Genomic DNA, 140,471 nt, shown 5'->3' with positions numbered 1-140,471 from the left:
CAAAAATATTAGGCCCAGTCCGCCACTGAGGTCACTCGATGTCTTGATGGTGGTGACTCGTTTGATTTAATTTATTTGGACCTGCGGAAAGCTTTTTGACACGGTGCCACCTAGGAGCAACAAACACAACACCCCACACAAGGAGAACGCAACCCGTCAAAAGTCGTGGATTTTCTCGCGTACATTTTTCATTGGCTAGACGCTTTAGCGCCTGCTGCCGTCGGAAGGGGAAAATTCGGAAATTTTCTTCTCCCCCGCCAGTAAAACGTTCAGCGTAAAGGCTCGTCCAATGAAATTTGTACGCAACACTGCCTTAGCGTGTTTAAAGGCTAGCTGCGTTCTCCTTGTGTTTGTTGCTCCTAGGTGCCACATTCTCTACGTTTTCGTAAACTGGAGCTTTTAGAGGTCCCCTCTACGATTGTAAATTAGATTTCTGAATTCTTGACTGGTCGCTCTCAGCGGGTGGTTTTGGGGGGTGCGCGTTCTTCTTGGTGTGAGGTGACCAGCGGTGTCCCCCAGGGTTTCCGTTTTGTTCTTCATCAATGACATGCCCCTAGTTGTTAAGGAGTCTTTTCTGAAACTATTTGCAGACGACAACAAAATAGGCCGCAAAATTTCGTCACTGGGTGACTCGAAGTTCCTACAGGATGACATCCAAGCTCTTGAGCAATGGGTGTCTTCCAATAGCGTGGGTTTCAACGCCTCTAAGTCAATGGTACTGCATTGTGGGGATAAAAACCCCTGTTTTGGGTATCGTTTGGGTGGTAGGCTGATTGAGGCTCGAACTGTAGTCCGTGATCTTGGGGTTATGCTCGGTGGCCGTATGTTTGGAGCTACTCATAGTCGTGCTGCCGCTGCTCGTGGTATGCGCGCTCTTTATTTACTACGCCGTTCCTTTTCGCATTTCAGTGTTAAGTCGTTTACAATTTTGTACAATACTGCTCGAGTATTTGGTCGCCCCATCTAGATCTAGTCAAAGATATTGAGCATATCGAGAGCGTACAAAAAAAGCCACGAAATTGGTTAATGGCACGCGTACTCTTTCTTACGAAGAGCTCCTTAAACGCTTAAATTAATTGTCGCGGTCAACCCTGGGCCCCACGTCAATTTGCTACGCCACTGAGCGGACATTCGGAATAAAACTTCTAAGCTGACTAAATAGATAAACTGTCCCTTTGGAAGCGAACCAACGGATATTGGGATATTTCTTCAGAAGTATTATTAAATTAATTATTAGTAAATTAAAATTCGAGAGCAGCCAAATTAATAATGGCACGAATAAACTGCACTTCAACTACTCACGCGACTGCAATTAAAAAAACGAATCGTAGAAGCATTATTTGTTCGATAAGAACAATTATTACGTACAGTGGTACAAATTTTTTTGTCACGCATAATATACCACCATTAGCCCCGTTTAACGCTTGGTATACTTATAGATTTCTCGCGGATGTTTTACGCTTGTGCAATTCCAGAAGTAGATAATATATCGCTTACGGGATAAGTAAACATCTAGGCCACAAAAATGATGGAGGCATATGTACATGTTTCAAGCGAATAATATTAGCGTTATAAGTCGATAGATACTTTTCTCTAAGAGAATATGGTTAATCGAACTTGTACCGATTCAAATTCGACTGCAAATCTGCAATCAAAAGTTGTAATCCAAAATGTGTCATATTTGATCGAATTACAATTTGAAAAATTCAACTTTATCCAGATTTGATCTCAATTATTTGATCAAAACTTCAAAACAGGATGTGTTTTGATTTGAGTTGATGCAAATATGAGCATTTGACTAAAAATTTTCGTTGGGGATATTATACACTTTTGATATAATTGATTTTCTACAATCTGGATAACGTTTAGAATTTATAATTTAGTCAATTGTTTCTGGAATACTTAATTATTTATAAACTATATTTTAGTCTGAAATAGTCTTTGGAAAATTACTATATATTGAAGTATTTTTCAGCCAAGATACGTCTATATAGGGAGGTCGGGGGAAACAGGAATTAGAAAATAAGCCTAAATCTGAATAGTCACTTTTATACTAAAATATAATCTGAATAGTCACTTTTATACTGAAATATAATCTGAATAGTCACTTTTATACTGAAATATAATCTGAATAGTCACTTTTATACTAAAATATAATCTGAATAGTCACTTTTATACTAAAATATAATCTGAATAGTCACTTTTATACTGAAATATAATCTGAATAGTCACTTTTATACTAAAATATAATCTGAATAGTCACTTTTATACTGAAATATAATCTGAATAGTCACTTTTATACTAAAATATAATCTGAATAGTCACTTTTATACTGAAATATAATCTGAATAGTCACTTTTATACTAAAATATAATCTGAATAGTCACTTTTATACTAAAATATAATCTGAATAGTCACTTTTATACTGAAATATAATCTGAATAGTTACTTTTATACTAAAATATAATCTGAATAGTCACTTTTATACTAAAATATAATCTGAATAGTCACTTTTATACTGAAATATAATCTGAATAGTCACTTTTATACTGAAATATAATATGAATAGTCACTTTTATACTGAAATATAATCTGAATAGTCACTTTTATACTGAAATATAATCTGAATAGTCACTTTTATACTAAAATATAATATGAATAGTCACTTTTATACTAAAATATAATCTGAATAGTCACTTTTATACTGAAATATAATCTGAATAGTCACTTTTATACTAAAATATAATCTGAATAGTCACTTTTATACTGAAATATAATCTGAATAGTCACTTTTATACTGAAATATAATATGAATAGTCATTTTATACTAAAATATAATCTGAATAGTCACTTTTATACTAAAATATAATATGAATAGTCACTTTTATACTGAAATATAATCTGAATAGTCACTTTTATACTGAAATATAATCTGAATAGTCACTTTTATACTGAAATATAATATGAATAGTCATTTTATACTAAAATATAATCTGAATAGTCACTTTTATACTAAAATATAATCTGAATAGTCACTTTTATACTAAAATATAATATGAATAGTCCCTTTTATACTGAAATATAATCTGAATAGTCACTTTTATACTGAAATATAATCTGAATAGTCACTTTTATACTAAAATATAATATGAATAGTCCCTTTTATACTGAAATATAATCTGAATAGTCACTTTTATACTAAAATATAATATGAATAGTCCCTTTTATACTGAAATATAATCTGAATAGTCACTTTTATACTGAAATATAATCTGAATAGTCACTTTTATACTGAAATATAATATGAATAGTCATTTTATACTAAAATATAATCTGAATAGTCACTTTTATACTAAAATATAATATGAATAGTCACTTTTATACTAAAATATAATATGAATAGTCCCTTTTATACTGAAATATAATCTGAATAGTCACTTTTATACTAAAATATAATATGAATAGTCCCTTTTATACTGAAATATAATCTGAATAGTCACTTTTATACTGAAATATAATCTGAATAGTCACTTTTATACTGAAATATAATCTGAATAGTCACTTTTATACTGAAATATAATATGAATAGTCATTTTATACTGAAATATAATCTGAATAGTCACTTTTATACTGAAATATAATATGAATAGTCATTTTATACTAAAATATAATCTGAATAGTCACTTTTATACTAAAATATAATCTGAATAGTCATTTTTATTCTAAAATATAATGTAATAAAAGTAAAATATAAAGTGAAAAATTTGCTAATTTAGACCTTAAATGTTCGGCGAAAATATCTAAAAATTGTCAGGGATTTCAAACCTAAAACCATTGTAGCCACTCTGGAGATGGAAACTTATATCGGAAGAGATATATTATAAACTTCTGATAGCAATATACAAAGGCGTATAATCGGCGCCTGATCGAATATAGGGAAGGATCCGAAAGTGACCTTAAACTTCGACCAAATAAGTTTTGACACACTGCAAATATACCGACCCGTACTTGTAGAGAGGGAAGTTTCATTCCAGGTCGATTTAACGATTCTTCGGGAAAGAGTTATCCTCGCAATAGGAAATTGATTGGAAATCGTTACGATAAAATAAGAATAAGTTGGTTTTATTGGAAATTGAAGAGATACACCCAAACCGTTACGATCAAATATAAACCATAAAAATATATCGTTTCTGTAACATGATACCCTAAGAGTTTTATTATGATAATTTTCACCTTTACCCCGACCTTGTCTCTTTTATTTTATTAACGTAAAAATAGTAGATCAAAATTAGGTCAAAATTCCTGTAAAGGTGTTCCACACGCGCAACACCCGCGTCCCGGGAGAAGTCAACTTCCGGGAACCATCGAGTTTCAGTTAAGGGGAAAATCACGATTAAAATTGAAATACTTAACGAGAGTTCTAGTTTCAAAGTAAATATTGACGCGGAATGTTAAACTAAATATTAATATCAAAGTCAAAAAGAAATTTTTTGCAAAGTTATATCATTAAGTAACTTGTCGCGCAAATAAAAAAAAACCGGGGACTGACAAATGTCCCTGCTAACTTAAGCTTCATTGTTTCTCGGAATTGCCGGTAGAGGGAAGCGCAATTAGTAAGAAAAATCAATGCAAATGGGAATTCGAAAAACGCGATCGTTAAAATGGTACCAGTTTCTCGGGAACATTTAGCTTTCGCAATTCCATAACGGCGTAACGAGTTTTAACAAGGTACGAATGGGTCGATACGAAATATCCCCGGTAAAGGCTCTTAGCTGGACTTCGAAGGGTTCTAGTGGCAGACGGATTTCAGTGTACCAGGCAGCGACATGGGTTAGGCTTCTCCGTATAGCGCGGCTTTCCAGAAAAGACCGGCTATTTTTAAGCTTAACTTAAAGTTTTTAGTACGAAAAGTCTATTTTGAATACGGAAGCGTGTTTTCTACGAAGCAGTTCGAAGCGATCACTTTTGTAAATCAGCCAGCGCGTTTTTATAACGAGCCATTTCTAAAGTGCGGTACGCCTATCGCGTTGTAAATATTTAACGAGTAAGAGACCCAATTTTTGCGATAGTTTTTCGACCAACCGAATCCGTTGGATTTGGACAATGGGACCACGATAATGCCGATTCAAGCGGGATTCGAACAGTGACTATCTACCGTTTTCAAAAGTGACTAAAATGCGCGGAAAATTCGTCTCTCCGTTTCATCACCGCTTCAAAACTTCGCCGTTCACGGAGCAGAGCGTTTGATTTACAAGCAAGGGCACATTCGAAAAGGAACCCGACACTGGTTTTAAAGTAAGTGTCCCTTATTATTTTAACAATATTTGATTTTATAAAAGAGGAGCTCGAAAATGTTGCTCGTGCAAATCACGCGCGCCAAGAATATTCTAACAAAGCTCTGTCTTCTGCGGTAAGAGAAACGTGTTAACAAGTTGGCTCCGACCGCAAGTTATTTATAAAATTAACTAATAGTGGAAAGTCTAATTTTGCTGACATTATCCGTTCTTTAAATATCACCTTCATATATAATATTATTCGAGAATCATATTGAATTTATCACTATTTTAAACATTATTTCAGGAATGTTACACACCTGATATTAGATTAAAACCACTCTTAAATACTTCTCAGGGAATATGACAGACCTGGTACAGTGCTTACACTATTTTATATTTCAATAAGAAAAGCTAAAACCCCAATTGAAATATTTTTTTACCCTTTTTTTATAATTTTTGTATTCTTTGTTCGGTCAATAAAATATAATTAATATATATATATATATATATTATCATAAGCATATTCAAATTACATAACATATATTACGTTACTTGAGATAGAACTTCACAATACGTCTAAGTCTGGAACCGACGCAAGGTTGTACTTTTACCAAAATATCGTAGAAAATTACGGTATAAATCCACAAATCCAAAAGTTTCCTTTTTATTGAAAATCCTGCAAATAAAATCCTGGATTTTGTAAAAAATCCCAAATCCCGTAGTCCAAATTGCGACCCCTCGGAACCAACTCTTTTCGAAAACCTCAAATGTCGGATTATTAGACACCCCATAATAAATCGTTTTCGGGGACATGGGCGGGGGTTGGAGGACCTTGACCGGAAAGGGACTTGATATAAGTGGGGTGGGGGCTGCGAATTAGATTCATTCGAGGGTAGCCTTGCTCTAGAAACCGGTACGGTACAGGGATAGCTCCGATCCAATGTCGCGCTGCAGAAGTGGGCAGTAGCGGACCTCGGCCACAATCGGAGCGTTTGTTTCTTTATTTGTATAATGATCGTAAAAACAGCGCACGCCAGTCTTTCGTCCGACGTGCCGGGGGGTTGGGGACTAGCTCTTCCACCCCTTTTGTAACACGCTTTTTCAACTTAAGACAATTGAAACGTTACTTATTCGTGGCATACATTCAACGTTACTCCAACAACGGCTACACCTCCATTTACAACACCTTCGCGAATGATTTAATGAATTCAAAAGAATAAAAAACAAGCGGGGATATACTTACACGCTTCGTCACACCTACCTTATTATCTAAATTAAAAACGCTACGAAGATTACTTACCCTGATCCGTCAGAGTGTCAACGCTGTTAGTTTAGACGCGCAATTTGTCGAGGCATGTTCGTAGTCAGCGCGGTCTCATTGCTAGCCTTGTCTTCCCAGGGATAAAAAGGGGGAAGTTAACATATACAACTTTCGAGGGTAAACTATGTCCAACACGATGTGAATAGTCAAAAACAACACTGTTGGAAAAATCTACGCAAAGTCGCCAGACAGAGCAGATTTTCGATATATTACGCGCAATTTCTATACTCTGCGACCATAGAAAAATGGCTTTTAACCAAAAAACAGTTAACTTTATTTACCCGAATGAAAGAAACGAGAAGATACACTATATTTATCTCCACTATTGCATTGCGGTCTGATATTCTATAACAAGATTATCAAACCGAATTGTTATATATATTGAAAGGAAGTACACGTTTTGGTTTAGTTAATAACTTTTATTTATAGCAAACCTCAACGCCATTTACCAAGCCTCCTAATTCGGTAGTGCTGCTAATTCGTCCAACACTCGCACTGCACTTATATGCATGGTTATCTAGCCCAAATTGTTTATTTTCTAAGAAACCCAATTATTAAATTAAAAAACTTTATATTTATGGTAAAAGCGACAATCTTCTGTTAATTTTTGTGACATGTCAGTTAAATTGTTAAATGGTTTCTTTAATTACAATCGTTGTAAATAATACAATCTGTACAGCTTTAGACAGAAGCGTAAAAACTTGGTACACCATTTTATGATTTGTATCACTTTTGTCTGAAGTGTACAAACTTGATAGACCATTTTATGATTTGTAGCTCTGTTGTCTGAAGCGAGGAAACTTGGTATAGATCCTATTATAAACACTGCAGCCTTCGTCAATACCGTGCAAACATAGCAGCTTTGCTCAAAATAGTGTAAAATTGGATGACTTCTGCTCGGATTTTTCTAACAATGAACCTATACTAGGTCATCACAAATATAGCCAATTTCTTATAGTCAATCAATCACGTCACGTGGAAACCTTGGATGTGTTTACCAACTTTCCCTTCCGTGTTCCCAAACATATAACATGCCTGTTTAACAAAATAGGGTCGTGCATTTGGTTCAAAACAACGTTTGTTTCCAAGAAAAAACCTCCCAAAAATCAATCACTCAAACGGTATCTCTAAAACAGAATATCCAAGTATCCCCTTATAGGTTACGTCTGAAAAAACCTGAAAGAATATAAATCCAGAGTTACCTTGACATTATTTTTGCTCTTAAGGAAAATTAAGATTACCGTGAAATGTCACAGAATAAATTCCAAGGTTACCGTTTATTGAGTCTCCGTACCCAAAGTATACGCAGAAATGAACAGTTTGTTAAAACGCGTCGCGAAAACATGATTAAGAATTAAAAACAAAACGAAAGGTTAGATGATGATACAGGTAATTAAGGTTGGAATCTTCGTACGTCGCCGATATTAACTGTAACATCTTTTTCTAAATTAAACTCGAGTGAAATCGATTAAATGTCAAAGAGCCAACAGAACAAATGGTACCTTAATTTACCTTTTTCCCGAGAATCTTCGTTCAGGCCTACGTTACGGTTGTTTGACATTCAAATGTACGCGAAATATTGACTCTCGAATAATATTATTATATTTCGTCAGGTGATTCTTGTTTGTATAATGATGACGAATTAATCTGGAAAAAGTTTTTGTTTCTTTGATAAAGGTAAAGGGTCACGACGCCTGAAAAATGACTTCCGAAACGGTCAAGGTAATTGTCCGATGCCGGCCATTAAACAAGAGGGAGAAGGACATGAATTGCAAGGTAAACGCGCGCCGGACTTAATGGGTAAAGGGTTTCTCGGTGGTCAGCGGACGATAAACTCTTTCTTCGATTCAGCATTAAAACGATCTGACTTCGACGGGTTCCTGGCCCTATAATTTACATTGTAAACGTATAAGCCGCGAAAGAAAACACGCAGGGAGCACGGACTAATTACCATACCTGTTTATTCTCAAATATCTATTAAGAAAACCCCATATTGATGGGGAAAAGGTCGAAATCCTAAATGCTGATATAAATGTATACTGATAAAAGTTCGAGAATCTACTACGTTTTTAATAGTGTCGTAAATAAAGGCCCCCTACAGGGCCTGCGACGCTGGAGGGGCCCCGAATAATAAGGGCCCCCAAGGATCTCGCAATAAAATGCTCCTCGTTATTAGAAGAAACCTAAATGCTCCTCAGGATAAGAAGGGACCCCAAAGACGCCACTGCGTGAAGCACTATGCTTATAAAAAAATTCACTATAACATCAACTTACAGTAGTGCCTCATTTAGTTCGCTAATCACTCCTTTGAAAGTGTGGCATGCAGGACTTGCTACCACCTAGCTCCTACGCATTGTAACCCGGCCACCTGAATTAATGGCTTCAAAAGTCGCTTGATGACTTAGGCCTAAGGTGGTGCCTTGGGTATTAGCCTAGCTGATTATTATTATTAAAGTATAAAAATATATATATTGGTTTCGGTACCTGGAATGGGTTATAATATTTCTTTACCTCGAAAACATTAGGTGGTGGTCAGTATGGATTCCAGTTGCGGCCAATGCAACATAATTAACCCGGCTGACCCAACCGCCCCGCCTAAGAACTTCACCTTCGACGGAGCTTACCACATAGACTCTACTACCGAGCAGATATACAACGAAATAGCGTATTCACTAGTTGAGGTAAACGGCGCTTACGTCTTTGTCAAAATAGCGAATCGGGACTAAAATGTCTAAATCTTTGTACTTTAGAGCGTCACCGAGGGTTACAACGGCACTGTCTTCGCGTACGGGCAAACAGGATGCGGTAAGTCTTTCACGATGCAAGGAGTCCAAATACCGGCCAACCAGAGAGGAATCATTCCCCGGGCGTTCGAGCACATCTTCGAGGCCATCGCGTTGGCCGAAAATACAAAGTTTCTAGTGCACGCTTCCTATCTGGAGATATACAACGAAGAGATCCGTGATCTTCTGGGCAACGACAGTAAGAAGAAACTAGATCTGAAGGAGCATCCGGAAAAGGGCGTCTACGTCCCGGGCCTTTCTTTGCACGCCGTCAATAACGTCAAGCAATGCGAGGAAGTCATGAACTACGGTTGGAAGAACAGATCCGTCGGGGCCACACTCATGAACGCCGATTCCTCCAGGAGTCATTCTATCTTTACCATCTACATGGAAGCTCTGGAGGAGGACACCGACAAAGAACATATCCGGACTGGGAAACTAAATCTTGTTGATTTGGCCGGTAGTGAGCGGCAGGCCAAAACTGGTGGGTTACTTAGGTTCTTCTCGGGTAGTTGTTGAGCTACTTACCAATCGCGAATTATTTAAACCACAGGAGCGACGGGGGACCGTTTGAAGGAAGCTACTAAAATAAACTTGTCCTTATCGGCTTTGGGTAACGTCATCTCGGCGCTGGTCGATGGCAAAGCAAAACACATACCTTACAGAGACTCGAAATTAACGCGACTGCTGCAAGATTCGTTGGGTGGGAACACCAAGACCTTAATGGTGGCTTGCCTCTCACCGGCTGATAACAATTACGACGAGACTCTGAGCACCTTGAGGTACGCGAATCGGGCCAAGAATATTCAGAACAAACCCAAAATCAACGAAGATCCCAAAGACGCCTTGCTTCGAGAATACCAGGAAGAGATTAAACGTCTCAAAGACTTGCTCACCGAGAATCCGCCTGAGATTACCGAACATCCCAGTAAGTTTATTTCACTTCGCGATGTCTCCTTACCTTCAGTTCGCCAACTGTAAATGTTAATTGTAACACAGAAACCGGTCCTGGCGGTGAAGAATTGGACGCAGTTGCTCAGAAAATCAGAGATGAATACGATAATAAGATGCAAGAATTACTGGCCAAGTACCAGAAGGAACAGGAGAGCAACGCCAAGCTCCAGTCGGACGTCAATCAAATGAAAGAACGTTACGAATCGGAGCTAGCCAAACTAAGTAAAGCGAAAAAGGTACGTTTTGCTTTTGTATAGGAATTAGTGACAACACTTTCGAAAAGATTTTAACAAATTATACTATACCTGATCAGGACACACTTCAAAATGGACACGATCCAGATGCCGGGTCGCCTATACCAACTATACAAGCCGGGGAACCGTAAGTACATAATAATTACGATAAACGAAGAATTTCTAAGATGGGTCTTACGGTTTTCTTAGAGTACCGCCTAGCCTAGAAGAAATGCAAGCGCAAGCTTTGGAAAGGTAAAGACTTTGGAATTTCAATTAAGTTAAAAACGAATATTGATGTCTGTCTCCCAAATGTTTAGATTGCAAGAGCTAGAAGAACAGATGGTTGGGGGCGAAAAGGCCAATGACAAGTCTTTGAAGGAAAAACGGGCCAAAAGAAAAACCATAGCCGAGAAGCGAGTCCGGGCCCTTTCGGGTTAGTATTCAGTTCGCTGTAGCAACATAGTCAATAAAGTAATTCCGCATATCTCGTAACCTTGTCAGAAGCCCTGATGAAAGCGGAAGGGGATGATGACGATCGGGTAATGTTAAAAGTGTACGACGATATTCAGGACGAACTGAAAGCGAAGACAACACTAGTTAAGAAAGCCAAAAGAAAGGTACGAGAAGTCCGGCACACACGCGGCATATTTCAAATTCATACCGGCTTTCTTTTCAGATCCAAGCTCTGGAGAATGAGATCAGCGACTTGCACCGCGAATTCGAAACGGACCGCACCGACTACTTGGAAACGATACGGAAACAAGACCAACAATTGAAACTGGCGGAGCAGATCTTGGAGAGAATCCAACCGTGCCTTCGAAGGGACTGCAACTACGCCAGTATCGATAAAATCAAGTCCGAAGCCGTTTGGGACGAGGACATTCAAAGATGGAAAATCCCCGAGCTGGTTATTATGAGAACCAAACTTCCGCCACCAGGTAGTAGTTGGATAACTTTACCTAATCAAAACAATACATTACGACACCACCCAAATAGTGGTCAATATCCTTATAAAAATGCACGATTTTCGCAGGAATACAACCAGGTGGTCGGCCCATGGTAACACAAGCTCACTCGGCCAATAGCAGGCAAAGTTTCTACACTGATAGCGAACCGTTTAACAGTACTAGTGACAACGAACCGTCAAACCAGGATAAATTCTTTCAAGTAAGACAACGAAATGACATTGGTTAATCCACTTGTACTGATACTACTGGTTTGTCCTTCTTACATTAGAAACTAGAAAAAAGCGTCAAAGAAGACGTGGCTGGCAATTACTTCCGTCCGAAACGTCAAGAACAGCTCCTCAGTAAGTTTCAAGGCGCAGCCCAGTTAGTCATTTGTAAGTAATTACTGACCGGGTTTTAGCTAGGCCCCAAAATGGTCGCCTCTAATGGATTGTATAACATCGCACGTGAGACGGTTTCGATCTCTTGACGCTTTCAAAATCACGGCTAGCTATAACATTTCACAGATGCGCACAATTGTACTGTAGATTTAGTCGTAAAAATAATACCACGATATAAATTTCACGAGACTTTGTTTGTTTCGATGTACATAGAATAGAGAGATAGATTGAAAATGTGGTATTCATAAGTTCGACCTTATGTTGTGGGGATACGCTTAAATATTGCAGAACTGGGTGCCTTACTAAATTTTCAAGGTTTTAATCTAACTTTATTCAATGAACTGGGTTTAAAATTAAAAATTATGATTCTTATGATTACCACAGTTGTATAGTTTAAACACTATGCAAAGTTACTACAAAATCCAAATTATTTTTTTAACAGCTTCGCGTAAAGGTCAAAACGGCATGAACAAGAACGGTTTCAACCTGTTGCACGCGAATACCAACGGAAACTTAACGAATAATCAACTTTTGGGGTCGATCAGCCCCGAAAGTCGCAAACCAACTCGTCTGCAAGCGTTACCCATGGGCGGAGGCTTCAACAACTCAACCGTTACCAACCATAACACTATCAACAGCACGAATCACCATAGCAATATTATCGACTTGAACAAAATTAGGCAGAATAAAATGGCCAGGGACAATTTTGAATGGCCAACCTGACAACAAGATAAGTCCCCCTTGGAGAAAAGAGTGCTAGCCAAACTACCACCAATTCCTAATCAGACAGAAGACAGGGCCAATGGTGGAAAGAACAGCGCTCATTTATAGCAATTACTTAACTTAGTGCGCGCCACTTTATACTTATTCAATTCTATACTTAGGCTTACTTTATATCTTTCTTGTGATGGCAGTGTCGGTTATCGCTTAACTTCCGCTTTCTCGTACTTGTACATACCTTGATCGACTAATTTTGTGCTAGGATTACTATTTTTACTAGAATTTTAATTACATTTACGAAATATTAATTTTTATAAAGGGTAAAGTGTTTTTGGTGACTGGGTGGAATAAGTGGTCTGCCATTTGCTGACCTTCAATCTGGTATGGTTATCATAAAACAAGATCTAAGGTTAATGCAACAGCTGGCTTTGATAATCACACCTTTCTAGAATCTAGATCACCTATTTCCAGTGCCCTTCGTTTTTTTTTCTAATTTGGGCCTGTATATCGAAATTTATCTACAAACTTTTCTATAAACAATTTCCGGCTCTATTTTAAAATTATTTCTTAAAATGCGGTATACAGACTAAAAACTAAGCACTAGTTTGGAGTGACTGGTCTTTGATTATATTTTCAAGGTTTCATTTAAACCCAAAAACTAGTTTTGGGGCGTGGTTCCAATAGACCACGCCACAAAATGGTTGTAAAACTACTAGATCAAAGTTCATTATTCTTTAAATTTATATTTTTGTATTAAAAGTTGTTTGTTATTAATAGGAATTTAAATTTTTAGTCAATTTACTTTCCTACAGAATACAAATTAGGGTATTTCGTTTTTAGAATTTTTTTGCGCCAAAGCCAGTCATGGGGGGACTTAAATTATGAAGTGCCTATGAAATACATATAATATATAAAAAAAAATTAATATATATAAAAAAAATTTAAATTAATTTTTCAAAGCAAATTATTAAATAAAATGTTATAGTGATTTTCTATATTACTTCATGAAACTGTAATTTGAAGTAACAAATTGAAATATTTTGTTTAATGAAAAAAGGTTTTGCTCAACCAGATATAATAGAAAACCTTATTAAAAGAAATTTAGCAAATTTTAGGTAACAAATTATAAACACTGTTGTTAAATTCTGTGTAAAATATGTAAATAAAGTTATATAATTTTCCCAATGCTTTTTAATTATAAAAACAATTTTATAACATAAATACTATATAAAATTTAAAAAATATAATTCCATTTTACAAGGTACAAAATTGGCACATATTTTTTGTAACAAAACTAGTAATATATTTAACTAAAGGCATTCAGTCCAGTGATAGCTCGCCCCAAGATTAAAGCATGAATATCATGAGTGCCTAAAAAACAACAATAATGATGTGAAAACTATTACTTCAGTTGAAATAAATTTAGCTTTAGTGTCTAAGGCCTTTGGCCGACACCATAAGTTTGTTCTCAACAAAAAAAAAAATTAGCAACACCCTAATGTGATTTTTTTTACCTTCGTAGGTATTAACAGCTTCTAAATTCATCATATGACGAATAATGTGATATTCATCACAAATTCCATTTCCACCCAACATATCCCTAGCATTTCGGGCAATCTCTAAAGCTTTTCCGCAAGAATTTCGTTTGAGAATGGAAATCATTTCTGGTGTATCTCTGGATGGTACAAATATTTACATACAAGTATACTTTTTACAAAAGGATAGGGTTATTTGAAATTACAGATTTTTATCTTTTAAACGACCAACGTGAACACACGCTTGTAGACCCAAGGCAATTTCGGTCAACATATCAGCTAGTTTCTTTTGTATTAGCTGATTTTGAGCCAAAGGACGGCCAAATTGCTTCCTTAAATATTTTACAGATTGCATTGAAGATATTAACCAATGATTTCTACAATTAGGATTCCTTACCTATCCATCGTATAAGTTCTGGCAGCTTCCATACAAAACTCTGCAGCACCAAGAGCACCCCAAGCTATACCATACCTTGCACTATTCAAACATGAGAAGGGCCCCTTTGGGTAAAATTCATAAATGTTAAATATAATAAATTATAAATTCAACATTTATCTTACTTTAAATCCTTCAACACCAGGTAATAAATGATCTTCGGGTACAATTACTTCATCCATTAAAATCATGCCAGTGATTGAGGCTCTTAATGAAAATTTCCCTTCAATTTTGGGGGTTGACAACCCTTCCATTCCCTTTTCTAAAATGAAACCCCGAAGTTTTCCATCTTCACATTTGGCCCAAACTAATAAGACATCAGCCACTGGAGAGTTTGTAATCCTAATCAAAGTATCAATTATGTAGTTTTTAAAGATAAAAATTATGTCATAGATGACGTACCAAGTTTTGCTACCACTTAACACGTAAACCCCATCTTTCTTGAGATGCCTGGCTTTGGTTTCCATGCCACCTGGGTCACTGCCATGGTTTGGTTCAGTTAGGCCAAAGCATCCAATTAATTCGCCTTTGGCAAGCTTTGGCAGGTACTTATCTTTCTGTTTCTCTGAACCAAACATGTAAATTGGTGTCATAACTAGAGAAGACTGAACGCTCATACAGGAGCGATAGCCACTGTCAACTCTGAGGGTAAATAGGCTTTATGAATAATGCAAAATTAAGAAAATAAATTAAAATAAAACCTTTCTATTTCCCTAATGATTAAACCACTTGCAATGGAAGAAACACCGGCACACCCATAACCCTTAATTGATGGACCCAATAAGCCAATAGAACCAAGATCAGATATAATTTCTGGTTCAAATCCTAAAAATTGGATATGGGTTGTATCAATTATAGCATATGGAATTGGACAATAAATTTAAATAATTACTTTCTAATCTATTCGCTAGCAATACTCTAGGCATTAATTTTTCTTGACAAAAAGTGCGAGTTTGATCTCGAATAGCTCTCTCTTCATCAGTTAAAAAATGATCCAGTTTCAGAGGGTCTTTCCAATCAAACTTTGCTGTTCAAGGTTGATTTAATCAGTTATCTCAATACAAGGTTAGGTTCCAATATATCCAAAATAGAAAAATTACCTTTATCATTAGCATTTTCTTTTGATGTGGAAAAATTTGAAGATTGTGAAGAATAAAGGTAGGCAGCACGATCAGAGATAAACTTAAAATCGTTAAATTTAAATGAATTTCTACATAATTTCGTGGCAAACATTTTGAAAAACTGTTTCCGAAGGTACAGAGTCGCAGAAGACTAACCCATTAATTGGTCAAAAAAATCGCTAAGATAAAGGAATTTAGTTGGGAACATATTACTTCTAGAGCTACAATTTGTATCTGCTGTGGCTGGGGTCTTAAGGAACACTTTCTTGAAAATACAAAATCAGTTATCATTAGTTGGTGGCGTCACCTATCTTTTAAAGAAAATATAATTCTTTTAAATGTAGTCTGCTAAATATACTCGTTTCACGCTAGTGGTAGATCTGTAAGCGTAGCTTTTTCTAGGAACCTTGGAAGTTGGTGGTAGATCAAGGTCCGTTGAGAAAAATATACTAAAGGTCTATTCACACGAGCCAACTTTTTGATCCAACTAGATGAGTCAACTTTGAGTTGAGTAAACTAGTTGGTTCGTGTGAATAAAAGTTCGATGAGTTGATCCACCAAAAAAGTACGCGATAAAAAAATGGATCACTGATCCATTTTTGCTGACTCAGCATTTTGATTTGAAAAGTTGGCTCGTGTGAAAAGGTCTTAAGTTAGCCTGTCTACAACCAGAGTTAGTATTACTAACTCTGGTTTTAGACAGGCTTGGAAATAAGGTTTATTTCTAAACTGGTCTATTTGGCCAGTGACTCCCAACTCTTGAATTATTTAAGTGGTCACGTAGACCAGTTGGTTAATAATACGGTAGATCATTTTTAATTAATAAACTGGACACTGGACCAAATGTCTAGCAACCTTGGGACCAGTGAACCCCTAGCTTTTGAATAAAAAAAACTGGTACGAGCAATTAATAAACTGGTCTTTGACCCAGTGACCACCGCTTATTTCCAAGCCTGGTTGTAGATAGTGCCCCTGGCTTAAATTATTCCCACCAGTAACTTGCGATAGATGACGCCACCGACTGTTTTGCTTAGTTAATGTTAGTTCTTTAGTTCTTTATTTGCTTAACAAAAGATCTGAGACCCATCACGTCAAGACATCGAGAAATGAAATATGTTATCAAGAAGTATGACGTGTACACCTGCTATCTATTATTCTTTTTGTTTTATGTACCTGTTCCTGCCATTGTTACCGATGCTCTACTACAAGCCTAGTTTTGGCTTTTTGAGCAGCTCTCTCTTGAATAAATAAATTAATTTCTAGAAAGTACCCCCAGCCATCAAATATAAAATTTGACTCTAGAAGTACTATATTCCCAATTCAAAAAAAGTGCCGCCATCTGCTAAATATAAAACTAACTAATTACAGAATTAACATTGGGAATAGTACCGCTATAATAACATAGGCTCGTTCGGGAGTCTTAGTTTCACGAAACAAATTCTGAAATTTCGAGTAGGAGGCTCGGAGCACTCAGTCGCCAACTCCAGGCTTGGAAATAAGGTTTATTTCTAAACTGGTCTATTTGGCCAGTAAAAAATGATAAAATTGGCGAATAAGTAGATAAGTCCATAATGAAAAGGTATAATAAAGCTAAGCCCTAAATAAATTTCTTCAAATTTACTTGGGGCTTAGCTTTATTTTTACCTTTTCATTATGGACTTATCTACTTATTCGCCAATTTTATCATTTTTTACAATGCAGTCCATAGGTGGTTCCTTTTAACTTAACATTACGTATATACTAATCTCCACCACTCTCCCCCTATTCGGCTTTCCGTTGCTATGCAACTCGTTTTGAAATTTTTAATATTTAGGCTTAGTTTCTCTATTCGGTGTTATAGTCGCAAGCCAGATTTCCCGCACGGTACTGACGAGTCCCAAATAGGACGAAACCGGTCTACCGTTGGATTTTCTGGCTATTTAATTTAATTTAATTTAATTTAATTATTCACTCGAAGATCTATTTGGTCCGAGTTTCGCGTTTTTTGTTAGCTCTAAGTACTATCGGTACGAGCTATTAGTAAGTTTTTAATTTCTTCAAATTTATTTAGGGCTTAGCTTTATTATACCTTTTCATTGTGGACTTATCTACTTATTCGCCAATTTTATCATTTTTTTATAATGCAGTCCATAGGTGGTTCCTTTTAACTTAACAACCCTATTTGGCCAGTGACTCCCAACTCTTGAATTATTTTAGTGGTCACGTAGACCAGTTGGTTAATAATACCATAGAAATCTCATAGGTAACTAGAATGCTGCCCCCTACGGCCGAGCTTGACGCCAGTTCATTTTGAACCTTCAGCCAATGAGAGGCCGTAGAGTGGTTCCGCCAAGGAGGATTAAAATCCTTCTTGATTCTGCTACTATTATAATAGTGGGAGATGGGTGACGTCATTCTCTCTGGTGACATTAAATTCTAGGCAGAACCACTCTTTGAGCTCTGATTGGCTGAGATCTGGCTATCGTCTGCCACGGCGTTTGGTCCATTTGCCAGTTACACGGCAGCATTCTAGTTACCTATGAGATTTCTATGAATAATACGGTAGATAATTTTGAATTAATAAACTGGACACTGGACCAGTGAACCCCTAGCTTTTGAATAAAAAAACTGGTCCGAGCAATTAATAAACTGGTCTTTGACCCAGTGACCACCGCTTATTTCCAAGCCTGGCCAACTCTATCATTATACGGGTAGCGAGATCTATCACTTTCAAAATACATTAGTACCCTTATTAGCGTATTTATGAACCTTGCATTAGTACTGTTAATTCAATTGTATGGGATATAGTTCTCGCCGCTAACAGCGGATGGCGCCAATAATAAATGATAGAGTTCTCAATTTTGAAAAATTTGTTGTGTGGAAGGCAGATTGAAATTGTCATTCTAGCGGTACTATTCCCAATTCAATGGTGTAATCTTACCTTATCAGCAAAGACTACAGCTTATATAGTCTTTGCTTATCAGCAGCAACTAGTGTTTGCAACTTGCATTTGCAAAATATCATAACATTATCAATATCAACAACATTTTGGTTGAAATAATATATATGGCAGTAACAGATAATTTAAATGGCAGATTGGTAATTCAGCAATGCTTGAAAGCAACACTACCCATTAAATCTGTGGTCAATGATGAATGGGAAACTGTTGAAATTAATCGTGGTATGATAGTTTTTGTGTGTTTCTTCAAAAATGCATCCGAAACATGCATAGATAAATTAGTTAGTACTACTGTCTTTGGCATTAAACTGTGTGAAAATGACAATGGTAAATTGGTGTCACTGTTAAATTTACCTGGTGATCTACTAATAATACCTCAAGCTTCACTCGGTGCTAAACTAAAGGGAAAATCATTTCAATACCACAACATTGTTGCTAAAGATACTGGTCTTCAACTATACAGTGATTTTGTTCAAAAGTGCACAGATTTTTCAAACGCTAGTGGAAAAGGAACTGTGATTAAAAGTGGAACATATGGAGAGAGACAACGTTTGTCAGTAGAAACAAACGGACCCAATACGCACGTAATTGAATTTTAACTTGAACATGGATAACTGGAGTCCAATTGCTCATGTTTACGATCCACTGAAAGCTGGCAGTATAGATGGAACTGATACCGAACCTCATGATCACGGAATTGTTAGAGCTATGAGGGTAAAACCACAAATGCTACACAAATTTTATTATATTAATGACTTGTCATCTAGGCTCACTATAGACCAAACAATTTGGTGGTTGGAGAAGCAAAATATACAGTTTTTGTGGCTAGGCTGAACCCTGAAACATCTCAAGAGACCTTAAAGACAGTAAGCAGCACGATAGTATGCAAGAAAGATTTTAAAATATTTTGTTCTTCAGGTATTTTCTAGATATGGCGAAGTGGTCCAATGTAGATTAGTGAGAGATACTGTCACTGGAATTTCAAAGTGTTATGGTTTTGTGGAGTTTAAAGATTCACACGCAGCTGCTAAAGCATGGCGTGATGCCCATCGTGTGATTCTGGATAATCACGAGATATTTGTAGATTATGAGTGTGAAAGAACGCTAAAAGGCTGGATTCCTCGTCGTTTAGGTAATCTTAACTAGGCGTTAAAAGTTAACATAAACTAATATTTTAATTTTAGGTGGAGGATTTGGTGGAAAGAAAGAATCGGGACAGCTACGTTTTGGAGGTAGACATCGCCCATTTAAGAAACCTATCTTAATCACGTCAATGGAAAGAAATTCTGGACATAATCAACCCAATTTTGACAACAAGAGAAATTTGGGTAGAGATAATAATCAAGAACGACAATGGAAGAATTACCATGAAAGAAGAAACAATGAACGATTTAGAAATGAAAGAAATGACAGAGAAACGGGTTATAAACATTCTAAATATAATAACTATTAAAGAAATTGGTCCATGGATATTGCGTTTTTTGTTATTCATAAACTACTGATACCGGAGGAACAATTGTTATAACAACAAAATAAAAAGCGCCACTTAGGATTATGGTAGGTGCTGATAACGCTGTGTCAGTGACACCTTGGACACTACCATCATAACCATTTCAAAAAAATATATATATATTTATTAAATTTTTTATCATTTTTCCCATTTGTTCATGTTTATTTAATTTGGGCAAAAAAACAGTGTTACTACAAGTAAAATTTATCATTATGGTTCCACCATTACTGCCCCAGATGACATCTTATGTTATCACTGCGTACATAATTGGTAACAGAGATATTCTCTGAGAGAGTACAAAATATTTTACTGGAATTCCCTTGTATACAGGCTTATTCTAGAAATTGTTCAGATTACAGAGATTACGTAAAAATTACAGGAATTCCAGCGATAATTTATCAGTGGGTTGGGTGGCTGGGTCTTCTATGGTTGGGTTAAGCCCAACCTAGCACTTCAACCAGAGGTCCATTGTGCAGCCCCAGCCTTTTAGACCTGGAAAAGTCCAGTCTCCGAAACGAAGCGCAAGATTTGCTTCGCCATAATATTGGAAAGATGCTAATTTCCAGCCTGTGCATACCAAGATGCTCCACCTTTGTTTAAAAGTCACATTATCGTACGCGCAAACGGAATTATTGAAAAACGCCAACTATATAGTACGTCATTGAAAATATCGTACATCCCAAAAAGTTTCTCGAATTTATCGACGTGTATGATCTAAAGTTGGGAGACGTGTTGCCAATGTTTGAGGAGCGAAAATCGAACAGCCCAGTTACAAAATTTTCAGCCAAACCCCCAAAACGTTTTTAGCCACACACCCTCCCAAAACTCAGAGCAAAACTTGCCAAATATTTTTGAGTTTCATAGACTAGCGTGGGAAAAAAATTAAATTGAAAATACTTTTAGAAATTACAATTTTTTTTATTCAATTTGATTCCCAAAAAGCTAATAGTCAGTTAATATTCGACGATTTCGAATACATTGCTAATTTGTGTAATTCTATGTGTCTAGCTATGTTTATGAGCTGCATCTCTTTGTGTACTAGGCTAGACTAGCACTATCCTAAGGGGCGGCTGTCAAAAACAATAATAAAACATTTAAGGTCAAAAATCCCACAAAATCAATGACTTTCGCTTAAAAATCCCTTTGTCCCACATAGCCCAAAAAATCGTTAAAAATCCCACACATTGGCAACACTGTTGGGAGAGGGAATTAAGTTTAAAAGTAGTAACAGTGTCGCCTGGTGAGAGCTTCTAGAACTAAGGAAGCACTGGGGAACTTGTTAACAGGCCTATTGATTTTCTGACACTCGACGGAAACGCTACCGCCATCTATTTACATTTTAATACAAAACACGAAAGAATAAACCAGATAGTGTGTTCATCGTCCATCCTAGCCTAGCCTAGCCTTCTATGTGCTCTATCTCGATAGAAGTATTTAGTAAATCTTTAGCATTGGAAAGTATAAGAACTGGCACACTTTTGGTAATTACATCACTTTAGCTATTAATTAAATTTATCCATGAAATCATATTTGTTTATTGAATATTTTATTACTATTAACTACTGATACCAAGAAATCAGATGTTACAAAAAATACTATGAAATATTTGGATTTATATTATACGCGTTTAATAAAAGCCATTTGGATTCACATTTCAATATTCAAACAAGCCGACAGATTTTTCAATTAGAGCGGCTTTCTGCCATATCCTAAACCTAGGAGCAACAAACACAGCACCCCATACAAGGAGAACGCAACCAGACAAAAGTCATGCATTTTCTCGCGTACAGTTTTCATTGTTTAGACGCTTTAGCGCCTGCTGCCGTCGGAAGGGGAAAAATAGGATATTGTCTTCTCCCCGCCCGTAAAACGTGCAGCGTAAAGGCTCGTCCAATGAAATTTGTACACAATACTGCGTTAGCGTGTTTAAAGGCTAGCTGCGTTCTCCTTGTGTTTGTTGCTCCTAGTCCTAAACCATCTGAAGCGAGCTTTAGATAAGTTGGAGATGGGTAATCGGTTCACAGGACCTTAACTCGCGCAGTGGTGTGGTACAAAAAAGAACTGAAAGAGCAGAGAGAATGAGAATTTGAACTCTGGCCCGGGGTCTAATTGCCAACCCATTTCTAAAAAGAAAAAGAGAAGCTCCAATAATAAAACTTTTCGCAGCAGCGAGCGGCGTCTTTTTCAAACGTTCGCCCCTGTGGTCCTCGGAAGGAAAAAAAAGGATCATAAAATGATCGGCCCATAGGGAACCGTAAAATCCCCAACTGCTAAAAGCATAAAATTTTGATCCTGAGACCGATTTATTCCACGAAACTAATACATTTGGGTAGACTTTTATAATTTTATTTCGCAGAGGCCGCGCCGTCGTCAAGAATACTTTTCTTAACTCAATTAAAGGGAATATAACCTCAGGTATTTAATGTCCCACACCAACGTTTGTAACTCTGGCCGGTCTTGCCTTTGGCTTTAAAAATGTTTGACGAAACTGTACAGTGTAATTTGAAAGGGGTCTTCCATAAAGACTGCTTTGCTGATTATATTCCCTTTAAATAGATTTTTAAGATTTAATTGTAGCCCGACAATGTATCACGTTGAGAATTTATTTTTTATTATTACGCAGGAATTTATATAATGAGAAGTTTCATTTAAATAAAAAATAAATTATCAATGTTATGACTACAGGCTATCAAGGTCCTGTTATAAATAAGTTGACGTAAAATGCTACGGCACCGTCAACAACGGGTTAAATATATCCCGTCCATAATGTGAACCAGATCGAGTCATTCTTAAATTGGATGTCCGAGGCCTGATTACTCTTGGTCTCGGTAGTCCAATGGTAGTGGCGTTGCGACGGTAACCCAAAGGTCGTTGGTTCGATTCCTACCCGAGGTGATATGATTTTTCTCAATCACTCTGGTTTGGAACAATACGCAGAGGTATTCCTTGATTTAAATGAAACTTCTCAATGTATCACGTTTTCTGATTGCCACTCAAAATATATTTTGAATTTTTGATCACCGCGGAGCAGCGGAAAAGTTTACAAGTGAAACATTTTTAGAAGGAAGCCATTAAAGGTTAATGCTTTTTTTCTACTAGATGGCGGAAGGGGATAAATACTTACGTTATAGGTCGGTTTACAGTTCATTCGACGCAGAGTTTGCTTTACAGGGGTAAGCAAAAACTCGTATTTTTTAGCCAATAGTTGCTAAATTGTATCGAAAACGTACTAGTGGCGCCATCTCAAGAACTTCTGAAATTAAAAACAAAATCCTAACATCGCCTTGCCCCTGTGACTTACTACCCAGTTATACATCAGTAAACCCACTAATTTTACTTATTTCCACAAAAAAAGCAATACATTTAAGGGGGAAGACTAAAGTGGCCAATGTCTAATTTCGCGCTATTTCAAGCTGAACTCTTTTAGTTTTGTATTTTAACTTATCAAAATTAAGATTTATGTGTAGAAAAGCCTCTTGTTTAGTGATTAAAATAATTTTGACAATTTTAAATTTTAAATCAATTAAGTTCTTACGTTTTAATTCGATCCCCCGGAGCTAAACAAGTTGGGCAAGTGCCCAAACTACCCTTTATATTAGGACCTTATATCTCGTTAACTATTAATATTAGAATTATCAAAATTATTTTAAGCACTAGAGAAATTTTCAGCCTAATAAGAAAAATAGAATTCAAGTATGTATTTGTTAGAACAGAAACGTTCAGCTTGAACGAAAAAGAGGCTTTTACTGTATTCTTCCCCCTTAACACTATTTTAAAGGTCTACACAATCGTTTGAAAAATTCGATTTCCACAAAATGTAATTACTACTCTCAAAATTCAAACAAATCTGTGGTCTTTCAGGCATAAGTAACATATGGTATTAAATGTGGACTTTTGAGGGATGAGCTACAATTAAATTTGTAAACTTTGACCTCCAATAGGGAATTTTAAATTTCATGCTTCGTCAAGAAATGGATCTTAAACCAAAAATGCTTTCAAATCAGTGAGCATTTGGTACAAGAGGGGGTAACCAAATTTTCAACCATTGATTTTCTAAATCCAAGCTACTGACTAGTATAGGGACTTGGCAGTGCTACGTCACAGTTTTTTTTCAACAGTTTTTATCGTGGGGAGAAAAATATGACCACAGGGCCAAAGCTACGGAGTGCATGCCAAGTCTCTATTGCATGTAGTTTCTGTTGGCTCGCGTGGCTTGCAGGGCTTGCCACCACCCTCCTACGCATTGTAACCCGGCCACCTGAATTAATGGCTTTAAAAGTCGCTCGATGACTTAGGCCTAAGGTGGTGCCTTGGGTATTAGCCTAGCTGATTATTATTATTTAGTCTAGCCTATAGCTAGTGCGTATTTAAATGACGTTACCCCAGACTTTGTGTAATCTCCCTTGTATCGGTCCGTTCCACCGTCGAGAAAACGTGAGCAGCGGAAAACAAGGAGACACAACCTTCCACCCTAGATTCGAATACTGAGAGCTTTCCAATTGACGGTTTTGTTACGAAGTGTTTACCCTCTTCCGGCACGTGACCTCAGAAAAATCGGGCTCCATCGGTTGCGGTAAGGCGCAAACAATGGAGCGAATTTTTTCGGATTTCCGGCGGGAAGTGGGTAAACACTATCGGCAACGCGCGAGAGAGTGATTTCGAATCTAGGGTACGAGTTTAAATTATCTTCTCGACCCCCTCTTAACATTCACATACTTCGACCCCCCCCACCTTGACGAATTTCTGGCTACGCCACTGGGTTCAATCGCGTAGGAAAAGGTTATTATAACGGAACCAATGAAGTACCGGGCTGATTTGTTAATTTTAAGAGGAAGGGGACCGAAATATATCGCTACGCCATCTTCTGGTTATCGTTGAAAACTAGATAGGTATCATATTAGAGGACTATAATGGATGAAATAACAGCAATTAAAGGTGATTTTTGGCATTATATTTTAATTTTGCACTGTTTCGCGTTTCCTGTATGATAATACAGTTCATTAACTACGCCCATATTTAGGCATTTTCTTCTAATTTGACAACAATCGCGTGGCGCCGCGACACCACCTATAGACGCGAATAACTTGGGGTGGCGGAGTGGTTAGCACAATCGCCTCGCAGCCAGTGGAGCCGGGTTCGATCCCAGCTCGTGGCACTGGGTGATTACTCGGAGCCCCTCCTTCCGCGTTGAGTTTGAAAGTTATCTCCCCACTGGTTAGAGGGGTTTTCCCCCGAGTTCTTCGGTTTGCCCTTCCAAAAAAACTTGTAGTGGTTAACGGTAATAGTTAGTGTGGGGAGCTGTTGGCGCGCGTGGCACGAAGGGCTGGCCACCACCCTCCTACGCAGGGCTGGATTAACCCTTTCGGTGCCTCTAGACACAGAAACATTTGCCACCGTTGGGCATTGTCTAACGGGTTGGTTAGCTAAGTAGGGACCAGCCAAATACTTCGTCCATGGGGCTTTATCAGAGTTTTGGCGCCCTAGGCACGTGCTACTCTGCCTAATGGTTAATACGCCCCTGCTCCTACGCATTGTAACCCGGCCACCCGTTTAAATACATTAAAAGCGAGGGGTTGATCTAGTGTTGTAACTCGGAAAATTTTCCGGAAAATTACCGAGGCCTTTTTTCCGGAAAATTTTCCGTATTTTTCCGAAAAATATTAAAAACGTTTTCCTTCCATGATTTGTCTAATATATTGTTTGCAAATTTAAATAAAGCGGCATTTTCACCCCATTTTTTCTAATCTAAAAGTAAAACTAAACCTATAGACTAGTTTAAACTGGTTGAAATGTAACACTATTAATGTTTTGTAGTATGTTTACTGATATTAGTCATTTTAAATCGATAAAAAGTTTAAAACATTAAAAACCCTTGAAAAGTAGTTTATGTTTTAATTTTTTATTTTTTCGATTTGCGGAAATTTTTCCGCATTTTATTTTTCCTAGACCGTTGATCACTTGCCGTAATCGGTGTACAAGCCTGTAGCTTTGACTGTACTAAAATGATTACCTAACTGATTACAGATTTAGCACTACCAAAGGCTGTACTCATTTTTGTACTCCCGTAATCGGTGTACAGAATTTTAGGAAGTGGTTAGCCCCTCGATTAAAAGTCGCTAGATAACTTGGGCCTTGCATTGGATATTAGCCTAGCTGATTATTATGAAATAAATACATTTTTGCAATTTATTTTCCCCACGCTCTCTTGGCCTACAAGCGGGGGTGAGCAAACACTAGAGGCGGTGGCGAACTTGTTTGTTCGCGAATCCCCGCGATATTTGGCAGTGCCATAATCAAAAGAGGAGAAAGCTTCTTCGAATCCCCGCGTATTTAGTTCTAAATATAGCGAGGGAAGGGAACTTCGCGCTTAGCGACGGAAAATAATGACGACGCAAAAAAAGAGTCATAAAAGGCGAATATTGTTGACGAAAAGGAACATGCGACAACGACGAACCCCCCCCCCCCCCTTTATAAAAAGGGGGGCAGGAAGGAAGATGGTGGCTTTTATTCGTTTTCGAACGAAGATGAGAAAATGTGAAATCTGTTTCCCTTTCTCATCGGCGCTTTGGTCCCACTTTTACGAGCCTCTCTCTTCATTGTTCCCTTCCATAATGGCACATCTTGCGGGCATATTCCGCGCGAAATGACCCCTAAAGTTGATACCCCATCCCACCCAGGCTCAAGTTTTAATCTTATTCTTTTGGCGTTTTCACGAAAGGGGGGGAGGGGGGATAATTTACAATTGATTAAAAAACGAATCGATAATCTTAAAAATTTTAAACTTTCAGCATTGTGGGTAAAACAATTCGACTTGGAAAGGCGAATATTTAACTACGAATTTATTAATTTCACTTTTATACCAGTATATAATACACCATACAACATAATAATAATAATAATAATAATAAGATAAGCTAATACCATAAGTGTATAAAATTGTTACATAAGTGTGACACTTCCTATTCTTCACATGCAAAAGTTTTACTGACAAGGAGACTACCCGAGGTGGTTATCTCCGATTTGGTTCAAACTCGGGTGGTAAGTAGGCCTTAATGTAACTTAAAAATCCCCAAAAGGGTGGACAAGAATGGGCTTAATTTTGCCATGGCAACCAAAAATGTTTTTCACAACTTAAAAACTGATTACTCTTATTTACCCAATATATGTATATTTACTCATATTTACCAAAATTGTCGTATGTACCAGATTTAGCCATGATCTGAATTATGTATCTAATTGATGAACCTTTTTTAATTTTTTGAAAAATATTGTTAGGGGGGACCCTTAAAATCTTCGATTTTCCCATGTTGATTTTCATAGAGAAAATCAGTTTTTAAGTTGCGAAAAACATTTTTGGTTGCCATGGCAAAACGAAAGCCCATTGTTGTCCACCCTTTTGGGGATTTTCAAGTTACATGAAGGTCTACTTACCACCCGAGTTTGAACCAAATCGGAGATAACCACCTCGGGTAGTCTGTCTCCTTGTGACTAAGTTCTATTCTCCAAGCTTGTGAGAGCTATTCACAAGACAGACTGCGTTACGGGCTTCGTCGCCGTTTTGCGTCCGCTTCCTAACGCGTCACACGTAGCCTTTGACAGCGCCTCGCTAGGGAGAGACTTTCTTCTCGTGATGACGTCACTCCGTTACTAGCTCTCAGTAAAATATTCCCCAAAGTGACAAACTTATGGAACAATATTATAGACTTATGCTACTACTCAAGGAGTTAAATTACGTCCATAATAAAAGGGGGCAAAAAAGCTAAACCATAATAAATTAAGTAATAATAAAACTCACAAAATACTCGGACCAAATAGATCTTTGAGACAAACACCAATTAAAATGGCTCATCAGTACCACGCAGGGAATCTGGCTTGCGACTAAACCGGAAACAGAAGCTAAGCCTTAGCATTAAAAATAATTAAAGGAACCACACAGGCCAAAGTTAACTATGTGACTTGTGAAGTTAATTACCGGTGGTCAGATTAAATTGCCCTTCAAGCCAACAGCTCCCTACACTTACTTTTACCGTTAACTTCAGCAAGTTTTTATGGAAAGGAGAAAACGACGAGCTGCAAGGAAAGCCCCTCTATCCAGAAGGGAGCTAACTTGCAAACTCAACGCGGAAGGAGTGGTCTCAGTGAGGCCAGATTGAGGGAAGTTTCCCACATCTAAAACAGTAAAAGGAAAAAGGGAAATCTGACCAAAAATGAGCTAAATCTCGGGAAATTCGAGGAGAACACTTATTTTATATAAATCTAAAATAAAAAATGGCACACCTTCAATAAATTGACTTATTATGAAAAAGTCAATTAATACAATCATAAGTATTTGGCCGGATTCGCTTTAACTGACACCCCTGCAATTGTTTTATGGCAAGGGTCACACTTATGTACAAACTGTGATTTTTAAACTGGGAAAATTGTTTCTAGTTTTTATTCATGAAAATAAAAGTATTATTTTCTTCGGGACATTTTTATTTTTGTTTTACAACGTCTCAAGTAATAATTGTTTTAAGCAAATATCATTGTTTTTAGTGTTTTGGAAAACTAGGGAAATTTTAGTTAAAAAAGTGAAATTTTAGTCCAAAAAGGGAAATTTCAAGGGTCGGAAAGGGAAATTCCATTTTCGCGACTTGACATCATTGAGTGGTCCAGCGTTTTCACCCAGTGTCACAAGCTGAGATCGACCCGGCTCCTCTTCGCTACCCCACTTAAAAGTGACTAAAGCGTCATCTATAATCAGAAAAGATAAATGCTCAGTATGTAATCGTGGAGCAATAAACTTCGGGAACCGAATCGTAAGAAAAAAACCCCATTGATCAAATTGGATTGCGCGCCAGCGCTCCTACCGAGAGAATGGCGAAATATTTCCACCCAAACACGAAGCAAGCGTGCTAAAACGTTAAATGTCGATCTAAAAGTATAAGGTCTAACATTTTTCTCTTATTTTGCGCACGTACTTATTATTTAGGTGGAAATATTTCCAATATTGGACACCGTTGCGCTACAAACGGTAGTTAATTAGTCCAAAACCCTATTCTCCCATTTCTACAAAAAATTAATAATCTCTACTTTCAAGACACTGGCGTACAATAAAAATTGAAGTGGTGTATACATAGTTGATATAAGTAAACCATAGAAAATATAGTAAAGGCATAGCAACTGGACAATTTATTGTCTCGGAATATTTAAGGCCAATTAACTTCTGGTTATATTATGTCTTAAGCCTCGTCCATTGAAATATACATTAACCGGAAGTATACCCTTAGCTTTAAAACCACTACCGTCTTTAAAACCTTGCTACAGCTAGAGACTAGAGTCGCTACTCCTCTTTCTTATTTTCTATTAGTAAAACAAATAACCAATGGAAATAACCCCTAAGCCTCACAGCCTTGACCACAATATAGAAAAACAAACATGGCTTTCCCGGGGTCCTCATACACGTGTATAGACGGTTAGATCAATATCAAACACCATTATTAACCAAAAAAATATATAACATGACGAAATATTTAGTTTCCATTTAAGGCACAGTTCTAAAAGGCCGTCCGAAAGAGCGCGCGCACGTGCGAAAGCGCCGTGTTTATTTTACTCGACGGAATTCCATTTTTTGCGTCTTCCTCGCCGCGCGATAGACAGAGTGGGAATTAAATTCAAAGCGACAACGTAAATGTCGAATAAGGGAGATGCCGTCATCCCACTCTCGATGCGCCCAGAAACAAGACAGACGAGAGGACACAAGATGCCACACACCTCAGAGTACGCGCAGACTGGAATTCCCAAGGCGGTGCTGGAGAAGAACGCCGCGATGGGCCTCTATCGTAGCGGGCCCTTTTCCACCGGGCCCCGGGCAGGGACGTAATTTGGGTGGGCAAGGGGGAGCATTGGTCCCCCTGAATTTTTATGAGCTAAAAACATTATCTACCCATACGTTAAACGAACGAAGGTGCCCAGATTTCTAATTTAAAAGATTTTCATTTTGAAGGTCATGATGGCCCTTTATATATTGCAATTTTTATATTATAAGATTTAAGTAAATTTTCGAGATAAATATTTTGAAGGTCATCATGATTGACATTTCTATATAGTAGATTTTTTTATAAGAATTAAGTAAATTTTCGAGATAAATATGTTGAAGGTCATGAGCGCCATTTTAAAGGTCATGATCTTTTATATATCGCAGTTTTTTTATTATAAGATTTAAGTAAATTTTCGAGATAAATATTTTGAAGGTCATGAGTGCCATTTTAAAGGTCATGATGGTCATTTACTAAATATCGGCCATTTGGTAACCCCTGTTTAAACGAGGGACGTCATTGAATTTTTATGAGCTAAAAAAGTTGGAATTTTTCAAATACCAACTCAGAATCGGATGAAGTACAAGGAATATCTTGAGAAAATGATTTGTTCTGTCTATTCTCCTGAAAATCACTAGCAATTATTCAATAGCTATTTTGATTAAAAATCCTCAAAATATTTAATTTTTTAAGTTTTTTCCCTTTAATAAAAATTGTTTTCCGGAGCTCAAGTTTTGCCCCTTCTGAAAAATCCTGAAATAATTAACGTCCCTGGTCATGTATCAGATTTGTAGCCTGGTGTACCGCAAACAGAGTGCGCACCACCGGAGGTCCTCATCATAATGCCCTACGCCCGCGTCGACAGCCCGGACAGGTGGCAGAACAGCCAAGGCAGCGAATGAACCCTACCGCTGACGGTCTCACCTTCGACGCGAGCCTCTCAACCCAGCAGAAGGTGCAACAATGGGATGACCGACCCCTCACTTCGTACACAGCAGTGGGAATAAGAGCGGATGCTCTAGCAACTCCAGCCGACACCCTACCTACGTAGGTAGAGAGCCATACCCTTTGGAGAGAGCTCCTAAAGGGGAACGACGCGACGGGCACACAGCGGCCTAAGTAACCCGGCACAGCTAGCACCGGACACCCGGTGTTGCCTCAAAAGGCCGGGAAACATGACCACTGAGCCTCATACGGAGACCCACCGCCCCACAGCAGGCTACCCAATCCTCCGAGGCGGCCACTTTGCCTGGACCCTCTCCGTTAGCCAGAGCCGAAGCTCAGTTTCCAGCCCATACCTGACCTGGAGATAGAACCATTTGATCTTAGCTAACATCTCCCAGTGCGCCACCGCCCTTATGCAACCCCGACTCTCCGGTAAAGCCACCAGTTATTGCACACTCCAACCCCTTAAGGGCCAACGTCCCTGGTCACGGGGATTTGGCCCGAACCCCCCTAACCTGTTGCGTTTTGTATATCGGTGCGTATTAAAATTAAATTTTGATAATAAATCTAAAGCCTCTTTTGTACCTAGTTTTATCACGTACAATTTATTTTCCTACAAGTTCACCCGTTCACGTTATCAAGAGGGTGACTTAACCTCTAATCGCCCTGTCCATTCTCAATCTGTTTGTCCATTAATCAACGGACATTCCATTCAACGAATATAATGCTCTCCGGTTTCAACCTTTGATGGTAGCCGAAATAAATATAATTGCGGATAAATTATACCCCGTCGTACAGCAAACGACAACAATAGAGATAAAATATAATTTTTATATAATTTATATTATTATTTTATTTTCTTATAATTCTAGGACACTGGAAAAAGATTAGTAAATATTACGGAGATGTCAGGGTACAATTATTGCGTTAAAATTGTTATTTTAAATTATTCTCAATAAATGCAATTGCAAACTTTAATCAAAATTATCCAAAAATTCAGGGGCGTAGGAACGGGGGGGGGGGCAATGCCCCTCCCTAGAATTTTGCTGGGAGGGACAATTAATGTTATTGCCCCCTCCAACTTTTTGGTCAGTTGAAATCTTCAAAAGGCTGAAATTCTAATTTTAAAAGCATATGAAGCTTATAGAACCTCAACTGTGTTTAAATTTCTTTTCCCGACAATTTACATAGTCGTAATTAGTACACATGAATTCGGAGAAGCTGCACTCTATTAAAAATTCAAAACCATTCTCCAGACCACTTTTCGTTTCTCTTTGCCCCCTCCAACTTCTAGAACGTTCCTACGCCCCTGCAAAAATGTGAAATTAAATCAAACTAAATTTAAAGGAAGTATGAACTGCCATATTTATGGTGTATCTAGAAAGAAATTTCACAAGTTATAGCAGCAGGGGCGTATTAACCATTAGGCAAAGTAGGCACGTGCCTAGGGCGCCATTTTTCTGGGGGCGCCAAAACTCAAAGCGCCACGGTCCATGTACTTGGCTTGCCCCTACACAAAATATGGCCGAAAAGGTTTGGGGAAACTAAAATATATTTATTTAGTTATTAAAAACCGATACGCCCCTCCTTAGCTGACCAATGCCAAGGGGCGCCAAATTTTTCTGTGCCTAAAGGCGCCGAAATGGTTAATCCGCCCCTGTATAGCAGACGATTTTTCGACTTAGTTCATTTCTAAGCGATTTTTTTTTAAATTACCTAAAAAAATTCCTACACTGACGGTATAGTAATGGCAGTGCAACGTCACCCATGGGTGCGCCAATGCTCCAAGTAGAGGTATGGATTCCTGCCTTGGATTAAAAACTCTAGCCCTATCGTTTGGAGGGTTATGTAGAATACGACGGCGGACTACGGGCTACCTGAAACTAATAGCTACAAATCGAGCGTAATCGGTATTGCGCGTTAAAAAACATTCGGCACCGCAGTTTTGATTTTTTTCCCTTCCTCCGCGTCGGCTCTTCGGCGAAGCCAAATGTCGGCTTCTTGTGATCTTCTCAAATAGTCTTTCGCTCGTATGATAGGCCCCCCTCCCCCTCATTCTCGATGTCTAGAAATGATAAGTGATTATTCACTTTATACTCTGCTTTATACGTAAGCCAATGTTCTCAAAGAAGGGATAATGCTAATACCGCCCCCGTCCCCCCCCCCCTTCCAGGTCGAGCTGAGGCTTAGCGTAAGACCGATCCATCCCCTCCGAGCGCAATCTTAAAATACAGATAAGGATTGCAGTCTTCGTCTTATTTCCGCTCATTTATTAGTAAGCAGCCTACAGATACGTCCAACGAGGGTTCTTGTTACGCTCACTCGGCGTACGATGGCGCCACGCGACACTAGGTGTATCCACCTTCGACACTCGTTAAATTGAGTCTGCGTTGCCAGGTCCCAAAACTTAAATTATAGTATCGAAGCCCCACAAATTATCGAATTTTCTAGAAAATTATTGTACACAAGTACGGACAACTTTAAATACTCGCTATAGCGTGTTAGCACTTGGACCACGGCCAAGAAGGTACAAGCCAAACATTCCAAAGTGTAGAATATTTCAATTTTTTGCCTAATAACTGGAAACGGCGTTCTTAAATTAATAAAAAGGGACTCTCTGGAAATGTCTTTAATTATCGCGAAACTATAGTACGGAGAAAATCGAAAGGTAATATTATCGAAATGTACTATATTTATAGTACGGTTGGCAACGCTGAATTGAGTAAAAAGGGTTTTGAAAATCGGGCGTAGTGTTCATGAAAACAATAATTTAATTTTAAATTTTAATTTTTGCGTAACATTCATTTCACGTCAAGGATAATGACGCAAAAAGCAGACAATCCTGCGAAATAATTACGTGACCGCCATGGGCGTCTTAACGTCATGGCTGACCCATACGCGTTACGATGGCAACGAATACGAGCAAGCTACGAATAGTTGATTTTATAAAATAAAAAGTGGTCTTGCCCAACTTGTTAAAATGTTGCTCTTACGTCACAAGACCCAGCTTTATTAGTGTATTCCTCTCACGAGCGATTTGCACGCGCTCTAGAAAAAGCTATATTCCTCGCGACTGTAGCGCGCGCTCGTAGGCTTGTCAAAGTAAGAGACTGTGATGTAAGAGCAACATTTCAACAAGAAGGCCACGTTAGTTTATAAAAAGAACTATTGGGTCTAATCATGGGCTCTAAACTCAATTAACAGCGCTCCTAGTGACAGCTAGGAGCAACAAACACTACACCACACACAAGGAGAACGCAACCCGTCAAAAGTCGTGAATTTTCTCGCGTACGTTTTTCATTGGCTAGACGCTTTAGCGCCTGCTGCCGTCGGAAGGGGAAAATTCGGAAATTGTCTTCCCCCGCGCCCGTAAAACGTTCAGCGTAAAGGCTCGTAACGCCAGGACCGTAGCTAGGGCTGGGCGGCCGGAGCGTGACGCTCGTCCAATGAAATTCGTACACAACCCTTCGTTAGCGTGTTTAAGACTGCTGCGTTCTCCTTGTGTTTGTTGCTCCTAGGTGACAGAAACATGAAATTAGTGGAGCCCACATAAATATGGAACTTTATACTCTAAACTCAATTTAGAGAGCGAAGTTAACTTTTTAAATTTAAATAGGTAAGAAATATGGTATATATACTAATTTTTTTAAAAACCCTGGTTCCTATACGTTTTACCTGAAAAGGGTGTTATATACCCTTTAAGTAAAACGTGGAGACTCCTAGTGTTGCATGGTGCCCCCGTGCGTTGAGAGAGCGCAACTAGACCCCTCATTCTTCGAGGGGCTATAGTTGTTATTCATTATATCATATGTAACATAATTACTCATAAGTGTGCCTCTGTGTAACATCTCTCTAGACAAAATTTCAATGATACACGGAATTCGTACAATAAGTGGACCCAAAAATGCAAAAAAAAATCATAATCCCGGCACTATTGAAAACGTTACCATGGAAACGAAAACACGTGATCGGGAGGTACGAGCTAAACCATGCAAGGTTCGTAAAAATGCTCGCCGCACTGACAAGAAGAGTATGGCCGATTTGGTTCAAAGTCGGACGTAATGTAGACCTATATGAGATATGAAATTTCCCAAAAGGAGACGTTTCACTACCCATTCGATTTGCCATGGAAACCGAAAATGTTTTTGACCACTTAAAACCAAAATAAGATTTTTTCCTTTTTTAACCCAAAAATTGTTACAATTTTACTGAAAAAATGTTCTAATTTACCCAAACTTGTGGACATTTACCTAAATAAGGTCCAAATTACCCATTTCGTGATTTTAATTTTTTTTCTAAATTTTCGTAGCTATAGGACCCTGTGAAACTGAGAAAATCCCATGCTTTTTTAAATGGAGATTTTTTTGGTTTTAGGTGGTCAAAAACATTTTCAGTTGTCATGGCAAATCAAATGGGTAGTGCAACGTCTCCTTTTGGGAAATTTCATATCTCATATAGGTCTACATTACGCCCGACTTTGAACAAAATCGGCATTAAACACCTCGGGTACTCTCCTTGTGAGTGAAAAGAGTGCCAGAGAGCTTCAAAACGTGGCCTACTAGCCCCTGGAAGTAGGCTGCAACAAGCGCCAAACCAAGCAGCAGGGAAATGCAAACATTAAGGTTTGGGCTCGTGTGATAGGTAAAAAAGGGGTTTTGTAAACAAATCGAGGTAACCAGCGTAAAAAAGTAAACTTAAACAGTATTTAAAGTCCATGAACCAGCGATTTCCACGCAGATGGATAGGGAGATGAGGTCCAGTCTTATGGCCTTCAAGATTACCCGACCTAACTCCGCTGGACTATTTCTTGTGGGGATGGATGAAGGATCTGGTGTACGCCATGCCAGTAGATTCTGACATTGATTTGGTGGCAAGGATCCAAGCCGCTACCGAACAGATTCGGATCACACCGGGAGTATTTCAACATGTACGCGATGCCCTCCTTCGACGCTGTCGTCTTTGTGTGAGAGTTGAAGGAAGAAACTTTCTTCAGTTATTTTAATAGCGTTTTCCATTGGGAACCTCCGAGCACTCCCGGAGTGCTCCAAAATCAAAATCGTATTCCATTGGGAAAAAAGGGGCAACTCCGAGAGGGAGGATCGTCTTCCATTGACCAAGGTACTCCCTCCCGGAGTGCTCCCGGAGTGCTCCCGGAGTGCTCCAAAATCAAAATCGTATTCCATTGGGAAAAAAGGGGCAACTCCGAGAGGGAGGATCGTCTTCCATTGACCAAGGTACTTCCTCCCGGAGTGCTCCCGGAGTGCTCCCGGAGTGCTCCAAAATCAAAATCGTATTCCATTGGGAAAAAAGGGGCAACTCCGAGAGGGAGGATCGTCTTCCATTGACCAAGGTACTCCCTCCCGGAGTGCTCCCGGAGTGCTCCCGGAGTGCTCCAAAATCAAAATCGTATTCCATTGGGAAAAAAGGGGCAACTCCGAGAGGGAGGATCGTCTTCCATTGACCAAGGTACTTCCTCCCGGAGTGCTCCCGGAGTGCTCCCGGAGTGCTCCAAAATCAAAATCGTATTCCATTGGGAAAAAAGGGGCAACTCCGAGAGGGAGGATCGTCTTCCATTGACCAAGGTACTCCCTCCCGGAGTGCTCCCGGAGTGCTCCCGGAGTGCTCCAAAATCAAAATCGTATTCCATTGGGAAAAAAGGGGCAACTCCGAGAGGGAGGATCGTCTTCCATTGACCAAGGTACTTCCTCCCGGAGTGCTCCCGGAGTGCTCCCGGAGTGCTCCAAAATCAAAATCGTATTCCATTGGGAAAAAAGGGGCAACTCCGAGAGGGAGGATCGTCTTCCATTGACCAAGGTACTCCCTCCCGGAGTGCTCCCGGAGTGCTCCCGGAGTGCTCCAAAATCAAAATCGTATTCCATTGGGAAAAAAGGGGCAACTCCGAGAGGGAGGATCGTCTTCCATTGACCAAGGTACTTCCTCCCGGAGTGCTCCCGGAGTGCTCCCGGAGTGCTCCAAAATCAAAATCGTATTCCATTGGGAAAAAAGGGGCAACTCCGAGAGGGAGGATCGTCTTCCATTGACCAAGGTACTCCCTCCCGGAGTGCTCCCGGAGTGCTCCCGGAGTGCTCCAAAATCAAAATCGTATTCCATTGGGAAAAAAGGGGCAACTCCGAGAGGGAGGATCGTCTTCCATTGACCAAGGTACTCCCTCCCGGAGTGCTCCCGGAGTGCTCCCGGAGTGCTCCAAAATCAAAATCGTATTCCATTGGGAAAAAAGGGGCAACTCCGAGAGGGAGGATCGTCTTCCATTGACCAAGGTACTTCCTCCCGGAGTGCTCCCGGAGTGCTCCCGGAGTGCTCCAAAATCAAAATCGTATTCCATTGGGAAAAAAGGGGCAACTCCGAGAGGGAGGATCGTCTTCCATTGACCAAGGTACTCCCTCCCGGAGTGCTCCCGGAGTGCTCCCGGAGTGCTCCAAAATCAAAATCGTATTCCATTGGGAAAAAAGGGGCAACTCCGAGAGGGAGGATCGTCTTCCATTGACCAAGGTACTCCCTCCCGGAGTGCTCCCGGAGTGCTCCCGGAGTGCTCCAAAATCAAAATCGTATTCCATTGGGAAAAAAGGGGCAACTCCGAGAGGGAGGATCGTCTTCCATTGACCAAGGTACTTCCTCCCGGAGTGCTCCCGGAGTGCTCCCGGAGTGCTCCAAAATCAAAATCGTATTCCATTGGGAAAAAAGGGGCAACTCCGAGAGGGAGGATCGTCTTCCATTGACCAAGGTACTCCCTCCCGGAGTGCTCCCGGAGTGCTCCCGGAGTGCTCCAAAATCAAAATCGTATTCCATTGGGAAAAAAGGGGCAACTCCGAGAGGGAGGATCGTCTTCCATTGACCAAGGTACTCCCTCCCGGAGTGCTCCCGGAGTGCTCCCGGAGTGCTCCAAAATCAAAATCGTATTCCATTGGGAAAAAAGGGGCAACTCCGAGAGGGAGGATCGTCTTCCATTGACCAAGGTACTTCCTCCCGGAGTGCTCCCGGAGTGCTCCCGGAGTGCTCCAAAATCAAAATCGTATTCCATTGGGAAAAAAGGGGCAACTCCGAGAGGGAGGATCGTCTTCCATTGACCAAGGTACTCCCTCCCGGAGTGCTCCCGGAGTGCTCCCGGAGTGCTCCAAAATCAAAATCGTATTCCATTGGGAAAAAAGGGGCAACTCCGAGAGGGAGGATCGTCTTCCATTGACCAAGGTACTCCCTCCCGGAGTGCTCCCGGAGTGCTCCCGGAGTGCTCCAAAATCAAAATCGTATTCCATTGGGAAAAAAGGGGCAACTCCGAGAGGGAGGATCGTCTTCCATTGACCAAGGTACTTCCTCCCGGAGTGCTCCCGGAGTGCTCCCGGAGTGCTCCAAAATCAAAATCGTATTCCATTGGGAAAAAAGGGGCAACTCCGAGAGGGAGGATCGTCTTCCATTGACCAAGGTACTCCCTCCCGGAGTGCTCCCGGAGTGCTCCCGGAGTGCTCCAAAATCAAAATCGTATTCCATTGGGAAAAAAGGGGCAACTCCGAGAGGGAGGATCGTCTTCCATTGACCAAGGTACTTCCTCCCGGAGTGCTCCCGGAGTGCTCCCGGAGTGCTCCAAAATCAAAATCGTATTCCATTGGGAAAAAAGGGGCAACTCCGAGAGGGAGGATCGTCTTCCATTGACCAAGGTACTCCCTCCCGGAGTGCTCCCGGAGTGCTCCCGGAGTGCTCCAAAATCAAAATCGTATTCCATTGGGAAAAAAGGGGCAACTCCGAGAGGGAGGATCGTCTTCCATTGACCAAGGTACTTCCTCCCGGAGTGCTCCCGGAGTGCTCCCGGAGTGCTCCAAAATCAAAATCGTATTCCATTGGGAAAAAAGGGGCAACTCCGAGAGGGAGGATCGTCTTCCATTGACCAAGGTACTCCCTCCCGGAGTGCTCCCGGAGTGCTCCCGGAGTGCTCCAAAATCAAAATCGTATTCCATTGGGAAAAAAGGGGCAACTCCGAGAGGGAGGATCGTCTTCCATTGACCAAGGTACTTCCTCCCGGAGTGCTCCCGGAGTGCTCCCGGAGTGCTCCAAAATCAAAATCGTATTCCATTGGGAAAAAAGGGGCAACTCCGAGAGGGAGGATCGTCTTCCATTGACCAAGGTACTCCCTCCCGGAGTGCTCCCGGAGTGCTCCCGGAGTGCTCCAAAATCAAAATCGTATTCCATTGGGAAAAAAGGGGCAACTCCGAGAGGGAGGATCGTCTTCCATTGACCAAGGTACTTCCTCCCGGAGTGCTCCCGGAGTGCTCCCGGAGTGCTCCAAAATCAAAATCGTATTCCATTGGGAAAAAAGGGGCAACTCCGAGAGGGAGGATCGTCTTCCATTGACCAAGGTACTCCCTCCCAGAGTGCTCCCGGAGTGCTCCCGGAGTGCTCCCAGCTGCCCCAACTCAAGAGTCGGAGGGAAACAAAAGAGTGCTCCGAAAACGTTTCGTATTTCATTGGGAGCTACCAGGGCGAATCCTCCGAGCACCTCCTACAGAGAGCAGTGACGTCATTCAACAAATCCGGATCACACTCGGAGGTTCCCAATGGAAAACGCTATTACTTGTACAAAATACACATTTTCCTACTTTGTTCTTCTGGTTTTAATTAAACTCATCGCACATTTTTATTTACTCATTTGTTTTTTGTTATTTATCTCAATTCCCACGCATTCGCAAATTCATCGTAACCCTGAAGTCGAATTTCCCTGCTGCTTGGTTTTGGGCATGTTGCAGACTACTTCCAGAGGCTATAGTAGGCCACACTTTGAAGCTCTCTGGCGCTCTTTTAACTCATCGTACGAAAATGGGTAAAAAACAGGCCATACTTCTCAACTCACCCCCTACAAATCCTTAAAGGTTTTGCATAACCTTTTGAAACACCCTGTATAGAGCCACTTCGTGGCCCAAGCAAGCAGCTCATAAATTGCTGGAATTTAGTTGGACAAGCAGACTATTGGTGCCTCATAAGAACAAATAATCTGCTTAGAAGTCTGAGCTTCTCGTGTTGCTCGCCAGGTGGCTCTATGTACACCGAAAAGGATAATACGTCGCCGTTAAAACAAAACCAAGTAAATTGAGATACGTGGTTTTGTAAAAATTGACATATTTAGATTCTACACCCTAATTTACGTATATAACCTTAAAAACATTAATAGGTTGCAATTGGATTTATTTTTTAAATCGAGAAAACATTTAAACGTATCTTTGATATTCACAATGAATTTCGCGCAAAAGCACGTATCTCGCTTATTTTCAGCTCCTATCTCACTTCATGACGCAAAACCACGTATCTCTAAAAATTCCCCTTTAGCAAAATATTTTTAAATTAAAATCCTCAAATTCAATCAAGAATGTATTTATTTATACTCAGGGAGAATTAATATGTCGAGACTATCGACGGACACGTTGAGCCCCTAACCCCGTCACGCTAAGGGGGGGGGGGGGAGGGAAAAAGGAGGCGGTCTTATTTTTTGCGTCCTCGCAGCAGCGTTAATCGCGTCGAAAAACGTAATTTTTAAGAACCAATGAGATTGCAGTATTATTTGACTTTATTAAATCGGAGGAGCATACCGGGGGCCTCAACGGGTGGAATTGGAGAAACGCTAAAAATAATCTCGACATATTCATTCTCCCTGAGTATAAATAAATACATTCTTGATTCAATATTGAAACGAAATTATTTAACTATAAAATTAACCTAACACGCGATTTCACGAGTTCCAGAAAAATTAAAACTCCATTTTTCTCAAAAAGGCCACCGAAAAGATACGTGGTTTTGTTTTAACGGCGACGAATAGAGTAATATCGACGTGACGTATGTCGACGTCACCCATGCTTTTTCCTATAGATAAAAAACTGCCCTCAAAATGGCGGCCATAGCCCAAAGCTACCGAGCGATACTACTCTATAGGCCTTTCTATAAAATAAGCTACGCGCGCTGAACATATTTAATGTAGCTCCTTCGTCACGAAATACGTAGAAGTTCAGTTCAGTTTACGCTTAAAAACAGGGTGCCTCGTCGAATTAATTCTTATCTCCTGGGCTTTTCGAAGTAAAGCGTCCTCGATACGTCACTCGTGACGCAGCAGCAACATCAAAACCAGAAGGCCAATATTATGCCTCGTTCACACAATCGGGTGCCTATCCGATTCAAGTCAGACCATTGATTTGTCAAAAATCAGGTCAGGTAGAGCGTTCATATTGCCTGACTTGTCTGATTGACTTGTCAGGTGGACCAGGTCAGCTGACAAAAAGAGGGTAGTGTGAACGAGGCATTACTTTATATAAAGGCCCGATTCTGCACGTTTTCCGTTTCCCATGATTGTGTATATAGTTGATGACGTGTTTTTCGTCATAGTGTTGGAAGTGACGTAATTACAAGATTTCATTTAAGAAAATGTTTATATGCCATACTTATGAGTAATTATGTTACATTTGATTATATATATAATATGATAACTAAAGGACCACATCGGCGTTTGAAAAATTCGGCTCGATGGTAGCAGATAAAGGTGAAATTCAATCGTCGGTGTGGCCCTTTAAGTCACGTTCAATGGAGTGAATGGACATTAGAAAAACACGCCCTTCCCAGAAATAGCACGCGCCGAAACAAAAATATCCGCTCTTGAAAAACCAAATCAAAATATCGGGATGATTAATCTCTCCTCGTTTTTATCCTTTCGTAATAATTTAATTATCTATAAAAAACGGCCAAAGGGTTCGATGAAATGGCGTCTGCAATGCGCCAAAGAATCGAATGCATCGTTCCTTTTGCAATCTGTACGTTAGAACGTCTGAGGTAGAATGCTATTCTCAGCAGGGCCGGATTAACAATATTGGGGGCCTTGTGCAAAATATAATTTGGGGCCCCTAAAACATTTCCAACCTTACTTTTTGACCGTATTAAACCCAATTTGGTTATACACATAAAATGCCAATAAAACATTTATTTCTAAAAGGGGGGCCCCTAACCTCGGGGGCCCCTGTGCCATGGCACACTTGGCACATGCCTTTATACGGCCCTGATTCTCAGATGTGTTTAATAAACCACCTCCCGTGGGCAGATATCAAACTTGGTATCCGCTCCTTTTTTAAGCCAGTGATGGGCACTTCAATTTGTTAAAGAACCGCTCACACTCGCTCGTGATAAAAATTCGTTTTGCCATTTCAACCAAAAATGTTTTTCACAACCGAAATTTTATCAATTTTACCCAATTTTATCCAAAATTAAATTTTAAAATTTTTTGAAAATGTCAAAATTCTGTGATTTTCCCATGTTATTTTAGAGAAAGTTTAAACTTGAGTTGTGAAAAACATTTTTGGTTGCCATGGCAAAACGAATGGCCATTGAAACTATTATCCGCATTCAATTCCTTAAAAAATTTTAATAACTCTTTATTTTCATTTGATTTCTACAAGCTTATAATATATGCTAAACGTATCAAATTGAATGGAAAATACTTTATCCATAACACAAAATTCAAAATGTTTTTACAAATGCACTCTGTTTACTTTTACCACTAACTGTGGTTACCAAAGTTAGTTTGTAATAATTAATAATTAATTAATAATTAATTATTAATCACTAATTACTAATTAAACATTAATCATTAATTACTAATTAAACATTAATCATTAATTACTAATCAATTGTTAGTCGTTAATTACTAATTAATTGTTAGTTGTTAATTACTAATTAATTGTTAGTCGTTAATTATTAATAAATTGTTAGTCGTTAATTACTAATTAATTATTAATAAATTCAATTCAATTTTCAATTTAATGATTCAATTGTATTTGCAACCGAGCTGCGTATTTTATTAATGTGTTTATTTTTAGTATTGATCACACTTGGAAGTTAAATTTGCGAAACCCGTTGAAAAGCAAGAGCTTCTCCATTATTCAATTTCACCCCGAGATAATAAAAATCTTCGTTTGATATAAACTTCGGATTTCTACCTCCATTTATTTATTTTATTTGTGTCCTATTTTTAAAAACCACAATCACGTTTTACGCTTTATTTGCCGGAATATAAAAAGGGCGCCGGCTTTTCGACTTCCTCGAAGGAGTTTCATTTGCTTTGTTATCTGGGCGGGCGCGCGCGTTGTACCCGCGCCTGTAATATTGTTATCTCGAGCCCGGCACTATTCCATTTGGTTATGTAAAAAAAATAGAAAAAGTACACTCCAAGTTCTCACTATCTGAGTGCGAAAAACAAATATTGGATTTTTGATTGGAACTCGATGAAGTATTTCCGACTCGTTATGAGACTCTAAATATTCTTATTTCTTCAAACAATTTATACTGATTGACGAAGAGTCAACATTTCCTTAGAAAAAGTTCATTGAAACCTTGTTTCGCACGAAGCGTAGAATTACTGGACCCAAAAATGCTTATATTTCTTATTGAAAAGGTTACCACTGAAACCAAATCTCTCGATCCCGAGCCGGCACGAGTTAAACTGATAAAAGCGCATTTTCAAAATTACCATCAACAACTTGAAGACGCGTTTTTCGTCACGGAGTTGTAAGTGACGTAATTTACGTCATATCCAGCGAATAAGATTTCATTAAAGAAAATGTTTTTATGTCATAGTTGCTCGTGGATGTTGCTTTTGTAACGCGTAAAGGTCGGCCATGACATTGACATTAAGACGTCCATGGCGATCACCCAATACAATAAGTGGGGTGGCGGAGTGGTTAGCACTTTCGCCTCGCAGCAAGAGGAGCCGGGTTCGATCCCAACTTGTGGCACTGGGTGGAAACTCGGAACAACTCCTTCTGCGTTGAGTTTGCAAGTTCTCTCCCCACTGGTTTAAGGGGTTTTCCCCCGAGTTCTTCGGTTTCCCCTTCCCATAAAAACTTGTCGAGGTTAACGGTAATAGTTAGTGTAGGGAGCTGTTGGCTCGATCTCGTGGCATGCAGGGCTTGCCACCACCCTTCTACGCATTGTAACCCGGCCACCTGAATTAAGGGCTTCAAAAGTCGCATGATGACTTAGGCCTAGGGTGGTGCTTTGGGTATTAGCCTAGCTGATTATTATTATTATTATTAGATGGTGCGAATCTAAATTCCACCCGTCCTCGAGTCAGACATCGGTGTAGCGCGGATGAAACACTTTTACAGTCGATTTTTGATCTCTTATTGTTGAGCAGCTGAACAGGGAATGAAGATTTAAATAAATCATTCCACACCAATTAAAATGATAAATGAAAACTGTCACAGTCGGAAAGATATTTTTCAGGAGAATCGCCAGATCCAAAGCGAGAAAATGATTCAGGGCCACTTCCTCGACGCATTTCGGGGTCCAATTATAAGAAGCGGGAAAGAAAAAGGTTCGACAATAGGGGCCGAAATCGCTCCCATCTTGCCAATTGCCAGAAACATCGGAAGAGTACAAAGTCAAAAAAAGTTACAATATTCAAACTGGGAAAAGCATCGAGCCATAAAAGGAAGCAGCTAGCACGATGCCCAGGGGCTCCGTGGCCCCTTAAAACCAACCCCCCCCCCCTCGACAAAAAAGTTAAAAGAAGACCGAAACGACCCCGAAGTGGGATGAAAGACGACGTCCTACACGCGTAAGGCAACAGTCATAAGCTACTACGGTAGATCTCGAGGATGTAGTAAAGTCTAGGCGTTATCTAGCGTAGTATCGGTACGAGATAACCTCGACAACCCGCTCGCGAATAGCGTATACTTTCCGACCCTAAAAAAATGGGCCACTTTGAACAATTTCGGGACATAGGCCATACGGACCAGGGGAAAGAGGGTCGCGCGGGTGGGGGTCCCCACTCTTTCCCTTTTTCTTGTCCGAGGAGATCCCATTGCAGGAAATACGTGTATTACGGTAGTGTCTGAACTCGCCGCTTGGGGCCGCCCGCGGCGACGTTTTAGCACCGAGTCCCCATCATGTTGAAAAACGTCTTACTGGCGGCGGGGGGGGGATCAAGCTGGGCCCGATGGCGGCGGAGGGGGGGAGGCGCCTTCTACCATCCGAGAGATAATTGCTAGTTCTGTAGGTGCTGGAACTGGGGGGCAGGGGCCGCTATTATAGTGAGATTTCTCTCCGAGCTCGAGTCTTTCACGGAGAGCCGCGAATATATCGGGGTAATAAAACGCGTTTTTAGAAAATACCAGCCAATCGTCGAAGCCCTAGGCCCTCTCCCGGAGATTTTCACCCTCTCCGTAAACACGCTCGGGCTGGGGGAAGTTGGTTAAGTTCAGACGCGTGGACGTTGCTGTATCGCGTTTATAAAACCACGTTTTAGTATCCGTAAACGATATTTTATAATTTTGCGTACGGGATATTGTATTTCCAAATGATTCCCAAAATCTGAAACTGATTTTGAGATTTCAGAGGACAATTTTCGTGTTTTTTTAGGGCTGCGGATTTCGAGATTTCTGGATTTTCAAGTGGATTTCAAGATTTCTAAAATCATTATTCTCTAAAGTGTACGGGATTTGTACCCCTCGATAAAACCCCATTTTAGTCATTTCCCCTGTAAAATACGGTTGAGGAATTCCGCTTTTCGCCACCGATATTTTCCCGCGAAATTTCAAGCTTCTAATTATAAATATTAGTTTATTGGGGATCTTTGTATTTCAGCTTTACATCAATCACATTGCCACATAAGCAGTGGAAGCTCGTGCGCGGATGGGCTTTTGCGAATACATCTAAATTAATTACTTTAGTTTAACTATATATTATTAAATATACTTTGAACTGGGATTTAAATAAGTTAATTTTTAACTTATGAATATCGAAATTAATAAGCTACTAATAAAAATGTTTTACAATTTTCAAGCTTATTATACAAATATAGACCTAATTTGTTTTAATATTCGATCTCATTCAATTCATTTAAAATGAAAATGGGACCTACAATCGGCAGATAATGATCCACATTAACGATAAGCGACTTTACTTCAAGTTATAGCAGGAATCCATAACGCTACTTGGAATGAATAACGGCTTCGATTCCCCGCCGTTGTGGCGGAACGTAGTAGGCGGAGCTTATAAGCCTTTGTTTGTCACTGAATTTGACGTCATTTAAGGCGGTATAAGCGTTCTAGCCCCTCCCACAATGTTCCGCCACAAAATACCACAGGGATATGGGGAGATAATCATTCCAAGTAGCGTTATGGATTCCTGGTTATAGTCATATTCCAAGTTATCTCGCAAAGTTATATTATATATACTTTCGACTATAACGATTTCTCCATAGACCTACCATAAGTCTAAAATTATGATGCTTAAGTGTGTCAATTAGTCGGAATAAATACTGATTGCTGTGTAGAATGACGTAGCATTGGGGTGGCGGAGTGGTTAGCACTGGCGCCTCACAGCAAGAGGAGCCGGGTTCGATCCTTGTGGCACTATGTGAAAACGTTGCGTTGAGTGTAAGGGGTTTTCTCCCGAGCTCTTCTTGTTGAGGTTAACGATATTAGTTAGGGTAGGGAGCTGTTGGCTCGCGTGACACGAAGGGCTTGCCCCCACCCTCCTACGCATTGTAGCCCGGCCACCTGAATTAATGGCTTTAGAAGTCGCTTGATGACTTAGACCATAGGTGGTGCCCAGCTGATTATTGTTATTATCCGAAAAAGTAAGCGCGTCTGAAATTTTAAAACTTAGAGAAAAGCGAGTTGACTGTGTTAGAAAAATATTGGTAAAAGCAAAGACAATATAGAGCTGGTACCCTATAGATTCGAAATAATCCGGCAAGAAATCCCGAAATCCAACAAGAAATCGAGTAATCGATAAATCCCGATATCCAACAAGAAATCGATAAATCCCGAAATCCAACAAGAAATTGAGTAATCGATAAATCCCGAAATCTAACAAGAAATCGAGTAATCGATAAATCCCGTAATCCGATGAGAAATCGAGTAATCGATAAATCCCGTAATCCGATGAGAAATCGTGAAACCCGGGACAAAAAGTTAAGAAATCCGAGATCTAACAAGAAATCTTTGGTGAATGTCCGACCCCTCGATGGAGATACTCTGAGAAGTAAGATTATTAACTTGGCGATCTTGTTTGAAGAGAGCGAGTGAGGGGGGGGGGGTATTGTCGGAGGGAGGGACGAGAATTCGCGTCGGCAGGGCAGAGAGAGAAGGGAGATAGCACACAGCGGGGTTCATTCTTTGGCGAGTACTTCGATCCGACGTATGTGCGCGCCTCCACTCGCCATTCCAGCTACACCACGACAACGAAGCACCAAGCGCCAAAGCGGAGAGAGAGGAACGAACCGGGTCTACCGGATGCGCGCTAGGCCTTGTCTCGATTACGAGCGAAAGACGCGTTATTAGTTGGTTAATTCGACTCGAGATTCGCGCCGTCAAAGTCCATCTCGCGCCGCGTCGTGCGCGTGTGTTGTTGTTGTTGTTACGAGCGGGACAATATGATTCGAAGCTATCGAGGATTCGTGGCGCGGCTGATCTTCCAGCTTGGAATGATCTCGGTAAGTCTCTCTTGATATTCTCTCTTTTGTTTTTATAAGCTATCGCTCGTTGATAAGCTTCTTTGACGGCACCCTGTCACTGATCTCATTCCTTTTCTCTCAAACGCCGCTTTTCCGCAATAAGTCACTCGAGGATCATACGAAGTTGGTTTTCGAAACTATCGTAGAGTTATTAAGATGACGTTTTTGTTTATTCCATCGTTCTCGGGTTCAAAGGGCCTCTTGTTTCATTATTGTAGCTGGTTGCGATCTCGGGCTAATTTCACTCTGTTGGCGCGATGATCAGCCCGACCGGACTTTAAGGATATTTTGTTTTCGAAGTTACGTAAAACGTTTTCGATGTTTTTATTTTTGTCAATAAAAATACCAATTTTACCAAAGTGGCTCCAAGTTGCCCGAGATCACAGTCACGTATCTTTTAATTTACGATCGTTGTTATCAATTCAGCAAAATATAACTTTCAACCAAAATACTGGCTATTAATATAAACGGTTTATAATAATATTAATAAAATAATTAAAATTGAATTTTTTGATACAGCAATCTGTAGAGTATATTTTAAGAAGTGAGGATATGTCACTTTTAGATTCTTTGATATGTCATAAAAACCAGGTAGTCCTGATTGGAAGTTAGAATGCAATTAAATTTAAAATACCAATTAATAATAATCAGCTAGGCTAATACCCAAGGCACCACCTTAGGCCGAAGTCATCGAGCGACTTTTAATCTATTTGCGTAGCTTTGGACATTGTCGCCATTTTGGGCATAATCTTTAGGAGAAAGTACCGGGTGACGTCACAGTGGCGTTACTCTATAAATAGAGTCAAAAATCACAGATGGAAAAGCCTAGAGCGAGATATGTACAAAACAGTGTCGAATACCCAGGATATTCGATACTTTATTCCGCATAGTTACCCCATAGTAGATAACTTAAAGAAATCGACTACAGCGCGAGGGGTAAGACAGTCTCAGATAATCTGTGCACCGAGTTCGTGCATTTAGCACTGTTAAAGGTAAATAATGTCCAGAGTTCGCGAGTTCCATTTAGCACTGTCAAAGGTACGGCAGTGTACACCGAGTTCGCAGAGTGTCTTACCCCTCGCTACAGCGTAGAATTGTGAAACATTTCAGGCAATTACCCGCGAAATTCTTGAGCAGAAACGAAGTTCAGCCCCCATTGCAGATATTTGTTACAACCTCATTCCGCGCCGAATATTGTATCGAGTGAAACAATCTTTCTTTGATTCCGTTTTCGCAGGTCTGCTTTGGCCAGATGGACAATAACATCAGCACGAACGAGAGTGCCTCGTGTCGTTACCCGATCGTGTCTTCGTCCGAGAAGAACGGCGGCAACGCCTCGCTGCTTCTGTGCCCCTCCGGATACGGGCTGGGCAACGCCATCGGCGGCTGCAGGGACATCCCCAACTCCAGCGAAGGAGCCAATAGCAACCGCAACAACGACCATTTCAACGCCACCAACAACAGCAACCGTCCCAACGGAAGCACGGTCTGCGTGCTGTGCCAAGCCGGAGTGTCCTTCAGGAAGGGACAGGGCGCGGGCCACTGCCAACTGTGCACCAAGTGCGGGGAAGACGCCATCGAAGTGTCCCGGTGCAACGGGACGCGCGACGCCGAGTGCCGCTGCCCCAAGGGCATGTACTACGAGACGTACGCCAGCAACGAGTCCACCGACTTCAACTTGGCCGTCCGCTGCCGCAGGTGCGACGTCTGTCCGCACGGCTGGGGCGTCTCCAGGCAGTGCACCGACAATCAGAACACCTCGTGCCGTAAGTGCCCCTCGGGAACCTACTCGGGGGTGCTGAGTGGCACCCGCGACTGCGCCCTGTGCACCGTGTGCCGCGACGACCAACTCATGCTTCAGGAGTGCAACCGCATTCAGGACACCATCTGCATCGGTAAGCCTATTGTCATTGTCTAACTTGGTTCACCAGCTCGAAAAATCAGAAACTTCAACCATTTTTGACACGAAAACAACGCACCAAAATGTATTTATTAATGTTGAGACCCGCAGTCCACCTCACCTAGGAGCAACAAACGCAACAGCCCCACACAAGGAGAACGCAGCTAGCTTTTAAACTCGCTAACACAGTGTTGCGTACAACTTTCATTGAACGAGCTCAGGAATCCAAATCCATACCTCTATTTGGAATGCTTATCGCGGCAGATTTTCGTCTCGATTTGGCTGACGGTTTTTTTGACGTCACTATGTAAACGTAACAAACAACAACGTAAGAGGGGAGCGCGCGCAGAGGGGTTTTTTTCTCTCGTAGGCGGGGCCAAAGCCGTCAGAGTGATCTTACCATACGCGATACGCCAGGATAAGCATTCCAAGTAGAGAGATGGATTCCTGACGAGCGGAGCTTTTACGCTGAACGTTTTACGGGCGGGGCAGAGGCGTAGTGAGGGGGGCAGGGGGGGGGGCATATGCCCCGGGCGCCGACGGTCAGGGGCCTAAAGTATTAAAGCGGATATTCGAAACTTGAAATTTTTTTAATATATCATTTAAATTGTAATAGATTAATATTAATTTTGTTATTGATAATGAGTAGGTTTCGTTTAAAAACAAGGAATTTTATGGCGGAAATTGGGGCCGGCATAGGTGTGGGGGGGGGGGGGGCGCAAATTTAGGAGTTTGGCGCCAAATAACCTCACTACGCCACTCCCGGCGGGAGGAAGTCAATTTCCGAATTTTCTCCTTCCGACGGCAGAAGGTGCTAAAGAATCTAACCAATGAAAACTGTACACAAGAAAATGCACGACTTTGGACGGGTAGCGTTCTCCTTGTGTGGGGTGCTGTGTTTGTTGCTCCAAGACCTCACGCTCTAAAAGAAGCTCCTCCCCCCTAAACAAAATCAAATCGATCCGGTATCTCATTGGTTTCACAGGGTTCGTACGCGACCTGGAATACCTGGAAAAGTCAGGGAATTTGAAAATGTTTCCAAAAGGTCAGGGAAAAGTCAGGGAATTTTAAAATGACCCCAAAAAACCCGGCAAATAAATTTTTGAAAGATGTATTAAAAATATATAATCAATATATTAAAAATTAAAAATATATAATCAATATATTAAAAATTAAAAATATATAATCAATATATTAAAAATTAAAAATATATAATCAATATATTAAAAATTAAAAATATATAATCAATATATTAAAAATTAAAAATATATAATCAATATATTAAAAATTAAAAATATATAATCAATATATTAAAAATATATAATCAATATTTTTCAAGATTTTACCTCAAAACATTTATTCTACAAAAATGGTCAGGGAAATTTGGCAATTTAGTCAGGGAAAACCTGGAAATGTCAGGGAATTTAATTCCGGAAATTTTGTACGAACCCTGTTTCATAAATGGATGTTTTCCGTTGGGACTGATGCGCACTCCGGTGACGTTTTTCCTCCCCCCTTTCGTGCAAGGAGAAACTGAGACCATGACAAAGTTATTCTCCTTAACTGTAAATAAATACATTCTGGGCTCTCACTGGGTTACTAAAATACCTAAAAGTTCCTATTTTACTTCAAGGTTTGATCCCAAAAAGTACTCTATTTTCAATAAAAAAAATATTATAAATTAGAAATTTTTCCGCTTAGCTTTAAAATCATTTAAAGAAATGGTCAACCAGCCGCGTCGATTATTTAAAAATAAGTCGATGTTCGGGATACTTTGAATCAAATAATGATCAAACTTCTTTCAATTGGTCCATATTCGGTTCTCATTTTGGAATATTTATTTTCAACTAAATATTTTTGAGAATGGGGTGAAAATAACTTTGGATCAAAATTTTAGCTCAGAAAAGGTTTTGTTAAAAACTTAATTATAAAATATCCCTTAAGATTTGGATTTGTTACATTATTCCCAATGAAAGGTTTGATATTAATTAACAAAATACCACCAATTAATAGTACATCATTAAATTAAAAGTTAGCTAAGAAGAAATTTAATTTATTTTCATAACTTTCTAGCGTAGGGGTCACCGTATCAAAATATTTCCGATGATAAATAAATAAATAGAAAACAATTTAAAAAATAATCTAGATTTGAAATATATCTTTTGCTTACTCGTGTTTGGTGCGCATCCTGCTAATTAAGTAATCGGCGCTTTATGGGAAATAATTATCTCGATAATCGAGCGTGACTCGAGTTGGCTGAAGGCGGTGGACAACAATCGTTAAAAGCGGCACCTTCAAAGGGAGCGGCTTATACAAAAGACGACCTAATATAGTCATTATATCTTCTATCAAACTATAATTACTCGACGGATTCGTAATTGAATCGCTTCAGTTCTCCGTAACCGCGTAGATTATCATCGAGAAAGAATTCAAAGTAACTTAGGCGAGCCACTTTGGTCCAGGTTACATCCTCTCCGCTCGATTCGGCCCACTTCCAGGGGCTACCGGAATAAAACGGATTTTAAATCTGAATTTGTTAAAACTTAAAAGCCATTCAGTTGTGACATATTGCGATAACACACTCAATTTGAATATTCAAATACCAAAATTTAGGCTAAAAAAATTTCAATCGTGGATAAATAAATCTTTAGAGGGACACCTGGCTAACATTTTACCCGTCTCGATCTTCGCTTTGCTCCAATAAATGCGTGCTTTTCTCTTTGTAATGCGCGAGTCCCTAGACAGCTTTGGTCATCCGCGGTAAAAATCGTAAGACGTCATCCCGCGAATTTTCAATTGTAGTCGTCTGCTATAAACAATAAAATCTCTACCCATACGTTAAACCAACGAAGGTGGCCAAATTTCTAATTTAAAAGATTTTATATAAAGCAGGTTTTTTTAATTATAAGATTTAAGTAAATTTTCGAGATAAATATTTTGAATGTCATGAGCATGGCTTTAAAGGTCATGATTGTCATTTACAAAATATCGGCAGGGTTGATACTTTGTCACTTTTTTCAAATTTGTTCACTAAAAGTCACTTTTTTTTTCAAATTTGGTCACTTAAAGTCACTTTTTTTTTCAAATTTGTTCACTAAAAGTCACTTTTTTCAATTTGATAGGTTTTCTCTACAAAAATATTTAAAATAAATTCAATTAACTGTATTTATGAATATTATTCACGACTATTATACGATTTAATACGCAACAAATGAGTTTTTATTCGTATAATTTTCGGATATGGATATAAAAGAAATGAACGGAAAATTTCTTATCCCAACGCCGAGCCCTACCTATAAATGTGGTTCAAATTACCCATTTCGTGATTTTCAAATAAAAATAAAAAATTCATAGGAAGTACCCTGTGAAACCGAGAAAATCCCATGCTTTTTTAAATAGAGATTTTTTTTTAAGTGGTCAAAAACATGTTCGGTTGCCATGACAAATCGAATGGGTAGTGCAACGTCTCTTTTTGGGAAATTTCATATCTCATATAGGTCTACATTACGGCCGACTTTGAACCAAATCGGGAAAAAACACCTCGGGTACTCTCCTCGTGAGTATCAGCGCTATATCGGTCGTTTGGTCACCCCTGCTTGGAACGGTGGACTTTCATTTGGTAAGGACCAAAACATACCGTATGATATTGGTTCTTTGTCCAATCCGTGCCAGTGCGTGTCCCTGACCGCCGCCCCGAAGTTGCAATCGACAATAGAATAACGTAATCACCATTAACCAAAAAAACTATTATGATTAATCTTCTAACTATATACTTAAATAATCAATTCGATGAAATGCACGCGCGGGTTCGTCACGAAGCGCCACTTCAATTAGACAGGTTGAGCCGTCGCTCGGAAACGCCTGGGAAAGGGGGAGTCCTCGATATCAACCGCGTACGATCTGGCCTCGCACGCGTAACTCCTTACGCGTTCCTTAGCGCGGCCTTAACCTCTCCGTGCCAGCGCTAATTTCGTGACATCGAGATTTCCAGAGTATTCTCCGTTGGTCGGCGCCAATGGACACGTAATGGCGCGATTGGTCGTAATTGTGATTAAACGCGCCGCTTTGACACCTTTCGGAGGTCAGTTCGTGGATTTAAACCCCCTCCAAGAGCCTTCTCCGCTTCCCTTCGAAATTGATTCGCGGTTGAGGAGAAAAAGTTGCTCCTGATTCTAATGATATTCTCCGGCGAGGTGAGAGATGCGGGAACCGGCTTCTATTCAAGCTATCATTTAAGAAGAACTTGCAGAGAGAGAGAGGACTTCGGAATGAGCCGGCTAATAAAATTACGCCATTTACGCGGAGACTGCATTTCGATTAGGAAGTTTTACATACTTTCCAGCCACTTTTTATGGGGGAATCCGAAATATTGGAACCGCCCATTAAATTTCTTTTTTTTTCTTTTTGACCAATGGGAATATTTGAATTAATTCTGTGTTACGATGCAATGATGATTGATTTAAATTAATTCGACTTATATCCATAATTTAAATTAATTCGACTTATATCCATAATTTAAATTAATTCGACTTATATCCATAATTTAAATTAATTCGATTTAATATCCATAATTTTAATTAATTCGATTTAATATCCATAATTTTAATTAATTCGATTTATGTCCATAATCTAAATTAATTCGATGTGTCCATAAATCTAAATTAATTCGATTTATGTCCATAATTTAAATTAATTCGATGTGTCCATAATCTAAATTAATTCGATGTGTCCATAATCTAAATTAATTCGATTTATGTCCATAATCTAAATTAATTCGATTTATGTCCATAATCTAAATTAATTCGGTGTCCATAATCTAAATTAATTCGGTGTCCATAATCTAAATTAATTCGATTTATGTCCATAATCTAAATTAATTCGATTTATATTCTTAATTAAATCCAGATTTATTTCATAATTAAATCTAAATTTACATAATTTAACACTAAATTAACATCATAATTTAAATCTAAATTAACATCATAATTTAAATCTAAATTAACATCATAATTTAAATCTAAATTAACATCATAATGTAAATCTAAATTTTCATCATAATTTAATTCTAAATTTACGTCATAATTTAAATCAGGATTTACATCATAATTTTAATCAAGATTTTAAGTTATATATCAAATTATTTAAAAAATCATTCTTGAAATTTAACAATGTATTTCAATGGAGGAATGAATAACGCCAAAATTGGTTCGAAATCAATTTGAGCAAGCTTCTAAATTAAATGATAATTAAATTTAATTGAGATTTAATTTATCGTTAGATTATATAAATGAAAGAAGCAAAGTATCCTTCAATTACACTGGGAAATATATATTGATTTGATTTTTATTACAAAAAGAGGCAACCCTGTTAATACTGTTTAGTTTCTGTTACAATTACAAATAATTAAAATCCACTTATGTACGAGAAAAAACCCACGGCCGTGACAAAGTAGAGGAAAGGGGTTTTTAATTATTTGTAATTTGAATCGTGTACAATTAAGACTACTCATATACAATTATAATTTGGAGGTTTTCGTTTTTATATATTTCAACTAATTACACGAAGTTTCAATTAATATAATTTTGAAATTTGAAAAATTGCAAAAAACTGAACTACTTAAAATACAAAATAAACAACAGGGTTGCCACAAATCAGGGAAATCAGGTAATTTTTTTTGTAAAAAGCCAGGCAATTTAACTTTATATTGAACATTTTATGAAGGTACTATTTTTTTAAGTAGTGGCAGTATGTTACGTTATATCCGGTACTTTAGTCAAATCATAAACTAAATGCTTAAGCGAACGACAAATACCTGTTAATTTTGATTCCCAAGACTTAAATCGGCACCATCGACCGATCACTTACGTCGGCCTTACAGTCTTTACAGACCGCCACGATTTTGAATTTGATAATTCGATATTTGGACGGATCATTTTTTTGGCATTTTAATTTTTACAGAATAGCAGAGTTACGTTAAAATATAAAGATAAAAATACTTTAATTTTGCTCTTAAACCGGTTAAGGAAAGTCTCTAACAATAGGAAATTTGAATCTGAAAATCTCTGACAAATTAAATTTTAAACCAAATAACACGTATCCAAATAGATAATTTGAGCTTAATATTTAACACGTATTCGTAATCAATTTGATACTTTTACAAATAGTGTTCGATCGTATAAAATTATTAGCACAAAAATCGCCATTAATTAATTAATTTTCCAACTGAGAGAGAGAGAGAGAATAACATAAACGCGGTGAGACAACATCAAAATTAAGTCACCGAAAATTTGGTTATAGTCAAATGAGGGGTGTGTAATGGGGTAGCGGAAATACGAAGGGTATGTTTAAAGGGTTTGTTGAACTTGTTTTTTCCGTCGGCACCTGGCTCCTTTGACGAGGAGCGCCCCCAACCGACTCCTTTCAAAATTAAAATTGATAATTATTTCTCGGAGTTCTCCCGGCGCGTTTGAACCAAGCCACTTTTTAGCCTTTCGCGTTTGCACGTCACAGCGCGCGCCGAACGCGGGGAAATCAGCCCGCGAGAAGCTGTAGGCGGCTATAATTAGTTCCCCCGCCGCTACACGCCACGCAACCGAGGTGGTCCCTTCGAGGAGAAAAAACATCATTATGCAAGAATAAAGAGATGCATCTTTTCAAGTCCTATTCACACGGGCGGCCCAGTTGGCTGGCTACCACGGCTAGTTTCCCGCTCATATTTGCTCCAAATTCTTACAAAAATACCTCTAATATTACTAAATATACGTAAATATGATAAAAATATAATACATATTAAAATGTTAAAAATATAATGAATATTGAAATGTTAAAAATATAATGAATATTAAAATGTTAAAAATATAATGAATATTAAAATGTTAAAAATATAATAAATATTAAAATATTACAAATATAATAAATAATAAAACAATAAAAATATAATAAGTATTAAAACATTAAAAATATAATAAATATTAAAATATTTAAAAGATAAGAAATATTAAAGTATTAAAGAGATAAGAAATATTAAAATATTAAAGTGATAAGAAATATTAAAATATTAAAGAGATAAGAAATATTAAAATATTAAAGTGATAAGAAATATTAAAATATAAGAAATATTAAAATATATGAAAAATATTATAAAGATAAGAAATATTAAAATAAATGAAAAATATTATAAAGTTAAGAAATATTAAAATATGAAAAATATTAAAAAGATAAGAAATATTAAAATATTCAAAATATAAAAAATATTATAATATTAAAAATATAAGAAATATTAAAATATTAAAAATATTATAATATTAAGAATATAAGAAATATTAAAATATGAAAAATATTAAAAAGATAAAAATATGAAAATAGGCTATATTCAAAAGATGAAAATATTATAATATACAAGAAATCTTAAAATATTAAAAATATAAGAAATCTTTAACTATTAAAATTATAAGAAATCTTTAACTATTAAAATTATAAGAAATCTTTAACTATTAAAATTATAAGAAATCTTTAACTATTAAAATTATAAGAAATCTTTAACTATTAAAATTATAAGAAATCTTTAACTATTAAAATTATAAGAAATCTTAAAATATTAAAAATATAATAAGTCTTATAAAAATTACTTTATATAAGAATTCTTAAAATATAAAAAAATATGAATATATGTAATATATAACCTCTATTCACACGGAGCAATTCGGTTGGCCAAATGAGGTTTGGCAAAATGTGATCCCGTGTGAATAGGACTCGAGAAACCTAGAATGACCGAGCGCATCCTACGACGCTAAAAGAACTTTTTTCTTCTTCTCAGAAGCATTCTAGACTAAATATCTTTTGTTAGCAATGCTAAAAGAAATATATTACTCAACTTTTACCAAACTCGGTAACAAAGAAACCCCCCCGGAGCCTGGAGGTCGGAACGTTCAAAGGCAAATATACGCTTTAATCAAAATTATATTAAGTTTTTACGCGTAACTAAATTCAGTATCACGTTTTCCGAAGCGAGGTTCCCTCCGCCTTTCTTCTCGTTCGACATCTTTCTTAAGATTGATTATACATTTGCCGAGTGTTGTAAAATACGTGTGTGTGTTCGTATGTTTTAAAAATCAACTATATTTCCAGTTTCAATTCTAATTTCTTTTCAATTTTTATTTCTTATTACGTAGCTCAAAGGTTTTTCCAAATTTCGCACATTCGCTCTCCGGGCGAATACTTTTTGGCTAGTCAACATTTTTTTCCTTTTCTTACAGTTCAAAGAAATTTAAATTGCAATTACATAATTCCTAAGAATTTTTAATATTCGAAGATTTAGTCGATAATGTGTTTATTTGTACTCGGGGAGAATGTTGAGACGATCTTTATAATTCCTATAAAATCCTATATTTTCAAAAATGTCCTATAACATCCTATATTTTTAGCCAAATCCCCAAAACGTTGTATAATTTTGATATTTTGCCCATTTCAAATACCACCACTCAGTTTAATTGCTAGATTTAGCTATAGGATAAATTCCTATACAAAGTCATTTTAGTCTATACATTTGTTATTGTTAACATGGTTAGCTACTAGTATATTTTTGTGATAAAATGGGTAAATAGTTTCTATTTTTTTAAGTGAAAATCAAAGATTTATTTCACTAAATACATATTTCATTTTTAAATGTATAAAGTTAGTAAATTAAATAGCGTATAAAGTCCGAGGGGGAAATTACTTGAATAATCTGGTGTACACTCGTTAGGTAATCCCAGGATAAAATAGTGTTCTCAAGTAATATCCGTAATTCCATAATAATCTCGAGTAATATCCGTAATGCCAAAATAATCTCGAGTAATATCCGTAATTCCATAATAATCTCGAGTAATATCCGTAATTCCATAATAATCTCGAGTAATATCCGTAATGCCAAAATAATCTCGAGTAATATCCGTAATTCCACAATAATCTCGAGTAATATCCGTAATTCCACAATAATCTCGAGTAATATCCGTAATTCCACAATAATCTCGAGTAATATCCGTAATTCCACAATAATCTCGAGTAATATCCGTAATTCCACAATAATCTCGAGTAATATCCGTAATGCCAAAATAATCTCGAGTAATATCCGTAATGCCAAAATAATCTCGAGTAATATCCGTAATTCCACAATAATCTCGAGTAATATCCGTAATTCCACAATAATCTCGAGTAATATCCGTAATGCCATAATAATCTCGAGTAATATCCGTAATCCCATAATAATCTCGAGTAATATCCGTAATGCCATAATAATCTCGAGTAATATCCGTAATGCCATAATAATCTCGAGTAATATCCGTAATGCCATAATAATCTCGAGTAATATCCGTAATGCCAAAATAATCTCAGGTAATATCCGTAATAAGTAATCTCTAGTAATCTTAATGAATCTCTTGTAATATCAGTAATATCCAGTAATCATAATGAATCAAACGTAATCTCTAGTAATGTCGCGTAATATCAGTAATATCATAATAATCTCTAATAACATTATTTGGATTACTCGAAATACGTATTCTGTAATTTTTTAAGTAAACTCTTGAAATGTGTAATCTGGTGTACACATTTTCAGCGAGTTATTTCCCCGTCGATATAGTCCTATAAAATCCTATAATTTTGAAAAACGTGTCCTATAAAGTCCAATCTTTTTAGAAATATAATCCTGTTTTTCCTATAAAGAAATTGAAGATTTGAGTGGGGGCCCTGTTACTCCCAATTGGTAGATTCAATCTTCCGTCGACGCCATTTCTTCGGGAAAACATTGTTTACATGAAACATATCTCTTCATTGTAGCTGGAATAATACATTAATACATTTCTAACCCGGCGAAGGTATTTGTTCCATTTTATGGCCAATATGGTTACTTATCTTCCGAAATACGTATTATATACTTACGGTTCCACAAATTGAAAAATAAAAGTTTAAAAAATGAAAATGACATGAGCGATAACACTTTCCCGTCGCCTACCCATTTTTTCAACATGATCGTTTGTCATTGCTTGCACTCCTTAAAAATATCGCTGTCTCAAAGCAAACCCCACGTGACATTTTGGAGGTCATAAAGAACGGAATATTCATAAAACAACGCTAACTTATAAATTAGGCAGGGGGGGGGGGGGATTTGCTCTTGATAAATTTCCGTGCAAATAGTAAGAAATTAAATTTCCCCTAAAACCAACTTCAAATTTATTCAATCTACATTAAACCACAAACTCTTAGCCTATTTAAAAACGTGCAAAACATACTTTATTCCTTTAATCAGTGTAAATAGAAGAAGAAAAATAAAACAAACTTCACATTTACTAAATCTAAATTAAACCACGAACCTTTAACGTTTTTGAGAAAGTGCAAAAATAATTTTATTCTTAATAATCTTATTCTTATAATAATAATCTTATTCTTATTATAATAATCTTATTCTTATAATAATAATCTTATTCTTATAATAATAATCTTATTCTTATAATAATAATCTTATTCTTATGATAATAATCTTATTCTTATGATAATAATCTTATTCTTATGATAATAATCTTATTCTTATGATAATAATCTTATTCTTATGATAATAATCTTATTCTTATGATAATAATCTTATTTTTATAGTAAGAATAATAATCTTATTTTTATAGTAAGAATAATAATCTTATTTTTATAGTAAGAATAATAATCTTATTTTTATAGTAAGAATAATAATCTTATTTTTATAGTAAGAATAATAATCTTATTTTTATAGTAAGAATAATAATCTTATTTTTATAGTAAGAATAATAATCTTATTTTTATAGTAAGAATAATAATCTTATTTTTATAGTAAGAATAATAATCTTATTTTTATAGTAAGAATAATAATCTTATTTTTATAGTAAGAATAATAATCTTATTTTTATAGTAAGAATAATAATCTTATTTTTATAGTAAGAATAATAATCTTATTTTTATAGTAAGAATAATAATCTTATTTTATAGTAAGAATAATAATCTTATTTTTATAGTAAGAATAATAATCTTATTTTTATAGTAAGAATAATAATCTTATTTTTATAGTAAGAATAATAATCTTATTTTTATAGTAAGAATAATAATCTTATTTTTATAGTAAGAATAATAATCTTATTTTTATAGTAAGAATAATAATCTTATTTTTATAGTAAGAATAATAATCTTATTTTTATAGTAAGAATAATAATCTTATTTTTATAGTAAGAATAATAATCTTATTTTTATAGTAAGAATAATAATCTTATTTTTATAGTAAGAATAATAATCTTATTTTTATAGTAAGAATAATAATCTTATTTTTATAGTAAGAATAATAATCTTATTTTTATAGTAAGAATAATAATCTTATTTTTATAGTAAGAATAATAATCTTATTTTTATAGTAAGAATAATAATCTTATTTTTATAGTAAGAATAATAATCTTATTCGAATAATAATCTTATTTTTATAGTAAGAATAATAATCTTATTCGAATAATCTTATTTTATAGTAAGAATAATAATCTTATTCTTATGATAATAATCTTATTTTTATAGTAAGAATAATAATCTTATTTTTATAGTAAGAATAATAATCTTATTTTTATAGTAAGAATAATAATCTTATTTTTATAGTAAGAATAATAATCTTATTTTTATAGTAAGAATAATAATCTTATTTTTATAGTAAGAATAATAATCTTATTCGAATAATAATCTTATTTTTATAGTAAGAATAATAATCTTATTCGAATAATAATCTTATTTTTATAGTAAGAATAATAATCTTATTCGAATAATCTTATTTTATAGTAAGAATAATAATCTTATTCTTATGATAATAATCTTATTTTTATAGTAAGAATAATAATCTTATTTTTATAGTAAGAAAAATAATCTTATTTTTATAGTAAGAATAATAATCTTATTTTTATAGTAAGAATAATAATCTTATTCGAATAATCTTATTTTATAGTAAGAATAATAATCTTATTCTTATGATAATAATCTTATTTTTATAGTAAGAATAATAATCTTATTTTTATAGTAAGAATAATAATCTTATTTTTATAGTAAGAATAATAATCTTATTTTTATAGTAAGAATAATAATCTTATTTTTATAGTAAGAATAATAATCTTATTTTTATAGTAAGAATAATAATCTTATTTTTATAGTAAAAATAATAATCTTATTTTTATAGTAAGAATAATAATCTTATTTTTATAGTAAGAATAATCTTATTTTTATAGTAAGAATAATAATCTTATTTTTATAGTAAGAATAATAATCTTATTTTTATAGTAAGAATAATAATCTTATTCGAATAATAATCTTATTTTTATAGTAAGAATAATAATCTTATTCGAATAATCTTATTTTATAGTAAGAATAATAATCTTATTCTTATGATAATAATCTTATTTTTATAGTAAGAATAATAATCTTATTTTTATAGTAAGAATAATAATCTTATTTTTATAGTAAGAATAATAATCTTATTTTTATAGTAAGAATAATCTTATTTTTATAGTAAGAATAATAATCTTATTTTTATAGTAAGAATAATAATCTTATTTTTATAGTAAGAATAATAATCTTATTTTTATAGTAAGAATAATAATCTTATTTTTATAGTAAGAATAATAATCTTATTTTTATAGTAAGAATAATAATCTTATTTTTATAGTAAGAATAATAATCTTATTTTTATAGTAAGAATAATAATCTTATTTTTATAGTAAGAATAATAATCTTATTTTTATAGTAAGAATAATAATCTTATTTTTATAGTAAGAATAATAATCTTATTTTTATAGTAAGAATAATAATCTTATTTTTATAGTAAGAATAATAATCTTATTTTTATAGTAAGAAATATATAATAATCATTGTAAATAGTAAGAAATTAAATTTCCACAAAAACCAACTTCAAATTAACTAAATCTAAATTAAACCACAATCTCTTAGCCTTTTTATAAAAAAAGGGCAAAAATATTTAATTTTTTTTATATATTTTTTGTTCTCAAGACGAAAAACCCGCGCGACCAATAGATAATAAATATATTTCTTTACGGGTAATTATAAAAGGCACATGCCCGTAGAAATACAACAGCGTCCGTATATACATTTTATCGACATGCTAGACGTTTTTCATTTCATTTAATCGGATTTTGCACGGCGGCGGCTTTTTCTCACGACAGACGCCCGATTTCCGGAACGTAATTTTCAATTTGTTGTGCTGAAATTAGGGTTCACGAGAGAGATGCCGCGCCAAAATCCTGCGCTCTCCGCAGCCAACTTTCGCCATTCGCTCCGCCTGGCTCCGGGGAAAAACTCGAAATAAAAAAATATACCGGAGTTGGAAGGGAGGTAATAATAAAAAGGAACGAAAAAGTTTGAATTATTTTTTTTACGCGTCTCGAAAACGTGTTGGCTACGGCAGATTCCGCCGCCGTTCCAAGCGAGACTAAGCCATGTTGCGCGGTCCAAAGCTGTTATTAGGACGAGTCAAGTGCCGAGAGGTTGGACACGCCGCCAACAGAACCCGCTTCTTCGCGTTTCTTCAGTCGACGCGAAAATGTAAACCCCCCTTCATTTTTTGCGTAGAGTTCTGGCTATATACCTATTTACGAATGCGTAGAAATCTTAACGTTGTTCACAATGCCCTCTAAGCTTCGCTGTTTTTCTATCGGGGAATTTTGTAAGGGGCGCTCTATAAAGGTTTTTATCACTTGTCGCGCTATTATTCAGGGTTTCATAGAAATAGAAACGAGACTAGAAGCGCGATTAGGTTGTGGTGAGATGTACGAGTTAGAAGGCTGCCATGAGAATGGAATCGCCAGTATTCTTTAAAATATTTAAAGTTTTAATTTTTTTTCGTATATACTATTCTCCACCACTCTCCCCCTCGGCTTTCCGTTGCTACACAACGCGTTTTGAAATTTTTAATGTTTAGGCTTAGTTTCTATTTTCGGTGTAATAGAACTGATGAGTCCCAAATAGGACGAAACCGGTCTACCCTTGGAAATTCTGGCTATAATTCAAAATAACGGTAAAAAACGCCGCCGTCCAGTTTAGTAAAATATTTTCGGTATGGAGATACAGGCCGGAAGGCAGGCAAGGCTGCCAGATTTTGATAGACCGAAAACGGCCAACTCTCTCAAATGTTTTCGTTTTCAAAACGAAAATTTTGCGGCGTAGCTATCGACAAAGACTATTTGGTCCGAGTTTCGCGTCATTTTGTTTGCTCGAACTCCCTCCAAGACCTATTGGTACGAGCTATTTGTAAGTTTTTAAATTTCTTCAAATAAGGGTTTAGCTTTATTATCCATTTTTCATAATGGACTAATCAACTTATTCGCTAATTTTATCAGCCTTCTAGCTTGTCCGTTTTCCTTGAGATTAGCGCAGTGGTTCGAGTTTCATTTCTATTGCTATGGTTTTTGCTGTTATAAAAATGGTTGTGCCGTGAGCGAGGTTTGAATTAACCTTTTCAATTTACGTGGAGGCCAAACGCGTGAAGTTCACGAACCGCTGGATTTTGGTCCGTTAAGCAGATGCTGTTTCTTTAATAGTAGAAAATCGCCTACTTTGAAAACAAAATCCAGTAATGTATACATTTCCGAAAAGCCTAATGGCTGTTTCTATAAAACAATAAAAATTACAAATATAAAATATGTTTTTAAGTTATTTAAGTGCTTTACTCGCACGCGGGTTTCAGATTGCGACGGGTCTCGCGACTGCAGCGCGTGTTCTCTACCTTCGAGTTAAGTGACGTAGACAAAAGATTGTCACATGACCTCCGGTATTTTATAGAGTGTTGTCGTCTGAAACCGTGCGACGTCACCATTGTAATTTGCCTATTGATAAAAAACGGTAACTGTAATGGCGGCCACTATTAACACTACAGCTTTGACGTTACAAGTTTTCAAAATCGTATCAGACGACAACACTCTATAGGAAGTTAGGAACACCTATATTAGGAGGTTTTCCCCCCGCCTGTTCTGGGTTTTTGAGCCGGTTAGAAACTCGGTTAAAAAGTGTAGCCATAGTCATTTTACTTCAATTCTGTCTTGACGAAAAAAACGAGTTGGAGTAAGAAGGGAGTAGTTAAAGGTTATTTATAAAAAGCTTGCCCGTCATGTTTTCGTGAAACAAAATTTAAGCAGACGACAAAGCTAGATTACTCCCTCTACACCTCTTTTCGAGGAGGAGTAAAAAGTGTAACCTTAGAGCCCTGGAACAAGCGAACAAAATTCGGGACAGAGTAAATATTACCCCGAGAACAGGCGAATAAAACGTCTTAGGGTAATAAGTTTTCACTTTTTGTCCCCGGACAAGCGAAAAAAAACACCTATTGTGTTGCTATAAAATACGGGAGGTCACGTGTAAATGTTTTTTCTACGTCACTAGCTATAGTTATTGAAGATTGAGAGCACGCGCTGCAGTCGATAAAGATTTTGGAATTTGAAGTCCACGTGCGAAACGCGCGTGCCTATAAAGTACTTATAAGCTTAAGCTCGTGACGCTGATAAAAACATTTTAATTTTTAATTGAGGGATCTTAAAATTCATTTTGCACGTGAAAATACTCCGCCATGTTAGGGTATAAAAGCGGGTAAATAAGTCTGCTGTACCTCACAATTTAAAGGTACTGTCACGTCAAAAACGTTATTTTGAAATTGGTCAATTTTTTTATTTTTTTATTTTATTTAAACATATATTTTGGGAATTTATTCCGTGTAATTGGAATATTTTGAGTTCACCCGCATTTCCGATAAATCCAAAAATCGCCCAAAATATTAACTATTAAGTAAATTAGACCCTATCGCTCTTTTTACACTTTGGGTTCCGGGTATAAAATAGGCCTTTTTTTCTTTTTTGCGTGACTTCAAACCAAAAAGGGTACACTAAATGAGCTTTCCTGAATGAATTAATGTTTATTTACTCAACCCAATATAGTTAATCCCTTTAAAATCACGGTAAAATGAGGCTCTCAAGAAGCGATTTCAACAAAATAGCAAAAATTTGGAAAAGTTAAAAAACGTAAATAGACATGGACTAATAGATTTGTATACCCCCGTACCGTAAATTAAATTTTTTTAAATAAATTCCAATCTCCAACCGTTAATAGAAAAGTATTTAGTAGTTAGTGATACCCCAATGCAGTGGCAGACTGGCCATAGAGTGAACCTGCCCGATGGCAGGTGGGCCCCACGGACCGTTCATGAAGTGGGCCCCTCAAACATGATAACGTTAAAGTTGTTAAAGCTGGGGCCCTTTGTCTTCTGGCAGCCCAAAATATTAGAACCAGTCCGCCACTGCCCCAATGGTCAATCCATTTGGAGGGTCTTAGGTTGGCGACTATCCCAGCTTTTGAATGTCACGCCTTTAGGATCTCGAAGTTTACAGAAGGTGGTTTCTTTTCGCCTGTTCTCGAACTAAAAGTGTACTCTTTTTACCCGAAAAGGTTGAATTCGCCTGTTCCGGGGATGATAAATACTCCGCCCCACAAACTATTCGCTTGATCCTTCTGGAAAGGAGTAAATCGGATTTTGTCGTTTGCTAGCCAGAATGTATCTGCTAAAACGGCCACAAGCAGCCATTTTGGAAAAATGTTTTTACTCCGACTGGACCGACTATTCGCCACCACAGAATCGGATTAAAATGACGTCTTAGGGTTACTCTTTTTACCCAACTCCGAAATCCCGGAATAAGCGAAAAGAAACCACCTAATGAATGAATTAATATCTATTTAACCGCATTCCTTTTTGGATCAGGGAGGTAGCCTGAGACTCGAGACAGTTTTGCCACGGTCCTGGAAAACCTGGAATTTGAATATGTGTTTAAAAGTCAGGGAATTTGAATATGTGTTTAAAAGTCAGGGAATTTGAATGTGGGTATAAAAGTCAGGGAATTTGAATGTGGGCATAAAAGTCAGGGGATTTTAAAAATTACTCTAAAAATCAGGGAAATGTCAGGGAATTTAATTTCGGTTGCAAATAGGAAACTTTTTCTAAAATATTCGTAAAAAAAATACAAAATCTTGGCACAAAATAAGTCAGGGAAAATCTTCGGAGATGGTCAGGGAAAACCTGGAAAAGTCAGGTAATTTGATTATGAAACAACTGTGGCAACCCTGCGGGAGAAGTCAATTTCCAGGGGCAGCCCTACCCTTCGAATATCCGGTATCTTCAACTAACACGCATTACGTCGGTGTCCAGAGAGAAGCCCCCTACCAGGATAACTGTTCCAAAGACAGCTTAAATCTTCCATATTATTTTTATCTCCTATAATTTGCCGTTTCAGCTTACATAGAGCCACATAGCTCAGTCCATCCAATGTAATTATGTAGTTAAACTACACGAATCATTAAAATACCAAATAATAACTCACTGGGAAGATTTAAATAGGTTCAAATGGAATACCCTCGAAATTATTAGTTAGAAAATATCCTAACTCGTACACCATCCCAAAAAATACCGAAACTTAAATTAAGAAGAGAGCGTAAAAAAAGGTAAAGGTGGACTCATGACGAAACCGAAAATCGACCACCTATCGCGAAACGTGCGACCACGGTAATTTAAAAATAAATTTGGTAACGGCCCCTTTATAGCACCCCCTTCGCGCATTTTTGACACCTCCCCCCGGCGACGCGGGCGCGGAGACCAGGCCAGCTCTCCTTCCAGCCACCCCGGAGGTGAACGTATTTTTTTCCCTTTTAGAAACGGTCGCTCTATTCGGAAGAAGAATAGCCCGTCTCTCGTCTTCATGCTAGAACAGTTTCCTAAGACCCCGACTACAACAGAAACCGTTTTCTCCGACGCGTTTTGTACTTTATAAGCCCTATTCCTTTATATCAAAACCTCCGGATTCATACTCCAAAACGTAGAAAAGAAACATCCCGCGAGACGGGGCGGCCGAGAGGGGGAGGGACGCGAAAATACGGCGCATGCGCGACGGGGAGGGAACGCGTCCGTACCTTACCGGGCGATTTCGCGCGCGCAAACCGGCCGTCTCTCCCGCCTTCGAGCGCGTCGTCCGCTAAGCCTCGGTCGGGGGATTTTTATAGTTCGCGAGGAGGCGATGGCGCAAACACCCGGCGAGTAGTTTAATTAAAGACTAGAAAACGCCAGACCGAGTTAGGCCCGGGAAAAAAGACGATTTTCGGGGGAGAGCGAAGCGTGAAAAAAGTACAAAGAGGCGAGCCGCCGCCAGCCTCTCCAGCCATGCGTGTTCCCCAAACTAAGCTATTATTAAAATATCATGAGAAGAGCTATACTCGAGCCAACGAATAGACCTACAAATTTCGGTCCGCGAGACGGGGAGGGGGCTGGAATTATACCTCGGGGGCGAATGGGGGAGGGGGGAATAAAAGCACCCTCTTGTCGGATGAGCTGTGGCTAAATTATTTCTAGGCAAATCGTTTTTGAGATAATTTTTGGTTTTACCCCTTATAATGATCCCCCCTGTCCTTTTTCAATATTCCAAAACACGGAACGCGCTTTTTTTGCGCTAAGATTTTTACATTTTCTTCTGTCTTTTATTCACCCGATATTTGGCGCTACTGGAATTTTTTATCGAAATTTTTAAATGTCAGGGATCTAATCGTGTTTATTAGTTATTTTTAATCTATGGTAGAATTCAAAATAAATACCATGTGAATATTTCCGGAATTACACCAAATTTGAATTTATATGGCGACGATTTCCTGTCTCGCGTAGTTCCGTGTTTTCGGTTTAAAATCGTCCGTGTTTCAGCCAACTTGTAACGAAATAGCAGTTTCTTATTGGACTTTCGTATAAAATCAAATTTTGCTGGGGGGGGGGGTCGGCATTTTTAACTACTTTTTAATATATATAGTATATAGTACGCACTATTCGATAAATCAGCTTGCGCGTAAGATAATGTACGATACTTTTTTTGAATTTGACTGAAAACTAGCTAAATCTGCAACTACAAATAGCGTTGCACCGATATGGGTACAGCAGGTGGGCCCCACGGCCCGTTCATGAAGTGGGCCCTTCAAACATGATAGTTGTTAAAGCTGGGGCCCTTGTCTTCTGGCAGCCCAAAATATTAGACCCAGTCCGCCACTGTTTATGATAAAATCATTGTAAAAGAAGGTTCAGTACACTGTCATACCATTGTATTTTAATTTTTCACGAAAAAAGATTGCAGGAGCATATCCGAATATGTTTCTTTTATTTTTACTTGAATTTGATACATATTTTCTATCAGAAATCGAATATCGTTGTTTTATATTTGTTTACACTCGTAACCCTCTGTCTAAAAAAGGTATGATCTAGCTTCTGAAGTCTGGCGTACGTGGCGCGGCCAACCAAATAAAATATTATCATTAGTTAGTTAATCGAGAAATTTCATATTTTTGATTGTTTTTCTGAAAATAGTTTTCTAACACCGATATTAGAAAAAATATTCCCTAACTACAAGCTTTCAATAGGTTGAACTTTAAGAGTTATAAAAAATGTATTTTATTATTTTAATTCGCACAAAATTCAAATTTACCGCCCGTTTCCAGTTAGTAACGCTCAACGGATTGAGTAAACGTTGAGTCCGGATTCGTACTGTACGCTTTTTCGCGTTTCCGGTATTGACGTCACGTTGCCCATCCGTTGAGCAACGAAGTCATCGGTTGTAAGTTACACTTGTAACAACGGTCACGTGACTTCGCAGCACGTACTCGCAGGCTGAGAAATAAGGATTTTTTTTAAACTGGACCTGTGGCCAGTAGAGCCTAGGTAGTTTAATTAAAAAAACTGGCCACTGACCACTTTTAAAGTATCCATGTTATCTTCGAGGGGTAAGACAGTCTCAGATAATCTGTACACCGAGTTCGTGCATTTAGCACTGTTAAAGCTACATATTTTCAAGAGTTCGCGAGTTCCATTTAGCACTGTCAAAGGTACGGCAGTGTACACCGAGTTCACAGAGTGTCTTACCCCTCGGTTATCTTCCCATAGACGCTAATACAGTAAAAAGCAGCAAGCTGCTGTTTCCCTATAGACCCGACCCGAACGAGCCTACTGAGAGAGAGACTGTTTATATTTCTTTTTGCTAACTGCTAAATTCGCTTCTTCTATACTGCGTGTAGAGTGTAGAGACAGTAGAGTAGACAGATTCACGACACCCAGTCACCCACCCATACACACAATGGACACAAGGCCAAGTACACAGCGTAGAAGCAAAGACCAAACATTTTTAGGGATTAATATAGTATTTTTTAATTAACTAAAATCTTGAAGGGGAAAAAACTTTGAATTAATTAAGTGGTCACCAGGGCCACTAACACCCCAAGCATTTAATTTTTAAACTGGCACAGCTAATTTTTAAACTGGCGATTGGCCCGTGATAATGTCTTATTTCTCACACTGGCACGGAGGAAGGCTAAGCTGCAGACGCCGCGACAGACGATATTTTACAAAATTAACAACAAGCGTAAAACGCGTTCAACAAGATTCTACGAGACGTTTAGCAACAGTCTCAACGAAAATAGTTTTTCAGATATTTCGTTGAGCGTTACTGAACGCAGCCCATATATCACTCGAAATCGATAATTTGTTGGCAACGCTGCTCCCAAACAGTGTTGCCAGATTGTGGGAAATTTTCCATATTGTGGGAATTTTTGGGGTCCATTTTGGCTCTGTGGGGAAAATGGAATTTTTTATTCAAAAACGTTGCTTTTGTGGGAATTGTCATGACTGCCTAGGTTTTAATTTGACTATCAATAGAGAGCTCAAAGTTATCTAGAGCGTTGTATTTTCGTGAATCTTGGGATTTTATAAGTAATATAAAGGAGGCACCTCCTAATACTACAATCAATCAATCAATGCATAGGCCTTACAACCAAAATGTTTAAAAATTGTAATTTCAATCAAATTTAATTTTAAAAAGTTCATTTTCCAAAAAATTTAAATTTAAAAAGTTCATTTTCCAAAAAATTTAAATTTAAAAAGTTCATTTTCCAAAAAATTTAAATTTAAAAAGTTCATTTTCCAAAAAATTTAAATTTAAAAAGTTCATTTTCCAAAAAATTTATTTTTAAAAAGTTCATTTTCCAAAAAATTTAAATTTAAAAAGTTCATTTTCCAAAAAATTTAAATTTAAAAAGTTCATTTTCCAAAAAATTTATTTTTAAAAAGTTCATTTTCCAAAAAATTTAATTTTAAAAAGTTCATTTTCCAAAAAATTTAATTTTAAAAAGTTCATTTGCCAATTTTTTTGAAAAATTATTGCATTATTGAGTTTTCGTGGGGGGTGGGGCTAAATAGGGTTGTGGGAATTCGTGGGAAATTTACTATCCAGCAATGGGAATTTAGACTTTCGAACATTGACAACACTGCTCCCAAAAATAGTTTAATAAACCTCGTGGTGGGATGGGGAATTGGTATTTTCTACTAAGACGGAAGCTTGACTCGACCTCTAAGCGTCGTAATTACATATAGAACGACAGATATTTTTATTTAATTGGTATTTTTACATTAATTTCAGTTCTTAGGATCCACAGTTATATTTATAGCCAACATGATAAAAAGATTCCGGGCCGCGAAAGTACGTGATTACGCGAAGGGGGAAAAGAACTATCATTTGAACACTACGCTGTTGCTTCTTATATCTTACTAATGATTTTTCTCGTCATTTAATTGTTTCTGATTTTTAATGGAATTAGTCTCCGTAATTAAAAATCCGGCTTTGCGAGCTGAAGGAAATTTGGACCCCTCTTGGAGACCACCTCTCGAGACTGTTCTTCAGTTGTTGTTGAAACTAATTACGTTCAATGAAACGTTTTCTGTGTTTATCTACGCCGTATAAGAAACCACGAATTTCAACAACTAAACGGACTAAATTATCCCCCGAGAGCACCTTAAACGGACTAAATTATCCCTCGAGAGCACCTTAAACGGACTAAATTATCCCTCGAGAGCACCTTAAACGGACTAAATTATCCCCCGATAGCACCTTAAACGGACTAAATTATCCCCCGAGAGCACCTTAAACGGACTAAATTATCCCCCCGAGAGCACCTTAAACTGACTAAATTATCCCCCGAGAGCACCTTAAACGGACTAAATTAACCCTCGAGAGCACCTTAAACGGACTAAATTATCCCTCGAGAGCACCTTAAACGGACTAAATTATCCCCCGAGAGCACCTTAAACGGACTAAATTATCCCCCGAGAGCACCTTAAACGGACTAAATTATCCCTCGAGAGCACCTTAAACGGACTAAATTATCCCTCGAGAGCACCTTAAACGGACTAAATTATCCGTCGAGAGCACCTTAAACGGACTAAATTATCCCTCGAGAGCACCTTAAACGGACTAAATTATCCCTCGAGAGCACCTTAAACGGACTAAATTATCCCCCGAGAGCACCTTAAACGGACTAAATTATCCCCCGAGAGCACCTTAAACGGACTAAATTATCCCTCGAGAGCACCTTAAACGGACTAAATTATCCCCCGAGAGCACCTTAAACGGACTAAATTATCCCCCGAGAGCACCTTAAACGGACTAAATTATCCCCCGAGAGCACCTTAAACGGACTAAATTATCCCTCGATAGCACCTTAAACGGACTAAATTATCCCTCGATAGCACCTTAAACGGACTAAATTATCCGTCGAGAGCACCTTAAACGGACTAAATTATCCCTCGAGAGCACCTTAAACGGACTAAATTATCCCCCGAGAGCACCTTAAACGGACTAAATTATCCCCCGAGAGCACCTTAAACGGACTAAATTATCCCCCGAGAGCACCTTAAACGGACTAAATTATCCCCCGAGAGCACCTTAAACGGACTAAATTATCCCCCGAGAGCACCTTAAACGGACTAAATTATCCCTCGAGAGAAACTTAAACGGCTGAAATTAATTCCATAAAACAAAATGGGTTGCCCAAAAGAGGCACTGAACTTGAAATACAATTTAAAACCAATCTATGAATATTTCTTCAAAGCAATTATAAACTCAAACGTACGTGTGTCATTTGTGTGAAATGTATTGAACGCATTCTTGGTGAGAAGAACTATTATGAGAGACTGCGAGTATAAATCTCATTTCGAAGGTTCAGAGAATTTGGTTTGAGATTGAAAATTTATCTCTGGACGTCTCGCGAGTCTTATAAATCTTGTCTGGAAAAAATCCGCAATTAAACAAGTAGTAATTAGATTTGTAACGTTCTGATAAAATTGACGCGGAAAAAAACGTTTCGTGTGTTTTTTTTTCTTGATTTCATTTTCTCACAAAACACGAAATTATAAATTAAATGACATAATAGCTTTTAATGGAATTCATAAGGTGGCCAAATCGCCCGCGGCTTTCAATATAAATACATCACGCTATACCCAGAGCGAGAGAGAGCGACTGGAGCCGACACGCCGAAAACAAATTCAAACAACAAGCAGTCGCGGTACGTAAGAGCGTTGTACCCCCCCCTAAATTTTCTTTTATATACACTAAATATTTATAGTAAGAAATAACGAAAATAATAAAGTCGGTGATTTTTTTTATATGGGCATTATATAAACGCAACTTAAAAGCTTAAAAACTAGCCAGCTTCTAAAATAAAAAAGTTATAAGTCTCTAAAATTTAGTAATGCGTTTTTCCCGTTGCTTCAATAAATTTGGCTCTCTTTTTATCCCCCCCTTCGAGCATGCGCGCGAGTCACTGAATAAAATAGTCACGTGTTTGTTAGCTTTGATAGCGCGCGCTTTCAAATATCACCCTTTTACAAAATATGTCCTGGCTCTCAGTATGACTACTTCTAGGCAAATCGCTGAACAGGTTTTTATTTAAGCGTCTATTAGCCTTTTCAGTTTGCATCGAGCCACGTAGCGTCTAAAGTGAGAAGTTCCTAAGTAGCCGATAATTCTCAAAGCGTCTTCTTAGCAGACGAAAATCCAGCAGTTGATGAGCTTCAGGCGTTGGCCGCAACGTGACGCTATGTATACTGAAATGGTTCAATATTTCTGTAGAGCTCAACTGAATTTGAAATACGAACTTCGAAATCGATTTGGTTAAGATAATATTTATTTTAAAATTAAAATTAAAACATTTTCAAATTAGCTACGGTTCGTAAATTCCATAAGCAAAACCAACCGAAGTTAGGCGAATTAATTAAAACCTGGACATCCGAAATCGCCACCCGTGTAATCTCTCTCGACACCGCCGCGATTTAGTGGCGCTTTTACGAAATGTTCCCTTCTTCGTAGGAGGGGCCGCCGTGAAAACTAAAAAGGGGGGGACGGGGGGTCTTCAAAAACCTATTAAATGGCTGCCTTTTCAATACCCACAGGCGGAATTAAAAGTGGATATAAAAATGAACGGGGGGGAGAAGTAAGAGGGGGGAAAGTAACAGGGGGGGGGGCTACCAAATGGCCAAAAAACTTGTAATCGGGACAGCCAAAAGGTGTTTGAGCTAAATCTTTTATATCAAAGTTTCTGGCTTTTCCAACCCCCTTCCACAGATGAAAAAAAACCCGACTGAAATACGTTTTAGCCTCTGGGAAATTATTAATTAATATCCCCGTGATGTAGCGCCCCTCAACCTCAAACTTTTACCTCCCCCCTTACCTCCAAAATGCGCCTAGCCATTTCAAAGGGACTATAAGCTTGCCCGGTCCATCGTAATAAAAACTGCATTTGTTCAGAAGTTAATTAACGATATCTTAGGCCGGAAGTATCCATTTAAATTATGAATCGCGGAAGAATACACCGCATCGTGGGTTATAACAATTTTAGGGATATTTACGTATTTCAACTATTTGTAAACCATCATTTTCCGATGAAATAGTGGTAGAAAATCACTTATATCATTATATTTTCTTCCAACACGTCTTTTTGAAAAATCAGAGGTACATTGATACCTTAATTCCAAAACTAGGTATATAGAGACTTGGCACTCCGTAGCTTTGGCCATGGCCGCCATTGTGGTCATATTTTTCTCCCCACGATAAAAACTATTGAAAAAAAAAACTGTGACGTAGCACTGTCAAGTCCCTATTGACAGTTTTTCTAATAAAGAACATTTTAACCTTTATTAATTTTATAGTAAAAAATTTTCCACCCTATTGAAAAAGTTCATTGGTAGTTTAAAAAAATCACGTAATAAATTTTTTTTTGAGGTACCCTTTTCTAGTTCTATTTAATAGTGAATACAACAAAAATTTCTCCATGGAAACCACGGTGTCACTGTAGTCGAAAACAGGGTATTTTTGTTGCTAACGCACTTACCGAAATTGTGGGGGACAACCACCTTTAAAGTTTTGTGAGAAAAGCGTGAAATTTCCGTGCCGTAGACGAAATTTTTACCACACGATTTTGCAAGGTGTTCCTAATATTAAAAAAACGCATGCAAAAATGTATTTGGTTGAGGGGGAGGGGGGGGGGGTTGAATACGTTTTTAACGGTTTTTGAGATGCAAAAAATCAACGGAGGTGGTCTTCTTTCCATTTCTGGGAAATTAAATCATGAATATTAATAATGCACTAAAGTCTTCCTAGTGAAATATTTTGATTTTGTCCTATAAATGTGCAATATTTGAGAGCTAACTTAACGAAACGTTACAAAACACTCGGAAAGGCTTAACGTTGTGTATTCGTAATTATTAACATCTTACAGGGTTACCTATATTTCCTATATTTTTAATGCCTTCCTATAATTTCCTTTATTCTTCCCTATTTTCCTATCTTTTCCTATAATTTCACGGTCTTTTGAAAATGAAAGAACCGTTTTTGTACGTGTCATCATCGAGTGTAAATACTGCCATTTTCGAACAAAATCATGAAATGAACGAGCTTTGTAAATCCGCAAATCCGCTTAAGTATACCGATATACAATAATTACCTTATTATTTTTCCCATATTTTTCTTTGTTAGTTTCCTATAATTTTATATTTAGCCTATTTAATTTCCTATATTTTCCTATAATTCGCCTATTTAGTTTCCTATAATTCACCTATTTAGTTTCCTATATTTTCCTATAATTCGCCCCTATAATTCCTATTTTCGAACCTTTTCCCTGGTCACCCTGATCTTACCAAACCACTTAAAGAATCTTGCGTACCAGTAGCGAGAAGTCGAAACCATTATTTCTAGAAATCCACCACAATATACAAAATCGGCAAATTATTGGAAATCTAGAGAAATATTGGAAATCTATAGGAATGCTTAAAATCTATGGGTATATCGGAAATCACGGGAAATATCGGAACCTCCAGAAATTCTTGGAATCCCCATAAATAATTGTCAAATTTTGGAGCAGAGAAATCTTTAGAAATAATTGTCAAATTTTGGAGCAGATAAATCTTTAGAAATAATTGTCAAATTTTGGAGCAGATAAATCTTTAGAAATAATTGTCAAATTTTGGAGCAGATAAATCTTTAGAAATAATTGTCAAATTTTGGAGCAGATAAATCTTTAGAAATAATTGTCAAATTTTGGAGCAGATAAATCTTTAGAAATAATTGTCAAATTTTGGAGCAGATAAATCTTTAGAAATAATTGTCAAATTTTGGAGCAGATAAATCTTTAGAAATAATTGTCAAATTTTGGAGCAGAGAAATCTTTAGAAATAATTGTCAAATTTTGGAGCAGATAAATCTTTAGAAATAATTGTCAAATTTTGGAGCAGATAAATCTTTAGAAATAATTGTCAAATTTTGGAGCAGAGAAATCTTTAGAAATAATTGTCAAATTTTGGAGCAGATAAATCTTTAGAAATAATTGTCAAATTTTGGAGCAGATAAATCTTTAGAAATAATTGTCAAATTTTGGAGCAGATAAATCTTTAGAAATAATTGTCAAATTTTGGAGCAGAGAAATCTTTAGAAATAATTGTCAAATTTTGGAGCATCTTTAGAAATAATTGTCAAATTTTGGAGCAGAGAAATCTTTAAAAATAATTGGCAAATTTTGGAGCAGTGGAATGATTCGAAACATTGAGAAATATTAGACAGTAATATAAAGGACATTTGTGGAAATCGGAAATCTGTGACCGCCATGTGGGATAGATTTTTTTTCAATAGGAAAAAGCATGGGTGGCGTAGAACAGTTAGCTCCCTATACTGTACTTAACCGTACAAAAGATTCATACAATATACTAATTTTTCTTATATTAAATTAGAAGAATTACTGGAAACTCCTACTTTTCGACGAGATCGCGTCGCCAAAAATGCGAACCCCTTCGTCAATAAAAGATAAAAATCGAATTATACGTCTACTGACAGTTGCAATCAAAACGCCGGAAGAACGCGCGGACATCAACCGAACGCCCGCCCCCTTTTGCGCCCCCCACCCCTTAAAACCTCATTGGAAAACCGTTCTTCGGTGATGTTGCCCTCAGCCTGTCCATATCATTTCATTGGGCCTTCTCCGATTTCCATCACGAAGAAATCCTGACATAATAGTTCAATTTCTTTTTGATACCATGTCTACTTTTAACCCCCCCCCCCCCCTCTCATTGCAACGCGCGGGCCAGGAATTTATCTCTGGCGAAGGGGGAGAGAAATCGTTTCTTCCCTCCCGCGTTGGCGTTGCATTGTCACACCTTGGGTCGGCCTTTTCACACCTGCCCCAACACCGCGAAAGCCGTCTAGCAACTTTTGGTCGGCTTCCTTAATCACCGGCTTCTCGCGCTCCCCCCACCCCCTGCACCCACCTACCCCCTTTTATACCTCTCTTTCTCCTCTGTTTTTTATTCCCTACCCCCCTCTACAAATGTTTCGCGTAGGATTCTTTCTACCTTCCATCCTCCTAATATCCCAACTTTTTACGACCATTCAAAATTGCAGTAACATTAATGCACAGCGTTTTAACTACGAATAGTGGTTATTTCGGGATTTGGTTTGCGGTTGTTTTCAATCAAGCTATAAAATGCCGATCAAGCAAAGCTGTTAGAATTTTTTTGGCAAAGCACCGCTGTTTTGAACGCGACCCAAAAGATTTTAATTTAATTTGTTTTCCAAAATTTAAGATAATTGACATTTTTATTTAATGGCAGACAAACGGAATACAAACTAGGCATCAATTAAAAACGAATTTATAAAATGCGTTTCGGTATTTCTTTTAAAAGTGATATTTAAATATAAAAACCATATATAAATTTAACGTTGCCAAATTAAGGGTATTTAAGTGACAAGTTAAGAGATCAAAACAAAGCCGTTCGTGGGGTTAACAATCCAAACTGATTTTAGTGGCCCCAGCAAATGCACTCCTATCGTATCCCAGTCCGCCCCCCCCCCCCCCCCCCAAACGCGACGCAAAATATTCCATCGTCGAATCAGGATTTTAATTAAATTTGAAAATTGATAACGTAGTTGAAACGCGGTGCACCGTAAGATCGCGTCACTTCGCGGCTAAATCTTTTGTCTACGGCCGTGTTGGGAGGGAAGAAAGCTCATCTCCGCCTTCCGCGAGCCTTTTTCTTTTTCGCCTTCCCCCGTTGCATCTCCCCCTTTAATAAAGGCCTTCCACGGCCGGTAATTTGCGAGAGGTTCATCTTTTATATTTTCTCATACCACGCTTTACGCCATTACTGTCTTTGAGAGAGGTGTTTTCGTCGCCTCCAGGGCTACATTTCGGACACCTTAGCCAGCTACTGGAGGTAGTCCTCTAGATTTTTTGATAACGCCTCCTTCTTTAAGAAATTTGCCCAAAAAATTATTTTGAGATTTTCCCAAAAAATATATTGCGATTTTTGGGCCCTCGGTTTTACTCCCCAACCAGATAAGATTTTTTTCTTTTCTTTTAAGTTCTCATTCTATTAATTATTCCAACGAACTGCGATCAGATAAAATTTTGATTTTTAATGTGATGGCTCTATTATGTACGATTACGTCGGCAGATATTAAATATAACAACGCGGCTCTCAAAATATATCGGTGCAAATTATCTGGAAATAATTTCCCACATTTTGTAATTCGCCAGCGCTTCGTTTGATGTTGAAAACCAATTAAAACTCGTTAAGTTTATATTTAAGGTGTAAAATTCTCCTGAAACAGGGTGGCTATTTTTTTGGGATTAAAATTTCTCGACTTTTCTAGATTTTTATACAATTATTTTTTTCTCTGACCATTTAACTCAAAATGATGCCATTTTCAACTTGATATTTTACGTATATTTTTGTACGGTTTACACCTAGCGATAGTGTTTAGCATTGATTTATTGAAAATAGAGACTTTTTAAGTATTTTAGGGACCTGGTGGGAGCATTGCTAAATGGTTCAATATGTTTTTTGATGGTACAGATTGAATTTTTGGTGGTTAAGCGATAGATCGTGATTTAAGGCTAAATTGAAATACTTGACTATTTTTTTCAACCTTTGGTAACAGAATTCCAAAAAGGATTTGCTTCTTAACCTTCAACTCAAAAAAAAATTTGGGGCCCATAGACGGCCCAAGCCCGCATTAGAAAACGCGTTGTTGTCGTAATCTTATGGCACACGTCCACACGTCGTTTATGAAAGATAGTTCGGAAGAAAAATATGGGCCACTATTGCCATCTATCAGTCACGCAAATAAGTACTATAATAGATTTTTATGGCTCGCTATCGCCATCTATCGAAAATAAATAAAGGTAAATTTTTTAGGTGATGGTGGTAATTTTGAACGACTTTAAACGTAATTAGGAAATTTGGGAGTTTTTGAACCGAGTAAAACAGATAATCTCTTTCTGATAGGAAATAAATGATAAATTTCTTGGGAAAAAGAAAAAGTCGTAGTGAGAAGGAAAACCGCAGTTTTCTTTCAGATATCATCTAAACGACGGAAGCGTTTCGAAATCATTTTCCGGGCGCCATCTGTGGGCAGCCACGTTTCGCACAAAGAATCGCTCTGTAGTAAACTCTGGAAATTACCGTAACGCTCGTAGAAAGCTAGAAAGTCGAAATCAGAGAATGGGATCTTAATTTAAGCCTATCATTTTGAAGGACGCGAAAGCGCCCGTTGTCTATAATAAAACAAATGCCAAATGTTCTTTTGACCGACCCAAATCGTTTCAATTTCTCCGACAGATAAAAACTCCAACAAACGACATCCTTTCCCATCAACCCCCGGCGACTCCAAATCCGTTCAAACTGAAACCGAAAACGTGCCCCACCGATACGAAGCCGAAGACATCCCCGTCTACTGCACCATCTTGCTTCCCGTCGCCTTGGGCCTCTTGGTCTACGTACTCTTGAGGTGGCGAATGAGGCACGCCAGCAAGACGACTCACCAAGGCCTGAGGGGTGATTCCTCACCCGCCGCCTTCCGACAAGACATCCTTCTCCTAGGCGGTCAGGCGCCAGTTAGTCAAATATGCCCTCAAAAATATACTTGTGAGTGGTTTCTCCTCGTTTTCTTATCCATTTTTATCGTCTATGTCAATAAACATTAATATTAATTACAGTTCAAGTAAAAATGCGCGTCAACCAGTTGAGCAGTAGCAAGAGAAGAGACCTGGAAGCCGCTTTGAACGTGAACAGAGAAGACGGCAAAGATTGGAGAGGTCTAGCTAAACATTTAGGTATGTTTTTCACCTTTTAAACTATGACCGAAAACCAATTATCCTTTTCAGTTTACGTAGGACCAGCCAGCGGCCAACGCTAAATTCACTTAGCTGTTGCGTTTAACGACAAAGCTTTTTTAGCGGACGAAAATCCAGCGGCTAAGTGAACTTTAAGCGTTTGCCACTAGATGGCTCCTTGGACTAGCTGACTCTACGTAATTGTAAAGTCTTAATTTATCACAGACGTCTCTAAAAGAACGTATTGTTGTACTATTTTAGGTTATCATCAGATATCCACATTTGAAGATATTTCTAATCAGGGTGGACGCGGTCCAGCTGGTCATCTGCTGTCCGAATGGGCCAAACTAGAAACATCAACGGTCGAGGCATTAGCCTTGGCCTTAATGGAACTTGGGCGTATAGACATCGTATGGATTCTACAACCAACGTGTCAGAAAATGTTCCCTCCATCCGGCGGTGGTGAAATGGTGTGAAAACTAAGACGCGCTATTAATAGAAATCGCGATAAACTAAGAACCACATCGCGTGAACTCAGTGCTCCGAATTTTAACTTTATCCGCGCTTCGACAAGAAATTATTTTGGAACTACAAAAAAAGAAAACATTTACATTTTTGATACGAGAAATGAAAACGATGATATATGATCGCGTATTTTAATCGACGTTGCCACTAATCAAGACAGTGCTATATTTGTCAACTAGAGGGACCTTTATATATGAAGAAACCGTTTTTAAAAACACTTTTTTTTTGTAATCACCGCGTTTCTATTTATTTAATTTTGATACGAAGATAACGAGGGCAAGCCACATTGGTCAGCCATTTAAAGTCCACTTTATCTCGCCGCATTTTGTTTCGGAATCGCCACTTTTTTAACATAAAATGTGCCTTGTTCATAATGTGATATATTTTTTCCCATGTAAATATATGTATATTTTCAAAGTCTACAAGTTTTTGTCCAAATTTCTGTAGAGCGTGTTTATTTCCGAATATAATAATGCAAAGCATACAACCTCTGAAATAGTCAACTAAGCTGTCTACTGGCGTTAATAACAAAAAACCACAAACGTATTAGGTTACTGAGAATTTACCAGTCTACTACCTAGGATCATCTTTCAATCATGCCATCTAGTATTGGTCGTAAGAACCCTTTATTTATCTTTCGAGATAACGCTTAAAATTTAAAACATAAACGTATATGCTAGTCCATATACATAGTAGATCAACGAATTGTACATTTCTTCCAGCAGGATTTACAGAGGCTAATAGTGATTGGTGCTTGTTAGCAGACGATTTCTCGATTTAGTTAATACATAGACAAATAAAAGATTATCCAGCAGTGGCGGCAGTGTTTTGTGACACCCCCCAGGCGCGTGCAGAAGTTTTCACGGGCCCTTCGTTGTGCACCCCCCCCCCCTCGGTATTCATCCGTTTAAAAATTATCTAAAAAGACTGTGACGTAAGTTGTACCGAAAGTGACGTAATTCTACGCTTTCACCATTTTTTCAAAAGGTGGCGGTAGTAGTCGAGGGTTACGTTGAGAAGACGCGTTTTGAAAAGGATAGCTGTCCTGGATAATCTTTTATTTGTCTATGGTTAATCCTTCGCTTTGAAATTAAAACGCTTTCAAAAAAGAAAATAACGCAGGGTTCGTACACGACCTGGAAAAGTCAGGGAATTTGAAAATGTTTCCAAAAGGTCAGGGAAAAGTCAGGGAATTTGAAAATGATTGCCAATGGTCAGGGAATAGTCAGGGAAATTTAAAATGGTCCGAAATAGTAAGGGAATTTTAAAATGACCCCAAAAACAACTCCGGCAAATAAATTTTTGAAAAATGTATTAAAAATACATCATTAACATTTTTTCAAGATTTTACCTCAAAACATACATTTATTCTACAAAAATGGTCAGGGAAATTTGGCAATTTAGTCAGGGAAAACATAAAAATGTCAGGGAATTTATTTCCGGAAATTTTGTACGAACCCTGTAACACTTACTTCTGCGAAATAACGATAAATAATTTAATTTAAACACAAAACTGACAATTCTAAACACTTGCTTCGTTTATGAAGGTACTTATTTAAAAATTTAGACAAAAAATGTGCTTTATCGCCATTAACGTTATCTGGTAGTCATTCTGCCAAGATAAAAGAGCCAAAACTACTACCTTGCCCTCGGTAGCAGAGGTTTAATGTTTAGTCTATGTATACGAATAATTAATTTAGTTCGTGCAACTTTAATTAAAGCTGAATTTAACGATATAGTTAATTAATCATAAATAGGAAAATAGTTGTTAATTTTTAAATTTTAACGGTTATTTTTAATCTGGTCAAGGTACTACTTGATTTCATCCGTACACAGATCAAATCGTCCGTTCTCAGTACCCAAAATATGTTCTTGGTAAACCCCTGATAGTTTTCTTCTCCCTGAACATCGAGCGGTTCAGTCATTCGTTTCTATAGAGGTTTTAGGTCTATCTTAGATCTAATAATTTAAATATAGAAATGATGAAAATAATATTTCGACATAGTGGGGTTGATTGTTTTTTAGTAACGTAGAATGCTTGTTACCTACAGCGAATCAAGTCCAAACAACAACGATTATTCAACTCCTGAATTGCTATTGTTCCCTTTTCGATATCGGAGTGGAAATGGCTTAACCGCCCTCTCGTTTGCGCAAAATTAACGCTCTATAATGGAATCTAATTCAATGGTCAACAAACAATAGAGTAGTAAACCATTTTCCTCACTTAAGGAAGGCCTAAATAAAAAAGCCCTTGAAAGAAGTACGTAATATTGATCGTCGAAAAAGGGGTGGTTCTCCCCCCCCCCCCAACTGCGTGGAATACGGGTCAGGCTGTAAATTCGCCTACATGGAGACCGTCTCCATTTCAAATGTCCATTTTGTTGTTCCGTAAACCCTCGAGTAATAGAATGTTCCCACGGCGCGATTATCGAAATAACGCGAATCTCAGAGACGGGGTCGTTCTAAGCCTAATCGCGTCAGCATGAAGGAGAGACTGAATTAATAAAAACTTAGTTCCAACGCGAGCCCATGAGGGAGTGATTTCCGAGTGAAAGAGATCCCCCTGCCAATGCCTCTTTTCGGCTCCGCGCTCGAGCTGGCCTTTTCGCGTCCCTCCAGGAGCCGACGAGCGAGCTGCGAAAGGTCTCCGTTGCGGCTCCCCGGGATTTGCCTCTTCTGCCTCGGTGCTTTCCTTAGCTGTGAGTATATTACACTGTCGAAGCGAGGTTTGTTTTTAGACACCGCTGCCAATAGTTTCAAGGTCGCCGATTGGTTACTTCTGACAATTGACCTCAAATTTTAAAGTCTAGTTAGTTCGTGTTCAATTTAATAAAAATTGGCCACTGAAGTTGATCATGATAGGCTTTCTAAATGGGTTTAATTACAGCTACCGTAGCTCAGACCGTCCTCTGCGAAAAGGAACCGGTGACGCGCTATTTGAATTGCAATTACACGTGCTCTTCTTACAAGAAACAAAAGATACTATGCGAAACAGGTAATTTTATAAAGGGAGATATTTGGTCGACCATCATCAACCGTCTCCGTATCCGTAGATGGTCAAAGCCCAATTTTGTGTCACGATGACGCGAAGTGTTCCGGTTCCAAGTGCAAGTTCATCAAATGTTCCGGCCTCATCACGCCTTTGTGTCAGATGCCCAGCGAAGTTCCCCTTTGCGTCATCGGCAAGTGACTTATTTCGATGCCATTTTGCTACGAGCGTATAAAGTAGTTGACTCTTCACTAAAGATTACCACCCAATTATACCCTTAGATAATAGCGAAGACTCGCGAGTTAGAAGGACCAATAATACTTTATATACCCGTACGTTCGTTATTCAAAATGATAGTTTCCGTCTTCCTTATTTTATCTAAAGAGGGAACCTAACTAATTAACAGGGGTTCCCAGGAAATTCGCCGTTGAGTTCAGATTCGAAAGATTCCGGTCATTGCTCGTTGGACTGGCCATTTTAATGGTTTTACCTCTCGGACTCTTCTTTGTCCATTGGTTCATACACAGGTGTGTATGATAAATTAAGAGGTTTAAAATGCCTTCGAATACTCGTACGAGCCGTCTCGCTTTTACTAGACTTTGCCGCGCGTTCTCGTACGCGTTTTATACCTCTTTTACGACTCTCCGGAGGTTCAGTTTACGAAGGGCGTTTTTGGTCCACGCAGCGACCATCCTTTGACCCGGTACGTGATTCGCTACAACGAAGAGCGTCATCGTCTGGGCCTCAGCAGGGAGTCCGGATACAGTGCCACACGAATTAGCCCAACCGATTCCAGGGATCCCTTCACCCGAACTGCCTACCACGACGAGTGCTACCCCGGCGACCATCAGAGGCACGGGCACACAATCCGCCATAACAGATCCCAATCCGAACGACGAACTAGCAGGTTTCTTACTTTAAAAACCTAGATAGAAATAAATTTCGTAAATCGTTTCACGCTTATAGGTCCCAGCACGGAAGCCACAGACATCATAACTCAGCGTCCAGCCTATCCAGACAGAACGCCAACTCAACGTCCAGTAATCGCCATCAGCATCGAACTCGTTCCAGTCATTCGTGCCGCCATTACCGACGCTCCCCGGAACACCTTGTCCAGAATAATTTGGGACGCGAAAACGAGGCCTACTCGGCCTCGAACCCGACCGTGAATTACGGAAATTGCAACGAAAGGCCTCTTAGTTGGACACTCGCCGTCCCGACTAACGAAACGACGGAAAGAAGGCACAGCAGTCCACGACTCGAGGGCCATCGGGTTCATTGGTACGCCGGGGACAACGACCCGTTCGCAATGCTGATCTTAGACGGTGACGAGCGCCTCAACAATAACCGCAACGTCACTTACAGGACTGTCTTGCCCAACCGATGTAACTACGCCAGAATTACGAATAACCCTTTACACGTGCCTTCTGAAATTAGAGTAGATTTACCGCCCAGCTACAGCGAAACTATGGGGGTAAGTTCGTTAAAAAATCATTTCCAGGACGAATTTCGCAGCGGTATTTTATTTCTTTTAGATGGACGAACCCCCTCCGACGTACGGCGAAGTGATGGCGAACTCTCAAATAATGCATTAGTGTTCTAAAACAATGAACGTCAGAGGGACTGGCAAGGGATTTTAATCATCAGGTTCTAAAATGTACAACCAGGAATCCATAACGCTACTTGGAATGATTATCTCCCCATATCCCCTGTGGTATTTTGTGGCGGAACATTGTGGGAGGGGCTAAAAACGCTTATACCGCCTTAAATGACGTCAAATTCAGTGACAAACAAAGGCTTATAAGCTCCGCCTACTATGTTCCGCCACAACGGCGGAGAATCGAAGCCGTTATTCATTCCAAGTAGCCTTATGGATTCCTGGTACAACGTATAACTTAACAGCTCATTCCGTCAAACTTTTGAGGCGTTTTTCGCTCGTAATAAGGTTTATTTTATCACGCTAGCTGCGTGTTTAAAATTCCCTTGGCAGTCCTTTTTATAGAAGTCGTAATACTGCTACTGGATAGAATTTTTTAAGCGGTCTATTTAGTGAACTTTCAAGAGCTCGAATTTTTTAGAAAAACGCGCTTGTGGTGAAAAAGCTTTTTACCAAGAATAATAACGCCTTACATAAATATAGCCTTGTTTTAATAACAAAGTTATGATTTGAATTAATTTGTTAATTTTTTAAGCTTTTACAATGGATTGTGACTAAGACGAGGATCTTTTGAATTTTGTGGTTTAAAAAACAGATCTGATATTCAGAAAATATATTTCAAAATTACTGTATAAATATAATTATTTTTAAAATTTAAAGGGCCGCCTACATTTAAAAGGCTGAAATTTCTACGCAGTTGTTCATCGTGACGCTAACAGATAATATATTACAACTTTCATTTTCTTTTCGCTTCACATAAGTATTTCAGTGTATTTACGATTGATGTTAATATTAATAATTTTTAAGTCTTCCAATTACTTTGAAAATAAAATCTTGGCTTTGTAAAAAATATTTGTAACATATACCCACTTAAGAGAAAACAGTTATAGCAGTAGTAAATCGGTGCCTCCGATATCGATATTATTAATAATATCGGAGGCACCGAGTAAATGAACCAAAGTTATCGAAATAGCACTCCGAGTCAAATAAAAGCTAATTTCCATCCCCTTCTTTTGACGCGATAAACTGCACTTGGGAATTATGGGCATAGCTATTTCTATGTATAAAAATGGTTTCATAAAAACCAAAACTTTTTTCGGCCTAGGGGCGTGCAAAATTTGAAATTCGAGGTCAAAATGTAACTTCATAAGGAAAACGCCTCCAACATGGGAAGTATAGCAGTCTGATAACTTCGGTTCATTTACTTTTGGTTTTAGTAAATAGTCAATACACAAAAGTAAAAAGAAAATTCCTGAACCCTTGATTCAAATGAAAAGTTACCTTATACACAGTAAACCCAAGCCACATTGCAAATCCCAGCTAATATTGGAGTTCATCACTAACCCCAGGAAAAGTATTTTAATTTCAGTTTTGGTGTCTTCCTATAGAAAATAAAACATACCAGCATCAAAAAAACAAAAGCAATTAAGGGGAAAATAAAAGCCGAATGATAATAGAAAGCCACATTACAAAAAATTTAATTCAATATATTGGACTGTTTACACGAGATATAAAAAAGCACCGCCACCTTCCAAAAATTTGATACAATTTTAAGTAATCAGTGTTAGAGAAGGGGTCCATGGTTTGCAAAACCTTATCAGCACTGATAACTGTTCCAGAAATGTAAAAAAAAAAAGGGGCAAAATCTAACCTAATTTAAAAGAACTAAATCTAAACATAAAAATATACAAGACTGAAAAATTTTTGGTAGCGCTTGGCGATACAATGTTAAATAAAATGTACATGTTCTCATTTTGAAGTAGCTAATTTTTATTTTCCTAATGCCTAACAATTGTTAGAGCATTATGTTCTCTGGTTAATTTTGGAAAGGAAAAAGTCCTAAAGTTACAGGAGAATTTCGAACAAAGCAATATCTGGATTCTGTTTTAAACTATTTTCACGATTTTTTTAGTTTTCTCTCTCATTTATAGTTCTTTTATTGTAATTTCTTAGAACCCATGCACCTTCAACTGCTCAGGTTTTGCAATTTGAATTTTAACAAGAAACTGGCATATGTTGTTTCTCTGATCTCCCTGTAATTGGATTACTTCTCCGTATTCTGGGTGTTCAACAACTGTTCCATTACACGCAAATTCCTAAAGAATTTGGCAAAATTTTAAAAAGGAAATCTCAAAATGGAAAGCTTGCAACTTCATACCTTTTTGCATGCTTTAACAATTTTCTTCTTATCGTAATCGTCTGAGATTCCCTGCACAGTGGTGAGGGTTTTGCGACCGTTTCGTTGCTGGATACGAACGTGAATCAGACCGTCTTGTACACCCTGCTCATCGCCCCTGATAGCATCAGCAAAGGGGTCTAAAATTTACATTCCTTTTTAAATCGCCACAAAATTATTGCTAATATGTGAAAAGATGACACGCCTAGTTACGTAGTAAAATAAAAAATCAAGGATTTTAAAACCTCAGGGGGAAAAAACCGCCCAAGGCCCTAATTTATACAGATACTTCGTTTGGCAGATTTTGTAGTTATACCGTTATACGCACATTTATGCGCAACATTACCAAGGCTTAGAAAAATTAAATTACACAAAGGCTTAGAAAATACTATTATGAAGGAAACAAATCTCACCAAAAGTCTTCAAATTTTGGATACTGGTAGACATACAGCAAAATTCCTTGTACCTTATAAATAAAAAAGCTTCAAGTTTGAAGCAAAGCTCTCAAATCAACTTTAAAATTACTTATTAGGAGAAACTGAACTACGCAGCAAACGATTAACAGTCACAACAGCGAGAAATCCGAGAATAAAAAGAAAAAGTTATCCGAATGACGTCATGATTAGAGTGAACGAGAAAAACTGGACCGGAAACAAGACTGCCAGACGAGAAGCGACTAAACGTAGCAACAGTCCCCAATTTCATTGGCTGCGAATTGCGTCATCGGGTTTCTTGCAAATTCGTCAGGCTTAATTTTTCGCAGTGTTTTAGGTTTAGTTGGATATCATTTAGGTTAAAATTATATTACGTTATACTTGGTAACCATGCCAGTAAGGTCGAAAGTCTCAATCTGGCTTAGGCACATTGTTTCCTCTCAATAAATAAATAAAGTTAAAGGATTTTTGACCAATGAAAATAAGGAACTGCTGCTACGGTTATGGCGTTTTCCATTGGGACTGCTCCGAGCGTGATCCGGATTTGCCTTCTACGTCATCACTCTAACACGGAGAACTCCGCTAGGTGCTCGGAGGACTAGACTTCCAGCTTTCTCGGAGTCACTTTGCTTAAAAATTGCCCTTTTTTGGTTGCCCCGTCCTTCGAAATGGGGCAGCTCGGATCAATCCGCGAGGGAGCAACAGTGCCAATGGAAGACGTGCCTCCTTTTTGGAGTTGCCCTTTTTGTCCCAATGGAACACGTTTTATATTTAGGAGCGCTCAGAGGACTCCAATGAAAGTCACACAATGCCAGACATCTCAAAGTAGCATAAAATATTGTATATAATTAAAAGTGGATATGACCATAGAAATCTCATAGGTAACTAGAATGCTGCCGCTTACGGCCGAGCTTGTCGCCAGTTCGTTTTGAACCTTCAGCCAATGAGAGGCCGTAGAGTGGTTAATAATCCTCCTTGGTTCCGCTACTATCGCGGGAGCTAGGTGAGGTCATTCTCTCTGGTGACATTAAATTCTTGGCAGAACCACTCTTTGAGCTCTGATTGGCTGAGATCTGGCTATGGTCTGCCACGGCGTTTGGCCCATTTGCCAGTTACACGGCAGCATTCTAGTTACCTATGAGATTTCTATGGATATGACTTTATATCGACTTTTGATATAGGCATATAATTGTTTTTTATATTCCATTTTAAATCTTTCGGTCCCATTTTACTACAATTTAAAATTTGTGTAAATCTTATTTAACATTTGAACTATAGCTGAGCTGAACCAGGAAACTATGGTAACACTTGTAATGTCTAAGGGTGATTTTTACGGCCGTGATGAAGCTCGTAGAAACGGGCGTGTCCTAGAGCGGGAAAACTCACGAGAAAAACTCTCGCGCCTCGCTAAAGCCAAAGATAATTTAAACTCGTACCCTAGATTCGAATACTGAGAGCTTTCCCATTCACGGTTTTGTTACGAAGCGTTTACCCTTTTCCGGCACGTGACCTCAGAAAAATCGGGCTCCATCGGTTGTGGCACGGCCAACTTCGATCACGCGCTGCCGCGCTATAACGCGACAGCGCGTGATCGAAGTTGGCCGTGGTTGCGGTAAGGCGCAAACCATGGAGCGAATTTTTCTGAGTTCCGGCGGGAAGTGGGTAAACGCTATCGGCAACGCGCGAGAGAGTGATTTCGAATCTAGGGTACGAGTTTAAATTATCTTTGCTAAAGCCTAGTTCTCACTTAATGACTTTTCGATATTTTCGCGACGAATTTAATTTTCGCCGTAGCTTTGCTCTTTAGTAAATTTTATTCGCGACAGTCAATTCGTCTCACGAAAACTAAATTTCGACGAAAAGTCGTCATTAGGCCTAGTCATGGTTATTATATTATTAGCTTACCTGATTATCTCTTCTATAACCATACAAATACCTGTAATTAGGTATCACTACACTTCTTTCGCGAAGAACATTATAATAGAGTGCCAGCAGCTTGAAACCCTGCGACGTCACCAATGTTAAACGTGAGTTTTCATGACAACCACTACGGAAGCTACGGCTGTGACGTCACTAACTTTTAAAAACGCATAAACTGCTAGCACTCTCTATTACTTAAAAATATTAAGTACGATAACAAATTGAGGTTTTTAAATCCATTGTTTTATAAGCCTTTTTAGCGCGGGAAGATCGCCAAGCTTGTTACCATGACGACACATTCTTTTCGCGTCAAACCTCGAGCCAATGAATTTGAAATGTCGTGTTACGTCTTAAGCTTGTTTTCCACTAGCGCGCGTAATAATGTTATTTTCTTTACGCGCGTAAAAACGTTTGAACGTTTCTAAGCTGAGAAACGCGTCGTTACGCGCGCCAGTGGAAAACAAGCTTTACACTTGACGTAGTTAAGCCCCGCCTTTTTCTCGACGCGCTTTCGTATCACCATACATTCCAAGTGTATATCTCTGCCTCTATAGTTTCCTGGCTGAACTGATTACAAATTTTACAATGCAGCTGTGCTCACTTATGTAGAGCCACCCAGGCCCTGTTTCAAAATGTTGTCTTTTGACGCTAACAACAAAACCTTTAAACCTTCATAAAATATTACGTCGTTCCGTAATAATATTATTGACTTTAAATGGGGGCGGAAAAAACCGGAAATATTTGTTAAAAAAGCTACGGCCTGCTTCAACTTGACATTGTGGGGAATGTGGAGAGGGAGGAGGGGTTAAAATATACCAAACAATCATATGTGAGTGCTGTGACGTTTGTAAGGTGAAGCTTTTTGTTTTGATTGTCATTTGATGAATCGTTGCACTTCATCGTTTCAACTAAAAAAATCGTTAATTTTTTTAAGGGTTCTTCAACTTGCTTTCTAGCCAAGTAAAAAAATATCAAAGTTCAAATATGATAAGATTAAATGTTATTTAGTGGTCATAAAAAACCCATTTATCTTCAAAACGAAATGCTCGGGTAAAGAAATGTTTTGAGTTCATTAGAAACTCCAGAACAATAAGGAAAAGAAAAAAGGACCTCTACCTTGGGGTAAATTTTTTAAATAAGAATTAATTAAAAAGAGATACTTAATTTTTTATGCAGTGCTCTTAGTTTTAATATGGGAACTTCTTCGAGTAAATTCCGAAATCATCTAATAAATGGAGATGAATTTGCAGCATTACAAGTGTTTCAAAGCTCTACAGAGCTACGAAAATCTTTAGATCCAAATTCTTCTTACGGAGATGCATTTAGCAATAGCTCACCGCTACATTTAGTGGCTAAGCATGCTATGAAACCTCTCTTAAAGTAAATCATTCAAGTAATATTTGCATTTGAAATATATTAAAAAACATTTTTTCCCATAGGATCTTTTTGGGTGAAATGGGTGGCAACCCTAACAAAAGAAACGCTTCTCGAGCAACAGCTTTACATTTGGCTTGCCAAGGACATATTGCTAGGAGCCCATCAACGAGAGAAAGAAGAGCTGAATGCGTTGCCCTGATCTTGCAATGGAGAGGTCCTACTAATGAAATTAACGAATGTGAAAAAGTTGATTTGGGATCTGTTGATGAGGTGATTATATAATGGACCCTTTTGGTTATTTAGTTACCAATAAATATTGTTATACTGAAGTAAATATTCATCATTCTGTTTTAGAATGGAAACACTGCTTTACACTACGCAGCTTCCACAGGTTTAAGAAGTTGCGTTGAGGTTTTGGTCAAAAACTCTGCCCCTTTATTCATTGAGAATAATAATCAAGAAACAGCGTGTGATTTGGCAGAAAAAAATGGACATAGTTTTATAGCCCAATATTTAGAATCTAGTATGGTATTTTTGGTGAGCCGTATGAAATATCATATAATATTCCCAATTTTAGTTATCATTAACTGCATATTATTTTATATATTAGCCTGAACTGAGTAATGACGTTAATGATATAGACTTGGTTATAGAAGATCTGGAAGAAAATAGTGGTTTACGGCCTCAAGACTTACAAGAGACTAAAGATAAGATTCTGGTTGAAACATCAGATATGTTACACATACCCCTTTTTACCGCCGAAGCTTTACTTCGAAATCATGGTGAAATAACTTTGTGTATTTATCATCATTGAGTGTGACGTCAAAATTTACATATATTTTTATTTAATACAGAATGGTCGCGTGAAAGCCTTCTCGAGTCCTGGATGGCAAATCCAGTACAGTGTTGTCAAAATGCGGGAGTCCAACCACCATCCAGTGCCTTGCAAAATGATTGCCCTGATGTTAGTTCTTTACAGCTAAGCTGTAGCAAACTACAAATGGAATATCAACAGGAATCTTTAAACAGTCCAGTTCATGTTCCCCAAATCAAATTGGACACTGAAATTATTTGTGAAATTTGCGTTGGAAACATACTATCTCAAGAAGAGCCGGTTATAGTTCCTTGTGGCCATCAGTTTTGCGCTTCTTGTTGGGGAAGGTTGTAATAATATTGAAAATTAAAAAAAAAATAACTACAATCTTATATCTTTGTTTTGCTAGCTATTTGCAAGTTAAAATACAAGATGGAGAAGCCCACAGTATTTTATGTCCTAGTTTCGAGTGCCAGCAACTTGTACCAATTGATATAATAGAAAAAATAGTATCTCCTGAAATGGTGCGACGTTACTTGCAATTTGACATTGAAGCTTTCGTCGAAACAAATCCTAATATAAAATGGTGCCCTTATCCGGGATGCAGTCGGGCTGTCAAACTCCCTGACTCTGAAACAAACCCCGAAGAAGTCATAGACATTCCTAATTGTTTGCCTCCAGCCCCTGTTTCCCACGCAGTTGATTGTGGAAATGGCCACTACTTTTGCTGGTATTTGCTCAGAAATATTTTATTTTAGAATGAAGCTTTATAGTGTAATTTTGAATTTTGGGTTGATACTCAGCGGCTTATATATTACTTACACTTTAAAAATTGTGGGTAAAGCTGAACTTCTGTAATGTTGAGACTCTTTGGAGAAGGTGGGGTGGCGGAGTCATTAGCCCTTTCGCCGCTCAGCAAGAGGAGCTGGGTTCGATTCCAGCTTGTGGCACTGGGTGAAAACTCTGAACCACTCCTGCATAGAGTTTGCAAGTTCTCTCTCCTCTGGTTAAAGGGGTTTTTCTCGAGTTCTTCGGTTTCCCCTTTCCATAAAAACTTGTAGTTAGTGTAGGCAGCTGTTGGCTCGCGTGGCATGCAGGGCTTGCCACCACCCTCCTACGCATTGTTTAAGGCATTAAAAGTCGCTAGATGACTTGGGCCTAAGGTGGTGCCTTGGGTATTAGCCTAGCTGATTATTATTATTATTATAATCGAGGGGAAATATAAACTCATGTATTTTACGCATATTTTTTTAGGGTGCAGCAGTGTGGCCTACACATAAATTATGATAATTTCTTTTTTTCAGGGAGTGCTTGAGAGAAGCCCATGCCCCAGTTTGCTGCGATGGTTGGAGGCAGTGGATAACTAAAATATCAGAAATCAAACCAGAAGATTGTAATATATACCAAAAACATTTAATGAATTGAAGTTATCAGATAGATTCAAATTTATAACTAATTTTCCCTGACATGAGTGTGGAGTGTTTAGTTTGAGCACTGCAATGTTGTCATCCGCACATAGGTGTGCTTCTCTGACCTGAAAGTTAAAAGGAAATGCTTCAAGATTTAGCTAGAATGAGGGAGCACACAGGTCAAATGCCGCTTTCATTATAACTATTGATATCAGATAACTTTATTGCATTAACTCTATTGTGAAAATTAGCCAAATGGTAATGAGATAATATACTTTGGTAGTAAGAAGTACATGTAACAAAACTGAGGATGCGGCAAATTGTCTTTGGCTCGTAACTAATTCCAAACCTTGCCCTTCGTGTAAATCTCCAATTCAGAAAAATGAAGGTTGCAATCATATGAAGTGTTCAAAGGTTTGGAAAACCAAAATTCATGATTTAAGTTCAATTTAGTAATGTTTTGAATCTTAATTAAGTGTAAATGTGACTTTTGCTGGGTCTGTTTGGAGGGATGGAAAAAGCACAGTAGTTCAACAGGTTTGTTTTGCCAGTTCAAATAAATTAATAGCTGAAAGGGGCGTAGTTTGAAATATTAAAATGTTAATATAATGCATAACCTCGTCAACAGGTGGTTACTTTAGATGCAACCGGTTTAGTGCCGTACAAAAAGCGGAGGAGAGAACTGGCTTACTTATCAGCGAAGCTGAGACAAAGAATAAGGAAATGCAAGAACTAAAACGATTCATTCACTATTACACAAGGTTTAAAAACCATGAAAACAGTTATAAAGTAGGTGAAAAGAATTTTGGAAAAATATAGCCAGGGTTTTAAATTAACGTGAATTACATTCTTCAGCTTGAAGAACCATTAGTGGCTTTATCGAAACAGAAAATTAAAGCTCTCGCTTCACCTGGAAAAGACTACCAATTTTCAGAAACAGATGCTCAATTTTTGGAGGATGCTGTCAAGGAATTGCTACGAGCCAGAAGAGTTTTGTGTGGCTCTTACGTATATGGTTATTACCTAGAAGATAATGGCTATAATAAAACCATTTTTGAATTCATGCAGGTTAAATTAAGTTTTTTGTTAAATGTTACAAACAAATATTTCTTTTCTAATTTTTTGTTGTTCATAGAATGACTTGGAAGATGCGACTGAAAGTCTCTCATTTAAAATAGCTCGTCATTATTTAAGAAGTCCGAAATCAAAAATCATTCAAGGAGCTGTATTAGTGAGAAGGAAGAGACACGAATTTGTTACGGCAGTCTCCAAAGGTCTCATTCCCCCTGAAACACCACCTAGTCTTAGGAAAAACCGCAAAAGGAGATATCCTGGAGTGTTGGGAATTGACCCAATTGAGGATGTAAGGAAATATCCGAAAACTTGGCACCTTGGTTGCCATTTTTATTGTAATTTTCATTTAATAACAGGAACAGCTAACCCAAGCTATAATGGCTTCGCTCCAGGATTTAGATCCAAATGATCCGTGGGTGAAAGATCCCTTAGGTCGACACACTAACTTACCAGCCATTTATGACTGGCCACCAGACTATGATAGTGATGACGAAACTGCTTCAAATCAAACTTTAACTAAATTATTAGGTATATATTTAATTTTTCATTTTTATACGCTGCACATTATATAATCGTTCGTGTCATCTTTCAGGAATATGTACGAGAGAAGGATGTGAGAAACCAAGGGCCCGAAATCCAAGAACTCTGGACATACATGATTATTGTTCGCTAAAATGTTACAGACACGACAAACAAGGCCTCGCTGGTATACCTAGATACTACATCCTACAGACAACGTTTGGAATTCATTAATATCTTTATATATTATAAGTAGAATCAAAACCACCTCAGTTTGAAATAGACTGCTCAATGGATATGTTAATTGCCTTAGAAATGTCTCGACTTCAGTTATTAGAAGACATGAGACAATTGGATAAGTTAACAGAAGCAAAGTACGAACCCTTGTCTTCACTTTCTGTCAAATGATTCTTTAAAGATTTAAAATCTTGCTTGTCCCAAATAGCTCAGCACCTGAGGATGATTGTGAACTAGAAGTACAAGGGGCGGAAGCTAGTGGGTCTTCACCTTTGAAAAATACCTTGAATTGTAATATTCCGATAGGAAAAAGCAGCAATGAAAATATCAATACGCCAGTTATAAACAATAATGGTGAAATAAATGAACCAGCTAGTCCCGCAATGTTACATATTAATGAACAGTCTCTGGAGGAGGATGAGGACATATTAGACATAGATTATCTCACAAATGTAAAGTGGATGAGTGAAGGAAATAACGATGTTTCAAAAGGTAAAGTAAAAATTTTACAAATAATACAGCTCCCCAACTTACGAGAATTTTTAGAGTTATTTCAGTTATTTAAAGTACCACCAAACATTGATTCTGAATCGTCTACATCGAATGATTGCGAGAGAGACAGCGAGTGTAATCCAATCAGTAGTACTCAAATTGCCTTTTACTTGAAGAATTCGGGTTTCACAAATGGCTTGTGTTGTAAAGACCGAAACCTGAACAGCAATATTTTGGATAAAACTTCAAAGGGTATGTTTATAACAACTGATAGCAATCAAGATCAAACTGATGATTGTACAGAACCGAACTAATTTTAAATGTAGTCTTAATTTTAACTGTCCAAACTTGTATGTATTTTACACGGAACATTTTAAGTGTGCCATACACAATATTCTAAGCCACGTATACAGTTATATATGAATATATATTTGTAAAAAGGTGATCTTATACAAAAAAGTGTGTTATCATTGGCTCGTAATGATTTTAAGCTTCAAGTCTTGTATTTTAACGGTTTTAAGCTTTTAGCTTAATAAATACCGTGCCAAAATTCAGGTTCATTAATTTTTTTTAAAATAAAACTTAATTTGAGCAAAATTTATAACATGGAAATTTATAATATAAATGGGCCATAATGCTTTTGGCATGGTTATCTGGTTAATTTAAAACTGAATCTGGTGGCTTATTAAAATATTATCTACATTAAATATAAAACCTCCAAATGATGAAAATTGTAAAATCCCTCCCTATTTTATAATGTGATGTTAAATTGTGATAGAAGCTTTTACCATGGATAAAGGATAAGCCAAAAATTTTAAAATAATTTCGGGGTTATCCCTCATCTATGCTTTTACAAGAAAAAAATTGTAGCTTTTAACGTGTGATATTTTGTAAAATAAAAGCTTTTTGTTATATTACTCATTGTAATTTCTACAAAGTAACGACAATATAAGGTAACTAACATTTAATCAAAGAATTACATAGAACTATAACTAGTGCCCGTGATTACTTTCTCCATGACCATGACTATCATGGCTATAATCAATACCTAAAGCCTTCTCAACTGCAATGGTAGCAACAAAAGCTAGGAAACCCCACTTCATTCCTCTGGTAAGAAACAAAATCAAGTTTGATTTAGGAGTACCAAACCCGGGATGAAAACGCCAAACTTCATTCCTTCAGGAATAAAAGGAATCAATGAATATCCTTTAGTGGGACAGTTACCAAGTGTAGCAAACCTTATCCATGGATCTTTCAGGCCCCTAGCAGCTAGATGCTTTTGTAAATATACAAGTTTAGGGACATTTTCAGCCCTAAAAGATTTCCAATCAGGAACCTTAGGAACACCATGGTGAACATGATCATCTCCACCCATACTGTTACTCTATATAATAACAAATTAGATGTAAAAATTTTCTTAAATGTGTAGTATTTTAAATTAAAAGATGAAGCATTGACATTTAAGTGAAAATGATCAATAGGAGCATTCTAATGTATGGCAATTAATAAACTACTAAATCGTACATTAAATTAAAATTATACTATTTTTTAAAAATATTAATATTTCAAAAGATATTTTTTGTTCCTAGTTAGAATCTCCAATTTGCTTTGGAAGAAAACTTACTGTAGCCAATTTTGTTGTCCTCTCTGCTGTAGCCACTGTGCTCTAGCTTACTTGAGGTTTTGAGGTTAAACAAGGCCGTAGCTATCTTCACGGCCAACTGAAATCCCAGCTTAAATGTGAGACTAATTCCACCTCCTTTTCGAGAAGAAAAAGTGATCGGTAAGAGGGATACAGCTATTTAGGCCTAAAAGTGGTTCAAAATAGCCTATAAATGAGTTGGAGAAAAGCAGTGGCGTAGCCAGGATTTTGTTTCGGGGGGGGGGGGGGCACGCCATTAAAAAATATTAAAAAAATATTTGATAATTTAAACTCGTACCCTAGATTCGAAATCACTCTCTCGCGCGCTGCCGATAGCGTTTACCCACTTCCCGCCGGAACTCAAAAAAAAATTCGCTCCATGGTTTTCGCCTTACCGCAAGTCCGCAACCGATCTGTCCTTGAACCGATGTAGCTCGATTTTTCTGAGGTCACGTGAAGCTCCATGATGGTTCCATTTGCGGTTTTACTCTTTAGAGTAAATCGACTAGACTAGTCGATTGGGCGAGATCTATGACGTTAGAGGCAGATTCGGAGCGAATCTTGAGCAATCAAATGGAAAACGTTTGGTCTGATTTTAAACCCGATAAATATTCTAGGCGTTAGGTGACGCTTTACACGGAGTACCACAGGAATACGGAACATCTGCCGGTTGTCTGCTTGTTATCGCTCCCGTATATTTTTGGCAAATCAAACTCCGCGTAAGGTGCTTATTTCTTTATTATGTCTATGATCTTATAAGCTACTTTAATGGAACAAAAATAGTCTCAGGCTAGTTTCAACTGAAAAACAGTTGAAAATAGACATTTCATTGAAAGAACCCTAACCTCACGACCGTCACTTCACCTCTACTTGTTTGGGTGACCAGAAAATGAATAATCATGTCATATAATAAGTAGTATTTAAATTAATATGTCTAAAAGTGAAATTACAAAGAACTGCTTGCCTACTGGCGGCTTAAAAGTGCATGATATCTTGGCTGATTATTTTACGAAAGATTTGAAAGAAAAAGCAGTTAAATCCAGTGTCACAGCGAAGACAGTGTATGATGAAGACGCTGTTGGAGGAAGCCCATCTGATGGAAATGAAAGTGATAATGGTGAAAATAAGAAACACCATCACCGGCATAATAAAAAACATAAAAAGAGCAAGAAACGGAAAAAATCACACAGAGGTGAAAATGATGATCATTACTTGATGGAAGAATATAAGAAAAGGAAACTCGAATATGAAGAACTTGTCAGGCAAGAAGAAATAGATAAAAAGAAAATTGTGAGAATAAGTGTGGAAAGTGGGAGTTCCAAAGAGGAAAACTCTTCAAAGAAAAGATCTAAACACTATGAGCACAAACATTTTTGCAAAAAACATAGGATTGATAATGATCAGGAAGCACATTCAAATAGCATATCAGCTTTCATAGAAAAATCTGAAAACAGAAAAAAACTATCATCAACTGTCACATTAGTTAAAGAAAATAGTCCTATCAAAAAAGAATTATCTTGGAAACTAAAAACTATTACAATTGAACCTAAGGACAGGGAGGATAATAATTTGAGCAAAAATTTTGATCTCACTAAAATGAAAGTTAATATTCAAATACTACCGGAACCAACTGAAAATAAAAAATGTGATAATGATGTTAAAAAGTACAATGAAAAAATGTTGCCACAAACGGAGGATAATTTGGATTTTGAGACAAAAGAAAATAAATCAGAACATATATTAGAAGAGCACTATGGAAGTGAAATGGACAAAAATGAAAGGTTTTCAAAAAGTGGAGTTACAATAACAGCAAGTGATGAAAAAATTAAAAATTTTAACAAAAAGGGTGAATCTGATCTAAATATACAAGAAAAGGGTATGACAAAACTTAACCAAGAATATGTCAAAACCAAGTCTGAAGAAAAAGATAGTGTCTCTGTATTGAAAAAGACAAGCAAAATTTCCATCAAGAATTTGAAGAATCTTGATCTCCATTCTAGTCAAGAAGTTGAGCTAAATATCAATTCGGTTGATAAACTGGATGTGGAAGAGGGTGAAGTCATTGACAGTGATGATGAAAACGATGAAGAAGATGAGAATGGATCGGATTTTTTCAAAGAACACTTAGAAGGCAAGGAAGAACGCAAAAAGAAAAAAAAACTAAAACACAAGCATAAAAAGAAAAAGAAGAAAAAATCAAAAGACAACAGCAAAAGTCCAGAACATAGAACACGAAGGCAAAATTTTTATAAGCTTTGATTTCGATCTGTAACTTAAAAGTTCAATTGAGATAAATAATTTTTCAGGTTAAGCGAACCAAGCCATCATCATTCTCATGGCAGTCATTATATCGAACCAGATGACAGATATTATGAAAATTACTTTGGGCCTAGAAGGTCTTCAAGGGATAGGTATATAAAACGTTTTTCAACAATGACCCATCAAATCTCAATGCTGAAACAATATTTTTAGGAGTAACTCTCCTAAACATAAATCTGGAGCGCGAAAAATGAAAAAAATGCAGAAAGAGTCCAGCATGTCAGTGGATCTCCGTGAAAAGATTGACAAGAAACGCCTTTTGGAGATAGCCCGTAAAAATGTTCTAACCATGATAGAAAAAGGCACTCTTCCAAGTGGCATATCATCCAACGCTTTAGCTCAGCAACAGTTAGTCACATTGAGAGCTGGAGGGAAATCTGTTGCAGAGTTAACTGGTATTCTCAGAATTTGGACGTAATTTATGTAAATTATAACCCTGAACTATTTTTATCAGAATTTTGCAAAGGATTGGTTAATGGGAAGGACTATTTGAGCAGTGATAGTAGTGATGAAGAAGGCAGGAGGAGACCATTGTCAGAAGAGGAAGGAGATACACCATTCATAAACCATCCTTTCAAATTAAGAGAGCCCTTACCACATATAAGAATGAACATCCCGGTAATTAACAAAAATACACAAATTTTTTTAATTACTTTTATTTTTCCTTTTCAATAGAATGCTGTTCAAATACCAGTTAGGACTGCTGATACGGCAAAACTGAGACAGATATTTCCAGTTTCAAGCGGAAACCAGCACCGCATTAAAGAATTGGAATGGGTACCAGTGGAAAAAACTGAACCTGTAACTGTAACTACAACACCAGTATTGAAGAAGAATAAAGAACCAAAAGCCATTATGCCTCCTCCACCACAACCACCACCACAGACACCGCCACAGCCTGTCATAAATCCAGCCCCTGCCGTGTTTTTGCCACAAACTACTCAGTTAGCCATAGCTCCTCCCTTAACCATGGGATCATCAGGATCCCTGGTCCCCATGTCTGGACCACTTGTCGAAACTCCTCAGGTTGCCTCTCCTCCAATTCCTACACCCATTGTAACAGTGCAACAGACTGTTGCACCAGTTATTCAACCAGAACCTGAACCAGAACAACCACTTCCACCTGTAAGTTCTTTATTTCTTTCTCAAATTTCCATTTCATTTTTAAATTAAATTTGCATAATAGGGTGTTGATATTTCAACAATAGTAGCTAAGCGCTTGAATGCGGTTAGAAGGTTGCAAGAAAATCCTTTGGATGTTCAAGCCCTTAACCAAATGTTTCAAGCTCAACAACAGGTTTCTACATTTATCCAATTTTTTTATTTATGATATTAGAAATTTGGACTTAAAAGTTCTAATACATTCTAATTTCGTACAGATGAAAGATTGGGCTCATTCTAAACTTCAACCTGGACAATTTGGAGCAGCACCAAACACACGACTATTAACACCCGAAGAATTATCGGGTCCTTCGCCGGTTTGGGCCAAAAAGGTAAGACTGTTTTTAAATTTTTTTTGTTGGAATTTTTATGCCAGTCTAGATAGATTTAAAGTAGAATTTTTAAATTGATTATGAATTAAGTTTTCAAATTAACCACCAGTAATAAATTCTCTCTCTATACCGTTATCTGTAGAAATACAGTTTACTATTTATTATGGTGCAAATACATCAAATACTCATTATTTTTAAAACTTCTTAGTCAAGGTATAAAAATTTTAAAAGTTATGAAACACGGTAATACTGATACATAAGGTTTCCACAGTTAAAGAAGTGAAAATTTTGTTTGCTATCAATAGAAAGGCAATTTTGTTTTAAATTTGATAATAAATAGTACTTATATTTAGATACCAGGCCTAAACTACAGCACATATTTAATAATTATTGCTTGCTAGTAATTTGTGGGCTATGGTAGTTTGGTTCCAAATTTTGAATTTAAAATTTAGTAGCTAAACTACCAGTTTGACCCTCCCAAAAGGGGTTAAACAAAGCAGGTACTGTGAGAGAATTTATTGCAGGCATTAAGCAAACAGAATCAAAATTTCTTCGATTCATGGATCTACCTCATCGTCAGCATCCTCCAACTACCAAAAAAACTGGATTTTGAACTAAAAATAGTTTAAATAAGCAAAAAAATGGGATAGGTAAGGGGGAACTGGGCAAGTACACCAATAAAAGAATTCAGAATTTGAAGTCTTGTTTTTTCAAACATTTGGACTTTTACATTCTGAATGGTGGTGTTCTTGCACCCATTTTCCCAAGGTTGATATCTTAAAAAAAAATAGCTTTGGATTAAGTTTGAATATTTTGAAAAATGCCTTTTTTTTTAAATGGCTAAAATGTTTTCTGATATTAATACATTTTCAATTATCGCTATTATTTTGTGCTGGCAATTTTTTTACCACTGCCATATTCAGAATCAACTAACTAACGCAGCTCCTCTAAGTGATGGCATAGGTATGAATTTGCTGCGTAAAATGGGCTGGAATCCCGGAGAAGGATTGGGCAAAAATAAAGAGGGTTCGTTGGTTCCTCTGATGCTTGATGTTAAAATGGACAAAAAAGGTAAATAATGTACATTTTAAGTTCTCTAAAATTGAGCATTTGTATTTATAATAAAAAGTTTTGGAATTTAGGACTCGTATCTACAGCAGATTCCGGTAATATACCAGTTAAAAAGCTTAATTTACCAAATAAAGTACGACAAGATTTGTCTGGTAAACACCCTGTATCTGCGTTAATGGAATTATGTTCCAAACGAAAATGGGGACCTCCCGAATACACCTTATTAGACGAAGGTGGCCCGGCTCATAGGAAAAACTTCCTTTTCAAGGTATTTCAATTTTTATGAATTAAAATTAACATTTCTAATATTATAAGGTTTCACAGGTACGAGTTCAAGGAACTGACTACCAACCATCCGTTTCTAGTCCAAACAAAAAACAAGCTAAAGCTTTGGCAGCCCAGGTTTGCCTACAAGGCTTAGGCTTGTTGCCAAGATAAATTAATGTTGTATATAATATGTATTATTCATTTTTAAATAATAAAGGTTTTTTAACAGTTAGAAGAGATTTACTTGGAAATTTAAGTTTACAATAGACGAGCGTTAAAAATAGTTTTAATATATATAGCGTGAGGTATATCTAAACTTGAAGCACCTAGTATTAATTTCAGAGAAAAAATACTTTTCCAATATACTACTAACACGCCTTAACATTGCAAAGCTTCCTTTAAGAGCTGGAAAATCGTTATTTTTACTACTCTTGATACACAGACCATAAAGTTACTCTCAAATCTCGACTACCGGCGGCTAAAAGGCCAGATTTTGGGCAAAATACTGCACATATTACGGAATCAGAATGAAACTTTAGTATTGCTAAAAAGTTGAATGTTTTCCAGCTCAATATTCTTAAGCGTCCATCCTTGCCTGCGGCACAAATTATTGGTTTAATTCTGTTATTCTCGCATCTCCTGAGTGTAACAACGTTAGTGAACCTATCTTTCAACTCTAGCTCCATTCCCTTTAGTAAAACACCTCTGACTATTTCAAAGGTAATTAATTTATTATTAACAGATCCACAAATTCCGTGAAAGGGTAATTCGGGTACTTCTTCTTGCGAATCTTCACCAGTCAAGTTATTAAATTTGTTAAATTTTAAATGCTCCATTTCAAGGCATATAATTGGGTCATGGTTAAACAAATTAACTTCACACTCCGCATAACACTCCCTAATATCAGCACAAAATTTCCACATAACTATACGACCTACTTCGTGACCCGTAATGAGGCGTAGATCAATAATTTTTGGATCTCCATGGGTGGGGTGATTAAACACCTTACTGCACATGATCTGTCCTAACTCTTTGGTCTTTGAGTTAGTATCAACAAATAAATTCATTTCACCCGTATTGATATTCAATAATATAAAGAGAGCTGGATCTTCGCGCGTTGGAAAAGCTAACAAAGATTCCACCTTGGCAGGCTGAATGTGATTTTTTAAGGTACAAAGGCTAGCTTTGCAGAAACTAAGACTGCTAGATTCGTAAGATTCTGTAAGGGTTTAACCATTTTAGTAATAAAATCTGAGAAAGGAAAGAATATTCATTACTTTCAGCCAGAAATCTGCCGTTGTCTCCTTTAACCCACAAATTTATATAACCGTTACGGCTTTGAGTTATAAAAGGACCTCCCAGACATCCGATATAAAGTATAGAATTGTAAGGTTGACCAAATGTTTCCAAAACCCAGCTCAATTTCATTCTTTTGCTCTATGAAAGGTAAAATTTAAACCCACTTAATTAGCTATAGGCCTAGGCAAGGCGAGTAGTTTTAGGAAATTGTTTACCGCCAAGTCCCAAATAATAATTTCTCCAGTTTCGCTTCCTGATATCAGTTCATTTTCTTTATAAAAACTTAATGCTGTAATGGTACTTTCGTGACCTCTGAATGTAAAAACAGGGTCTGGGGCAGTGGAGGCCATGGTGGAACAGGCCAAAAATTCAATCTTGTAACTAAAACTGGATAACCTCTTGAACTCCACGAGGTTTTCGGACAACTAAGCCTATCTTCACGTGGTTGTGTTTACAACAAATTTAAAGGGGCAGGGTTTTAAAATCCACCGTGATTGGCGGTACTAGGGTCCCTTGAAATCTGGACAAACTGCGATACAGCTGCTGGTGTCCATAAAGTGTTTTTTGAAGCGGAAAATAATTGTAAAATTAAGTATCAATTTAAAATTAAGATGGCAAGTGATTGGGAAGAAGTTAAGCGATTAGCCGCTGATTTTCAAAGAGCTCAGTTAAGCAGCACCATTCAGAGGTAATGAAAAATATGAGCCTTGGTTCAGTGAATAAAAAGATAGTGATGTGGCAAGTATTGATAGAAATTCAATTTTAATATAGATTATCTGAGAGAAACTGCATTGAAATTGTTAAAAAACTTATTGATCTAAAGCTAATCGAAGTGATTTTTACACTCGATGGAAAAGAATACATCACTCCCGAACATCTCTTAAAAGAAATTCGCGATGAACTATATGTAGCTAATGGAAGAATAAATCTGGTGGATTTAGCCCAAATTTTAAATGTTGATTTGAGCCATATTGAAAATAAAGTTGGAGAATTTGTTACCCAAGAGCCTGATGTAACAATTGTATTGGGCCAACTAATTGACAGGTTAAATTAAACTAGCTATATACATATTCATAAAATATACTAACAGCGTTTGTAATCATAGATCATACTTAGATACAATTGCTGAGGAAGTTAACGAAAAACTACAGCAAAATGGTCAAATTACAATCGGAGAACTAACTAAACAATATGATTTACCAGGAGACTTTTTACATAAAGTATGTGGTTTTGAGAAATATTCCAACAAAAAACTGAATAAAACATTTTTATTTTAAAAGGTGATTTCTGAAAGACTTGGATTAATCATTCAAGGACAAGCTGACCAATTTGACCCAAGAACTATATTCACTGATTCCTATGTAGCGCAACATAAAGCAGTTATTCGTGGTGTCTTAACTGCAGTTACTAGGTTAAAATTGGTTAACATTATTTTTCACATCCTGAACTAATTAAAACTTTACCCTCATTAGGCCTGTTCAAGTTTCAACATTAATAAATCGCTTTGGTTTTCCGGAAAGGTTATTTTTCAGTCAGTATAAAATTTATTTGTATTCCTCCTAAGACTACCAAATTTATAAAACAAAAAAAAATCAACTTTCTAACATTGTAGGTATTAGTGAAGAGCTAGTAAAAGAAGGACGACTTCCAGGAACTCTTTCGGGAGGTGGCAGAGTGAGCGATCGTACAACATACACGCCTAATATTTATGCCAAATCTCAAAATGAATGGGTTGACAACTTTTTCAAACAAAATGGATATTTGGGTTAGTAATTATATTTTTCCTGGATATGTGGAAATTCTAATTTTCACCATCATCTACATTTAGAATTTGATACCCTGGCAAGATTGGGTATTCAGGATATTAAACAGTACATCCAGAGGAGGTTTAAAAATGAAAAGTTGATATTTCTAAGTTCATGTTGCATTGGGAGCGCAATTTTTGAGCAGGTTGAATCAACGGTTCAAGAAGCTATACTGACGGGGTCGTGGGTTGATGTGCAGGTAATTACGTAGTACAGCCAGAAGTACCATAAGAGATAAATAAGTATGACACTTGTAGTATTTCATTGCATTTTTTAACTACTATCAGGAAGCTTCGTTACGGATAAATGAGTATAATTATCAACTCTATAATCTGTAAATTTAGTGGTATTATTTAGATATTTTTGGCGTCGCTGTCAAGAAAGAATGTACAAAAAAATTTACACTAGGGTCATACTTCATGTAAATCATGATACTGAAAGTATGTTTGTTTTAAGATTGATCAAAATATCATGTTTTACAGCCTATATTGCCATCGGTTTTAAGCACAGAGGATGCCCATCAAGTGATTTTATCAATTCTGAAGTCTAAACTGAAGTCAGCAGCGAAGGAACAAATATTTTGCGAAACTATGGTTGTTAGTGATGCGTTGCTACAATCCTGCCTTAAGCATTTTGAACCAATTATGGAGAAAAAAGCTAAAGAAGTAATACATTATAAATATTAATGAATCTATTATCTAATTGAATGAATATTGTCAGGATATACAGAAGGGAATTCATATATTTTTACCAAGCCAACCTATAACAGCGAGTTCTAAAGCTGAAAAAGCTCCAGTGGAAGAGCCTCTGCAACAAGCAACTGGGAAAGCAGGTGGTGGACCTGGTAAAGTGGATAAAAAGGATGACAGACGCAAGAAAGCAGTGGCTGGTGGTAAAACTGGAGGTGGGACGCAAGGACGTGAATCAAAATCCAAGGCTGTGAAGAAAAAATACAATGCTCGTGGTGGAAGGGGAGGGGATGATAGTGAAGATTCTGGAGATGAACATGGAAATACCACTTTGAGTCAATCCAAAGCAGGGAAACCTACTGACAATTTGGAGTTTTTGACTGTGGCACAAGTACGAGAGACTTTGGGAAAGTTGGAAGAAGTTTGGGGTGAAATCCCACCGGAAGAACTGCTCAAAATGATTGCTGAACACATACATAGACCTTTAAATAGGAAGTATAAAGAAGTGGCGGAATCTATATTTCTCTCTTCATCTAGTTTGGCATCTGGTAGTGCCAGAAGAAAGCTCCATTCGGACCTTCAAGAAAAATTAACAACCACTTTTGCAGACATACACATGTATAATAAGGGAATTCAATTTTTTAAAGGTAGTTTTTTTTTTAACTAAAATTGTAAAATGAATAATTATAACGAATTTTTAAATTTTAGATGATGTCCAGTCTCAACTTATCAAGCACTTATTACGGACACTATGCTCAGAATTGGTAAATGCTCTCATTGGACACATAGCACTGGAGCAAGGAGTCATTGCAAATGTGACAGAATTACCCCTAGCATGTACTCCTGAGGTATTTAGCACAAAAGAGATGTCAGTGTTTAAAAAATAAATCTGATTCGATACTTTAAAACCTTACAGGTACGACAAAAAGTTATTAATAAATTTTCGGAGAATCTTAAAACTCCTTTGAATAGACTTCATGCATCATTAAATGGCAAAGTATTGAAAAAAAAATTATATTTATGTGTAATAATCTTAGGAGAAACTATTAAAAAATTTATAGTTTTTGGAAGATTTTCAAAACCAGCTTGAATCTGCCTGTGAACTGGGTGATTTTATGTTCAAGAAAATGGACAAGAAAAGAGAAAGACAAGCTCTGTCTATTAACAAACAGACATTGCTCGAACAGCTGAATACTACTAAAGATCATGCCTTAACTTTACATTTGGCAGTAGTTGTACTATTTCAAACTATGACTCGATCCATGCTCCATATTTCTGGGAAATTTGTACCTCAAGTTATCAGCTTTTTGCGGCCCCAAATTTCAGATGAAGTTTTTAAACCATTGGAGGAATGCCAGGGTATAAATACTACATCCAATTAATAGACAGTTTCCAATAGTATTAAACGTTTTTCCTATTTTCAGATTTGGTTATCAAATTATTCTCTCAAAATGATAGTCAAAATGAAGAACTGAAACAGAAATTAGAAGAAATACTACCTAAAATAAAAGAAACTGTGGTTAATTTCAAAAAACCAAATGCTACAGCTGATGATTAAATTGTATGGTTTTTTTTTACAATTAAATTTATTCAAAGTTGAACTTTCCGTATTTTTTCCATATTTTTGATGCAACAAACTTTAATCATTTTGATTTTTCATTGAATTTTCCAAATAGTAAATATAATCTTCCAAATCAAAGTATTTGCTTTCATCTTCAGGTACTCTAGCTTTTAGGTCTCTCCACTTTTTCCGAATTTCACAATAACTTACTTTACGATAAAATTCCAAAGCAATAGAGCTCCAATCTATTTCTTCTTCATTTTGAACACCACTTTGTTGAAGCAAATCGAGGAGGATTAAGTTGTCACTTTCAGTAAATTTTTTTTTAGTTTCCCCTTTGACTATTAACCAAATTCTAGCTTGAGTAAAATGTTTTCTAGAAATAAAAATAATATACGCTAAAAAGGAAATAGATTATAAGGCAAAGAAATAAGGGTGGTTTACTGGCTAATAACCACTTAATTAATTATTTGCACCAGTTTATTTAATAAGAAACTGGGGTCCAGGGACTAGGTAATTGATTAAAAAAAGTTCTATTAACTCGGTGGTCAAAAGTACCTTTTTTTATAATTGGAAATTTCTGGGGCACTGGTCACATAAACTAGTTGATAAAAAAACCTTCTTTCTGAGCCTGTTATGAGTTGCAAATTAAATTACCTGCATTGTATTGCGCTTCTTGTCGGAATGTGGGAAGCAACCTTTTCCCAATTAACACCTCTAAAATTTTTAAAAATTTCATTTTCACTGACTTCAAGCTCTTTAGACATCGCTTTCATGAGTTGTTCATTTTCTTCTTTACTAAAGCAGCCTTTTTTAATTTTCTTTTTAAAAAATTTTCTTGATTCTTCTATTAACTTCGGAGCTGGAATATTCATAATGTTTGATATTTCACTGAAATTATGGCCTTTGAGTTCTATAAGACGAAACAACTCTTCCCGCTGTTCTTCCGTTAAAGCTTCTCTGCTCTTAAACCTCTTTCTAAAAGGATCAAAAAGCACCCTAGCTCTTCTATAAATGGAGTAAATAGTTCGATCTTCTAATCCTTTTCCAAGTTTGAATATGAAACCAGTTTCATTATCAAACTCTCTCACTTTTTTTCTCGAATTTGGCGATGCGCTTTTAAGGTTAATGCCCAATAATTTATAGGCATTAGTTTTTTCAATATTATGCTTTTTACGGAACTTTCGAAAATTTTTCTTTATTAAACGGTCTTCCTCTGCTGAAAATTTGCCAGTTTTCACTTTAACTCCCGAGGCACGAAATTCTTTAATTTTACTTAATGATAATTGGGTTTTCCTTGGTGCATTTGTATCATGCAGTAAGTTTAAATTATCAACTGCTGACTGATTAGTTTTTGCTGCCCAATTGCTGGATTTAGATATACTTTCATCAATTTCTTGCTCTAACGTTTCAGCTTCGGCACGTCCCTTTTTCTTATGTTTTTTTCCTTTAGAATGTTTGTTCTTTTTAGCACTTCCTATTTTATTTTCATTCAAAAGCACAATTTCCTCATCAGAAATTACATCAATCCGCCTCTTTTGCTTTCTACTGCTATTATTTTCTAAAAATAAAACTTCATCACACAAATTTTTTTGGATAGTATCATTTCTAGATTGTTCTTCATTATTGTTATTAGAACTTTCACAAACTTCTTTATGCTTGGATTTTTTTCGTTTTACACCTTCAAAACTTTCAAGACTGTGATCCAGGTTTTTAGAATGGTTTTTGGTGATACTTATTTCATCATTATCAATGGTACTCATTTTTGATTTAATCCACTGCCCATCTTTAAGGATAGTATCATTTCTAGATTGTTCCTCATTCTCGTTATTAGAACTTTCACAAACTTCTTTATGCTTGGATTTTTTTCGTTTCACACGTTTAAAACTTTCAGGATTGTGATCCATGTTTTTAGAATGGTTTTTAGTGATACTTATTTCATCATTATCAATGGTACTCATTTTTGATTTAATCCACTGCCCATCTTTAAGGATAGTATCATTTCTAGATTGTTCCTCATTCTCGTTATTAGAACTTTCACAAACTTCTTTATGCTTGGATTTTTTTCGTTTTACACGTTTAAAACTCTCAGGACTGTGATGAGTGTGATCAATTTTATAATATGGTTTTTGGTGATACCATAGAAATGTCATAGGTAACTAGAATCAAAGATAATTTAAACTCCTACCCTAGATTCGAATACTGAGAGCTTTCCCATTGACGGTTTTTTACGAGTTTAAATTACCTTTGCTAGAATGCTGCCATGTAACTAGGGGTACTTTTTTTTTTTTTTCTTCAAGGAAGAAAGGGCTGATTGAGTCTGAGAAGACCGCGAGCCCGGCGAAACACCATCTGATTAATCAGGGCGAGATATGTGTAACGGCCACGCCAACGGGGGGATACGTGGGGACACCCGTGGCGGAAGTATTCCGACCACCCGTTGGGGAATTGGTAGTCGTCCTCACACGACCATCCACAAACTCTGCCTCCCGGACGCCTGGGATTACAGGAGTGAGCCACTACTCCCAGAACTAGGGGTACGTTCAGTAACGCGAATCTGGGAAAAATCGGTTTTTACTTGATGTTTGCTTGATGACCACTCATCGTCATAGTGACGTAGAAAGTTACTGAACGGTGTTATTTTAGTCAGCGCTGTTTTTAAAGATAGCGGCAACCATTGAGTTGGGAATATTAATCTAGAGGTCCAATCAAAACGTCGGATTTCAGTATTTCGCGAAACAAGTTTTTAAAAATAAGAATACTGTCGCCCATAGAAATCTCATAGGTAACTAGAATGCTGCCGCCTACGGCCGAGCTTGACGCCAGTTCGCCTTGAACCTTCAGCCAATGAGAGGCCGTAGAGTGGTTCCGCCAAGGAGGATAATAATCCTCCTTGGATCCGCTACTATAGCGGGAGATAGGTAACGTCATTCTCTCTGGTGACATTAAATTCTTGGCAGAACCACTCTTTGAGCTCTGATTGGCTGAGATCTGGCTATCGTCTGCCACGGCGTTTGGCCCATTTGCCAGTTACACGGCAGCATTATAGTTACCTATGAGATTTCTATGCTGCCGCCTGCTCCCATCGGCGTCCCAAATCAGACTTGGAATTAGCGGGAGTCTTTAATAAAAATCAGTGGGCTCGTAAAATAAATCATTCGAACGGGGTTTGCGGGCCACCGGGGCTCTCAATTTAATTAAAAAATATTTATTAAACATTTTACGGAAATTTCTGGAACATATTGATTTGTACGCCTACCCTATACGAGAGCGGGATCTAGAGTTACAAATGATTATGTGTGATATTACAATATACTTGCTTGTTTTAAAGTTAATAAATGTTATGTAAGTAACGTAACCAATTTTTATTTTCCTATTTTCCCTACCTAATTTTAAATTTTTTCCCCTAATCCCCCCCCCGCTTGGTCCAGTGGCTCTCAATAAAAATAAACTTAAGGGGGGTCGGGGGCCCGCGTAAAAAATATCACTATTTCCAAGTCTGTCCCAAATGACGAGAAACATTATCATTTTACCCGTGGCGCCGTCTATCTCTCAATGGTTCGTTCAAATAAGACGCGTTTTCAAGCAAAAAGATTTTTTTCTTCAAAATAATGGATGGCGCCACGGGTTATATGATAACGTTTGCTCGTCATTTTAGAGCAGACGGCACATTCGTATTTTTCAAAAACTTGTTTCGCGGGGAGCAGATTTGATTGGATCTCTAGATTAATATTCCCAACTCAATGGTTAACACAGACGCGTTTGACGTCAAGTCATCAAAAAAACCTTCTCACTGAGATGGTTTTTACCTCTCCGAGGGGACAAAGTGTAATCACTGCGTACGCAGTTTCTCAAAGGGTTGGCAAAACCACCGTGTGACGGTGAGCGTTAACGGATGCATTTGCGGTTTGGTTTGGATGGTGTTTTTTCGCTCACCGTCGTGACGGTTTGGTGTATTACGGTTTTTGTAATGTTTATGCGTAGGTTGTGAGTGTTGAATTTGTTGTGTTTGTGTTCTGATGGATGTGCATGTTGAGTCTGTTGTGTTTATATGGGCGTTTTCTCTCCAACTTCTTCTTAATGACTTTGGGACGGACCGAGTGCTGAGTGTAATGCTACCTCTCAACGTCCAATGGCAGGGTTTCCACCAGTTGTACACGGTATTCGTCTTAGTATCAATTTGCGATCGCATCGGGCGGGATTTGAACCCGAGACCTCCTGATTGACAGGCGGACGTTCTACCACAGAACCACCGACACTTGTTACGCCTTATTGAAAATTAGACCTTCAGCTTTATCGGAAGCGTATTTAATAGAGTACGAAATTTTGGTTTAATTGAAATAGAATTGAAATTGAAATTATTGCATCGAAGAAATTCTAATTTAGCGTTTCTCTATTGATTAAAAACAAATGCGCCACCCAGGTTTCGAACCCAGACCATTCGGCTTGGCAGTCGAGCGCTCTACCACAGAACCACCGATAGCTGCTTAGATTCACTGAAATTAAGACAGGCATCGTAAGCATAATAGGTAATAAAGTCTTTTTTTATTAATGAATTTATGAAGGCCTAATCTGGTATTTTTTAAAGGTTAAATCTTGTTTTAGCGCAGTCAGCCGAGATTAGAGGGTTAAAGGGTAGACCCTGTGGGTGGTCCACTTTCTTAACGACCTATATATAGTTCTGTTAATTCAAATGAGATAATTTAACGTTAATTGCTTTAAAAGCTGGCGGTTAGTCAAGTGGCTCTCTGTGCTTTGTTGATGGTAAGGTTTTTGCTTCTTGTAAATACATTTGGTGTGGATATTTGGATATCTACGATTTCTAACGCAGTCAATGATTTCTTGGGTGTGCGAGTCATTATATGATATTGGAAATTGGACGGCATTGGTCTTTTTCATGTGGTATGCGTCACAACGTCAACAGGAAGTGAACGAGTCGTCCACTACCAGATATCTACGGTATCTTCATCAAGGGCGAGTGTTGAAATAAAATGAGCGTTAAAGATGCGGCAAGTATTTCGTAAGCGAGTAATTCCAAAAAGCCTCTGTAGATATTTCATTAAAATTTGCTTCGTATTATATTTAACTGATAAACTTGTTCTGTAAAAGGGTTTAATTCAATTGTGCATTGTTATAGTACGTCTAACTTACTGTTGTAACTACTTAACTTATGATATTCTGAATAAATTAAAATTGGTCGTTTCGTCTCAATTATTTTAATTATAATTAAAATTTTATACCGGGCGGGTTAGAAATGGGTTAATATTTTTAACAAATAACTCTAAATTGCGGAGATATATCTTTAAGGGTTATCTCGAGAAATTAATACCACTAGGGACAATTCTTCCGAGGAGAGGTATATTTTGGCTTGCCAACTTGTTTTGATGAGCATCGGATGCCTATCGTGACGTCAAATCGGAAACGTGAAAAATCGTACAGTAACAAAATGTTGGCATCGATTACTCAGCGATGTTTTTGATGAGCGTTACTGAACGAACTCTGGAAATGGCCAACTTCGCGCGCTCAGATTTAAGGGGAAGCATTGTGAAATTTTAAAAAACGCGACTTGTTTGCGCCTGTTTATCTAGAGTTCTATAGGTCTAATTGTTAAGCACTCTTCGGTTTTGTAATAACGAGGTTATGTTCTAAAAAACCTGCGAACAAAATTTTTATATAATTAATAGTTATTAAGATAATGGTACTTAAATATGACTGAAATGCCCATACACGCTCACACAAAACACCGTTTATCTCGTAAATGGTTAAATCGTACTTCACGCGGTTCCTTGTATCGTTTTTAGCAAAGTTAAAACTATAAAGTGCGCGAAGTAAATTTTATTTCATCGCTTAGTTAATTTTTAATTCACCTTGAAAAAGTACCTAAAATGATAAGTATTTAGGTAAACTATTTAAATACTTTAAAAATAGATATCACTCTCAAATTTATGGTACAATTTGACAAACATGTTTTCTCTGAAATGTTAATAATAAAATAATCAGCTATCTTAAATATACATTAAAATAATGAGCATTATGCTGATACATATCAACTTTGCGCCTGTTATTCTAGAAAACCGTTCACCGTATGGCTTTGTGAAAGATTTTAGTTGCTCTGGAAGTTTCGTTTTAAAATTTGTGCGAAGCGAATTTTAATCGAGGGCTTATTTAATTTTTTAAATTATTCGAATTTGGTACGTTTTCCTTTACTGCCATCTGCACGCGGTCGCTACCTTGTTGGTAGTTTCCCAAACTAAAGATAAATAAAGAAAAAAATATGTTTAGATGGCAGGTTGAAGGTTTCCGAAGGGGGATTTTTATTTCACGTGGTGAATAGTACTACTATAGAAGCCTCACGGAGGTTTTGGTAGTAAAGTTAGTAGGCAGGAAAAATCTTTTTTCCTCCCCCTAAAACTCGGACCCCTTTTTCGCCGGACCCGATTAGACGCGCTTCACCGTCAAACTACTCTCCTCTCCGCTTAGCTTATCGTCACTGACTCTCGTTTGCGGTATTTCATATAGGGAATAGCTATCCGTTTCAGCCCACCTTTTCAGTGAGCTCTAAGGCATTCGTACTACTCTCGCAAAACGTTGCTATTTCAGCCAGTGTTCCATTGTTGAAAGAGGCTACTTTTCATAAACTAATCTAATAGGGATAAAAGTGCTTTTTTTATCTGTTTGATCATTATTCCCCCTTCAATGTTTAATCGAAAACTGGTGTATTTCAATAATTTAACCCTATAAAACTCCAATAAATTGTTAAATTTATCCTAGTATCCTTATACACGCATATTTCTAGACACTATAGTATGGCACGCCATCCAGGTCAAAATTAAATAATAAAAAAAATATTGACTTTTATGTGACGAAAATAAAAAAAATTACACATTTTCCTATATTTTTCATAAAAGTTACAGATTACGACGCCATTCAGGTCATATTTAAAATATAAAAATATTTTTCATATGAAAAAAAATAATTTTCGTGAAAAAAAATTTTTTCGTGAAAAAAAATTTTTTTCGTGAAAAAAAAATAATTTTCGTGAAAAAAAATATTTTTCGTGAAAAAAAATATTTTTCGTGAAAAAAAATATTTTTCGTGAAAAAAAAAGTTAAGTGAAAAAAAATATTTTTCGTGAAAAAAAATATTTTTCGAGAAAAAAAAGTTAAGTGAAAAAAATATTTTTCGTGAAAAAAAATATTTTTCGTGAAAAAAAAATTTTTCGTAAAAAAAAATTTTGTGAAAAAAAAGTTTCGTGTAAAAAAATATTTTTCGTGAAAAAATATTTTTGTGAAAAAAAAGTTTCGTGTAAAAAAATATTTTTCGTGAAAAAATATTTTTGTGTAAAAAAAAAATTTCGTAAATAAATATTTTTCGTGAAAATAAATAAAAAATAAATTCGTGCAGTAAATTTTTATTTTAAAAATGAACTAAATGACAACGTAAAAATATACTACAATTTTTTTTATCTATTTCTAATTTTGACCTGGTTGGCTTCGTGTAAAAATATTTTTGCGATTTTCATTTTATATTTCGAATTTTGACCTGTTCGTTTTGTGTAAAAAAATTCAATGAAAAGTACTTAAATTATCACAGATGGCGTTAGTGGGAAGGAAAAGTAATCATGGATCACTTATTCTATAAAAGGACTAAATATCGTATGACCAGGTATAACCTGTTACGAGACAGGATATAAATAGTAGATTATTATTATTATCAACAAGCGTATATTTTCATTTTATAATAATACGATAAGTTTATTTACTTCCGATTTCTAACCTTACTGCGCAAAATATTGTAGTTCCGCCGGTCTAATAACCTCTTGATCGAGAAGTGATGACAGGCTGACTGATGTCTATCCTAAAATATACCTTATCAACTACATGAAAAACATTTACAAGAAATGTTTCTAAGATCGAGTTGATTAGAAAATCCGAAAACGACAGTGTGAGAAAAAATGGCTGACCACATTTTCTTAAAAAAAATACACTTAAATGAGCTCAATCCGTTTGGGAATTTTACATTTATGGCCGTCCGAAAATAGTGAATTTGAGGAAAAAGAAAATTTATAATTTTCATTACTTTGGGAATTATTGCTTAAAGGGGCTGGCAACCTCATTCGCTCTATAAAACATAATCGCCCTATTTACGTAATTCATACATAATGCCGCAAACCCAAATGGCGCTGTCACAGCTCGGTAACTTCTTCCAGGTAACCTAGACGAAGAATCTCGTTCACGAGCTAGAAGCCAAGGCCCAGTGAAAATTAAAACGTTTCTAAAAGCGAAAACAACGCTTACTTTGACCAAATGAAAATTATTAAATCGGAAACTAAAATGGGTTATCGTAAATACTTGTTTACTGAAAGACTGCTATTCAATTTGAAATTTCGAACAAAAATGCGTTTCCAATCGTATTTATCCCCATCAGTATAACCTGGCAGTCATAGCTCTGGTGAAACACAGCTGGTCCTTAAAATATTAAAGGGGAATTGCCATCCAATCCTAAATTTACGAGGTTTTTTAAAGAAAGATAGAAAATATATCAATGATTATATCCGTGAAATTTTATAGTTATTGGAAAAGTATTCAAAAATCGCGGTTGAACCTCAGTGCAGCGCCAAATGAGTGAAGCGGAAACAATTAGAGAACGGACACGATACTTCATGACTGTGATTAAAATTGTTTATTTACAAAAATTTACGGCTCCTTTTCGAGCCAAGTCTTAATATTAAAATTAAAATAAAGTAAAATATCAACCGAAACCTTTCTACAAATGTTATCACGTGACAAATCTTTTTTTTTTTCGGTTTTTTTGGCACTTTAAAATCTCCCCAAAGTTTTATGTCCATCGGGCCGTTATCTTGGTTAGGTTTTCCTAATTTTATATAGGGGAGTGAGGATTTTATTTTCACTGCTGAAAAGGCGAATGCTTTTCAACGACGCGTGATAAAACTTTTTGATACGTCGTTCGATCGGTTTTAGTCTCCTCTACTTAACGCTGCCAGTGCCGCGCCGCTCTTCTTAATCAAAGGGGGTCGAAGAAGTATTTGCGTCCCCCAAATGGAAAAGATACTGTTAAGACCCCCTGCGAAAAGGCGATGTATAGACAACGGCGCGTGATAAAAATTTAATTCATACGAAATTGGATTAGTCTTTACCTCCTCTACTTAACAAAGCCAGTGCCGTACCGCCAGTGGATCATAGAGGTATTTTGGTCCCCCAAATGGAAAATTTACGGTTAAGGTCTCCGCGACAACGCAATTTCTCGTCAATGTGCATGATGGTTAATAGCATTTCCAGAATTGTTAGATGAAACTAAATAAGGACAACAATTCGGTTCCCAAACTTTATTTGAACTTTGCTACTTTCTCAAAAATAAGTTACAGCTTGTAACTTACAAAACGAGAAAAGTCAAAAACTATCAACTATGCAACTTTTTTTTAAAAAAAGTTACTATTAACTTAAAATCTGAGAAAAAGAATAATAAACTTTGACCGTTGCGTTTTCCAAAATCAGTTAAAACTTGTAACTGAGAAAACTTAAAAAAAAACTAAACTTATAAAACTGTTAAGAAAACTATCTGACACATAATACTGAAGAAGAATGAAATTGACTAAATTTAAGCTTGTCCAAAACCCTGGGAATTTTGGATCGAAAACTATATCGACTCTTTCAGTTCTTCAAATGATTTGTAGGTTACAGGTAAATTTATTGTTTGTGAGCACGTGTTTGCTGTAATTAATTTTCTGGGCGCGACGTTTTCTTCTGAGTGTATAAAGGCGACAGAGGGAGGAGAATCCAAACCCAAAGGTGGAATTTTCTCGAGCCCAGTAACGAAGCGGAACACCTCCATAACGCTACATTTCGTCAAACCCTCCTCGCACATAATTATAAAATCGTTGAAATATGATTTTACGGTGGTTTCTAGCTCGAATTTGTTACTGTCTCGTTCTGAATACATGATGTTTCCAAAAAGATTCAAAAATTTGTCAGCGGTCATTTCTTCTTCCACATAACAAAATGCTTTCTTAAATGATTTTGGGTTTTCCACCATTGCTTCGTACACTTTCAACGTCTTCAAACCTTTAATGAAATCTGCTCTCTCGATACAATTCTGTTTCAAAACTATAAATTGCAGCAATGCGTTTAAGATCTCCTCTTTTTGATCCAATGTACGTGTAATTTTCGTATAACCCATCATTTGGATATGAACTTGCAAATCATCGCATAAGGCTTTCAAGTCAGTCAAGTTTTGGCAATTTTTCATTTTGTACAATTGATCTTTTAATTCGTAATCCTGAACGTCTTCTATGGCGGGCTTAAGATCATCGATGTCTGATATAAGTGACTCGTAAGTTATTTCCGAAAAACATGTTGGACCGGGACCACCATGGACCATAGATAATGCGATTGACAAACCTGCGAAGTAGTGCAATTTTTGTGACTTCGCTGCTGTGTTTACATTGATGTATTTCTGAAACTGTGAACCGACAAAAGCAGGGCTGGAAACAAGTGCCTTTATTAGTTCCGTCAAAAATTCACGTTTTGGCCCACCTGCGTCAACTGCTTCTTCTTTAAAGCTACCACATACAAAAGTGACATGCATCGTATTTTCGGGACGAAAGGTTGGCTTTGAAAACACACGTAACGCTCCACTTAAAACGTCATTACGTTTTATATTAAATCTTGATATTGTTTTGGATTCTAGTGTCAATTGAGAAGCTGCAATTTCTTTTAATATTTCCTTAACATCCCTAACTTCAGAACTTGAATCCTTTGCTTTGCCGTAGTAGGAATCGTCTAGGTTTGGAGGGACATCATCGTCGGTGTCATACACAATTGTGGTATCAATTTCGAACAAATTTTTGTACTCTTCATAGTAGGTCTTGGCAGGTTGATCTTCTACGCTGATTGGCTTAGTATCTATAACCGACTTCTCTGAATCTTGGACAATAATTGAATCTTGAAATTTGATATCGGGTAAAGAATCTTCACCACTGCTGAAAACATCGAAATCAGGATCTAGTGAAATTTTCGGTTTCTTTTTCTTGTCACGAAAAAAGTGTCCCTTTAGCTCGGATAAAGGGCGAACATAGATTGTCGATTTGTTCCTGAAAAGATAGTTCAGCAATTCTGCCTTCAATGATTCACCTTCTTCGATAGTAGGACGAAAAAGATGAGAGCCGCTGTTTACAACAATTTCAAATCTGAAAAATATGAAAATACATAAAATCAAAAGTAGCATAAGACCCAAAAGTGTGTCAGCTGTACCTTCGCGTCCATTAAAATTTCTATTGAGACCTAGTCACACTATTGACTACATAACCTACTAGTTGGAATAGTACTAGCAACGCTATATTTAGTCTATAGTCTGGCGCGATTTTCTCTCTTCGATTTACTCGCCCGTAGACATACGTTCTAAAACTGGGCGGCGCTGGAGTACCTCAATTTTGATGACGTATTTTCCGACCCCCTTCGTTTCCACTTTTTACTTTGAGACAAACTCTCATTAACTACTATACCGTTCTGACACACTTTTGGGTCTTATGCTACTTTTGATAAAATTAATAAATGGATAAATTATAATTCTAAAAGCGAGGGCTTTGGGTATCCTCTTCGGAAAGCGTTTCCTCCGAGGGGCTGACCACTTTTAAAGTGAGGTGTAAAAATCAGCAGTGAAATCACGTCAAATCAGTACCTTCCATAACGTTAAATCAAATGTGAAATGTGAAATCGGAAATCAGGTGTACAAAATTTGCAATAGTGGATAGCCCCTCGGTTTTCTCAAAGAGGATGTTAAGAGGAGAGGACATTAGTCCAAATTTTGGGGGAATAGTTCTACACTAAATAACCTAGGATATAAAATAAAATAAAATTCCGTAATAAAAAGACTAGATACTTCATGGCTAAAATTTATTTATTTACCTAGGATACTACGTAGTGAGGAAAGTTGCCGTAATTTAGATTGCTTTAAATTTTCGGTTAAAATCGATAATTTTAGGGTACAAATCTAGGAGGCAGAATTGAATACCACGCTATTGCCATCCTGTTTTGTTTTAACTAGGAAACTCGCTTAAAGGGAGTATAAACTGTAGACCCCTTCATTTTAAGTGAACAATTAAGTCAAGGCCGCGTCAGCTGTTATCCGGGCAACAACCAAATGGGGGCGCCTCAAACTTTTGAGGACTTTGGGCGCCAAGTGAAGACTGCTCCCCGGGGCCGTCTTACGGCAAGGGCTAGCCGGAGTCCCCGATCAGTTTTGGGGCCTCGGGGAAGGCAAGTATCAATAGTTAAAAGATAAAAATTGTAATATTCATTTTAATACTTCGAACTTTTGATATGAAAAAAAAAATGGATTCTACTTTCTCGTGAAACGTATTTTAAATATTTTTAAATATACTTTTTATAATAATGAAAACTAAAGTATTTGAAATGATACTTATCCAAAATCTTTAAAGATTTCTTTTGATATTTTTCAGGCAAGGGCAAAATAAAATTGAAATGAATTGAAACTCTCATAACTTAAAGAAATTTTAAAGATCGTGAAAAAATCAAAGGCCCAAAACTAAATAAATTTCAGAGGGAAAAAAAATATAATATAGTATAGCTGCTGCCATCTATGTAAAAAGATACGAAAAAGATAGAAATTTTTTTGTGCATAACTGTACTACTCAGAACAAACCACTTAGCTACTAGCTTGACATAACTGATCAAAATCAGATTTGGTATACACCCTTTAAGTTTACTTAAAAACACTTACCTAATCTCGTCACGGAGAATGCTTGAAAATTTGGATGAGATTTCGTTAAATACTTCTTCTTCTGACCAATCTTTATTGAAAATCATTGAACTAATAACGAAACCTTTTTAAAGTAGTTGTCTCTTTAGATCCGACCTAGGCACTTTATCCTCACTTGGGCCTTTAAGCAATACCACTTCCTTCCTGAAGCTTCCTCCCCCCTTTCGTTTTTTAGCACTACACAATAAATTAATTAAAAGAATATATTATACAAGTAAAGTATTTAAAAAAAATACGATAGAGTAATTTGGCCTTACCGGTTAACCTTATTAGGCTGAGATTTAAATTGCTTGTTTCGAAAAGTTCGTCGCATTTCTTGTTCACGATTTCCCAAATAAAGTGATGGCCGATTTTGGGACGATTGTTCAGGTTGTAAAGAATTAGGTGCCGGGGCTGTTGAGCGAGACAGTTCACGATTTCCCAAATAAAGTGATGGTTGATTTTGGGACGATTGTTCAGTTTGTAAAGAATTTGGCATTGATGAGCGAGACAGTTCACGATTTCCCAAATACAGTGATGGTTGATTTTGGAACGGTTGTCCAGGTTGTAAAGAATTTGGCATTGATGAGCGAGACAAATTATTCGTCAGTAAATTATGACTGGCAGGAAAAACTTCATAACGAAGAGAATCCGATTGGTTTTTGGGCGTTGTATTTGTAACAGATGCTAAGTTCGCGACAATGGCTTCCATAAAATTATCATTTCTTATAACTGTTTCCACCGCTTCCCGAATACTTTGCCTAACTTCGTAACGCGACTGTGAAGATTCCATCTTGTAAAAACAGTTAAACAAATAAACAACTTAATCTAACAATCCATGAAGCAAATTCAATCGCAAATACCGATTACATACAATGAACTGCTTCTACAGAGACACCTCTTCGAATCGTGGGAAAAATTATATTTTCAGTAAAACTATGCTTTTCAGCGCATGCGCGCTCTTTTCTCTCGCATTTTGATCTACTAGGGTAGCGGTTTATTTTCCCACGGTTAACAGAGCTTCGGGATTATTACTGGCGTGGATGGCTGGCGCTACCTTACGGGATAATTTATTTGGTTTTTCTTTCTTGTATAATTAAATTGTACAGTAGATGAATATACGTGAAATTTAGTGATTTCTTTTTAAAGTGAAGTTTACAATTTATTTAGTTCGCATAGACTGGCAAAGTAGTGTAGGACCACTTGTGTAAGACTGTTGCAAATATTTTAAATCTTAGTTTTGTATTCATTTTCTACGTCTACGTTGAGACTTTCGTCGCTAACTTCAAATAATGAAGGTCAAAAGTCAAATGGCGTATGTGTTGTTTTTCTTTCTGACAGTGACATGTTTTTATAAAAAATGTGCCGCACATGATGTAGCCGAATATTTTCGGGAATTAAACGTTCTCATTGACGCCTTAGAAAGATATGAATTAAGTGAAGACTTGAATATAATAGAAGTGTATCATAGAAAGATACAATCGCATTTATCAATCATCAGAGCTATTATACAAGCAATATCAGCAAGTCCCGAAGACGAACTTATTGCACAAATTCTCCATTTTCTGAGAAATATTCACAACGGATTAATGTTGTATTTCAACCAATTTCAAAACGTATTGGATAGTCAATTAGACACAACAAATGATCCTTATATCTGCCCAGTCGTACGCACTGAAAATGTTGGAAGACCCCGTTATTCTCTCACCGAAGACCAAATATTACACTGTAGAAATGAGTTATGTTTAAACTGGAGCCAAACTGCGACAGTACTGGGAGTCAGTATCAGTACATTATATCGCCACCGACAGTATCTCAACATTGAACCCGAGGAAATTATAGCTAATGACATATTAGATGAGAGAATTTTACAAATTCTAAGACACTCGCGCAACGTCGGGGAAACTTATGTAATAGGTGGACTCAGAAGCATGGGTTTAATAAATGTACCAAGGTGGAGAATTAGGGAAAGGTTGTCTTTATTGGATCCAGTCGGTAGGGCATTCAGACAACGACATCCAATTAGAAGAAGAGTGTACAACGTTCGTGGAGCTAATGCTTTATGGTAAATTGTTCCGACTTTACTATGTTACATATTTTCAGGGCGGATTAAGCCGGAGGTCGCCCGGGGCAATTCTAATTCAGCGCCCCCACCCCTCCCCTCGAGGTTTTGAATACGTATTTAACATAGTACTTATTTGCACCCTCTTTCGAGACCTTAAAACGTTCTTAAAACCGTCTCCATTTGCACCCCCTTGAGGATTTATTTGGCGCCCCTATTTTGCTAGCGCCCAGGGGGCAGTTGCCCCCTCTGCCACCCTAAATCCGGCCCTGAATATTTTAAACTTTTCGAAGGACCTTTGATCGCCAGACTTACTTACAAGGAGACTACCCGAGGTGTAACTCATCGATTTTGTTTAAATTCAGGGATTAAGTAGACCTTCATGTAACTTAAAAAGCCCCAAAGGGAAAAAATGCGATGGGCTTTAGTTTTACCATGGCAACCGAAAACGTTTTTGACAACTAAAATATTATATTTCTCTATGTAAATTAACATGGCAAAATCGAATATTCTAAGGGTGCCCCCCTAATGAAATTATTCAATTTTTTTTTAAAACAAAGGTGATTAAATTTGCGTAAATATTTCATTTTTGGTAAATATCTAATTTTGGATATATATCTAATTTTGGATATATATCTAATTTTGGGTAAATATCTAATTTTCGGTAAATGTCTAAATTTGGGTAAATGTCTAAATTTGGGTAAATGTCTAAATTCAGGTAAATTGGGTAAATTTACTATAAATATCTAAATTCAGGTAAATTTGGTAAATTTACTATAAATATCTAAATTCAGGTAAATTGGGTAAATTCATATCAAATGTCTAAATGTGGGTAGATTTATCAGGTACTGTAAATTGGATAATATTTTATCCGGTACTGTGAATTGGATGAAATTTTATCAGGTTATTTAATTCGAAAAGCTTTATTAAGTAGGTGTAATTTTTTAATTTAGGGTAAATATCTAATTTAGACATTAGATATGAATTTACCCAATTTACAGTACCTGGTCAATCTACCCAAATTTAGACATTTTATATGAATTTACCCAATTTACCTGAATTTAGATATTTATAGTAAATTTACCCAATTTACCCATTTTAATTTACATTTTTACCCAAATTTATTCAGCTTTATCGACCAGAATAACCCTAAGACTAATTTTTATCCAAGTCTAAAAAGGTAGGGTGGAAAATTCCAAAACATTTCGTCAATTTGTCGTGGAATGACCCCAAATTTAGAAGTTTACCAAAATTTAGATATTTACCCGAATTCAGATATTTACCCAAATTTAAATACTTACTCAAATTTAAATATTTACCCAAATTTAAATACTTACTCAAATTTAAATACTTACCTAAATTCAATTTAAATATTTAAATTAAAATATTTACCTGAATTAAAAAATTGACCAAAATTATTACTAAAATTTCTATATTTACCCAAATTTAGACATTTACCCAAAATTAGATATTTACCCAAAATTAGATATATATCCAAAATTAGATATTTACCAAAAATGAGATATTTACCCAAATTTAATCACCTTTGTTTTAAAAAAAAATCTTTGAAATTTTGAATAATTTCATTAGGCACCCTTAGAATATTCGATTTTGCCATGTTAATTTACATAGAGAAATATAATATTTTAGTTGTCAAAAACGTTTTCGGTTGCCATGGTAAAAATAAATCCCATCGTATTTTTTCCCTTTGGGGTTTTTTAAGTTACATAAAGGTCTACTTAATCCCTGAATTTAAACAAAATCGATGAGTTACACCTCGGTAGTCTCCTTGTTAGTTAATCGCCCGAAAATTTATATATGGCGGACTACTCGTCGCCTTTGAAAGAGAGCTACAAAATTTGAAATTTCACTATAATTGTATCACAAAAAACATAACACTCATAAGTACGACTCAGACTATTCTTTCAGTGCTCAATGGTTTAATAACTCTTTGTTTCAAAAATGACCATATTTAATATTTAATGAAGACATACAACTATTTGAGTGTTGTTTTTAGTCATTCGAATGTATGATATTTTTTTCTTACTTCCAGTCACATAATTCTTTCGTGACTGGATATTAAATGAAATACATTTTATCATAAGTAACATAATAACAATAAGGATGACCATTAGCGCAACTTCTCATGAAACTGATTTTCACAGTTATTGCGCAATCAAGGTTTAGTTCAGTACAGAGCCCCCTAGTGTCTAAAACACGCCGAAGTTGAAATATACTACTACCAAGGACGATATTATACTACTCAGTTTGGTTGCAAATCCAATTCGGAGCTGGGCGAGAGTATCAGTGTCGAAGAAAGGTTTCTTTCGAAAATTAGTATTAACACAATAGCAAGGGTTATACTTATAGTTATTATTTTACTTATGATTTTATCATAATTCAAATAGTCCGCCGTGGATATTTTTCTTACTGAGACTTTTCGTGGGACGAATTGACGACTTAAGACGACCAAAGGCTTAACCAGTAAAGATCAATTGGATGATTACGATAATGAAATATTTCTTCTATTTTAGGCACATGGACAGTAATCACAAATTAATAGCGTTCCGCTTCGTATACCATGGCCTTGTTGATGGTTATAGTCGTTTGATTATATATTTACGTTGCGCGAACAATAATCGAGCAGATACAGTATTAGGTTTTTTTGTAAATGGTTGTGAAAATTATGGACTTCCTTCGCGAGTTCGAGCCGATATGGGAGTTGAGAACGTTAACGTCGCCAGGTACATGTTAGATCATCGTGGTCTTAACAGAGGTAGTTTTATAACTGGTCTTAGTGTTCACAACACTAGGATTGAACGACTTTGGGCTGAAGTTAACCGCGTAGTTACGTCGAATTTTCGATCAATATTTGTTCATATGCAAGAAGAGAGATTGTTAAATCAAACTAATGAGATGCACATTTACTGTCTACATTATGTATTTGAACCTCGAATCCAACGTTTTTGCGACACTTTCCGTAATGAGTGGAATTATCACATTTTAAGGACGGAAGGTGCATCTCCAATTCAAATGTGGTCATTAAATAGGTTGGATGACATCAGAAGCAGAGATGAAGACGACGAATACAATATCAATCCAAATATGTACGGCGTTGAAGATAATGACGTTCCAAGCGAAATTGAAACCGACAACAATATAATTGTGCCAGAAACCCATTTTGCATTATCAGAAATAAATTTGTTAAGTTTAAGAAACCAAGTAAACCCACTCGCGGATGATGGACACAATGGTATTGAACTATATAGAAGATCATTAGAAATAATAACCGATTTAGTGCGGCGTGGATAGTTGCATTATTTCAGATACAATATTCATAAGTTCGTGTTTTAAATTTTTTTACGTTATCTTCATTACATTTTTCCTATAAAATCTAGCACTTTTTTAAATAAACCAATAACGTCACAAGAACGTCAATGACTTATCTTTGCCTTATAAGTACAGAAAACTACAATTACTTACAATACTATCCCTATATGCAGAGCCGTTCCTAGACCAAATAACGCCCTGGGCAAAACATCAAAATGGCGCCCTCATAACCTTAGGTAGAAATATTTTACGAAAAACTAATACTCAGAGAAAAATATTTATTTTAAAATAACATTTAAATTTACATACTCATACATATGATATTTATTTTTACAATTTAAAATTTTTATTTTTATGGCCTTTATTGCCGCAAACTTGTCGATAACCATATCGAAATTAGTTTTTTTTTGACATTTCGTATTCTACAGGGCCGTAACCGGGGGGGGGGGGCGGTCGGGCCGTGCCCACCCTGGACCGTATGGTTGTATGTACAATTTTTTATTTTTTTTTTATTTGTTTCCATTGTGTGCCCACCCTGAAATCAAATCCTGGTTACGGTGCTGGTATTCTATCGATAAAATTGAGAGATTTGTACAAAATTCGAATGGCAATTGTTATATTTGGATATACATTTGTCAGCGAGGGTTCCAATATGGTATTTAATAAATCTAAAGAATTTGCGCTTTCAAGATTGTCCATTAAAGAACTAAATTGATATTAAAAACTTTCAATTTCTGCTGATATTTCAATTAGATCTATGTCACCTGGATATTTTTCGCCTAATCTGACTGCTCGTTTTTTTAAATCTTCAACTGGAAAGGTACAGTCCGGATCCAAAGTTTCTAGCCGTTTTCTCTCGGCAGCCATTTGGTTTCTATTTTAGGTAGAGAGCCGAATGAGGACTTCTATGAAAGCAAACCCTCACGAAATTAATATAGGTGAAAATTAATGCCCTACCATAATTAGGGCACGAGCAAAGTCGGAAATAGCCAAACCGCTCCAAAATGACGTCATGAAAAATAAATAAAATATCTCGTGCCTACGCTCGTTCAAGCGTCATAATATTCGGAAACATAATCTGGTTTCATTTTTCAAATCAGATTTGTGGTTGTAAAGTTATTGAAGAAATAGTAATGACGGAAAACATGAAAATTAACCCTAATTTAATTTTAAAATAATATCGCTCGAGATATTTTTTGCTGCACGATATTTTATGAAAACTATAGGAGTTACCAGTCCAGTTTTTATTTTAATCAAAAGGTTTAATAGCGTAGAGTAGCATATATTAATATGAAAGAGCTCTACTTGGTCGTTATGGAGATATGACGCGAAATTACATAACCAACTTGTAGGTTTTATCGGTTTTCCCCTTATGAATAATTAACAAATAATAATTACCTAATTATTAATTAATTTATGAATAATTAATTAGTTAATTTCACATTTTTTTATTCAAGCTTTGATTTTTTCATTTTCTTTGTTTTTTTAAGCTAGTTTAGTTATAAAACCATTTGAAATGTTGAAACTGGTGCCATCTATGAAAGTTCTACGAGCCTTAGTGTAGTCTAACATTTCGGTAAGTCTTTATTTTGAGTTTCGTGAGTTTTACTGTATCCCAAAAATATCTTTTGTAAAATCTTTTTCGGCGAATTGACGACAGTGTAGCCGCCGGACTAAGGAAACCAAAATTCGTATTTGAACAATTCTAATACAGATATATTTGTTTCATTATTTTCGATTTTTAGTGAAATATTTTCAATTTATTTTTAATAAAATTTTTAATTTTTCAATATCTAATTTAAATAAAAATCTTCCATTTTGGGCCCCTACAATTTTTGCGCCCTGGGCCGCCGCCCCGCCCGCCCTACCCAAGGAACGGTACTGCCTATATGATTAATTGGATGGCGAAATGTACAAGTGACAACGCGATTAGGTCGTTTTGAGAATAGTCAATTTTATCCTCCGACTAAATAATTCATTTTAAAAGTGCATAGAATACTGGGCAAAGTGACCAGGCTTTTTCTATTGGTTACTATCCGGGCAAAATAACCAGTAGTTTTCAGCGTTTTAAAAACTGTTTTTTTAAACCCACAATCCAGTGGTGTAGATCGAGGGGGTAGCCACCTGGAAAAAAATTGTAGACCAGATTTCTGATTTCCAAATATATTTCCGATATTTCTTACATTTCCGATATTTCTCAAATATTTCCGGTATTTCTTGTGGATTTCTAGATTTTCGGAAATAAGTATTTTGATTTATCGCTATTTGTACACCATATTTCTTAAGTGGCTACCCCCTTAGTGTAGATAAGGCCTCCGGAGAACCCTAAGGCTTCAGTGGCCCCCTAATTTCCCATCAAATTATATGCTAGATACCGAATAAAATATCGAATATTATTGGGGGGGGGGGTGAAAGTTACTTCTCGCCAACCCGAGCCGGGAGTGCTGTTGGGAACTCAAGATGGGTGCTGGGAGGGGCAAAAAACTTTTAGAACCTCAACTGTGTTTAAATTTCAGTCTTTTCCCACCAATTTACATAGTAGTAAAAGGTACACATGCATTCGGAGAAGCTACCCTCCATTAAAACATCAAAACCATTATCCAGACCCCTTTTGGTTTCTCTTTGCCCCCTCCAACTTCTCGAACGTTCCTACGCCCCTAGTGCAGACAGACTTTTCAAAATCATTTCGCCAACTCAACCCAAGTTTGGCCCTCTAGACAAAGTTGATGGGGGTGGCTCCATCTGCTTCTCCATGGATTCGCCCTTCCGCTTAACTAAAAATCGGAGGTTGGATTGAAGTTGTTGTATCTTACGGCACTGTAAGGGCAGAGACGTTTCCAATGTGAAGCGCTGGCGAAGTAAAGGACTCGAAATCTTGCCAAAACCTACGACTTCTGCACCTCATTATTCAGCATATTAGAAGTTTCGTAGGAATCTGGCACCATTAAGCAGCGATTCATGCTTTCGAATGGCAGTATCCTAGTTAACTATAAATTTAATTATAATCAGCTAGACTAGTACCCAAAGTACCACCCTAGGTCCACGCCATCTAGCGACTTTTATTGGCTTTAATTCAGAGGGCCGGGTTACAATGCGTAGGGGGTGGTGGCAAGCCCTTCAAGCCACGGGAACCAACAGCTCCCTACACTCACTATTACCGTTAACCTCTACAAGTTTTTATGGAAGGGGAAACCGAAGAACTCAGGAGCAAACCCCTTTAACCAGTGAGGAGATAACTGGTAGTCATTTACATAACGCGTTATGTATAATTATACTAACGTCAAAAGTAAATTAGTAATTAATTAGTTTTCAATTATTTATGTCTAAAATGAATAACGTTAACAATTATAAACAGTTACTTCTTCAATTTCAAAAAAATTACAATATGCGAATTAACTTACTCATATATTTCACATGTTATTCAATTGTAGATATTTCCAAATCGGCATTAAAACTTTGAAATAATTTCGTAAATTTATTTATTTATTTAATTTACTTTTTGCCATTGTAAACATTTTGGCTTTTGCGAAGTTATTTCTTAAAACTATTAATATATAAAAATAATTCGAATATTTTATTTCATAATTATAAATACAGCGAGTATTTAATGTAATTTAATAATTAACCCCAATATCTGCCCTAAGCAATTTAAGAATTTTTGTGCCCCCCCCCCCTCATTAGTTAGTAGACGCTGGACTCAGGAAAACAAAATTCATATTTGGAATCTTGGATAATACTAATACAGATGCATTTATATTTTATTTATATTTTACTCGGTAACTTAATTTTTTAACGTGTATGAGATACATTTTGTAGGATAAATTTTTATATTTTTTAAATTAAATTTTATGGTAAATCCGCCACTGAAATAAGGCAAAGCGTCTACCGCTGACACCGGCAATTCGCCAAAACGACTACCTCAGGGGAGAGTTTTGTTTGGCCGACTGCTCGTTTGGCCGACTGCTCGTTTGGCCGACTACTCATTTCACCGACTGATCATTTGGCCGACTGCTCATTTGGCATTTGGACGATACTAGGTGCGTTTGGCTAGGTACTGTCCTCTAGGTCGCGTTTTAGAAGGCCCAGCTTGGTTATAAAGAACGGGGCTGAGGGGGGCGCGGGTCGGGCCCCCAGCGCTCGAGCGAAGTAAGTTCGCGGCGCCGTCAGGCACCAATACTTAGAATACATTGCCCGTTCTATAAGTCAACCTAACACTAAAGACATAGAGAAGGACAGGCAATAAGAGTCGGTGAAATGAGCAGTCGTTCAAAAGAGCAGTTGGTCAAATGAGTGGTCGGCCAAACGAGCAGTCGGCCAAACGAGCAGTCGGTCAAACGAGTAGTCGGTCAAACGAGCAGTCGGCCAAACGAGCAGTCGGCCATATGGTCTGCTCATTTGGCCGACCGAAAAGTCGACAAAATGAGCTGTCGGCCAAATGGGCATTCGGACATATGAGCAGTCGGCCAAATGAAAAGTCGGTCAAATGAGGAGTCGGCCAAATGCACCCCACCCTACCTCAGTACCTCTATAAAAATATTGGATACCGCAAAACTGGTGGCGATAACAAAATGGTAACACGAAATGTTTTGACTATACTAAAGTATAATAGATGATGCCAGACTACCATTTTTTCAAAATGTTTTCCGAGTTAAATGTATTTACTGAACTGTGAGTTTTAATAAATAAAAATTTTACCAAAATACGTGACTTTAGTATATTTAGTATAGTCAAAACATTTCATGTAGCCTTTTTGTTCCCGCCACCAGGCCTGCGGTATTCAATATATTTAGGGAGGTAATCGTTTTGGCGAATTGCCGATGTCAGTAGACGCTTCAAAGGAGTATATTACTATAAATATTATATATTGATACTGATATAGTTATTTTTTATTTAGTTTTAGTTCCATTGTATAATTATCACATTTTTTAGTTTTTCCTAATGAATAAAATTTCGATGGTGCCCCTAATTTCTATATTTCTTGATGCCCTAAGCAATTGCTTTTTTTGCCTAATGGTTAATCCAGGGCTGGCCACGATGGTGATAATTAAAGTATGTGTCTTTGTGGTGCGGACAATTCCCAACATTCGTAGACTTGCTGGCACCTAGGAGCAACAAACACAGCGCCCCACACAAGGAGAACGCAACTCGTCAAAAGTGGTGGATTGTCTTGCGTACATTTTTCATTGGCTAGACGCTTTAGCGCCTGCTGCTGTCGGAAGGGAAAAATTCGGAAATTGTCTCCCCCCCCGCCCGTAAAACGTTCAGCGTAAAGGCTCGTGACGCTCGTCCAATGAAATTCGTACAAAACCCTTCGTTAGCGTGTTTAAAGACTAGCTGCGTTCTCCTTGTGTTTGTTAATCCTAGCTGGCACGGAAGCATAAAAGCCCCGAAATCACGAGATTTACCGGGACAGTTCTCAGCTTACCGCGATCCCATGTAGACATTGCCGATCGCGCCCGTGGCGTAGCGTGGGCCATTGTCGCCCGGGGCGGAATCATAATTTGCCGCCCATTTGACGTCATAAAAATAATGATGTTGGTGTTGGTGAGAAAAAGTAATCATATGAAAGAACTGAGCGAAAAATATTTATTTCAAAACCATATAATATAGTACGTCTGTGTTCAAAACGTATTACACTATAAAAGTAACATCTAAAATTCAACTTTTCGGGCCTTACGCGCAGCAAAATCATTTATAACTTCGTCAAAGTTAATTTCGTTCGTCACACTTTGTTCTATTGACAAAATGGCCAAATTACTCAATCTTATGGAGCTCATGGTAGACCTCAAGTAATTTTTTCTTAATTTCAGCTTTGAGAAGCTACGTTCACATGAAGCAACACTGATAGCTATAGTTAAGAAAATTCGAAGCATAATTACGAATTTACGATATTAGGTACGCAAATGCCATAGTTGCATTGCTGAATAAATTCTAAAAGCTCGAGCGATCTTTTTATGAATTTTAGAATTTTATTGCCCTGCCCATGTTTCCTAAAAATTACTTGTAGTGTAAAAATCATAAACTGGCATATTCAATGTTTCATTTTGGGGCAGCCGGGTAGCCGCCTTCGTTTTGTTCATATTTTCCGTGAGACTTTAAACTAAAACTTACTATTAAAACGGCAGCGCGGCGGGAAACAAAACTGCAAAATACCGTCACAAAATTCTCATTAAAAAGTCTCCAAACTGGCACTGTCGAGTCGAGACTGGAGTGCCTTTGTTAACTGTATGAACTGAACTGAACGAAACGAACGAAGTCGAGCGAAGGACGCGGCAAAAGGAAATGGAGAAGTTCAAGTTCAACAAGTTGAAATAATTATATTTTGAATATTCGTCTGATGATGAGTCTTCAATTATTCAATTGAAGAGTCCCTTTTGAGTCGTAAGATATACAGCAATAAACACAGTTTTTTCAGTTCAAAGAACTGACCAAACTCGAGTATTTACCCAGAAACAACTATCGGTTTACTTAATTTTAGTATTACACACAAACAACTATTCATCGTATTGTGTCCGGTTTTATCTCGTTTTGGAAATTTTTCCCCAACGAAAAAGACTGTTCTCTAACCAAGGCTTAAAGTTTCATAGCCACTGTTCCACTTGTTGGAAATTGGTGAATACGGTAATCACAATTCAAGTATTCACAATAAATAATTCATTTTAAAATAAAAATTTATAACTTAGATTGTTGTTGATATTAAATTAAATTTTTAATCAGTCTGTATTAACAATAATAAATTTTGGAACTAGTATGTACTAACAACAATAATAAAAAATGGAACTATAACCAAGGAGGATAGGAAGAGAGGCGAAGAAGAAGGGATGAACGCGCCAAAATCATCCAAGTTGTAAAAAAGGGCAATTTTGCCGCCCTCCTAATGGTGGCGCCCGGGGCGGTCCGCCCCTCCGCCCCCCCTCGCTACGCCACTAGATCGCGCCCCCTTCTATGCAATTTTTGGCTGGCCTATTTACAAATAAAGTTGCCTGAAATGGTTTAATTTCAGTTGTTTTCAATCTAAATCTCAATTTTAATCCTTTTGTAGAATAGTTGAACGCCTTTTCTCCTTCTCGCGCTTGAGGCCAGACAAAAAGGTCACCGGGGTTTGATTCCATTGCGTCGGGTGTTCAACTATCACTAAGAAACCAGTCACTTTCAAAGTTCTTACGATATTTAGTCCTTTTATAGAATAAGTGATCCATGATTACTTTCCCTTCCCACTAACGCCATCTATGGTAATTTAAGTACTTTTAATTGAAATTTTTTTATACTACGTCGTGCAGGTCAAAATTCGAAATATAAAAATATATTGGTATAAATATTTTTTTTCACAAAGCGAACAGGTCAAAATTCAAAATATAAAAATGTATTGGTAGAAATATTTTTTTTTCACAAAGCGAACAGGTCAAAATTCAAAATATAAAAATGTATTGGTAGAAATATTTTTTTTTCACAAAGCGAACAGGTCAAAATTCAAAATATAAAAATGTATTGGTAGAAATATTTTTTTTTCACAAAGCGAACAGGTCAAAATTAGAAATATAAAATAAAATTCCCAAAAATTTTGTGTGAGATAAAATATTACAAGGAATATGTTTTTTCGTGAAATTTTTTTTCACGAAAATATTTTTCACGAAAATTTTTTTTCACTAAATTTTTTTTTACGAAAATTACTTTCACGAAAAAAGTTTTCACGAAAATTTTTTATTCCTGAAACGTTTTTTATCCTCGAAACGTTTTTCACGACAATTTTTTTTCACGAAAACTTTTTTCACGACAATTTTTTTTCACTAAAATTATTTTTGCATACCAAAATATTGTTTTGCATACCAAAATATTTTTTTTGCATACCAAAATATTTTTTTGCATACCAAAATATTTTTTTTGCATACCAAAATATTTTTTTGCATACCAAAATATTTTTTTGCATACCAAAATATTTTTTTATACCAAAATATTTTTTTGCATACCAAAATATTTTTTTAACAGGAACGCAAATATTTCTACCACAATTTTTTTTATCACAACAAATTATTTTTATTTCATTTTCTAATTTTGACCTGGATGGCGTGCCATACTATTGGTTGCGAATTTGATACATAATTTTTATTACTGAAGAATATTTGGAATGATAATGTCGAGTGGTCCGACTAATTTTGGGGCCGCCGGTTCGATTATATTACTTTTCTAAAATTATTAGAATTTCAATTCGAAAGTCTTAGTGGTAAATTTTCTATGATATATAATATAAACTTATTTTTCTTTCGAATCAAATGGAAATTTCAAATTCTATTTAAATTTTATTTTACAATAATTAGTACGAGACGTATGTACAGTATATCTCTTAATATATAGCTATACATCATAAATCATCAACTTTTGATAAAAGGATGAAAAATTACGCGCTTTAAATTTCGAAGTCGAAATTTCATTATAATTATTTTTTTTTGATAATTTATTTGATTGTATATTTATTTATATAGGATGTATTCTCGTGACGTCATCATCGCTGTAATGAAAGGCTAGTGTCATCCCCCTTTCCCCCATAACTACCTTAGAGCAATGGCCGCCATCTTCTCGTGAATACCACCTATAGACTAGTGGTTATATTATATCATTCACCTTTGATCAAATTACGCGATTTGACTTCGAAGTTAAAATTGAAAAATTTAATTTAGTTTAGTGTATTCTGAGGACTAGCAAAGCTTTGCCGAGAACCACATTCTGGTGTAGATTATTAAACGAAAAACAATTTTTAATGCTTATTTTAATTTCAATTAAATCTTAATTCAGTTCACGCATATAATTAATAATTACTAATTTTATATTTTTAAATTGTAAACTGAAGTTTATGATATCTTTAAAAACGTTTTTTTTATTGTATTTTTGTACGTCAACGAGTTGTGGAAAAGGAACGGTGTGGAACAATAGCTTGCTTTTGTCCATGTCTTTAGCCTATTGTTAGGCCTTCCTAAGCTTTTATGGGCAGGAATGGAAATATTTGGTATTGGCCCGCAGCTTTTAGTGTTCGGACCGATTGGGGTGGCCAAAAAGTGGTAACCCATTATTTTTAAACTCCAACATTCTGATGGAAGGTGTCAAGGCAGGGCCGGCTCAAGAAATTTTAAACACCCGGGCAAGGGGGATTTTGGGCGCCCCTTTTATTTTGAGACTAAATTAAACTACCCCCCCCCCCCCCCGGTAAAATAGCTTTACGTCTGATAAACCGACGGCCATTATTTTAGTAAACAAACCGGTTTGAACAACCAAGGCTTGGGAGCTAAAATATAGTGTCAAGTTCTGCTAATGTAATTATTTTGCCAATTAATTAAGTTCTCGGAGACTCACGTTCTAAAATAAATTTGCATTGTCAAATAAAAGAAGCAGGTTTATTGGAAAAAATAGTTGAAATTCAGGTTGATCTTTTCTGGCGCATCTATAAGGTTGGAGTCTTTGCAGATTCTTTTGAGCCTAGGCCTAACTCTTCTAGGCTTGGTATGGGATTTAATAACGCTGGTGGAATATCCCACTTCGACTACTTATTTCATTTTCGGAAAGTGATCTCTGAACCGAACCGTATTGGTCATTTTCCTTTTATTTTTCTAAACTACTCAGTATTTAACTTCATCCGCACAAACCGAGCGAGTTTATAAATTTCAATAAAGCTACATTGGGCTGACTAAAATTCCGACGCAAAAAATTCCTTCTCAATTTAGAGGTTTTCCATTGGCTTAAATAAATATGTTAGTAGCCAATAGTGTGATTCCCAAAATTACTAGGATGAATAAAAAGGTTAAAATCTAACGTAGTCCACCTTTTTACTGGTTCGTGGTGAAACAAACCGTTAGTGAAGATTTTTGAATGGAATAAAGGTACAGTGGCATACTACTGAGCAATTATGTTACATATGCTTAAAGGTACGTCTCTAAAATATTCATATAAAGACAGGATATAAGCCAAATTCTCTTAAACCAAAGAATAACAAACTTTGTTAGTCCTGATGAACTAGCTCTATAGTCTGTATGAAACGTTTGGCCTGTTTTGGGCCTATTTGATAGAACGCTTTATTGCTTTAACAACTTAATTAAAACAGTATTTGGCGGGATTTTTTAAGGCCTACACTTAAGAACTTTTTTTAAGCTGTCGCTTTCTTTTCTGCTTCAACGGCTTCTCTTAATTTCCTTTTTTTATAATCTTAATTCAATTCAACGTGTCTCTAATTAATATCTATCTAACTAAAACTATTTAACTGAAACTAATAAATGGCTTTCTGCGCGTGCGCTTAAAATAGAAGTGACTAACGCCAACCACGGACACACGACAGATTAAGGGGGAAGAATACAGTAAAAGCCTCTTTTTCGTTCAACGTTTAACAATTACATAATTGAATTATATTTTTATTATTAGGCTGAACCTTCCTCTAGTGCTTAAAATAATTTTGATAATTCTGTTCCTGTTTCTCGGCCTTTTGGAGTCGCACCGGGATCTCCGGTGCCAGCTGTGCCCGTTTTATGTGGACCGCTGTGTTCCCGTCGTTCCCCTTTAGGAGCTCTCTCCAAAGGGTATGACTCTTTACCTACGTAGGTAGGGTGTCGGCTGGAGTTGCTATAGCATCCACTCTTAATCCCACGGCTGTGTGCGAAGTGAGGATTGGTCCACCCATTGCTGCACCTTCTGCTGGGTTGAGTGGTTTGCGTCAAAGGTGCAACCATCAGTAGTAGGGTACTACTACCCGAGGGGCTAACCACTTCCCGTAATCGGTGTTCACCCTAACTGTAATCTTCGGTAATCTTTTGAACTCATTTGTAATCCCGTAATCATTTGTAATTTTCGTACTCATCTCTAATCACGCGTATTCATTGGAATTACCCCGTACTTAATTACTCATCTGTAACAATTTTAAAGATTTGGGTTGCCTGTTTACTCATCGTAATCATTATGTTCTCATCCTAATCATTCTGTACTCATCGTAATCGGTCTGTACTCATCGTAATCATGTGTACTCATCTGTACTCATTATTGATTACGTAATTGGTGTACAGGCAAATTCTTACTGGCTAGCCCCTCGCTGGATTTGTCACCTGTCCGGGCTTGGGGACGCTGGCGTAGGGCACTATGATGATAGGCTTCCGGTGGTATGGCCCCTGTTGCTAGGTACACCGGGCTAAAAATTCTGACACCCTTCTATTCTTGTACTATCGCCCAACCACTTTTTCTTCTTCATATTATATACCCTGGTTTATAATGAAAATACCAGGAAAATGCTTTATCCGTCAAAACTATGCACCGTAATTTTATGGTTTATTTACTATTGTAAAAAAATAGTCGCAAAAAACGTTCATCGACGATGTTGGACATTTTGGTTGGTAAAACAGTTTGTATTTCCAATTAGCTAAAGATTTTTCAAATTATGTTATGCTTTCATTAAAATTTTTATAAACAAATCCGATTCTTGGTAAACCAAAAAGGCTCACAACTCAATTTCGGCGCCCCTCTCAAACCGGCGCCCCGGGCAGTTGCCCGGGTTGCCCGGCCCTTGAGCCGCCCCTGTGTCAAGGATTTTGGGGTATTTTACGAAAGGGACGAGGATATTAGGATAAGGATTAAAGCGCTTAAGCGCTGATAGTTAAAACACGTGACCAACCCATTTGATTTCCAAACCAAATGTTCGATTGAGCCTTGTCAGAATAAAGTTGGTGTATATATATATTATCTCGATACGAATGGTGTTTTTAATTTATTCATAAAATCCAAAATCAATACTTTTTCAAATGCCTAATTTGAGTAGTTAATTTTATAAATAACTTGTGGTCTTAGCCAACTTGTTAAAATGTTGCTCTCTACATCACGAGATATAATATTCTTCGCACGGGCGAAAGAATAAAAGCGACGTCTCACGATTCTATCTCGCGCCCGTAGACTTGATAAAGATAGACACTGACGTAGGTGGCAACATTTTCAAGCTAGATCCCCCCCCCTTTATAAAATCAACTATTTAATTCACAAATTGTAATATGATCAAAGGTAATAAATCCTAGTAAGTTCTAAAAAACCAATATCGACACGGTAATGTTGAAAAAGCACCGCGAAATCGTATTAGAGTGATTAAAGTTGTGAATAGGCGCTTAAATAAAACATCTTCCCAGAAATTGCCAAGAAGTAATATTTCCGACAGCCAGGACTCATAAGTTATTATTTATATAGTGCTTGGTGAATAGAAAGCTGGAAACTCTCTCGAACGTAACATCAGCTTTTTGCTAAGCCTTAACATGCCAAAAAAGTTACCTGGTTAAAAGGAAACACATTACTGCAAAAGTAATACGTTTAGTTCTAAAGGAATGAGTTTTCATCTTTTTCCAAAAGATAATTTTATACGAAATGAATTAAATCTGCCTCCATGAGAAGCTTTAAAATTGCCTGGTATTATAAAAATATTGCATATAATTTTAATTATTTATACCATAAGAGGATGATAATAATAATAATATTATCTTCTTATACTTAGTTTTAAAAACATTATATATGTTACCTTAAAATATATTATCGAAAATTAACATTAGTATGTTCCTTATACACGTGAGCCGACGCGTTTCTTATCTGACGCAAAATTCTCATGAGGGCAAAAACGCGTCTCCAATTGGCTTAAATATGACTTTGTGGCTAGCCATTCTAACCGTTTAACCGACCGACCGGAAATAGCTCCTTCCCAGAAGAATTTGGAGAGGGGAGTAGAAACCGAGTATCTTTTATTGAAGCGTCCAATAAACGCAGGCAGCGCCCAGTGCCGTCTTTCCCATTGGGCCCGTTGGGCCAGAGCCCAGGGCCCCGAGTTCGAAAAGGGCCCCCTCAGGCTCTAAACAAAACCATTCAACATTAAAATTTAATATTTGCAATACTGGCTAAGCGAAGGAAAGGTTTATCTTGGTCCCACTTTTTTTATTTCACTGAGACATTTTATTGCAATCAGCGGGCATATTTAGTCGGAGCTGATTTCTACCTTCGATAAATTGTTTTCTCTTACCAGGGCCGGCGTTAGGGCGTGCGGGGCCCCTTTCCCCCCACAACAAATTTTGAGATGTAATTGAAATCTGAGGAAAGTGCCCTACCCAGATATTTTGGAGATCATTAAAGTTTTTCAGTTGTACGCATTTTTCTTTTTCTTTTTTCTTTTATTTATTATTATAATTATTAATATAAACAAATAAAATTATAAAAAAAATCTAAACTAAAATTTTCCATAGTCTATATATCTCTCTTCGTCATTACACCTGATATACAAAGATATTTCTATCGTGTGAGTTAAACGGTGTGTACCTACCCCACTCGAAAAGTTAAGATTATGAACTTGCAGTAAATCTAATACAAACGGGGCGCCCGTCACTAGTTACAGGCATAGCTGCACACCAAGACTTGGTCTCGCGCTCAGTGTCACCAAACGTTTTGTTTGGCCTTAGTCTCGTCTCGGTCTCATAAGAATTTCCCCAAAAACACGAGAGCTCGTCTTGGGCTCATAAGTTTGTTTTCCGAAATACGAGAGCTCGTCTCGGGCCCATAGATATTTACCTAAATACAAGAGCTCGTCTCGGGCTCATAGTTTTTTTCCTAACTACGAGAACTCGTCTCGGGCTGATAGTTTTTTTTCCTAACTACGAGAGCTCGTCTCGGGATCATAGTTTTTTTTTCCTAACTACGAGAGCTCGTCTCGGGATCATAGTTTTTTTTTCCTAACTACGAGAGCTCGTCTCGGGCTCATAGTTTTTTTTTCCTAACTACGAGAACTCGTCTCGGGCTGATAGTTTTTTTTCCTAACTACGAGAGCTCGTCTCGGGATCATAGTTTTTTTTTCCTAACTACGAGAGCTCGTCTCGGGATCATAGTTTTTTTTTCCTAACTACGAGAGCTCGTCTCGGGATCATAGTTTTTTTTTCCTAACTACGAGAGCTCGTCTCGGGCTCATAGTTTTTTTCCTAACTACGAGAACTCGTCTCGGGCTGATAGTTTTTTTTCCTAACTACGAGAGCTCGTCTCGGGATCATAGTTTTTTTTTCCTAACTACGAGAGCTCGTCTCGGGATCATAGTTTTTTTTTCCTAACTACGAGAGCTCGTCTCGGGCTCATAGTTTTTTTTTCCTAACTACGAGAACTCGTCTCGGGCTGATAGTTTTTTTTCCTAACTACGAGAGCTCGTCTCGGGATCATAGTTTTTTTTTCCTAACTACGAGAGCTCGTCTCGGGATCATAGTTTTTTTTTCCTAACTACGAGAGCTCGTCTCGGGATCATAGTTTTTTTTTCCTAACTACGAGAGCTCGTCTCGGGCTCATAGTTTTTTTTTCCTAACTACGAGAGCTCGTCTCGGGATCATAGTTTTTTTTTCCTAACTACGAGAGCTCGTCTCGGGCTCATAGTTTTTTTCCTAACTACGAGAACTCGTCTCGGGCTGATAGTTTTTTTTTCCTAACTACGAGAGCTCGTCTCGGGATCATAGTTTTTTTTTCCTAACTACGAGAGCTCGTCTCGGGATCATAGTTTTTTTTTCCTAACTACGAGAGCTCGTCTCGGGATCATAGTTTTTTTTTCCTAACTACGAGAGCTCGTCTCGGGCTCATAGTTTTTTTCCTAACTACGAGAACTCGTCTCGGGCTGATAGTTTTTTTTCCTAACTACGAGAGCTCGTCTCGGG

General features: G+C 37.0%; 14 protein-coding genes across 21 annotated transcripts; 8 read left to right on the top strand and 6 right to left on the bottom strand.

Annotated features, from left to right (window-relative positions):
* Nucleotides 1-5,147: 5,147 nt before the first annotated feature.
* On the top strand, nt 5,148-13,013 carry LOC149948560 (osmotic avoidance abnormal protein 3-like). Of its 3 annotated transcripts, none has more exons than XM_090172163.1 (14): nt 5,148-5,295; nt 8,275-8,373; nt 9,123-9,278; nt 9,348-9,864; nt 9,934-10,308; nt 10,380-10,570; nt 10,648-10,715; nt 10,778-10,822; nt 10,888-11,003; nt 11,072-11,187; nt 11,247-11,508; nt 11,604-11,737; nt 11,807-11,912; nt 12,361-13,013. In XM_090172163.1, the coding sequence occupies exons 2-14, from the start codon at nt 8,299-8,301 to the stop codon at nt 12,639-12,641; spliced, it is 2,442 nt and encodes an 813-aa protein (XP_090028289.1). In that variant the 5' UTR covers nt 5,148-5,295; nt 8,275-8,298; the 3' UTR covers nt 12,642-13,013. The 3 variants fall into 3 exon arrangements, 2 of the variants coding, with proteins under 2 accessions (XP_090028289.1, XP_090028290.1); XM_090172164.1 differs by having other exon boundaries at nt 11,247-11,511; nt 11,807-11,879; XR_016480376.1 differs by lacking the exon at nt 12,361-13,013 and having other exon boundaries at nt 11,567-11,737; nt 11,807-11,879.
* An 801-nt stretch (nt 13,014-13,814) lies between these two features.
* LOC149948559 (glutaryl-CoA dehydrogenase, mitochondrial) lies at nt 13,815-15,872 on the bottom strand. The gene is made up of 9 exons (XM_090173604.1): nt 15,710-15,872; nt 15,502-15,636; nt 15,311-15,434; nt 15,012-15,251; nt 14,735-14,951; nt 14,571-14,674; nt 14,380-14,505; nt 14,153-14,313; nt 13,815-14,009 (listed from the first exon to the last, which is right to left on the bottom strand). Exons 1-9 carry the CDS (start codon nt 15,840-15,842, stop codon nt 13,945-13,947), a joined length of 1,305 nt encoding a protein of 434 aa, XP_090029730.1. The 5' UTR covers nt 15,843-15,872; the 3' UTR covers nt 13,815-13,944.
* A 2,882-nt stretch (nt 15,873-18,754) lies between these two features.
* Nucleotides 18,755-19,267, top strand: LOC149948558 (D-aminoacyl-tRNA deacylase 2-like). Its single transcript, XM_090173607.1, has one exon. The coding sequence runs from the start codon at nt 18,776-18,778 to the stop codon at nt 19,265-19,267; it is 492 nt and encodes a 163-aa protein (XP_090029733.1). The 5' UTR covers nt 18,755-18,775.
* On the top strand, nt 19,144-20,138 carry LOC149948557 (U11/U12 small nuclear ribonucleoprotein 35 kDa protein-like). Its single transcript, XM_090173605.1, has 4 exons — nt 19,144-19,382; nt 19,436-19,534; nt 19,587-19,800; nt 19,853-20,138. Exons 1-4 carry the CDS (start codon nt 19,275-19,277, stop codon nt 20,119-20,121), a joined length of 690 nt encoding a protein of 229 aa, XP_090029731.1. The 5' UTR covers nt 19,144-19,274; the 3' UTR covers nt 20,122-20,138.
* Nucleotides 20,139-47,083: 26,945 nt separating this feature from the next.
* On the top strand, nt 47,084-80,807 carry LOC149948556 (tumor necrosis factor receptor superfamily member 16-like). The gene is made up of 5 exons (XM_090172162.1): nt 47,084-47,400; nt 48,659-49,316; nt 79,362-79,667; nt 79,739-79,855; nt 80,117-80,807. The coding sequence occupies exons 1-5, from the start codon at nt 47,341-47,343 to the stop codon at nt 80,329-80,331; spliced, it is 1,356 nt and encodes a 451-aa protein (XP_090028288.1). The 5' UTR covers nt 47,084-47,340; the 3' UTR covers nt 80,332-80,807.
* Nucleotides 80,808-82,832: 2,025 nt separating this feature from the next.
* On the top strand, nt 82,833-85,429 carry LOC149948555 (uncharacterized). The gene is made up of 7 exons (XM_090171109.1): nt 82,833-83,079; nt 83,268-83,375; nt 83,434-83,562; nt 83,776-83,896; nt 84,055-84,276; nt 84,336-84,843; nt 84,905-85,429. Exons 1-7 carry the CDS (start codon nt 82,950-82,952, stop codon nt 84,962-84,964), a joined length of 1,278 nt encoding a protein of 425 aa, XP_090027235.1. The 5' UTR covers nt 82,833-82,949; the 3' UTR covers nt 84,965-85,429.
* Nucleotides 85,430-86,488: 1,059 nt separating this feature from the next.
* On the bottom strand, nt 86,489-87,874 carry eIF1 (eukaryotic translation initiation factor eIF1). 2 transcript variants are annotated; one of them, XM_090173603.1, is made up of 4 exons: nt 87,728-87,874; nt 87,616-87,668; nt 87,185-87,342; nt 86,489-87,122 (listed from the first exon to the last, which is right to left on the bottom strand). In XM_090173603.1, the coding sequence occupies exons 2-4, from the start codon at nt 87,647-87,649 to the stop codon at nt 86,976-86,978; spliced, it is 339 nt and encodes a 112-aa protein (XP_090029729.1). In that variant the 5' UTR covers nt 87,650-87,668; nt 87,728-87,874; the 3' UTR covers nt 86,489-86,975. The 2 variants fall into 2 exon arrangements, with proteins under 2 accessions (XP_090029729.1, XP_090029728.1); XM_090173602.1 differs by having other exon boundaries at nt 87,616-87,792.
* A 2,333-nt stretch (nt 87,875-90,207) lies between these two features.
* Nucleotides 90,208-96,395, top strand: LOC149948553 (ankyrin repeat and IBR domain-containing protein 1-like). Of its 2 annotated transcripts, none has more exons than XM_090173592.1 (19): nt 90,208-90,408; nt 90,491-90,678; nt 90,733-90,936; nt 90,996-91,203; nt 91,288-91,470; nt 91,544-91,715; nt 91,788-92,094; nt 92,157-92,477; nt 93,052-93,140; nt 93,440-93,570; nt 93,633-93,693; nt 93,785-93,945; nt 94,012-94,224; nt 94,292-94,519; nt 94,587-94,758; nt 94,823-94,936; nt 95,003-95,123; nt 95,195-95,478; nt 95,533-96,395. In XM_090173592.1, exons 3-19 carry the CDS (start codon nt 90,749-90,751, stop codon nt 95,790-95,792), a joined length of 3,213 nt encoding a protein of 1,070 aa, XP_090029718.1. In that variant the 5' UTR covers nt 90,208-90,408; nt 90,491-90,678; nt 90,733-90,748; the 3' UTR covers nt 95,793-96,395. The 2 variants fall into 2 exon arrangements, with proteins under 2 accessions (XP_090029718.1, XP_090029719.1); XM_090173593.1 differs by having other exon boundaries at nt 90,209-90,408; nt 95,006-95,123.
* A 32-nt stretch (nt 96,396-96,427) lies between these two features.
* Nucleotides 96,428-97,675, bottom strand: ND-B12 (NADH dehydrogenase [ubiquinone] 1 beta subcomplex subunit 3). Of its 3 annotated transcripts, none has more exons than XM_090173601.1 (4): nt 97,516-97,675; nt 97,103-97,237; nt 96,717-96,862; nt 96,428-96,654 (listed from the first exon to the last, which is right to left on the bottom strand). In XM_090173601.1, the coding sequence occupies exons 3-4, from the start codon at nt 96,851-96,853 to the stop codon at nt 96,471-96,473; spliced, it is 321 nt and encodes a 106-aa protein (XP_090029727.1). In that variant the 5' UTR covers nt 96,854-96,862; nt 97,103-97,237; nt 97,516-97,675; the 3' UTR covers nt 96,428-96,470. The 3 variants fall into 3 exon arrangements, with proteins under 3 accessions (XP_090029727.1, XP_090029726.1, XP_090029725.1); XM_090173600.1 differs by lacking the exon at nt 97,516-97,675 and adding an exon at nt 97,419-97,507; XM_090173599.1 differs by lacking the exon at nt 97,516-97,675 and having other exon boundaries at nt 97,103-97,356.
* LOC149948551 (uncharacterized) lies at nt 97,601-102,505 on the top strand. 2 transcript variants are annotated; one of them, XM_090173594.1, is made up of 10 exons: nt 97,615-99,357; nt 99,427-99,531; nt 99,593-99,834; nt 99,894-100,057; nt 100,115-100,564; nt 100,626-100,736; nt 100,819-100,932; nt 101,856-102,003; nt 102,075-102,271; nt 102,328-102,505. In XM_090173594.1, the coding sequence occupies exons 1-10, from the start codon at nt 98,051-98,053 to the stop codon at nt 102,439-102,441; spliced, it is 2,952 nt and encodes a 983-aa protein (XP_090029720.1). In that variant the 5' UTR covers nt 97,615-98,050; the 3' UTR covers nt 102,442-102,505. The 2 variants fall into 2 exon arrangements, with proteins under 2 accessions (XP_090029721.1, XP_090029720.1); XM_090173595.1 differs by lacking the exons at nt 101,856-102,003; nt 102,075-102,271; nt 102,328-102,505 and adding an exon at nt 101,457-101,692 and having other exon boundaries at nt 97,601-99,357.
* On the bottom strand, nt 102,437-104,057 carry LOC149948550 (guanine nucleotide-binding protein subunit beta-like protein 1). Its single transcript, XM_090173598.1, has 3 exons — nt 103,785-104,057; nt 103,548-103,707; nt 102,437-103,489 (listed from the first exon to the last, which is right to left on the bottom strand). The coding sequence occupies exons 1-3, from the start codon at nt 103,917-103,919 to the stop codon at nt 102,696-102,698; spliced, it is 1,089 nt and encodes a 362-aa protein (XP_090029724.1). The 5' UTR covers nt 103,920-104,057; the 3' UTR covers nt 102,437-102,695.
* Nucleotides 104,023-107,622, top strand: Ufl1 (UFM1 specific ligase 1). Its single transcript, XM_090173596.1, has 13 exons — nt 104,023-104,257; nt 104,341-104,613; nt 104,675-104,789; nt 104,850-104,980; nt 105,042-105,100; nt 105,182-105,334; nt 105,398-105,573; nt 105,857-106,039; nt 106,095-106,710; nt 106,772-106,911; nt 106,980-107,060; nt 107,125-107,422; nt 107,488-107,622. The coding sequence occupies exons 1-13, from the start codon at nt 104,181-104,183 to the stop codon at nt 107,619-107,621; spliced, it is 2,436 nt and encodes an 811-aa protein (XP_090029722.1). The 5' UTR covers nt 104,023-104,180; the 3' UTR covers nt 107,622.
* Nucleotides 107,623-107,650: 28 nt separating this feature from the next.
* Nucleotides 107,651-110,003, bottom strand: LOC149948548 (transcription termination factor 1-like). Its single transcript, XM_090173597.1, has 2 exons — nt 108,282-110,003; nt 107,651-108,000 (listed from the first exon to the last, which is right to left on the bottom strand). Exons 1-2 carry the CDS (start codon nt 109,775-109,777, stop codon nt 107,703-107,705), a joined length of 1,794 nt encoding a protein of 597 aa, XP_090029723.1. The 5' UTR covers nt 109,778-110,003; the 3' UTR covers nt 107,651-107,702.
* A 7,278-nt stretch (nt 110,004-117,281) lies between these two features.
* On the bottom strand, nt 117,282-120,805 carry LOC149948547 (G2/M phase-specific E3 ubiquitin-protein ligase-like). The gene is made up of 3 exons (XM_090171108.1): nt 120,680-120,805; nt 120,384-120,599; nt 117,282-118,830 (listed from the first exon to the last, which is right to left on the bottom strand). The coding sequence occupies exons 2-3, from the start codon at nt 120,467-120,469 to the stop codon at nt 117,282-117,284; spliced, it is 1,635 nt and encodes a 544-aa protein (XP_090027234.1). The 5' UTR covers nt 120,470-120,599; nt 120,680-120,805.
* Nucleotides 120,806-140,471: the final 19,666 nt, after the last annotated feature.

Source organism: Leiobunum rupestre, chromosome 4, assembly GCF_980474605.1.
Source record: "Leiobunum rupestre chromosome 4, qqLeiRupe1.1.hap1, whole genome shotgun sequence".
Taxonomy (NCBI): domain Eukaryota; kingdom Metazoa; phylum Arthropoda; class Arachnida; order Opiliones; family Sclerosomatidae; genus Leiobunum; species Leiobunum rupestre.
The sequence above is the reverse complement of the archived record's forward strand: the minus strand, read 5'-3'. Positions and strand labels throughout refer to the sequence as shown.

Excerpts from the sequence above, each read along its gene's own strand:
- LOC149948560 (XM_090172163.1), top strand. The coding sequence starts at position 8,299 with ATGACTTCCGAAACGGTCAAGGTAATTGTCCGATGCCGGCCATTAAAC. Across the intron at positions 10,309-10,379 it reads TGAGATTACCGAACATCCCA|AAACCGGTCCTGGCGGTGAA; the intron begins GTAAGTTTATTT and ends ATTGTAACACAG. Across the intron at positions 10,823-10,887 it reads CAAGCGCAAGCTTTGGAAAG|ATTGCAAGAGCTAGAAGAAC; the intron begins GTAAAGACTTTG and ends CCAAATGTTTAG.
- LOC149948559 (XM_090173604.1), bottom strand. The coding sequence starts at position 15,842 with ATGTTTGCCACGAAATTATGTAGAAATTCATTTAAATTTAACGATTTT. Across the intron at positions 15,637-15,709 it reads AGAAAATGCTAATGATAAAG|CAAAGTTTGATTGGAAAGAC; the intron begins GTAATTTTTCTA and ends AACCTTGAACAG. Across the intron at positions 14,952-15,011 it reads TTAAGTGGTAGCAAAACTTG|GATTACAAACTCTCCAGTGG; the intron begins GTACGTCATCTA and ends TACTTTGATTAG.
- LOC149948558 (XM_090173607.1), top strand. The coding sequence starts at position 18,776 with ATGGCAGTAACAGATAATTTAAATGGCAGATTGGTAATTCAGCAATGC.
- LOC149948557 (XM_090173605.1), top strand. The coding sequence starts at position 19,275 with ATGGATAACTGGAGTCCAATTGCTCATGTTTACGATCCACTGAAAGCT. Across the intron at positions 19,383-19,435 it reads GAATTGTTAGAGCTATGAGG|GCTCACTATAGACCAAACAA; the intron begins GTAAAACCACAA and ends CTTGTCATCTAG. Across the intron at positions 19,535-19,586 it reads CTCAAGAGACCTTAAAGACA|GTATTTTCTAGATATGGCGA; the intron begins GTAAGCAGCACG and ends TTTGTTCTTCAG.
- LOC149948556 (XM_090172162.1), top strand. The coding sequence starts at position 47,341 with ATGATTCGAAGCTATCGAGGATTCGTGGCGCGGCTGATCTTCCAGCTT. Across the intron at positions 47,401-48,658 it reads TCCAGCTTGGAATGATCTCG|GTCTGCTTTGGCCAGATGGA; the intron begins GTAAGTCTCTCT and ends CCGTTTTCGCAG. Across the intron at positions 79,856-80,116 it reads AGGTCTAGCTAAACATTTAG|GTTATCATCAGATATCCACA; the intron begins GTATGTTTTTCA and ends GTACTATTTTAG.
- LOC149948555 (XM_090171109.1), top strand. The coding sequence starts at position 82,950 with ATGCCTCTTTTCGGCTCCGCGCTCGAGCTGGCCTTTTCGCGTCCCTCC. Across the intron at positions 83,897-84,054 it reads GTCCATTGGTTCATACACAG|CGACCATCCTTTGACCCGGT; the intron begins GTGTGTATGATA and ends TGGTCCACGCAG. Across the intron at positions 84,277-84,335 it reads TCCGAACGACGAACTAGCAG|GTCCCAGCACGGAAGCCACA; the intron begins GTTTCTTACTTT and ends TCACGCTTATAG.
- eIF1 (XM_090173603.1), bottom strand. The coding sequence starts at position 87,649 with ATGTCTACCAGTATCCAAAATTTGAAGACTTTTG. Across the intron at positions 87,343-87,615 it reads CCAAAATTTGAAGACTTTTG|ACCCCTTTGCTGATGCTATC; the intron begins GTGAGATTTGTT and ends TGTAAATTTTAG. Across the intron at positions 87,123-87,184 it reads TTGTTAAAGCATGCAAAAAG|GAATTTGCGTGTAATGGAAC; the intron begins GTATGAAGTTGC and ends CAAATTCTTTAG.
- LOC149948553 (XM_090173592.1), top strand. The coding sequence starts at position 90,749 with ATGGGAACTTCTTCGAGTAAATTCCGAAATCATCTAATAAATGGAGAT. Across the intron at positions 90,937-90,995 it reads GCTATGAAACCTCTCTTAAA|GATCTTTTTGGGTGAAATGG; the intron begins GTAAATCATTCA and ends TTTTTCCCATAG. Across the intron at positions 91,716-91,787 it reads AGCTTTACTTCGAAATCATG|AATGGTCGCGTGAAAGCCTT; the intron begins GTGAAATAACTT and ends TATTTAATACAG.
- ND-B12 (XM_090173601.1), bottom strand. The coding sequence starts at position 96,853 with ATGGGTGGAGATGATCATGTTCACCATGGTGTTCCTAAGGTTCCTGAT. Across the intron at positions 96,655-96,716 it reads CTGAAAGATCCATGGATAAG|GAATGAAGTTTGGCGTTTTC; the intron begins GTTTGCTACACT and ends TTATTCCTGAAG.
- LOC149948551 (XM_090173594.1), top strand. The coding sequence starts at position 98,051 with ATGTCTAAAAGTGAAATTACAAAGAACTGCTTGCCTACTGGCGGCTTA. Across the intron at positions 100,058-100,114 it reads ATATAAGAATGAACATCCCG|AATGCTGTTCAAATACCAGT; the intron begins GTAATTAACAAA and ends CCTTTTCAATAG. Across the intron at positions 102,004-102,074 it reads TGTTAAAATGGACAAAAAAG|GACTCGTATCTACAGCAGAT; the intron begins GTAAATAATGTA and ends TTTGGAATTTAG.
- LOC149948550 (XM_090173598.1), bottom strand. The coding sequence starts at position 103,919 with ATGGCCTCCACTGCCCCAGACCCTGTTTTTACATTCAGAGGTCACGAA. Across the intron at positions 103,708-103,784 it reads TTATTATTTGGGACTTGGCG|AGCAAAAGAATGAAATTGAG; the intron begins GTAAACAATTTC and ends TACCTTTCATAG. Across the intron at positions 103,490-103,547 it reads CGGCAGATTTCTGGCTGAAA|AATCTTACGAATCTAGCAGT; the intron begins GTAATGAATATT and ends AAACCCTTACAG.
- Ufl1 (XM_090173596.1), top strand. The coding sequence starts at position 104,181 with ATGGCAAGTGATTGGGAAGAAGTTAAGCGATTAGCCGCTGATTTTCAA. Across the intron at positions 104,258-104,340 it reads TTAAGCAGCACCATTCAGAG|ATTATCTGAGAGAAACTGCA; the intron begins GTAATGAAAAAT and ends ATTTTAATATAG. Across the intron at positions 107,423-107,487 it reads ACCATTGGAGGAATGCCAGG|ATTTGGTTATCAAATTATTC; the intron begins GTATAAATACTA and ends TCCTATTTTCAG.
- LOC149948548 (XM_090173597.1), bottom strand. The coding sequence starts at position 109,777 with ATGACATTTCTATGGTATCACCAAAAACCATATTATAAAATTGATCAC. Across the intron at positions 108,001-108,281 it reads AGAAGCGCAATACAATGCAG|AAAACATTTTACTCAAGCTA; the intron begins GTAATTTAATTT and ends TTTTATTTCTAG.
- LOC149948547 (XM_090171108.1), bottom strand. The coding sequence starts at position 120,469 with ATGATTTTCAATAAAGATTGGTCAGAAGAAGAAGTATTTAACGAAATC. Across the intron at positions 118,831-120,383 it reads ATTCTCCGTGACGAGATTAG|ATTTGAAATTGTTGTAAACA; the intron begins GTAAGTGTTTTT and ends CATATTTTTCAG.